At 44.3% G+C, this 142,841-nt stretch overlaps 4 protein-coding genes and 1 long non-coding RNA gene across 10 annotated transcripts in view; 3 read left to right on the top strand and 2 right to left on the bottom strand.

Annotated features, from left to right (window-relative positions):
* Positions 1 to 4,364, bottom strand: part of Rap1gap2 (RAP1 GTPase activating protein 2) — a 212,232-nt gene extending 207,868 nt beyond the window's left edge. The window contains exon 1 of the mRNA XM_087910327.1: positions 4,346 to 4,364. The gene's annotated coding sequence lies outside the window, so the exon portion shown is untranslated. The remainder of the gene's footprint in view (positions 1 to 4,345) is intronic.
* Positions 4,365 to 21,453: 17,089 nt separating this feature from the next.
* Ccdc92b (coiled-coil domain containing 92B) lies at positions 21,454 to 55,903 on the top strand. 2 transcript variants are annotated; one of them, XM_087910334.1, is made up of 4 exons: positions 21,454 to 21,679; positions 44,392 to 44,544; positions 49,312 to 49,359; positions 52,385 to 55,903. In XM_087910334.1, exons 2-4 carry the CDS (start codon positions 44,415 to 44,417, stop codon positions 52,996 to 52,998), a joined length of 792 nt encoding a protein of 263 aa, XP_087766460.1. In that variant the 5' UTR covers positions 21,454 to 21,679; positions 44,392 to 44,414; the 3' UTR covers positions 52,999 to 55,903. The 2 variants fall into 2 exon arrangements, with proteins under 2 accessions (XP_087766460.1, XP_085551402.1); XM_085695276.2 differs by lacking the exon at positions 21,454 to 21,679 and adding an exon at positions 29,373 to 29,521.
* An 8,684-nt stretch (positions 55,904 to 64,587) lies between these two features.
* Positions 64,588 to 86,104, top strand: Cluh (CLUH binding protein of NUMT mRNA). 4 transcript variants are annotated; one of them, XM_085695280.2, is made up of 26 exons: positions 64,588 to 64,759; positions 71,367 to 71,569; positions 72,093 to 72,264; positions 74,372 to 74,515; positions 74,681 to 74,805; positions 74,884 to 75,038; positions 75,140 to 75,265; positions 75,535 to 75,682; positions 75,862 to 75,954; positions 76,652 to 77,346; positions 78,813 to 79,036; positions 79,182 to 79,283; positions 79,455 to 79,555; positions 80,190 to 80,342; positions 80,428 to 80,490; positions 80,604 to 80,848; positions 81,096 to 81,180; positions 81,328 to 81,481; positions 81,560 to 81,699; positions 82,381 to 82,461; positions 82,533 to 82,658; positions 82,763 to 82,884; positions 83,102 to 83,195; positions 83,280 to 83,414; positions 83,499 to 83,572; positions 84,700 to 86,104. In XM_085695280.2, exons 1-26 carry the CDS (start codon positions 64,660 to 64,662, stop codon positions 84,869 to 84,871), a joined length of 4,032 nt encoding a protein of 1,343 aa, XP_085551406.2. In that variant the 5' UTR covers positions 64,588 to 64,659; the 3' UTR covers positions 84,872 to 86,104. The 4 variants fall into 4 exon arrangements, with proteins under 4 accessions (XP_085551406.2, XP_085551405.2, XP_085551404.1 ...); XM_085695279.2 differs by having other exon boundaries at positions 79,179 to 79,283; XM_085695278.2 differs by lacking the exon at positions 64,588 to 64,759 and adding an exon at positions 68,377 to 68,965.
* Positions 86,105 to 89,933: 3,829 nt separating this feature from the next.
* Positions 89,934 to 140,283, bottom strand: Pafah1b1 (platelet activating factor acetylhydrolase 1b regulatory subunit 1). Of its 2 annotated transcripts, none has more exons than XM_085695281.2 (11): positions 140,145 to 140,283; positions 114,659 to 114,876; positions 105,803 to 105,887; positions 105,490 to 105,564; positions 104,518 to 104,724; positions 102,260 to 102,428; positions 100,422 to 100,524; positions 99,436 to 99,664; positions 97,742 to 97,843; positions 95,215 to 95,371; positions 89,934 to 93,691 (listed from the first exon to the last, which is right to left on the bottom strand). In XM_085695281.2, the coding sequence occupies exons 2-11, from the start codon at positions 114,688 to 114,690 to the stop codon at positions 93,618 to 93,620; spliced, it is 1,233 nt and encodes a 410-aa protein (XP_085551407.1). In that variant the 5' UTR covers positions 114,691 to 114,876; positions 140,145 to 140,283; the 3' UTR covers positions 89,934 to 93,617. The 2 variants fall into 2 exon arrangements, with proteins under 2 accessions (XP_085551407.1, XP_085551408.1); XM_085695282.2 differs by lacking the exon at positions 140,145 to 140,283 and adding an exon at positions 139,344 to 139,576.
* Positions 140,284 to 140,462: 179 nt separating this feature from the next.
* Positions 140,463 to 141,171, top strand: LOC146893026 (uncharacterized). The gene is made up of 2 exons (XR_015003672.1): positions 140,463 to 140,577; positions 141,010 to 141,171. It is a non-coding gene; the product is annotated as an uncharacterized LOC146893026 (long non-coding RNA).
* The last annotated feature ends 1,670 nt before the right edge of the window (positions 141,172 to 142,841 follow it).

Below are 142,841 nucleotides of genomic sequence, written 5' to 3'. Positions count from 1 at the left end.
AGAGAAATAGCTCAGTGATTAAGAGCACTAACTGTTCTTCCAGAGGTCCTGAGTTCAGTCCCCAGCAACCACATGGTGGTTCACAACCATCAGTAAATGAGATCTGGTGTCCTCTTCTGGCCTGCAGGCATACATGCAGGCAGAACACTATACATAATAAACAAATCTTGAGAGAGAAAGAGAGAGAGACAGAGAGAGAGAGAGAGAGAGAGAGAGAGATCTTGAAAGCCTTTATACCCAAGCACACTCAGTGTAATGTAAACTCTGAGTCTGAGGAGAGCCTGGTCTACATAATGAATTCCAGGCCTGCCAAGACTACCTAGAGAGACCCAGCCTTGAATAAAGAGAGAAAGGGGAGTGGAATTCAGGAGCTTAAAGTACTGGTTGCTTTTGCAGAGGACCTAGGTTTGGTTCCCACACTCGTGTGGGTTCACTGTTGTCTGTAACTCCATTTCCAGGGGATCTGAAGCCCTCTTCTGGCCTCCACTGGCACCAAGTGAATACATGGTGCACATATATGCAAGTACACTGGTACACACAAAATAAAAATAAACAAATACTAATAATAACAGATCTCCCCGACTTACGGTGGTTCCAGTTACAGGTTGTTGACTTTAGGACTATGTGAAAGACTGTTGGTTTTTTTCATGGCTGGAGATCTGTCATACATACACTCCTGAGATCCTGGACAGCGCCCATGACCTAAGGCTTTCAGCTAGCTACACTTCACAAGGGTAAACAGTTGATTTTACATCGTACAATGTTGCCAGATTTGGAAATGTTGTATTCAGCAATTATGGGACATAATCAACAGTTTATTGTAAAAACAGGCTAAGCTACAATGTTCAGTAGGTCAGGTATACCAAACACATTTAATATTTTCAATTTAGTGAGTCTGCTAGAACACAGCCCAGTTGTAAGTTGAGTACCTGTACATGTAAACCAATATGAAGTTGAGAACTTTCATGTTTTCCCATAAACGAGGCATTTTACAACTCTTCTTTGACACATTACGATCGTCAACATCACTAGTCTGGCTCTTTAGGAGCCATTAAGTGAAAGAAGAATTATCCGAACACTAGCACTGAGATTCCAGGGTCATGGGTCTGTCAGCCAAGGCAGCTGCTAAGTGACCAACAGGTTGGAAGCAGATGTAGGGTGGGTACACTAGACAGAGTGATGATCCATATCCCAGGTGGAACAACCAACAAGGAACAAGATTCCATTAACTACTCAGAACAGGGTTCTCAGAACAACACATGTCTCATGAATGCTGGTTTCTGTAACTTCCCATTTACTACTTTCAGACTGTGTTTAATGAGGGGTAACTGAAACCATAAAAAGTTAAACTTCAGAGAAGAGGGGCCCACTACATTGGTTTGGACCTACAGTCCAGCATCCAGGACATCTTGGGTCCCATCGCTGCTGAGATGATGCCTAGGTTCCTGGATGTCATCAACATGCAATTCACACCCATCCCAGAGGCATCCATGGACATGCTAAGCAGAACTCCAGCAACGGCAGCCCGCTCATCAGCCTCCTTAGCTGAAGTCCCCCTGCCCACGTTCCTCTGTGTCACCTGAAAGGCTCTTATGGGAAATGGGACGACTTCCTGCAGAAACGCACATCCGCCATCCCGCACTTCACCACCCCCGATGCAATTTCTAGTCTAGAAAACTAATCAGATAAACAATCTTTCCCTGGCAGGGTGGGCTCTTGGGGAATTCATTCAATAATGATAATCATTCCATTCTTCCCTAAGTTTCCCCAAACCAATCTCTTTAATAAACAGACTCTGAAATTTGAATCAGGACTGATGTTCAGCCTGTTGATGGGAGGTTGCTGGGTGGCACCATTTTCCCTCTTTGTAGAGACAGAAATCACCTTCCCTGCACCTCCCCGCCGCACCCCCCCACCCCCCGCCTTCGGGTGTGTGACTTGCTCAAGAGAGTCCATGAGCACAAAGGTCACTAGCCCCACCCCTCTCACACAGCTGTGACTGACCCCTAGGTCTCGGCTCCCCCAACAGTGAAGGCAGCAGTACCCAGATCATCGCATTGCTGTGCATACTCAATTCATTCCTATGGAGCTTTTAAATGACATACATAATAAGTATCAGAATAATAAGCAAACAATATCTGAGTGTGGTGGTACATACCTGTAATGTCTGTACTTGGGAAGCTGAGGCAGGAAGACTGGGAGTCCTAGGCTGGCCTAAGTCTAGGCTACAAAATGAGATCCTGTCTCAAAACTGAAGAAAATAACTGCCAGGTGGTGGTGGCTTATGCCTTTAATTCCAGCACTTGGGGAGATAGAGGCAGGTGATCTCTGTGAATTCCAGGCCAGCCTGGTCTACAAGGACAGTCTGGACTTTCACACAGAGAAACCCTGTCTCGAAACTGCCACTCCACCCTACAAAAAAAGAAAAGAAGAGAACTGGAGATGTAGTTAAGCTGGCAGAGTACTAGCCTGGCATGTGCAAAGCCCTGGTGGGATCCCCAGCGCCACATAAACTGGGAATCTTTTGAGTACAAGTATTCAATAAGTTCCATGGTAATCCGAGCCCAGGGACAGTAGAGACAGAAGGGTTAGAAATCCAAGGCAATTGTCAGCTATTATTGAATTTGAGGCCAACCTGGGCTGCATGAGATCCTGTCTCAAAGAAAATAATAATAAGCTAATAATAATAAATAATATTCTATCACAGAAATAAGTATGGCCGCTGAGCTATAGCAGACTCCTCTTCAAGTCCTTCGAGCTGTAGTCTGTCCAAGAGTGAAGCCTCAAGTTATTTCAGTGTTCTAGCCTGTCATATGGTTGTCTTCCTCCTTCAGGGAGCCTGTCTTGTTCCTGTGACCCTGAAGTACATCCTTTTCTCTGGTTCAGAGTGCAGAGCCGGTCCATTCGCCTCAGAACACTTGGCAGGAATCCCACCTATCAGCTCCTCACTTAACAGTTTTGGGATCCCTCTCTTTAGTCTCGACGTTGGCCTCCTGCCAGCTTCTCAGTGAGCTCAGAACCAATATATTATGTTCATGTGTGAGTTGCTCACTGGCTATTGAATGAGCTCTTTCCTTGGACAACTTATGGCACCAGGATACAGAGGAGGATGAGGTGGAAAGGTCTCTGCCCTCCAACCCAGAGACTTTACAATGCAGTAGGGGACAAAGACAAGGACAAACAGACCAATTGGACATGTTACACAGTGGTGAGAGCTCGGAAGAAACGAAAATAAGTCACGCTATGTGAGATGGCAGTTGGCATGCAGGAGGGTTTTGCAGATGGCCTGAAACTAGATCAGTGTGTCCTTCATAACCACAGCTCATTAGAATGAGTGCTTGGGGCAGCCCACCAGACTATTTCTTTGTAAACAATCACAATCGTGCCCTTGGATTTCAGGGTAAGAGCTGATTTGTACTTGTGAGTGTGTGTGTGTGTGTGTGTGTGTGTGTGTGTGTGTGTGTGTGTGTGCCTGAGATTAGAGGCATTGCACCCTTCTGGAGCTGGAGTTACAGGCAATGTGAGACACCCAGCGTGGGAGCTGGGAACCACATTCGGTCCTCTGGAAGAACAGTACTCACTCTTAACCGCTGAGTTATCTCTCCAGCCCTTTACTTTTTATTTTGAGATGGTCTCTCTGAGTTGTAGATGTATGCAGGCATGTGCATGTGGAGATCACAGGACAACCCGAAGGAGTCAATTAGCTCCTCCCACCCAGGAGTTCAAAGATCAAAGGTCATCAGCTTTGCATGACAAGTGCCTTTACCCACTGAGTCATCCTGCAAAGATCAAAGGTCATCAGCTTTGCATGACAAGGGCCTTTACTCACTGAGTCGACCTGCCACCCCCACTCTCCCTTTTAAAGAACCAACTCTTCTCCAAGCCTGAGAAATCTCCTCAGACATCACTTTCTCAAGACCCGTGATGTCCTGCAGGGAGGGAAACTATATGCAGCCCCATTTTGCAGAGGAGAAAGCAGGAGCACTGAGTTCATCCCGCCCACTCTGCGCATCACTACAACTGATGAACTCCTCTCAGGACCCCAGGAGTCCCCATCATCGTGGAAGTCCCAATTCCCCACTGTGGATTTATAAACCAGGATGGGCCCGCTGTAGAGGCAGGAAACCTGGACCCAGACGAAGAAGGAGAGGAGGACTGGTGTAATGGCGCACGCCTTTAATCCCAGCACTCCGGAGACAGAGACAAGCAGTTCCCTGGGAGTTCAAGGCCATCTTAATATACAGAGCAGGTTTCAGGCCAGCCAGGACTGCACAGTGAGCCCCTGTCTCAGAAAACAAGTGAGGGGGCGGGGAGGGAAGAAGCAACAGATAGAAGTTCCCTGTACCTGGAAGGAGACGCGAGGTCAGCTCGGCTGAGGATTCTGTGCTGCTGAGGGTTATGGAGCCACTGGAAAGCCGTCAGCGTTCTCTCTTCGATTCGGAACCGCCCTTCCTGCACGTACCTGTGGAGAGGGGGGGTGAGTTAGATGAGAATAGCTTTGGGAAGGAAATTCATGACTCCTGCTAGGGGCTTGAACTTTACTGTGAACTTCCTCCTGCCCCAAGATGATTCCCCTTCTACTAACCTTACCTAAAATGCTGCCTCCTCCAGGAAGGCTACACTGACTTACCCATCCTATTCTGACACCGTTTTCCTGCCTTCTGCCATCCTTAGATTCCTCAGATTGACCCAGACATGAGTCTACCATGTCCATGGGGAAACCAATCACACCAATAAACTAACAATGAGAACAGAATGACTGTATGGAAGCACTGTATGGGAAGCACTATATAGGGAGGACTATTTGGGGAGCACTCTATGGGAAATACTGTAGGAGGGAGTATTGTATGAGGAGCATTGTGTAAGAGCCCTATGTGGGGAGCACTATAATGACTTTGATGCCATTGGAGTGTGACCCATGTGACAATATTATATTTTCAAAAAGTAAGTAATCTATTTTTAATATAAGACTCCTTCTGATCACAATGTCCTAAGTGGTAAGGACCAGGAGGCGTCCATCTGGCCTAACAACTGCATTTTATAGATGAGGGTGTGGAACCCAGCACAGGCATAGGGCACTTCCCAGCTTCCAGGCCACATATTAGGATGCCCTCAATCCCACTGGACATATAGAGGCCCCAGGCTGAGTGGGAGCACTCAGCAGCTATCCTCCACTCCACACCTCTCCTCACACATCACTTCCCCCTCCTTGCACCCATTCTCTAATCACATGGCTGAAAGGGGCTGCCGTCCGGATGCTCAGCAAAGTAGCTTTGAGGGACCTCAACCTGGGTTTCAGCATTTGTGAGTAAAAAACTTCCCTTGTGAGCTCCAGATTTTTCACGTATAAGGTGAGTGCAATAATCACGTCTACTTCCAAGGTTGTGGGCTGTGTTGGGGGTGAGTGTTTGCTATGGTTTGCCTTAGGTTTTTGTTTGTTTTCCAAGACAGGGAGGGTTTCTTTGTGTAGCCTTTACTGTCTGAGAATGGGTTCTGTAGGCCAGGTTGGCCTTGAACTCACAGAACTTCTCCAGCCTCTGACTCCCGAGTACTGGGATTAAAGGCATTCACCACCTCGACCCAGCTTTGTTTTAGTTTTTTGAGACAGAGTTTCATATTACCCAGGCTGACCTCCAGATGACTATGTGATCCAGGCAGGCATTGAAGTTTTTATTCTCTGGCCTCTTCTTCCTTAAAAGTGCTGGGACTACAGACCTGATCCCCCCCCCCCAGCCCCTCTTGTTTCTGTACCAGCCTTTTCCGTTGTTGTATGGTACACTCATACACATGGATCCCGTGTCCCTGATTCCTTTATCCTTCTCAAACACACCCTGCCTCTCTTCAGCTGGGAGTGCTCCTCACTGAACATGTTTGCCCCCTACCACACTGCCTCTGAATCTGCTCCCAGTCTTCTGGCCAGAGTCTAAGTCATGACTAAGATTCTGGGATGTGTGACCTAACCTGGCTCACAGCGCTGTGATGTTCAGCCCAGCCATGAGTGAGTTATTTACAATGTGTCTTTCCCCTGGAGCCTCCTGGAGTGTGATCCAGCCCTGGGATCCTGCAACCCCCACCCCCACAGCCTTGCTATTCAAACTACCCTGCCATAAAAATCACAGTAGCAAAGGTAGCCGGCTCATCACTGCTTTGGGAATGCTCTGCCACAAATGATCTTCATTAATGAATTCAATTTACTAACTTAAGAAATGAGTTTGCCAAACTGGATCTCACAGAATACAAGAAAACATGAAGCAACCATCCGCAAATATCTTCCTGGCCACCCTGCTGTGTATCTGAAGTCCCACTAAACGGTTCTTGCAAGGAAATTAGCTGCTGCCCAGAGGCTGATGTGTGTGTGTGAAAGAGAGAGAGACTAGGGATTGAAACCAGACTTTGTACACAGTAAGCGCTCTACAACAGCACTATATTCCTACCCTAATGGCTAACTTTTCAATCCACTGTCAGTCCTTAAACCTTGAACCGTGGGGTGCTGGAGAAAGGCTTATCGCAGTGCTTACTGCTCGTGTAGAAGACCCTAGGTCAGGGCCCAGCACCCACATCAGATGGCTCACAACCACCTATAACTCCAGTTCTAGGAACCTAGCAACTTCTTCTGCCTCTGTGGGCACATACACATGGGAAGACACATTAAGAGACATACATGTATAAATAATAAATAATATATTTTAAAAAAAAGCTTAAACAATGGTCCAGTAAAAGGGCTCAGTGAGTGAAGACACTTGGCTGCCAAACCTGATGACCCATGTGGTGGAAAGACAGAAGAGACTCCCACCAAATGGCACACATGCATCCTTCCCACAAATTCATTAAATTGAATTGAATTAATTAATCAATTTAAAAAAAACCTTCAGCAAGAACTGGTGTCTTGATCCCTGGAAGAACAGAGACTGAGACCTGGTGCTGTGCTGTAGTCTGAACATTCAGACTGCTGTAGTCCCTAAATTCCTGTTGAATCCTAACCTCAGGGACTTGGTGTCAGGAGGTAGAACATTGCAGGAAGTGAGTCAGTCCAGAGGGCTGAGCCCTCATCAATGGGGTTAGGGGTCTTCTGAAGGAGACCCTGGAGGGCTAGCTAGTCCCTAGTAACACAAAAAGACACAGTAAGAGGGCTCCATTTATCAGGAAGTGTACCTTCACCAGGTACTGAATCAGCTGGATCTTGGACTTCCCAGCCTCCAGGACCATGAGCAATATCTGGTTCTTGTGCATAAGCTTCCAGCCTATGGTGTTTTATTACAGTAGTCTGAACATCTGGCCCAGCCAGTGACATTTGGATGGGCATGCAGGTGAGCCCTAGAAGAGATCAGGAAGACATGATACCCCCATAAAACAGCTATGGAACAGAGCCATCCCCACGTAGGAAGTAACTGGGTCCAGACCACAGAATCCTTGCAATAGTCAGGACTGTGACTCCGGGAATAACGCTCTTTCCAGAACCCAACCCCCACCTGCCAAGAAAAATACAGCCAACAAAAGCAGCAGAGAGATGGAATTCCAAAAGTGTGAGCTGCACCTTACAAAAGCAGAACAGCATGCTGCATGATCTCCTAGAAGCTCCTCTAAGGAGCCAGGAGGCGGTGCCAGGAGATGCAGTCTGGAAGGCTGCTCCCGGGGCAGCTCAGGAAAATGAACCGAAGTATTTTTGGTCTGAGTTTTGGTTGGCTAGTTGTTTTGTCTCGGCTACTTTGGATTCAGGGTTTTGTTTTCACTTGGAAATGAGACAATTATCACTTGGTTCTGAGAGATGGTTCCGCAGGCAAATGCTGTAGCCACGCCCCTACAAACCAGAGTTCAACCACTGGGACCCACATAAAAATCTAGTACTCCTATGGTCACGAGGAAGGCAAGAACAAGACAATCAGGGAAGCTCGTGGGCTAGCTAGCCTGGAGAACTAACTCAGTACAGTGCGGCAACAGAAACAAGCAAGACCCTGCCCCAACAAGCAGAATGTGAGGTCCGACTCCTGGAAGCTGTCCTCTGACTGCCTTGTGAGCACTGTCCTTAAGGTCAACAGTCAGCTAAACAGCAGAGTTGCTAGTGAAAGTCAGAAGTTCCTTGTCACCAACAGCCACATTGCTGAGGGCTCTACAGAGCATTCTTGGCTTCTGTGTGCTTGTTCGATCCCCAGCACTACCACAAAAAACCCAATGGTCAAGAACATTCAATAACTCTGTCTTGGGATTTCAATTGCTGCAACCAAAACCAAGACGAAAAAGCAAGTTGGGAAGGAAAGGATTTGTTTGACTTACATTTTCACATCATTGTTCATCACTGAAGGAAATCAGGACAGGAACTCAAATAGGGAAGGGTCCTGGAGGCAGGAGCTAATGCAGAAGCCATGGAGGGGAGCTGCTTATTAGCTTGCTTCTCATGGCTTGCTCAGTCTGCTTTCTTATAGAACCCAGGACCACCAGCCCAGAGAGAGTATCACCCACCATGGGCTAGGTCCTACCCTATTGATCAGTAATTGAGAAAATGCCTTACAGCTGGATCTCATGGAGGCATTTCTTCAAAGGCTCCTCCTCTGATGACTCTAGCTTGTGTCAAGTTGACACAAAAATAGCCAGTACAGGCTCCCATTGTTCAAATTAAATAGAAATTCTAGCTGGGCATTCAAGCCCTGCTGCCACCTGGCTCCTTTCTCTCAAGCCCAGCTCTACTCTCTCCCCCTTCATAAATCTAATCCCATAGCTAATCCCAGCAACAGTGTTGTCCAGAATGCATCCTGTATTTTCCAGACTGCTAGTGTATCCTTCCACCACATCCCTGCTTGAAAAATACTATCCTTCTAGACAGCTTTGAGATTTACTTGTTTATTTATTTGTTTTAGACAGGATCTCACTATGTAGCCCCAGATAGCTCTGTAGACCAGGCAGGTCTCAAACTCATGGAGCTCTACCTGCTTCTACATCCCAAGTGCTGGGATTAAACACATTAAACCATACCAGGCCAAATGGTTTTTGATGCAAGATACATGTATGTGCATGTACTTATACATCATATTCCAGATACCCACATACAAAAGATGAAGTTAGACTCCTCATATACCATACACAAACAAATTTTAACTGAAAAAGACCAAAATCTTAAATGTAAGAGCTAGCACTATACAACCCTTAAGAAGAAAACATGACCAAGGCTTCATGACAAACATGGTAGCATATAACTATAATCCCAGAAGAGGGGAGGTAGAGGCAGGAAAAAACTCAATTCAAGAAGCTATGTCTCTGGGACAGAGAGATGGCTCAGCGGTTTAGAGAACTTGCTGCAGAGCCCAGATTTGATTCCCAGTACCTGTATGGTAACTGAAAATCTTCTGTATCTCTGGTTCCATGGCATTTGACTCCACTTCTGACTAGGCACAAACATGGTGAAATATATATATATATATATATATATATATATATATATATACATACATACATATGTAAAACATTCATACATATAAAAAATTTAAGGAACCTTGTCTCAAAAAAGTCATGGTGACTCATCACTTTAATCCCAACATTCTGGAAGTAGAGACAGGTGGATCTCTATGAATTAGGTCAAGGCCAGCCTGGTCTACATAGTGAGTTGCAGAACAGCTTGGACTACATAGTAAGACCATCTCAAAACAAAATACACAGGCGGTGGTGCATATCTTTAATCCCAGCACTTGGGAGGCAGATGCAGGTGCATCTCTATGAGCTCAAGGCCAGCCTGGTCTACACAGTGAGTTCCAGGACAGCCAAGACTATACAGAAAAACCCTGTCCCCCCCCAAAAAAAATGGGGCTGGAGAGATGGCTCAGCGGTTAAGAACACTGACTGCTCTTCCAGAGGACCTGGGTTCAATTCCCAGCAACCATGTGGTTGCTCACAACCACCTATAATGAGATCTGGTGCCCTCTTCTGGCCTACAGGCAGGATACAGAATAAATAAAAAATCTTTTTTTAAAAAATCACAAATAAGAAATATACACCTTCATGGTGCTTTCTTATTAATGACATTAAAAAGCTGAAGAAAATTAATAAATTGGGTATCATCATAATTTAAAGACTTTGTGGCTGGGAAGATTGGTTAAGTTGGTAAAATGCTTACACAAATGTGAGGACCTGAGTTCGGATCCTCAACACTTATGTAAAAAGTTGAGCTGGGGAGGCAGAGACAAGAGGATCGCTGGGACTTGCTTGATACTCAGTCTAGCCAATAGGTGAGTTCCAGTTTTTATGAATGATGTTGTCAAAAAATAAGTGGAAGTGACTGAAGAAGACAATGTTGGTGTGTGTGTGTGTGGGTGTGTGTGTGTGTGAGAGAGAGAGAGAGAGAGAGAGAGAGAGAGAGTCCTTTATGTTGCAAAGTATACCAACAAAGAGAAAAGAAAGCAAGGCATAGCAAGACTCACCTGTAGTCTCAGCTATGGAGGAGGCTGAAGTAGGAGGATCTTTTGAGCCCTAGGGGTTCAAGAAAATACTGGCCAAGCAGAATCAAGAGAATCAGGAGTTCAAGAACAGCCTCGGGTGCCTAGTGAGTTGTAGGCCAGTCTTGGCTTCAACAGACCCTGTTTTCAGCTGGGAAGTAGACTCAGAAAAGGGCTTGCCAAACCTCACTTTGATCCCCAGAACCTATATTAAAAAGCCAACAATGAAGCTGGGTGGTGGTGGCGCACGCCTTTAATCCTAGCACTCCGGAGGCAGAGACAGGCAGATCTCTGTGAGTTCAAGGTCAGTCTGGTCTACAAGAACTCTTTCCAGGAGAGGCTCCAAAACTACAGAGAAACCCTGTCTTGAAAAATCAGGAGGGAAAAAAAAGCCAAGAGTTTTGTAATCCCAGTTCTGGAGAGGTGGAGACAGAGGGATCCCTAAAGCTTGCTGGCTTGCCTGTTTAGCCCACTCAGTAAGCTTCCCTGTGTCATAAAGCAAGGTAAGGGGTTGGAGAAATTGTACAGTGGTTAGAGCACTGACTGCTCTTCCAAAAGACCAGGGTTCAATTCCCAGTATCTACATGGTTCCTCACAACTGTCTGTGACTCCATTCCAGGGGATCCAACACCCTCCTCTAGTCTCTGTGAGCATCAGGCATGCACATGGTACACAGACATACATGCAGGCACGACACTCATACACAAAAACAAATAAATCTAAAAAAATAATTTTAAAAAGATGAGCAGTGCCTGAGAAACAACATCCAAGGCTATCCTTGCAGTCACTCTCAAATGTGCATGTGCGTGTGAGCACATGTGCACACATACACACACACACAAAACAAACAAAGAAGGGATAATAACAGTAATGTTGGCAGGAAGATCTCTGTAATTCAAGGCCAACCTGGTCTACAGAGAGAATTCCAGGACTCCCAGAGCTATATGAAGAAACCCTATTTCAAAACTAATAAGGCCAGACAGTGGTGGTGTATGCCTTTAATCCCAGCACTCGAGAGGCAGAAGCAGGTGGATCTCTGTGAGTTCAAGACCAGTATGGTCTACAAGAGCTCGTTCTAGAACAGGCTCCAAAACTACAGAGAAACCCTGCCTCAAAAAACCAAATAATAATAATAATAATAATACCATTAACAAATTTGGGCAGGTGAGATGGCTCAGCAGGTAAAAGACACTTGCCCCTAAGCCTGAAGACCTCAGTTCAATCACTAAGACCTACATGATAGAGAGAACTGATTATTGAAAGTCATCCTCTGATCTCCATACTGTGCATGCACACACACACACACACACACACACACAAGAAAGAAAGAAAGAAAGTAAGTAAGAAAGAAAGAAAGAAAGAAAGAGAAAATCAAAATCAAAATAATAATAATTTTAAACATGTACTACAAAACAGAACTCCGTGTCAGTAGCAACCTCAAACACATTTACCATGTGTCTTATGTTCTCTCTCTCTCTCTCTCTCTCTCTCTCTCTCTCTCTCTCTCTGTGTGTGTGTGTGTGTGTGTGTGTGTGTGTGTGTATGATGTGCATACAGATACTCAAGGAGGTCAGAGGAGAGAGTCAGAGGAGAGAGTCAGATCCCTGGAGCTGGAGTTACAGACTGTTTTAAGCCATCTAGGTCCTTCTCTTGACAATGTGAACTTGAATGTCTGGCCAGGCTGAGGTGCTAAGACAGTCCAAAAACTAGATCAAAAAAAGAAAACATTTGAGCAAGCCCTACATTCGAGTCCTCACTTCAACCCGTGTTTGCTGTGTAGCTTTAACTAATCATTTTCCCTTCCTGACTTTTCTCATCTGTAAAACGGGTGTGCTACTGTCTTCTTCTGAGTACTAGTTACTGTGAATAACTATGCTAATGCAATACCTGAGTTCTGATTACTTCAGAGCCATGGGACTGGCTCTGGGTGTTGCTCTCATCGATGGATACCAATACTTAATCAAAATCAGTTCCACCAAGCAGAGGCCTTGGCAGCCCTGAGCCATTCAGACTTGAGGGTACAGAAAACATGGTTCCCAGGGCCACCCGGAGGCTCCAGACTGGGCTGCAGCACCTTAGAAAACCCTCCCAGCTTGCAGTCTGGTAACCTGACACCCGACTGACAGATTTCCTAGGACTGCGGTGAGGAGAGGGATAAGTGCCCGATCTACTCATGAATCCCCCTCCCTCTCCCAAATCTCCCAGGCCTACTTCACTGTGAGTCCCGATCCAGTGGGCCTTGCGTAGGTGAGCTGAGGCATCTCTTTGAATAGAAGGGTGGGGCGGTGGTTGGGACTTGGGACTCTAGACTCTACTTAGGGGAGCAGAATTGGAGGTAGGCAAGTATCCCCACGGTTAGGAAGCTAAGGTGAGGTGAAGGACGAGGAAACCCCACCCATGTGCCTGCTACCCTTCCAAAGCACCTGACACCGGCAGGGCTTGGCTTCCCTTAAGATCTAGACGTCTCTCTGCGGCCACAGCCGGTTGAATAGGCAGACCTGCACTCTAAGACCCTGAAAGCCCTGGCCAGGTCCCCGCAGTCATTCCTGGGCATCCAGACACTGGGATGCCGGAAGACATCGGTTCCCCGGGCTGTTCTCTGGAGAGTACCTAGGATGGTGCTACGCGGGGACGCTGAGTAGCTTTGATCTGGCAGCCCGGCACCAATGTTAACCCAATCCTGTGTCTCTCCGCTCGGGAAGAAACTTTGGGCTGGCATCCCCGCTCCCGGGCCTCGCGAAGCCGGGTGGCTGCCGCTGCCCACTCACCAGCGCACCAACTGCCAGCGCTTTTCCCCCGGAGCCCTGCGGCCCGCCATGCCTTGTCCCGCAGCTCCCTGCGCCGCGGAGGCGGCTCCAACTGCATCAGGGCCAGTGCCCAGCGCGCTGGCGGCCGCGGGGACAGCACGGGACCTGGAGGCTCTCACCCTCCCGGCGGCGGTGCGCCCCACCCTCCGCGCACCGGCGGGGTCACCGCACTTCTCTGCAGCAGCGCGCCGGACCGCCCAGTCTCCTTCGCCTTTTCCCTGACCCATGGCCTCACCATACTGAATATCTGGGTTTCTTTGGAGCACCGAGTCAGAAATCAGGTTCTCAGAGACCTTTAATCCCGCTGTGCTTTGTCCCCTTAAACAGTTTGTTCTACTTACCATAAACATAAATCGTAAAAAAATTAAACTCTCTTAAAAGCCTAAAATAAAAATGGATGTGCCCTGAAAAAGATTAAAATATTATAATACGGCAGTAATTAAAACAGTACCATGGCATCAGCCTAGACACTTGCCCACCCTAGGCCCAGCCCCATCGGAGCAACCAACCTCCCATCCACACCAGAATCTGTCTTTGCTGTAGAAGGGCAGAGACTAGCCTGGCTGACCGGATCAGAGGCTTGAGGCAACCTAAACCTGGTGTAAAGGAACTCGGAAAAGTCTGTAAAGTCAGGCATGGGGGTATCCTGTAATTTTAGGGCTCAGGGGGTAGAGGTAGAAAGGTCAGAAGTTCAAGGTCATCCTCACCTACAAAGCCAGAAAAAAACCAACTTGATATACAGTCCTGTCAAGAAAGGAAAGAAGGAAAACGCCCCCCCCCCCATATCAAAGAGGAAGAGGAGGAGAAAAAAGAGGAGGAGGAAATGCTTATGAGATTACGCATTCAGGGAGTCCTCCCATATTAGGACAATCCAAATTTGGTTTTTCCTCTTTTTGTTTTTCTAAAATAGTATCTTGTTATATAGTCCAGGCTGGCTTCAAACTCTTGGCAATCCTCCTGCCTCAACCTCCAAGTGCTGGGACTGCAAGAAGGCACCAACCATCACATTGGGAAACTCCTCTGCTTTACAGGAAAGAAGCTGGGCAGACTGAAGTAAGAAGTCTGGCTCCCTTGTGAGAGACTGGAGCTAGTCTTCCTTATAAAAACGCAGGTCTGTATGCAGGAGTAATATGGAGGCACAGAGGATGAAGCTCAGCAGTGTTTGCCCAGCACATGCAAAGTTAGCTCTCCAGAGGTGGTGCCCACCTATCATCCCAGCACCCACGAGGCACAGGCAGGAGGCTCAGAAATCCAAGGTCATCCTTACCTCAATAGCAAGGTCTAAGTTGATGCCAGCCTGGGATACATAAGACCAGAGAGAGAGAGAGAGAGAAGCAAAAAGGTGGGAGGAAGGGATGGAGAGAAGGAGAAAAAGAAATTTCCAGGGAAAGCTGGGCATGATGGTGGCTCATGCCTTTTAATTTTAACACTCAGGAAGCAGAGACAAGAGGATCACTGTGAGTTCAAAGCCAGCCTGGTCTACATAGTGAGACCCTGTTTCACACATGAAAATTTCCAGGAACCGACCTGCTACGGACCTTTGCCATTCTGTCCATACATGCCATCTCCACTATTCAATAAAAAACAAAATTACAAAAGGGGACTTGATGGCATGGGCCTGCAATTCTGGGTACTCAGACAACTAAAGCAGAAGACTAGCTTAAGTCCAGAAGTTCAAAGCCAGCCTGGATGGCATAGTAAGAGCTTTTTGGTTTTTGTTTATTTTGTTTTAATACCAAGATTCCATAAATCCCAAGGATCCCCACCCAGGCTTTCCACAGCATCTCATCTAAGCAATGGTATAAGACAGGAAGACTCACACACCCACATGTAAGCGAACAAGGAACAAGAGAGAGAAGGAACGAGAAATACAGGGCTTTGGAGTTAGAGTATCTGGCATGGCTTGATCATTCCTTCTAAGCAACCTTTCTCTAATCTTATTCCGTGAAATTAACATACTGACCAAGGAAACCAAATAGAAAGTCTAAAATCACCTCCAGGGCAGACTTGTGACTGCATATGTGTTGAGTGTGGATGTGGTAGCCCTGTAATCTCAGCATACTCAGCCTTGAGTTTGGGGTCAGTCTGGGCTGTTTAGACCTATTAGTCCAGATTAGCCTTGACTACAGTGACAGACCCTACATCACACAAGAAGGGTTTGGGGTATAACTCAGTTTGGTGCAGTTCTTGTCAAGCATACACAAAGCCCTGGCTTCAATCCCCAGTGCAGCATAAAACAAGGCAAGGTGGCTCCAGCACGTAATCCTAGCACTAGGAAGTGGGGACAGAAGAATCAGAAATTCAAGGGTATCCTCAGCTACATAGTGAGTTGGAGGCCAGCCTGGGATGTAAGAAACCCTATCCTAGGCCCGGTGGTGGTGGCGCACGCCTTTAATCCCAGGACTCAGGGGGCAGAGGCAGGCGGATCTCTGTGAGTTTGAGGCCAGCCTGATATGTAAGAAACCCTACCCTGAGCCGGTTGGTGGTGGTACATGCCTTTAATCCCAGCACTGGGGAGTGGCGGGCAGAGGAGGTATCTCTGTAAGTTCGAGGCCAGCCTGGGGTTTGAGAAACTCTACCCTGTCTCAGAAAGAAAAAGAGTTGGGAAAATGACAAAAAAAAAAAAAAAACAAAAAAAAAAACCTTTGAGAAGTGAAATTAAAGATGGAGTAAGATGGGATTGTTAGTTTTTAAATATGAGCTACGAGCATTCCTTTTGAGGGGGGTTTTGTTTTTTTAAGGTACGGTTTCTCTGTGTAGCCCTAGCTGTCCTGGAGCTCACTCTGTAGGCCAGGCTGGCCTTGAACTCGGAGATCTGCCTGCCTCTGCCGCCGAACTGCTGGGATTAAAGGCGTGTGCCACCCCTAGCCAAGCATGTCCTACTTTTATGGTTTTTTTTTTTGTAATTAGGCTCTGTTTTTTAAATTAGGTGGTGTTGGAAGATGCCTTTATTCCTAGTCTCCAGAGGCAAAGGCAGGTAAATCTCTGAGTTTGAGGCCAGTCTGGTCTCCAGAGTGAGTTCTAGGATAACCAAGGTTACACAGAGAAACCCTGTCTCAAAACACAGTTAGGGACTGGGAGCATGAGGACCTGAATCAAATTTTCAGAACCCACTTACAAAGTGGGCATGGTTGGGATGGCAATGGGACTGCAGGAGAGGTCACTGGGACTTACTGGCTGTCAACTCAACTGCAGATTCAGTGAGAACCCTACCTCTAGGGAAGGAGGCAGACAGTGGTAGAGCAGGACGTCCAACTTCCTCCTCTGGGCTCCACACAATGTATGTACACATAGAAGCAGACACACCGCATAACTATTGCAATATGTATATAATCATATGCATTACCTGGATGGAGAAATTACAGGCTCTATATTCTTTGCTAAAGATTAAAAAAAAAATCAGGTGGCATGGACTGAAGCAGATCTCCAGCAATCAGGGTTGGGAAAGATGGTTCTGTGGATCAAATGTTTGCTGCACAAACATGGAAGCCTGAGTTTAGACTCCTGTCTCCCCTGTAAAACCTGGTGTGGTGTATGTTTCTGTAATCCCGCTGCTGGGACATAGAGACAGATCCCGGAGGTTCAATGGCCAGCCAGGTTAAGTGAAACAATGAGCTCTAGGCTCAGTAAGAAGACCTTGGCTCAAAATACAAGGTAGAGGCCTGGAGAGATGGTTCAGAGGTTAAGAATACTGGCTGTACACCTCTAATTCCAGCACTCACCAGTCAGAAGCAGGTGGATCTCTGTGAGTTTGAAACCAGCCTGGTCTACAGAGTGAGTTTTAGCCAGGGTTACACAGAAAAACCCTGCCTTAAAAAAACAAAACTGTTTGCTCTTCAAGAGGTACTGAGTTTAATTCCCAGCAACCACTTGGTGACTCACAACCATCTATAATGAGATCTGATGTCCTCTTCTGGCCTGCAGCTGAGCAAGCAGGTAGAGCACTCTTAAACATAAAATGCATAAGTAAAAATAAATAAGTCTTTTAAAAATACAAAGTGGAGAAGAAATTAAAGAAAACATTCTAGGCTGGAAACATCTCTCCAGTGGTTAAGAGCGCTGACTGTTCTTCCAGAGGACCTGAGTTCAAGAAAACTGACCTAAAATTGAGAGATTTCAGGTATAAGCAGCCAGATACTGTGGGATCCTTTCAAGGATACCTATCAATCAAGGGGTCTTGGGGGAGGGGCACTGAATAAAAATGAAGTAAAATGGCATACATGTATGAAAAGGGGTAAAGGAGAGGTGGGAGCTCCTGGTCGCTCTGCCCTGAATGGAGGAGGATGTGGACAGGCTTGAAGCAGAAGGGAGAAGTCTGAGGCTCAACTGTGATCTGGCAAACATAACGTCGTCTTCAGTGCTACAACCATCATCTCCTATCGTCAAGGTCAAGACTGATCAGAGCCAGGAAAGTCAGAGCTGAGATGCATCCGAGCCCTTGCACTCTTTGACCATCGCCACTATGGGTGTTTTCGATCATAGCTGGGTCCATCTGTCTGGGAGCCCCGATAATGAGGTGATTGCAAGCTCACTTTCCATGACACTAGGTGGCCGAGGGCTACAATCCTGGCCATGCCGCTTCCCAGCTGCATTGTTATGTGTAATCTCCCTTCAGACTCCCTTTCTCCACCTGCAAATGGGAATTGCCTTTGCGACAGGAGTTCTCAGAAGTTAAGATGAGATCGTGTAGATAAAGGTAAACATAATGGCTGCTCTAAGGTGAGATATATACTTTTGTGTTTCTTTTACCTTGCTACAAACTTAACTTCAAAAATAGGGGAAGAATTAAACAGTATTTAACAAAAATCTGTGGCACACAGTAAGTGCTCCATAAATGTTTATTGTTACTATTATTGTCGCTGTGGTGGACACCACCACTCCAGTCCCCTTTCAGAATGCTTCCAGGGCCCCTCCAACCTTAGGACACTGCTGTGCACACAGGTTTGCTCCGATCATACTACTCCATGTAACAACCGATGGTCTCTACAGCTGCTCCAAGGAAATGGCTCTGAGAAACCCAGTCCTAGAGCCCAGGTCCTAGCTCTTCCACGGCGGTTTCCTGCTCCACTGGTTCAGTTCCTTTGAGGCATTGCTCACTGGGTGCTTTTACACATTATTTATCACTTTTCATATAAATATTTTGCAGGCAAATGTACGGCAATTTCCAGAGGGCATCTGCAGAGGACTTTCATATCCAGCAGGGAGCTTGATTGGAGGCAGGAGGCTGGAAGCAGCACTTCCTGTCCCAAAACTGCAGCCTCCATGGATAGGATCGATATCACATGGGTTTCTCTCGCTGTTTGCTTTAGCTGCTGAAAAGCCAGAGTCCCAGGACTCATTTTTATCCAGGACGAAGAGAAGAACGTCTGGGAATTGGCCATAGCAATCCTATTCACCTGCACTACACACACCACACCACACACACACACACACACACACACACATACACACACACACATTTAATTTGAACCTTTTGACACTTTTAAGTTTCTGTTTCATTTTATGTGTATGGGTGTTTTGCTGAAATGTGTGTGTCACTTACACACCTGGTGCCCATGATATCCAGAAGGAGTTACAGGTGGTTGTGAGCTACCATGTAGGTGCCAGGAACTGAACCTGGGTCCCTTGGAAGATCAACCAGTGCTCTTAACCATTGAGCCATTTCTCTAGTACCTTAAATTTTTATTTTTAGTCAGGCGGTGGTAGTGAACATCTTTAATCCCAGCACTTGGGAGGCAGAGACAGGCAGATCTCTGTGAGTTCGAGGCCAGCAGTCTTGAAAAGCCATATATATATATGTGTGTGTGTGTGTGTGTGTGTGTGTGTATTTAAATTTTATCTTATGCATATGAATGTTTTGCCTACAGGTGTGTCTGTGCATCATGTGCATGCCTAGTGCCAGGGGAAGCCAGAGGAGGGCATCAGATCCCCTGGGATTGGAATTATAGATCATTGTAAACTGCCAGGTTTGCTAGGAATCAAACCAGGGTCCTCTGGAAGAGCAGCCAGTGCTCCGAACCACTGAGTCATCTCTCCAGTCATCCCTCAAGGTATTTTTTTTAAGGTGTGTGTCTGGTGCCCAAGGAAATTAGAAGAGGACTTTGGATTCCCTGCAACAAGAGTTACAGATGGTTGTGAGCCACCATGTGGGTGCTAGAAATCCAACCTGGGCCTTCTGGAAGAACAGTCAGTGGTCTTTTTTTTTTTTAATAAAAAAAAAAGATTTATTACGTATACAACATTCTGGCTCCATGGATGCCCACATGCCAGCAGAGGGCGCCAGATCTCATTACAGATGGTTGTGAGCCACTCTATGGTTGTTGGGAATTGAACTCAGGACCTCTGGAAGATCAGCCAGTGTTCTTAACCACTGAGCCATCTCTCCAGTCCCAAGATACTTTTATAAGGATCTTGTTGATAGATGTTGTTCTTCCCAAATTATTGGAGAAGTATAGTTCAGGAGTGCATGGTGGCTTCTGCCCGTAATTTCAGCAGTCCAGAACTGAGGCATAATTGCTAAAAGTTCAGGATTAGTTTGAACTTCTGGGTCAGACCCTGTCTCAAAAAACAAAATAAAAAACAAGAAGAGGAGAGAAAGAAAGAGGAGAAGGAGGAGCTCAGAGAGGCTAGAAGTTTTCTAGAAAAATCTGGAATTATTAAGCTAGCAGGTAGCAGAACTAGCATTAGGGTTTCAGACTCTTTCACACCATGTCTTTTGGAGACAAAAAAAAAAAAAAAAAAACCATCGTTAGTCATTCTGACACCTCATACAACTTAGGGCATTAGGTGGTTTACCAGAACTCATATCTCTGCGGAAGATCCTCACAGCTCAGTAATGCTATCCTGTAAAAACAATAAGAAGCCTGGCAGTGGTGGCGCCCACCTTTAACACCAATACTCAGAAGGTAGAGGCAGGTGGATTTCTGAGTTCAAGCCCTGCCTGATCTACAAAGTGAGTGCCAAGGTTGCACAGAGAAAACCTGTCTTGAAAAACAAAAAAACAGAAGGAGGAGGGGAGGAGGAGGAGAAGGAAGGAAGGAAGGAAGGAAGGAAGGAAAGAAGGAAGGAAGGAAAAGAAAGAAGAGGAGGAGGAAGAAGAAGAAGGAAAAGGAAGAAGGGGGAAGAAATCTGGGCATTGTGATGCACACCTTTATATTCAGGAATTGGATGCAGGAGGATCTCTGTGAGTTCAAGGTCAACCTGGTCTACTAAGAAGAGAGTTCCAACCCAGATAGTGCTACATACTGAGACTTCGTCAAAAAAAAGGGGGGGGGGGTCTTCTGAAAATTTGACTCAAAAGGGAAACAAATATTTGGCTTGCAAAGGAGTGTGGAAATCCAGATCAGTCTTTTGGTCTGAATCCCTGAAGCCACAACCTTCAATGTGACAAGGTAGGAATGGAAATGAGTTGCCAATGGGAGCTGGGAGCCACCTGCCACTCACTGAGAGCATCAGATTCCTTGCCATCAACCGTCATGCATACAGGTGTCTGAAGAGCTCTCACCCTTATGCAAGTATTAACCCATTTAATTCTTGAGACAATACAAAGGTGCACTCCATACACCACCATCAGCCTGGGAAAGAGAAAGATGCTGATGGAGCCAGAACTATAAGGCTAGCAGAGTAACTCTAGAAACCTATTCAGAGCAAAACAACGGCGGCTCAACATCAGCTCCTGACACATTTTAGGGATTTTAGTGTTTATAAAGGATCTTCTGTTGATTCTAGGTACAATCATCTGCGAGGTGAGGTGACTCACCCAAGGTCACAAAACTAGTGAGAGGTCTAGCTCAGCTTTACTGCCTCCCGTACCAGGAGCATATTTTCAGATTCTCTCGCTAGCAGCTCCCGGGTATCCCAGCCCTTCCCTAGGAGGCTGAGGGCGCTGCCCCTCCTAGAGGGGCGGAGCGGATCCCGGCCTGCGGGCCTGGGCGCTGTCCGCGGTGCTGATCGATCGCCGCGTCCCGGCTTGCCTAGTTGCCTGCGGTACCCCAGTTCCCTCCTCAGCTCACAGCTAGGGCCAGTTCCGAGGATTCGGCTGCCCGCAGGGTGCGGAGGCCGGGCTCCCGGGGCTCCTGTAGTCCCGGGGCTCCCCCTCCCCCGCCCCAGTCGCCACCCTCCCCCTCCCCCGCCCCGCCCACGGCCCCTCCCCGCGCGCCCCAGGTCCCTCCCTTCCCCCTTATCTCTCCCGCCCCCCGCCCCCTCCAGCTCCTTCGCCAGTTCCGGTCACGTTGCTGGGTGTTTACGCCCGGAGCCTACCCAGGGCCCCCCGCCTCTACGCCCGGAGCCCCCCGGAGCCCCGGCCCCGCGTCCGACAGCCTCGCAGCAGCTGATGGCGCCGCAGCCTGGCCGCGCGCTGCGGATCCCTGAGCGCAGCTAGCGCGGGGGAAGAGCTCTTCCCGACACCCAGCGAGGCCCGGGCCCGGCCCGCCGGCTCCCTCGGGTCCGCAGGTGAGGAGGCCGGGCGGTGGTCGTCGAGGGTGGGCGCTGGCCGGGTGACCCGGGTGATGAAGGGAGCGCCAGAGCTCAGGTTCGGCCGGGAGGGCTGCGCGGGGCCGGGCACCGCAGCGCGCGGGAGCAGGCAGGACGCGGGCTGCTGGCAGAAGTTGTCCTCCGCCGCTAGACCTGGGCCCTTCTCGGAGCTGGCGGGGAGTCCAAAGTAGTCCGCACCACCCCTTACCACCTCCCACCACTCGTGCCTTTGTACCTGCTCTTCGTGTCCTGGCTGGTCCTCTCTTCCCTATGCTCCGTGGTATGCATACCCTCATTCCCCCCCCCCCCCCGCCCCGCTCGCCCCAGCCGGCTCTGGGAGTCAAATTCGAGGCACAAACTGCAGAACATCAAGTAAAGGTGGGGGTCCAGTTTTTCCCGGCACCCCACTCTCACGTACCTGTATCCTCAGCAATGCCGAGATTGGGGTTGTGGGCTCTTAAGTGGAATGGGGGAGCTAGAGTTGAGGGGTGTTTGGGAGGAGGGACTCTGGAGTGAGAAGGATCACAGGTCTCTGAAGAATGTAGCTCCACCACCAGCCTCCACCTTGCAGACAAAGTCCCAGACATTTGTCAAAGGCCAAATCTTGGTTCCAGACTCGTCCTCAGGAGAGCCAAGGACTTAGTGGGGGTGGCAGAGTAATTATTTTTTAATATGTGTACTTACTTGCCCTGGTGATTCCCAGTAAGACTCAATTCATTCTCTCTGCTCTACTACTGGCTGTGTGGTTGGTTTCTTACAAGGGATTCAAAGAGTCCAAACAGCCAGGAAGAAGACTACAGGACACAAGGAGAGATCAGCTTTCGGGGGTGATCTCTGGGTGGAGTGTAGAAAGCAAGGGGATGGCCATGGTTACAGGGAGAGTTTATCTTGAGAGCAAGAGGAAGTCTCCAAACGAAGGAGCTTAGGCTGCAGATGTAACGTGTGGTTGCCTTGTGAGAGGCTCTATGTTCCAGAGTGAGCACCTCCACACTAGAGCTGTTATGTCAGGCAAAGAGCTTCACCTCTCTGAAGTCCGGCTTCTTCATCTCTGGAGTGGGTGCACGAATAGGACTGCGAGTGTAGGCTTGAGATAAGCTAATGTGTAAAATGCCGGCCGCAGTGCTGAGATTGTGAGTTAGTGTCGTTGCCTGTGCCGTCAGGGATCTGCTTTCCTCAGGCCCCGGGCCTCTGAGTCAGAGGGTGAAGAGGAATAATGACTAAGAAAAATAAAGAACATAAACATATGGGTTCATTTATTTATTCGTCCATTACTCCACCTCTCCCAGCTCATGTATGTAAGAACAACGACAAAATAAAGCTTAGCCTTCCCCTAGAAATAAGGAGGGAGCCATGCATTCTTAAAGAACATTAAGAGTGGTACAGAGATATTTGTTGACCCCACAGATGTTTTCAGCCCCAAAGAGAGAAGAAGTGCTAAGAACAAAGTTGAAACTAGGGCAAGACAATCAGTCAAGGCACGAGGCAGGGCACACTGAAAACTCCATGTGATCTAAACAGGAGGCTCCAAGCTGCTAGCCTGGCTTGAAGGAAGGGTGGGGCAGAAAAGAACTGGGGAACATAGAGCAGGTTGAAAGGTGGGGGACGAGAGAAATTTAAACACCTTAGGGAATCTGCGAATTCACCCGAGTATGGTGGCATATGCCTGCAATCTCAGCATTAAGGATGCTGAGGCAGGAAAATTGTCATTAGTTGGAGGCCAGCCTGGGCTACATGGTGTGTGCCAGTCCATCCTGGACTACAGAGTGAGAACATTTCAACAACAGCAGTAATAATAAAAGTAAAGTTATTAATAAAAATAATTTCAAACATTTTAAAATTTTTATTTATTATGTACACAGTGTTTTGCCCGCATGTATGCCTGCACTGCAGGCCAGAGGAGGGCACTATGTTTCATTATAGGTGGTTGTGAGCCACCATGTGGTTGCTGGGAATTGAATTTAGAACCTCTGGAAAGGCAGCGAGTGCTCTTAACCTCTGAACCATCTCTCCAGCCCCAGTTTCAAACTTTTGGTTAGCAGACACCTTTCCTTGTGCAAAAGTTTACCCTAGAAAAGGTCAGTAAAGGGGTTTAGAGAAATGGCTCAGCATATAAACTCAGATAACAGTCTGAGTTTAGTTCCAGATCCCAAAATGGAAGAAGAGAACCAACCCCCAAAAGTTGTCCTTTGACCTCTACATGTTCACCGTGGCATAAGGGCCCCTGTGCCTACACACATACACACCAGACATGTGTGCACATGTGGACAATAACATATTTTTTTCTCAATAAAATTTTATTAAAAACAAAGCCACCAACCCACTAGGTGTGGTGGCACACACATGCTTTTAATGTCAGTACTTGGGAGGCAAAGATAAGTGGATCTCTGTGAGTTGGAGGCCAGCCTGGTCTACATAGAAAGATGCTGTCTCAAGAAAAGAAAACAAGCAAGAGCAAAGCCACCAACCCTACTCTCTGGCATCTGCATATTCCCTCCATGCTGAATTCTAGAGCTCTGTAGAGCAAAACGTGAAAGTCATTGGCTGAGATGTCTCAAGTTCGGAGTACCATGATTCTGTGCTTCCTAGGATACGCTCAAGCCAAATAACTGTTCAGAACTGAGGAGAAGCGAGTACTGTTCCCTTATGCCTGTGTCGGTTGTGGGCAGATGGGAAGGGAAGTGGAGACCAGAGACTAGCAGGGCTAGGTTACTCACCAGGGTCAGGAGGCCAGGCCTCAGGGACAGAAGTGGTAGGGACAGGAAGATTGCTGCCAAACCTAATGACCTGTGCTCCATTCCTGGGGTTCACATAGTAGTCTGAATGAAGTGACTCCCTCACGTGTTCCTCAGCTCTCCACACGCATGCTCTGGTGTGCGTGAGCTTGCCACATGCACAAGTAAATAAATAAATATAACTTAAAACAAAAGTCTAAAGTCAGAATTGTGCCAGGACCAGAAAGTTCCTGTGCTAGCTGCTTGGCTGATGGTTGAGGCTGTGAGAATCTGAGGCCTTTTCTACCAACCTTTTCAAAGGGGAGAGATTTGTACCTTTCAGACCCATGAGACGTGTGTCAGCACATGTTTGGGACTGAACCTCGTGCCACGGGTCCTTTTTTAATTCTGGGTGATTGTGTTTGTTTGTTTGTTTGTTTCTTGAAACAGGGTTTCTCTGTGTAGCTTTGGAGCCTGTCCTGAAACTCTGTAGACCAGGCTGGCCTTGAACTCACAGAGATCCGCTTGCCTCTGCCTCCCGAGTCCAGGGATTAAAAGCCTAAGCCACCACTGCCCGGCCTGGGTAATTTAAAAAAAAAAACAAAAAACTATGTTTTTGCTTTACTTAATTTGTCCGCAGGGTACATGTGTGTGCGTGCGATGACATGCTTGTGGACATCAGTGAACAACTTGTGGGGGTGAATTCTCTCTTCCCGCCATGCTGACCCCAGGTCTTGTGCTCATTTCATCAAACCTAAGTTATAAGCCCCTTTACCCACTGAGCCATCTCTGCAGCCTCTTGGTGATTTGTTGTTAGTGAACTTTTTTTCTCATTAAGATACAAAATTAACATGGGAAAGAGCTAAGACTACCAAGAGTAGAGACGCAGGAATCCAGGCAGAGGCAAAGGATGTGAGACTCTGCAGGCAAGAAGACAGGGCTGGCTGTGTCAGCCCTTCAGCTGCTGTTGCCTGCATCTAGGACGCAGCTTCTGGTGCCCAGTGGTTCTAGGGCTGCATGTGTGTCATGACAACCTGCCGCTTGCCTGCCTCAGCCCTTCCGATGTGCGTGTGATTCCTCAGTGACATGGAGCTCCAGCTGCTCCTAGTTTCCCTGTCCCACTTCCCCTCCTCCCCTCCCCAAACAATCCTCACAGTAATGTCTAAGAATGAAAACTTGCCAAAAAGCATTTGTGACCCAAATTTCTGCCCTAAGAAGAAAGAGCAGCCTGCTTAGTTGGAAGCGAATGGTTGAGCCCATCCGGGAAAGAACAGAAACAGCTGGCTGGCTCCATGTCTCCTGTGGCCAGCGTCCAGGCTCCAGGGCTGTGTGGGAAGGACTTTCACCCTTCACAGTCACTTGTATGGCAGGGAGTGGGAACAGACATCTGTCTTCCTCCTGGGGTAGGCCCACACACCTTCATCCTTCAGATATGCACACAGCACCCACACAGATGTGAGAAGTCGAGAAACACACCTGGGGCCTCAGATGTTCCACAATAGAGCATTGTGTGAGACCCTAGAATCGCACTTACACGTGTGTGCTTGTGCGCTCCTTGGGGTGCACACAAGCCCTTCCCTCCCCGTACATACGATTTCACAGGCCTACCACTCATCTGGTTCCCCTGCATTAGGCCCCAGAGTGTTAGGTAGTGCATCTGACAGCTATTTCTTCTGTGAGGACCCCTGGGATGTCAGACCTAATAGTGTCTGTCTTGACTTAGCAGATCCACCGCGCCATCAGACTCCACACTCCCCCAGATCCACTCACTTGTGTCTTCTGCAGATATTTACCGAGGGACTCTTATTTGCTTCAGACTGTACTAGGCACTGGGGAACTGGAGAAAAACAAAAGGAGTCCTTCCTCTTCTGTTGCTAACAATCTGGCAAGGGAAACAGACAGTAAACAAATGCTCCGTACACCCATGGGCCAGGAAGTCCATGAAAGAACAGCGCAGAGGAAGGGAGCAAAGAGTGACTGGCTAAAGTCTTTAGTTTGGGGCGATCATGGAAAGGCCCCGAGGAAGCAGCATTTGAATGGGTGATTGAAGGGAGGGAATGGGCCTTGAGGAGTCTGGTAAAAGTCACTGGCAGAGCGGACAGTTCACACTTACAACCCCAGACACTAGCATGCTTAGAGCAGCAAAGAGGCCAACAGCGGGAGCACAGGAGGTGAGAGCAAAGAAAATCAGAGGCAGGTTGTGCAGCGTTCGGCTAGGACCTGGGGTTTTGCCCAGTGTGGTGGTGCACACCTATAATCCCAGCACTGCATGGGTAGAAACAGGAGAATCACAAGTTTGAGTCTGTCCTGGGCTACAAAGCAAGACCCTGGCTCAAAAACAAGAAAAGGAGAACAGGCCAGTGAGAGGGCTCAGTAGGTACAGGCACTGAGAACCTGAGATCAAGCCCTGGGACCCTCATGGTGGAAGAACAGGATCAGCCTGCAAGTTGCCCTCTGACCTCCACATGTGGCATGTATGATAAACTAATGCAATTTTAAAAAATATCTGGGTGATGGTAGCACACACCTTTAATCCCAGCACTCCAGAGACAGGCAGATCTCTGAGTTCAAGGCCAACCTGGTCTACAATTCGACTTCCAGGACAACCAGCGTTACACAGAGAAGTCCTGTCTTAGAAAAAACAAAACAAGGATACCAGAGGGAAGGCTCAGCCGTTAAAAGTGCATACCACGTTTAGTTCCCAGTACCCATATCTGAATTCACAACCACCTATAACTCCAGCTACAGGGCATCCAACAACCTCTTCTGGACTCCACAGGCATCTGCACGCTCACATGCATATCCACATAAGTAAAAATAAATCTTCTTTTAAAAGAAAGAATTTGGGGTTGATGTGTAATGGCAAGCACTAGAGAATTCTGAGGTAAGGATAGGGAGATATGACAGACTTACGTTTGCTAAGGGGGGTTGGCTCCTAGGTGAAAAATAATGAGACAGGACGGAAGCAAGAAGCCAGGTCTTAGAGCACTGCGGTGGTCCCAGACTGAAGCTGGTGATTTGGACTGGGGAGATAATGCTAAGTGATGGATTTGAGATAGTTCTGCTGTTTAGTCTAGGCTGGCAGTCAACTCAAGACTCCTAAATGCAGTGGTTATAGGCACGTGCTATCACTCTCGGCCAGAGTGATTTTTTTTTTAATCAAGGACCTACCCCTAGATGAAGAGCTGCAGACAATCGATGGCTGCCAAGAGAGGGAGAATTGATCTTCTCTCGTGATGAGCCCCCAATAAGTTGTCCAATCCCAAATGATCAGTCCTAAATACGTATACATAAGAGCAACGCTGGGTCTGGAGAGATGGCTCAGTGGTTAAGGGCACTGACTGCTCTTCCAGAGAATCACAGTTCAAGTCCCAGCACCTACATGACACCTCATAGCTGTCTGTAACTCCAAGATCTGACACCCTCACACAGACACACATGCAGGCAAAACACTGATGCACATAAAGTAAAAATAAATAAATTTTTTTTTTTAAAGAGCAACACTAATGGTCTCACTAAGTGTTTGTGGTTTTGTTTGTGGTGGGAGGTGGAAATGCTGTAAATACAGTACTCATGTATGAAATTCTAAGAAAAAAAAACTTTTTTTTTTGTTTTGAGACAGGTTTTCTCTGTCTATGTTTGGAGCCTGTCCTGGAGCTTGCTGTGAAGACCAGGCTGGCCTCAAACTCAGAGATCCACCTGCCTCTGTACTCAGATTAGAGGCGTGCACCATCACCACCTAACCTTAATTTTTTTTAACCTGAATTTCAGGCCCTTAGTCCCAGAATGCAGGGGGCAGAGGCAGGTAGATCTCTGTGAGTTCGGGGTCAACATAATCTACATAGTGAGTTCCAGGATAGCCAGGGCTATGTAAAGAGACCCTGTCTTTTCTCAAGTTTCTTTTGTTTTCTCAAGAAACAAAACAATGGGCTGGGCAGTAGTGATGTGATTTCGAGGCCAGTCTGGTCGTCTACTGATGTGGGACTCTTCTCTGTATCCTGTGAATATGTTTTATTGCCATTGGTTAATAAAGAAGTTATTTTGGCCTATGGCAGGGCAGAATAGAGATAGGCAGGAAAACTAAACTGAATGCAGAGAGAAAGAAGGAGGAATCAAAGAAGCAATATAGCTGCCAAAGGAGAGAGACACTGGAACCTTACCAGTAAGCTACAACCTCAAGGCGATACACAGGTTAGTAGAAATGGATTAATTTAAATATATAACAGCTAGCTAGAAATGCACCTGAACCATTGACCAAACAGTCTTGTAATTAATATAGTTTCTGCCAAAAAGAAAAAAAGAAAAAGCCTGGTGGTGGTGGTGCACGCCTTTAATCCCAGTACTCAGGAGGCAGAGGCAGGAGAATTGTCATGAGTTTGTGGCCAGTCTGAGCTACAGAGAGAGAGAGAGCACCAGTCTTGTCAGGGATACAAGACCCTCAAAAAACAAAAATAACAATAATCATCATAAATTAATTAAAATAAATGAAAGAGGTTATACTGGCAAGATGACTCAACAGGGGATTTGTAGCCATGCCTGCCCGTGTGATTTCCATCCCAGAACCCAGAGGTAGGGGAGAACCAACTCTCACAGCTGTCCCCTGACCACCACTCATATACCATAGCATGTGCATGCAAAACACACAAAATGAATGAATACAAAAAATTATTTTTTAAAGAATAAATAACGTTATTGACTCGTGTCTGAGTACCAGGAGTCTGGTGGGTTTTAACCGGATTTTCCATTCTGAGTTCATTTGAACGGCTCATCTAATAGGTCAGTCCTATTCATATTCATAATTTTAATATATTCAAAGCCAGTTGAATGGGAACTGTAATTACATCTGCAAACCTTTTCATCTTATTTTTTGTTGTTTTGTCCTGTTGAGGTTTCTCCTCCATCTTTAGGCATATAGTAATTATACAAAATGGTGAATTCATTACATCTTTTGCCGTGATCATATTTTATCTCCCTGTTAGCCACATTTTCCCACATGTTTCCCTCTCTGCTTCTTTGTTTGTGAGATGGGCTCTTCCTATGTGTCCAGGCTCATCTAGAACTCAGAGACTCACGTGATCTACTTCAGTCATCCCAGTCACTGAGACCACAGGTAAGTGCCACTTCACCTGGCACCCCTCACCTTTGTAAGTTAATCAATGAGTAAAAGTTTATCACCTGCATAGCCCCACCCCACTCAAGAGGATGGACGGGCTAATGCAAGATGACGTCACCTGCATAGCCCCACCCCACTCAAAAGGGTGGATGGGCTAATGCAAGATGATGTGTAACACAAAGAGGCTGGGAAACTTGGGGGCATGTAAGATCTTGCCTATCACAAAAACTCAGCCTAAAAATTACTTAAACAAACGTTCCTTGGTCCCAAATGTAAATGAGGTCTTGTGGGCTAGGGCTGCAGCTCTGTGATAGAGTGCGTGGCTAGTGTGCAGGGCCAGGACCAATCCCAGCGCCTGGATCCCAGCATTCTTTTACAGCATCCTGTAAATTTCTTGCCTAGCACTTTATTCATTTTTTTCTTTTTTTATTGATATTTATTGAGCTCTATATTTTTCTCTGCTCCCCTCCCTGCCTCTCCTCTCCCTTCCCCCCTTCAACCCTCCCCCAAGGTCCCCATGCGCCCAGTTTACTCAGGCCATCTTGTCTTTTTCTACTTTCTACTTCCCATGTAGATTAGATCTATGTAAGTCTCTCTTAGTGTCCGCATTGTTGTCTAAGTTCTCTGGGATTGTGGTTTGTAGGCTGGCTTTCTTTGCTTTATGTTTAAAAACCACTTATAAGTGAGTACATATGATAATTGTCTTTCTGTGTCTGGGTTACCTCACTCAAAATAATGTTTTCTAGCTCCATCCATTTTCCTGCAAAATTCAAGCTGTCATTATTTTTTTTTCTGCTGTGTAGTACTCTGTTGTGTAAATGGACCACATTTTCCTTATCCATTTTTCAGTCGAGGGGCATTTAGGTTGTTTCCAGGTTCTGGCTATGACAAACAAAGCTGCTATGAACATAGTTGAGCACAATTGAGCATCCTTTGGATATATACCCAAAAGTGGTATTACTGGGTCTTGAGGAAGGTTGTTTCCTAATTTTTGGAGAAATGGCCACACTGACAACCAAAGGGGCTGTACCAGCTTGTATTCCCACCAGCAATGCAGAAGTGTTCCCTTTTCCCCACAACCTCTCCAGCATAAGTTGTCATCAGTGTTTTTTGATCTTGGTCATTCTTACAGGTATAAAATGGAATCTCAGAGTTGTTTTGATTTGCATTTCTCTGATGACTAAGGATGTTGAACATTCCCTTAAGTGTCTTTCAGCCATTTTAGATTCGTCTGTTGAGAGTTTTCTGTTTGTGTCTGTACTCCATTTTTTTATTGGATTATGTGATCTTTTGGTGTCCAATTTCTTGAGTTCTTTTTTTTTCAATTAATGTTTTCTTTTTAAATTTATAATGTATACAATATTCTGTCTGCAAGTATGCCTGCAGGCCAGAAGAGGGCACTAGACCTCATTACAGAGGGTTGTGAGCCACCATGTGGTTGCTGGGAATTGAACTCAGGACCTTTGGAAGAGCAGGCAATGCTCTCAACCACTGAGCCATCTCTTCAGCCCTCTTGAGTTCTTTGTATATTTTGGAGATCAGACCTCTTTCTGATGTGGGGTTAGTGAAGATCTTCTCCCATTCTGTAGGCTGTCGTTTTGTCTTGTTGACCATGTCCTTTGCTTTACAGAAGCTTTTCAGTTTCAGGAAGTCCCTTTTATTAATTGTTTCTCTCAGTGTCTGTGCTGTTGGGGTTATATTTAGGAAGTGGTTCCCTATGCCAATGCATTCAAGTGCACTTCCCACTTTCTCTTCTATAAGGTTCAGTGTGACTGGCTTTATGTTGAAGTCTTTGATCCATTTGAACATGAGTTTTGTGCATGGTGATAGATATGGGTCTATTTTCATTTTTCTACATGTTGATATCCAGTTATGTCAGCACCACTTGTTAAATATGCTTTCTTTTTTCCATTTGATTTTTTTTTCTTCTTTGTCAAATATCAGGTGTTCAAAGATGTGTGGATTGATATCCGGATATTCTATCGGTTCCATTGGTCCTCCTGTCTCTTCTTATGCCAATACCAGGCTGTTTTCAGTACTGTAGCTCTGTAGTAGAGTTTGAAGTCAGGGATAGAATGCCTCCAGAAGTTCTTTTATTGTACAAGATTGTTTTTTGCCTGGCAACTTTATACAGATTGTAGTAACATGCTTAATCTCATTTGTTTGTCCTGTTGATTATATGGGACTTCTTCATGATTATGGGGACTTTGTTACATTTATCACTGTGTCCTGTGCTTCAACAGAGGTAGACATGAATGGATGGATGGATGGATGGATGGATGGATGGATGGATGGATGGATGGATGGGAGACCAAGGTAATACTTAGCCTATTCACAGAGAAATGAACAGAACAGAAAAACAGAGTATAATACTGAGTTACTATACTTATCTTTTTTTTTTTTTTTTTTTTTTTTTTGGTTTTTCGAGACAGGGTTTCTTTGTAGCTTTGTAGCCCTCCTGGAACTCGCTCTGTAGACCAGGCTGGCCTTGAACTCACAGAACTTCACCTGTCTCTGCCTCCCAAGTGCTGGGATCAAAGGTGTACCTATCTTTTATCTTTTTGGTTTGATTGGTTGGTTAAGTTTTGTTTTGTTTCCAAGACAGGGTTTCTCTGTATAACGACAGCTCTGATTTTCTTGGAACTCACTTTGTAGACCAGGATGACCTTGAACTCACAGAAATCTACTTTCTCTGACTCCCAAGTACTGACGTTAAAGGTGTGTACTGCAACCCATCCGGCTCTACTGGAAAAAAAAATATTTTATGTATCTGGGTGGTAGTAGTACACGCCTTTAATCCCAACACTTGGGAGGCAGAGGTAGGCATATCTCTGTGAGTTCCAGGACAGCCAGGACTGTTACACAGAGAAATCTTGTCTCAAAAAAAATTTTTTATGTGCGTGAGTCTTTTGCCTGCTTGTATGACTGTGTACTCTTGGAAGCCAGAAGAGGGCTTCAGATCCCCTGAGACTGGAGTTACAAATGTTGTGAGCTGCCTCATGGGTGATGGGAAATAACTCTAGCCGCCCTGGAATAGCAACCAGTGCTTTTGACCCTGAGCCATCTCTCCAGTCCTTCCTTTCTTTTCTTTCTTTCAAGACAATGTTTCTCTGTGTAACTTTTGGAGGCCGTCCTGGAACTCTCTCTGTAGACCAGGCTGTAGCACAATTAATAAAAACCCAGAGGCAGATATAGGGGTTCAACCTGAAGACCAGAAAAACAAAGCAGCCACTGGCTCTTATCTCTACCTAAGTCCAAAAATGACAATCCTACCTCCAGAAATCCTCAGAATGAGACTGAGACTGAAACCTGTCTCCTCCCGTTTTTTATTCCTCTCTAGTGCTGGGATTAAAAAGTCATGCACCACTGCCACCCAGTTCCTGTGGCAAACTAGTGTGGCTACTGGGATTAAAGGTGTGTGCCAACATTGCCTGGTCTGTATGACTGATCAGAGCAGCATTTTTACTGTTTGATCTTCTGGCAAGCTTTATTTATTAAAATACAAGTGAAATATCACTGTATTTCCCCTTTTTGTCTTAAATTAAAAAGAGGGCTATAACTGTACACAATAAATGCAATGACTGGGTGTAGTGGCACTCACCTTTAATCCCAGCACTTGGGAGACAGAGGCAGGAGGATCTCTGTGAGTTTGAGGCCAGCCTGGTCTACAAGAGCTGGTTTCCAGGACAGGCCCCAAAGTTACAGAGAAACCCTGTCTTGAAAAACCAAAAATAAATAAATATATAAATAGATGCAATGACTATATATGTATATATATATATATCTGTATATATATATATATATATACATATATATTTGTAATAAATACATCAACAATGTCAAATCCACTTGCATTTGACAAATTTGGAGAAAATACTCCATATCTATCATATCTTGGTGAGTTCAAAGTCTTGTACCTAATTTATTTTCTATCATAACTTGTTTTCTACATCAGGTAAACAAGGAAAACTATAACTATTTAGTCTTCAACCCCCTCAGAGACCCAAGAAGGAAATAATATTAACTGAGTAAGCAAGAAATGTGAGCAAGAGACTTCCAAAAAAGTGTGAGAAATGACAAAAACCTCTAGGTGCCTGGACAGTCACCCAAAGTTCCTCTGCAATGATGGAAATCCATCTTCAGCCTATAGGCCTAGCATATCTGACAGACTTTTCTGTGAACCAGAATATTCTGAAGAGCATCCATCTTCAGCCTACAAGCCTAGCATATTACTGAAGGGCTGACCCTCCTTGTCTTAACAATGTTTGGCAGTCACTTTCTTTTGTGTCCTTCTTGTCCAATTAGGAAAGCATACTGTCAGCACTCCGGACAAGGGCATTTGCTTGCCCAGTGATTTATTTTTGCCACAAAGAAAGTAAATTCCATGTGGAGTTTCTTCGGTACCCATGATCTTCTCTAAAGTAGATTGGTGCTGCCAGAAGCAGACATGTCTCATACAGAAGAGCCTATGTTATTAAAACATCTGAAATGTCATATTCTGTAGACATCTGAGGTATCTGAAGATGACACATCTATCTAAAATATATCTTTGTTTGACCTTGAAAACATACCTAATGTGACTACAATTTGATTTTAATAGGTGACTAATTACTAACCTGCATTTTCTTATTATTCTAAACCGTTGGTAATAATAACATTTTAAAGATTAGAAGTTTGCATTACCTTATTAAATGAGCTGTATGGGTGCAATGCCTTGAACAAGATTAGATTAACAAAATTAATCTCAAATTTGTATCAGTATACAAAATTTGTAAAAAAAAAAAATACAAAAGTCCAATCTAATGTAAAACATTTCAAACTAGGAGCTGCTTTTTTTTAAATTTAACTTATTTTTATGTGCATTGGTGTGAAGGTGTCAGATCTCTGGAGTTATAAGCAGTTGTAAACTGCCATTTAGGTGCTGGGAATTTAATCTGAATCCTCTGGAAGAGCAACCAGTGCTCTAACTGCTGAGCCATCTCTCCAACCCCAGTAGTTGCTTTTTAAAAGTAGATCTACCTTTTTATCTTAAATATCTATATCCTCCCTTTATTCTTCTTTTCGGGGTAGATTCAATAATCTACTGTTGTATCTATATCCCCCTTTTTTCTTTTCAAAACAAGAATCTTGAATCTTATTTCTTTTGCTTAGCTTTTTTTTCTAACCATTATCAATAATAACTTATAACCAACCCCCCTAAACTATAATCCATTAAATGACCGAAACCACCCACCCCACCTCTTGGGAATATGGATGTCATATTCTTAAATTTACTTCCTGCTGTCTGGGGGCAATGGTATCTTTAGGGGATCCTGAGAAGAAAAATTTAGGCTAATTGTCAAGTCCTGGGAAAGGTAACTGTATCATTTGCTGTTCAGTCTTTGGGTAACAGAAAGTGCAGAACTTGTCTCAAGTTCTGGCTGGAGTAGTCTATCAGGCTGGATCACCTTAGCCACCTCAATTATTCTGAGCAGTTTGTAGTCCAAAGCCCATCAGCTTTTTTGCTAACTGCTGAATGGCATCCTATGAACCAGGCAGAATCGTTGTGGGGCCCATCTTCTTCCTGGAGACTTCAGAGATTACTATAGTAAAATTTACTGTCCACTGTGGAAAACTTAAAAAAATATTCATATCAAAACAGCAAGCTTAAGCTGGGCAGTGGTGGCGCATGCCTTTAACCCCAGCACTTGGGAGGCAGAGGCAAGCGGATCTCTGAGTTCGAGGCCAACCTGGTCTACAAGAGTTAGTTCCAGGACAGGCTCCAAAGCTACAGAGAAACCTTGTCTTGAAAAAAAAAGAAAAAAGAAAAGAAAGAAAAAAACCCAGAAAGTCTAAATTTTGATAGACATATTCAAAGAAAGGTACCATAAAGACAAAAATAGGTATGGGGAGAAGTAGAATTTTTGAAAGCAGAGTTTTGATAACCTTAATCCCTAGATTTTCCTTCTGTCATACACCAGGTGGCTCTCCTGATATGAGATAGAAACTTCGAGTTTTTCTTTTAACAACTTGCTTGGATTTAGAGGAGAGAGGCACAGTCCAACTCCACAGCCACTTTGATTGTTAAGTGAGTCATGACTACCATCATATTGAGAAGTAAGGAGATATGTATGTTTAGGTAGTGAGATTTTACCCTGAAAAGATTTTTCTTTGCTTGATGAGTCTTTCTGGATAGCTATCTTTTCTTCTTTAGATGTCTAGATGTCCAAGGTCTCTTGACTTCTTGAAGATGGGTATCTTCTATTTTCCTGCAAAAACAAGAACAGAACCCTGTCCCAACCCTTGTGAGGATTCTTTACAACTTGCATGATTGTCACCTCTATAGATGAGTTGTCATTTCTCTATATCAAGAGGTTTCTCCTTTTCAAACAGAATCTTGATTAATTTTGATGATATCTGTAGTTTTTCTTCTCCTGTGGAAACAGAAACAAAACCCCTTCCCCAACACAGCTCATCTCCTGGTTTCTGTTGTGAGGTCAACACATCCTTGAAGTACACTAGCTGATTTAATTCAGACATTTTTTACTATTGTCTAATGTCTCTCTGCAACTGTTTTTCTTTTCTCATTAGCATTAAGGAAATTCAAAGTTAATAAAGTATTATGCAATCGATTTCTGGGAGTATTTATCATACCCTTCTGTTTATTTAACATATATCCTTTATAGTTCAATTTGATCTTATAACTACCTGACCTGTAGGATTGTGTGATATACCTGTAATATACTTATAATAAGCAAAAAAAACTGTTTCATTTTCTTAGAGATATATGCTGGAACATTGTCTGTTTTTATTTGTGCAGGTATACCCATGATAGCCGTAACTTCTAGTAAATTTGTAATTACTGAATCAGCCTTTTCTGAATGCAAAGCAGTTTCCCATTGAAAACCTAAATAGGTATCAATGGTGTGGTATGCATATTTTAATTTTCCAAATTCTACAAAATGGAACACATCCATCTACCAGATATCATTCCTTTGAGTACCCTTTGGGTTACTTCCTGCGGGTCGTGGTGTTTGGTTGTATAAAGAACAAGTAGGGAGCTGGAGAGATGGCTCAGTGGTTAAGAGCACTGACCTCTCTTCCAGAGGTCCTGAGTTCAATTCCCAGCAACCACATGGTGGCTTACAGTCATCTGTAATGAGATCTGGTGCCCTCTTCTGGCCAGCAAGCATGCAGACAGACAGAACACTGTATACATAATAAATAAATAAATCTTTTTTTTAAAAAAAAAAGAACAAGTAGAAATTTTATAATTCAAGTAGGAAATCTTATCATTTCCTTGGCTTGTTGCCATGTAATGGAAAGGTCCTTTTTTAAACCTTTGCTGTTGACATGATGTTTTTTGTGAAATTCTGAGGCCTTCAGCACTTTTCCAATCAATAATTGATTTCTGCATTATCTTGTGTTAGAGGACATAGCAAACCCATTCAGAATCAGTTGTGGGTTGTGTATATGGGATGATGTCTATTCCTGATTATATATTGTACCTGAATAAATAATAAAGTCAATTCTGTATCATCTGGTATAAGTTCAATGGTTTCAATATGCAAAATAACTTTGCATAGCACAAATCAGGAACTATGTTGAGAGGTTCTTTAAAATCCCTTAGTATCGGCCAGGCGGTGGTGGCGCATGCCTTTAATCCCAGCACTCAGGAGGCAGAGGCAGGTGGATCTCTGTGAGTTTGAGGCCAACCTGGTCTATAAGAGCTAGTTCCAGGACAGACTCCAAAGCTACAGAGAAACCCTGTCTTGAAATAAAAACCAAACGAACAAAAAACAAAAACAAAAAAATCCATAGTGTCATGAGGATAGCATATAATTCTGACTTCTGGACAGAACCATAAGGGTTTTGTTCCACTTTACTTAATTTTTTTGATTTGTAACCTGCCCTTCCAGATGTATTTGCATCAGTATAGAATGTAGGTTCTCCAGTTAGTAGTGTGTCAAGTACAATGCAAGGAACAACCCAATTAGTCGTCTTTAAAAGTCAAATTACTCTCCCAAAAAAATTACTACAAGCTTTTTTCCAGGGTTCACTTTCTTCTCATAATTTGTCAATTTCATCATTATTAAATGGTGCTATGCTGGGCAGTGGTGGTGCACATCTTTTATTCCAGCACTCAGGAAGCAGAGGCAGACAGATCTCTGTGAGTTGGAGGCCAGCCTGGTCTACAAGAGTTAGTTCCAGGACAGCTAGGACTGTTATACAGAGGAAACCTGTCTTGAACAAAAAAAAAAAACAACAAAAAAAGGTACTATAATTTCTGCTGGGTCTATTCCTGATAATTCACAAAGTCTCAGTTTTCCTTTTAGAATTAGCTTAGAGACCTTTTCCATGTAAATTTTTAATTTTTTATTCAGTATACTTGGTTAAAAAAAAATCCATTCTAAGATAATGTCTTTCCTCTGCATTAAAATTCCTGTAGGGAATTGTTTGGAGGGTAATATGACCCTAATGCAGTTAAGATTTGGATCCATATGATCCTTCTGTAATTTCTCTTCAATCAAAGTCATTTTTTTCCTCAACTCCAGCCAATAATTCCCTGAGACTATTTAAGTCCTTGTCACCATCTAAGGTTTTATTTAAATTAATCAGGTCATCAGGACCTATCCCAATAGTGTGCCAGCGATGGGAAATGTCTCCTAGCAATCTTTGGAAGTCATTAAGAGTCTGCAATCGATCTCTCCTAATTTGCAACCTTTGAGGTCTAATTTTTTGGAAACCTATTTTATAGCCTAAATAATTAATAGAATCTCCTATTTGTATTTTTTCAGGTGCAATTTGTAATCCCCAACAAGGCATTTTTTTCCTTCAAACATTTTTCTAAAGTATCTACATTTGAATCAGCAAAATGTCATCCATGTAATGGTAAACTATAGATTAAGGAAATTGCTTATGTGTTATTTCCAATGACTGGTTTACAAAATATTGGCACAGGGTGGGGCTATTTAACATTCACTGTGGGAGAACCTTCCATTGATATCTTTTAGCAGGCTAAGGATTATTATAAGTAGACACTGTGAAGTCAAATACAGGAGATTACCAAGGGCTGGTTGATTCTTAAATATGCTGAGCATCAGGGGACTGGAGAGATGGCTCAGAAGTTAAGAGCATTGCCTGCTCTTCCAAAGGTCCTGAGTTCAATTCCCAGCAACCACATGATGGCTTACAACCATCTGTAATGAGGTCTAGTGCCCTCTTCTGGCCTTCAGGCATAGACGCAGACTGATTATTGTATACATAATAAATAAATATTTAAAAAAATATATGCTGAGCATCTAGTTGCTCCTGTACCAGCTGTTCTAAAGCCTGCAGTTTCTCTTTTGTTAAAGGTCATTGCTTAAGCCATATAGGTTATCTGTCAACCATTTTTGTTGTTGTTGTTTGTTTTTTGTTTATTTGTTTTGTTTTTTTCAAGAGAGGGTTTCTCTGTAGCTTTGGAGCCTGTCCTGGAACTAGCTCCTGTAGACTAGGTTGGCCTCCAACTCACAGAGATCTGCCCACCTCTGCCTCCCAAGTGCTGGAATTAAAAGCATGTGCCACCACCGCCGTGCATCTCTCAACCATTTTAAAGGTAGGTCTGTTGGTGTCTTTGAAATATCAGCAGCTATTGTGTCCTGTTCTTGTACAACCTGAATGGTTGGTGACTGTTCTTTATAAAACCATCTAATATGTTTCCCAGAAACATGTTAATTTATGGTTTGTTTCTAAGATTGGGGGAATGTTAATCTGAGTATTACGTTGTCATAACAAATCACACCCCCATAAATTTGTTGCTATGTCAGCCACATACGCTTTTAATATTCCTCTCTATCCTTCTGGTCCTATATATTTGACCCACTCCACACTCTGCTTTACCTGAGATAAAGTTTCAATCCCTAAAAACTGAACATTTATGTATTTTTAATTTTGGTCTTTGTTTGTTTATAGAAGTTTGCCTGCCAGGAGGTAGTGTCACACGCCTTTAATCCCAGCACTTGGGAGCCAGAGTCAGGTGGATCTCTGTGAGTTTGAGGCTAGTTCTACTAGTCTACAGAGCGAGTTCCAGGACTGGCTCCATAGCTACTGAGAAACCCTATCTCAAAAAAAAAAGTTTACCAAAATACTCACTTTATGGTTTCTCCAGAATTTTTTGTTCTCTCTTCTACAATAGGTGTTAGGTTCTTTAATTGCTCTGGGAAGGAGTTTCCTCTATGATGGCAGGAAATAACTGAACCAAATTTGGTATAGGGGCCTGTGACAGGCCCCTCATGGAGTTTCCCAACAGGAAAGGATTACCAGACTGTTCCTCATTGACCTACATTCATTAGTCCAATGTCTGTCTTTGCCATACCCTCCACATAATTCTGAAGGGAGTAGCATTCTGGATGGATTATTCTTAGGAAAAAAAAACATTGTTTCTAGAAATCCCCTTCTACAATCCCTTTTAAGGTGACCTTGTTCTCCACAATTATAACTTTTGACATTTCGATTATTCCTCAAATCTCTGAAAATCACTTCTCCTATCCATGCATCATCATGGTCATGAGATTCAATATTTATTGTATCTCAAATCCAGTCCTCCATAGGTGCTGACCTTGCCTTTAACAGCCTAATTATCCTTTTGCATAGAAAATTGGCATTTTCAAAAGCCAGAGATTCAATTATTATTTGTCTAGCTTCTGAATTTGGTATCCTTCTATTTACTGCTGAAGTCAATCTTTGTAAAAAATCTGCAAAGGCTTCCTTTGGGCCTTGTATAACTTTAGTAAATGACTCAATTTTCTTTCCTATTTCTCCAATTCTGTCCCAAGCATTCAAAGTTGCTGTGCAGCATAAATCTAGGGTGTGGTCATCATATACGGCTTGCCTTTCTATAGTAGCATAGTCTCCTTCTCCAAGAATTTGATCTAGGGAGATTTCCCTAACTCTAGCTTTACTCCGTTTTTCAATAATCTTAGTCTCTTCTCTGAACCAGGTACTCCATTGTAATTGTGGACCAGGCAATTAAGCACCTTTAACCAAATCTATCCAGGTGGGATAATTATATTACAAACTGATCACAGTTTTTTAAACATTTTCTTCACAAAAGATGAGTGCATGCCATAGGAAACAATTGCTTCCTTAATATATTTTAGATCTTTCATACGTATAGGCTCCCATTCTGTATATCCTATTTGATATCTACTATTTGCTGGCTTTTCAGAAATAGTAACAGAATAAGTATCTAAAACTCTTGGTAAGTCATCTCTGACTCTGAGAGGTACTGGTGATGCTAAGACTTTACTGTTGTCTTTTGTCTGTACCTCATCTCTTTGCTTATCGGTTCTGACAAGTTCTTCAATGGTTTCAAATCTATGTATCACTGTCTTTTGTAGAGTCTGTTTTTTGTTTGTTTGTTTATTTGTTTTTGTTTTTTGTTTTCTGAGACAGGGTTTCTCTGTAGCTTTGGAGTCTGTCCTGGAACTAGCTCTTGTAGACCAGGCTGGCCTCGAACTCACAGAGATCTGCCTGCCTCTGCCTCCCGAGTGCTGGGATTAAAGGCATGCGCCATCACTGCCAGGCGAGTCTGAGTTTCTTGACCTGTAAATATTTCTAATTTCCTCAAATCAGTTAATATGTGGTTCTCCTCATGTACATATGATTCCAAGTCTTTAAGTTTTTCCATTAATGATATATTCTCATCCTTAGAGATTATTTGGATGGCATGTAGATTGTCTTCCAGGAGGGATGTTCTATCTGCTAGCTTGTCGTAGATTTTTAACAGATTTTTATTGTCAATTTCAACAGTGTGAATCATTTCACATAATTTCTCAGTACCCTTCTGTAAGATTTAAAAAATGTAACATAACAAGACCCCATCTCAAAAACCAAAGGCTCTATGGGGAGCCTGTCTCAAAAACAAGCAAACAAAGGGTTGGCTGGAGAGCTAGGTGTGCCCCTGCCTCTGAGCATGGGACCTGGGTCACTTCAGTGTCAGAAAGTTTGGAATAGTCTACAGTGCTGGCTGGGGAATGCTTGGCCTAAGTGGGATAGCTTGTGTCATTTCCTGAACATCCAGATGTTCAGTAAGCATCCAGTGCTCTTCATAGGCCAAAGGGGCACCCCATGCAGAAATAATCTCCTGGGTTGAGTTAGTGGGGTCAGGGGTGCTAGGGAAGAAGGTCCAGACAGGAATCTATGGAAGTGAGGTTCTCAGATGGAGCCACAAGGACATGTGCTCAACTATGTTCATAGCAGCTTTGTTTGTCATAGCCAGAACCTGGAAACAACCTAAATGCCTCTCAACCAAAGAATGAATAAGGAAAATGTGATACATTTACACAATGGAGTACTACACAGCAGAAAAAAATAACAACAGCTTGAATTTTGCAGGAAAATGGATGGAGCTAGAAAACATTATTTTGAGTGAGGTAACCCAGACACAGAAAGACAATTATCACATGTACTCACTCATAGGTGGTTTTTAAACATAAAGCAAAGAAAGTCAGTCTACAAACCACAATCCCAGAGAACTTAGACAACAATGTGGGCACTAAGAGAGACTTACATAGATCTAATCTACATGGGAAGTAGAAGAAGACAAGATCTCCTAAATAAATTGGGAGCATGGGGACCTTGGGGGAGGGCTGAAGGGGAGAGGGGAGAGGCAGGGAGGAGAGCAGAGAAAATTGTAGAGCTCAATAAATATCAATAAAAATGTATTAAAAAATAAATAAACAAATAAGTAAATAGAAAACTCCACAGAACTTTGGGGGAGGGTCACATATAATGCCCCATGCCTGTAATCTCAGAAGTCTGAGGCAGGAGGACCATTGGGGCGTAAGAGTTCACAGCTAGCCTGGGCAGCATAATGTAAGCTCTATTACCCAAAATAATTAAGTAGCTTAGGGAGTGGCTGTCAGAAAAGTCATGGGTTCTAGGTCCTGGACCCCAGAGCACTTGCTTCCTCCTTGGCTTTTCCAGGAATCTGGCCATCATGGAGGAGTCACTGGGAAGAGAGGGCTCCACGCCTGGCCATGGGATCCACAGTGTGGGTCTTCTGATCTTAGCTCCCATTCCTCTCCAGAGTGACTCTGCCTCCTGTTTTCAGCCCAGAGAGACATGTTAGTAAGCAGCTCCTCAGCTCTCCCATCCCCCGTGAGCCAGGCACAACCATGCACACCTGTAACCGAAGCACTCCAAAGTCAGAGACGGGAGTGTGGAGAGTTCGAGGCTAGCCTGTGCTACCTATCAGGACTCTCTCTCCCCGGTGATTCAAAGAAGCTCCAGGGCTGAGGTGCAAGTGGGAGTCATAATTGGAACAGATTTCAGGGTTTATCTCTTCAGTTCCCTTTTATTACTAATTTTTTTTCATTTATTTTACATTCCAACCAGTTTCCCCTCCATCCTCTCCTCCTGTTCCTTCCCTAACCCCAGCTCCCCACTGCCCCCACATCCACTTCTCCTCTGTTTCTGTTCAGAAACATGCTTTGTGGGTGTCCACAAAGCATGGCATATCAGGTTGAGGTAGGACTAAGCGCCTCCTTTTGTACTGTGGTTGGGTGAGGCAAATCAATATGGGGACTAGATTCCCAAAGTTGAGCTCAAGCTTTAGGGACAGGTCCTGATCCCACTGCTCCGAGTCTCACAAATAGACCAAGCTACACAGCTGTCACACATAGGTAGAGGGCCTAGGTTGGTCCCATGCAGGCTCCCTGACTGTTGGTCTAGAATCTGTGAGCTGCTATGACCCCAGGTTGTTTCTGTGGGTTCCCTTGTGGTGACCTTGACCCCTCTGGCTCGCGTACAATCTTTCCTCTCTTCCACGGCCTTCCAGGAGCTCAGCCCAGTGCTTGGCTGTGGGTCTCTTCATTTGTTTCCATCAGTTGCTGGATGAAGGCTCTCTGTTGACAGTTAGGGTAGTCACCATTCTGATTACAGGAAATGGCCAGTTCAGGCACCCTCTCCACTATTGCTAGGAGTCTTGGCTGGGGTCATTCTTGCAGATTCCTGGGAGTTTTCCTGGCACCAGGTTTCTTCCTAACCCTGAAATGGCTCCCTCTATCAAGATATCTCTTTCATTACTCTACCCACTCATCTCTCTCCCAACCTGCCCAATACAGTCCCTCAAGTTCCCATGCCCACCCACTCCCAGTTCACTCAGGAGTTCTATTTCCCTTTCCAAGGGAAATCCATGTGTCCCTCTTTGAACCCTCCTTGTGACCTAACCCCTCTGGGGCTGTGGATTATAGCCTGGTTATCCTTTAGGTTACATCTAATATCCACTTATGAGTGAGAACACACCGTGTTTGTCTTTCTGGGTCTGGGTTACCTCACTCAGGATGATTTTTTTTCTAGTTCCACCCATTTGCCTGCAAATTCCATGATGCCATTGTTTTTTTACAGCTGAGTAATACTCCATTGTGTAAATATACCACATTTTCTTCATCCATTCTTCGGTTGAGGGGCATCTAGGTTGCTTGCAGGTTCTGGCTATTAGGCATAATACTGCTCTGAGCATAGTTGTCAGATCTTTTATTTTACCTATGGAAAGCTAAGACCTCAGAGAGAGAGAGGTGGCCACATGTGAGACATTAGTGAAGGCTAGACCCAGAGTTATCTTCCTGTCTTAGCCAACTTCTCAACTTATCTGCCTGTTTGAGAAGAAGAAAAGGCAGGCAAATGAAGCCAGGGCATCCCTGGGCTCTGCTTCTTAGACTGTTGAATGGGAATAGCAACCTCACTGAGGGCATACTCACTTAGTGTTCCAGAAAGCTGAGGAAACTGGGGGTGGGGGAATCCTCTCCCTGGAGTCAAGAGGACCTAGCATGAAGGACAGAACCTGAAGGTGGGGCAAGGCAAATGGCCTCTGAAGACATGGTTTCACCTTGTCTTTCATTCAGGTGAGGCCCAGGCCTGGGCTGCCATGGATACCGTGTCCCTGGAGCATCAGATCCAGAGCGTGCAACGCCACATCAGCTTCCTGAAAAAGGAGCAGATGGCCCTGCTTCGAGACCTGCACCTGGAGATCCTGAGGCTGCAAAAGCGCTGCTCAGGTAAGGCTAGCACTCACCCCAGGAGGCTGGAGTGAGGAGGGGGTCACTGTCACCATCATCGGTTTCTCTGGTGGGACGCCCCTCCTTGAGTTCCTGTGAGCCTAACACCCGTTCTGTGCTGCCTCTTTCTGGATGAGAACCAAGACTTGAGGTGGAATGGGTTCTAGAGATGAGCTGCATGTGACATGACTGTATCATTGTAGCATGGAGGGCCGGCTTGTTGGGGTTTCTGTCCCGCACGGTACCCCACAACCAGCAAGTCCCAAAAAAATCACACGGAGTCTACATTAGGTTATAAACTGATTGGCCCATTAGGTCAGACTACTTATTAGCTCTTATAACTTATGTTACCCCATTATCCTTATCTACGTTAGCCACACGGCTCAGTACCTTTCTCAGCTGTCAGCTCACATGTTGCTTCTTCGGTGGTCGGGCAGGAATGGCGGAGGAAGCTTCCTGCTTCCCAGAATACTCCCATTCTTTTTGCTCCACCTCTACTTCCTGTCTGGTTTTCCCGCCTATACTTTCTGCCTGGCCAATCAGCATTTATTTAAAATATGATTGACAGAATACAGACAATTCTCCCACACCATATCATGGAATGGGGGAAGTAAAGTTAGAACTCAGATGTATAGTAAGTTCTAGGCCAGCCTGGGCTACATGAGAGCCTGTCCTCCCTTCCCCACACCTAAACATTTTAAGGCCGAGGACCCTGCTGAGGTAGTGGGTCAGGCTTCCAGGAACCAGTTCCAGGGGATTCCTATCCTTTGAGCACCTGTTATCCTTCAGGAGGTCAGGTGGGAAACACATGTACCAGTCAAGACTGGTGAGACAGAGCAGAGGGCTTGGAGTGTGGCTCAGCGTTGGGGCACTTACCCACCATGTGCACAAGGCCTGAGTTCAATACCCAGCGTCACACATGTGAAAATAAACACACATCAGGAAGTAAGAGGGCCAAGAAGAGTTCAGGATGACAGTCTAGTCTGAGCAAGATGGTAGAGGGTGAGCGCCTCCATCCTAAGAGGGAGCGTATCATCTCCCTGGAGGCTGAGTAGTCGTACACAGTGCAGACATACCGACAGGTCACAGGTGAAGGAAGTGAAGAAACCATTCATATAAATGGGCCAGCATGGCAAAGGCCAGGAAGTCGGATAAAGCTGTGCTTAAAAAAGACCATAAGAAGCCATACTCTTGTGGCGCACAGCACCAGAGTTGAAAGGCAGAAGCAGGTGGATCTCTGAGTTCAAGGTCAGCCTGGTCTACAGAGTGAGTTCCAGGACAGTGAGAGCTACACAGAGAAACCCTGTCTCAAAAAAAACAAAAAAAAAAACAAAAAAAAAACAAAAAAAAAAAACAGAGAGGAAAGGAAGAAAGGAAGGAAGGAGGGAAGAAGAGACTGAGAAGTAAGAACAAGAAGAAAGAAAGAAGGGACTGAGAAATCCAGCCAGAAGCAGATCCTGGAGACCCTGACAATTGCAGGGAGAGCTATGAATTTGTCTTGTCCCCTTGGGCAGTAGAGAACGGGAACCAGTGGAGGGTTTGGAGCACTGCTGGCCTCGCAGCAGAGGCGGTGAGCTTTGGCGGAGGGAGGTAGATATGTGTGGTGGTGCTGGTGGGAGGCTCCGGAAGAGGCGAAGAGCTAGTGAGAAACAGCTTGAAGGAAAGGGGTCTGACAGTTGATCACATTTGCAAGCAGAGAAGAGGCAGGAAAAGAATAGATGGAAATTTCTGAACTGGCTTCTGTGCTTGAGTCTTCAGCCTCAATTGCCCAGGCTATTCAGAGGACTGTGACCCAAGTGCTCATGTATCCCCAAGTGTAGGCTTTATGTGTGTTTGTTGATACAAAGTCTCATAGCCCAGGCTGACCTTGAACTCCTTAAGTAGCCTAGGATGGTCTTGAACTTCTAATTTTTCTGTCTCAGAAGTGCTGGGATTATAAATATAAGCCACCACACTTAGCTCCAGTGCAGGCTGTTATGCTCGAGGGATGTCTCATTGGGAGAACCCAATTTCCTGCTAATCTATTTATTCATTCCCTTCTCCTCCTCCTCCTCTTCCTCTTCCTCCTCCTCTTCCTCCTCCTCCTCCTCCTCCTCCTCACTGTGTAGCCCTGGCTGTCTTGGAACTCAATATGTAGACCAGGCTGGCCTCAAACTCACAGAAATCCACCTGCCTCTGCCTCCCTGATGCAATTTCTTTATTGTGAAAGTGATAAACCAAGATCCAGAAAGAGAGAAAGTCATACAACATATGTTTTTAGTGTCACAGCCAGGATTAAAACAAGCAGCTATGCGGTTTTCTGAACGTTCTCTACCTCTCTGTTGCCCAGAGAGAAAAACTGAGGCTAGAAGGCTCAAGTGAACCACTCAGCTTCCTGTATTAACAGAACGTGAGCAATCTAGACGCAGCCTCTTGGCACACACAGATCCAGTTGCTCCATTCCAAGCTAGGCTCCTGGCCATCTATCTCCCCAGTGACTGGATGGTCCCCGGAGGCTACTTTTTTATCACAAGGACAGTATCAGAGGAAAACAGGAGACTCAAAAATCTTACCACAGATCCTCTCATTTCTTCTTGTTTTTCCCTAATTCTGAAGACCTGAGTCTTTCCGTTCTGGACACAGGATAGTTCCCATGACAACATGACGGGCAGGATTCGAGGGCCCTCTAGCCCTCTCTGGCTCTCAGGTGAGCCTGGGCTTGGAGCCTCCTGGTTATTGATTAAGGAGATAAAAATAACTCTGGTCTTGTCTGGAACTGCCACTCTGGGGACTGAGATGACCAGTTCAGGCCTCCTTCCAGTGGGAAGTGCCGAGAAAATAGAGGGAGGAGCCTGAAGGGGACTCAAGAGGGCAGGCTGCCTGGAAAGCCAGATGAAAATGAAGAACATGGGGCTTGGAAGTAGAAGTAAGTTCTGGGCTGATGGGATAGCCTGGCTAATGACAAGTGCCCTGAGCCTTAAGTGCTGACCTAGCCCTAAGCTAGCTAAATCCTCTATTTTTTTTCCCTTGCATCCTGTCACCAGACCCTTGTAAGAGAGGTGCTGTTTTGTCCCCATTTTCCAAATGAGAAAACTAAGGCTCAGAGAAGTATCCTTACTGGTCTAGGACCCTACCATATGCTGATTTCATATAATGTTTATATAACCTGCAAGGATTCTCATCAGAAGATGGGTAGAGAAAAATGAAGGAAGCCTGGCGTGGTGGCACACACTTTTAACCTCAGCACACAGAAGGCAGAGCCAGAGAGATCTCTGTGAGTTCAGGGCAAGAATGGTCTACAGAGCGAGTTCCAGAACAGCCAGGAACACATAGTGAGACCCTATCTAAAACACACACACACACACACACACACACACACACACAAAGAGGAAGATGGGGGTGTGGGGCCCAGCTGGGATTCTGTCTCCTCATATCTCAGCCCTGTGGTTAATAGTTGAAAGAAATCAGCCGTTGAGAAGTTAGTGGCAGAGCCAAGGTCCCTTAGGCCATTTCATAGGCCTTGGAGGAAGGGAGGAGTTGGTCCCAAAGAGTCCTAGGGATGGAGGCCTCAAAGGGCCTCCAGGGAAGAGTGGCCCCAGGGAAGAGGTTCAGGCTCCGGTCATAGCTAAGGTACTCAGAACTCTCCGTGTCTCCCAGCAACAAGTGGTTTCCCCAGAGAGGGTACTTCTAGCAAAGCCCCTGGTCGCTAAGAGCGTTTTGAAGGGAGAAGGGGAGCAAACTAAGGCCACAGGCCTGCCTATCTGGGAAATGATGGGCAGCCGTCCCAGAGATGTGCCACTTTCTTTCTTTGGACTCTAAACTTCATCCCTGAAGGTATATGCACGTGCTCCCGGCTTCCTTCTGCCCTTTGCCCAGCCCAGCACACTACCTCCAGTGCTGTGAGAATTAGCACCCAGAACCAGGAGTGCTAAGCATTTTCTGTGTCATCGAGTTGTACACTCCTGGCTGGTCCCTCCCTGGTTTGAACTCTAGGAGACCCGGGGGGGGGGGGGGGGGCAGGAGGTGGGGCTGAAATAACAGATGCCCTGAGAGATGTGGGGGGCATTGAGGGCACCAAAAATGACTTGAAATAAGCAGAGATAAGGAGGTAGCTGGGCCACCAGCACCCAGGAAGAACTTCGTCCCACGCCAGTGACCTTGGTGATGGCATTCCCTAGATTGGATGCCCCTGAGGAGTCCCTCCCCTTCTAACACCAAACCAACGCCTGCTACATTTTTTCACCACTAGGTGGCGCTGTCCTCCTTAAACCCTTCTTCCATAGTGGTCAAACGGGATTTAGGAAACAGTCGGGATCTCCCGAAAGTAATACAGGCACAATACTGGCTATGAAATAAGTGTTACATGTGTTCAGCTTGGCAAATTGCTTCTGTCCATTTCCGTTGCTCCCCAAGTATCTCTGGGCACTACAGCATTCATCAATGCAACTAAGCTTGCATAGGTCACAAGAGTCCTCCACAACCATATCACCCCTTAGGAGAAGGCAAACACCCCTCCTCCCCTAAACAAGCCAGGCTCTTCTGCCCACAGAGGTAGTCTCTGTACCCAAGCTTAGGCACAAAGCTTTTGCTAGAAACAACTCTGGGCTTGGAATCCCCAGGCCCAGGCCGTGCCTTCAGCATGACTCTTGCCCTTGCTGGGATGTGAAGCAGCTGTCGCGGGAGTGGAGACAGTGCCTGCGGGTCTGCCCTTCCACTAACCGGGTTGTGACTTCCTGACATGCACACCGACTCGTGCACACACAAACCCCTCTATTCTCTCTCCCCCAGAACTGACCCATGACCTGGAGATGAGAGAGGTCCAGTCTCACCAGCAAGGTAAGAGAAACAGCTCTGAGCTCTGGTGGGAAGGAGGTGCATGAAGCCCAGATTACCAATTGTCTTTTAAGTGTTTTATATATTATGGGAATGGGACACACACATGTGGAAGTCTGAAAACTTTGGGGGAGTCAGTTAGTTCTCTACTTCTACCATGTGGGTTCCAGGGATCAAACTCAGGTCATCAGGTTTGACAGAAAGCACCTTTGCTGCTGAGCCATCTTGCTGGACCAGATTTTGATTTTTTGAGATTAAGTCCTCATGTAGCAGAAGCTGGCCTCTAATTCTCTATGTAGTCAAGGTTGGCCTTGAACTCCTCAACGTCTGTCTCTACCTCCAAGAGCAAAAAGGGAAGAAGCCCAACACAGACCTCTGCCACCCACAACAGTGGGATACACACACAAGCACATGTACACACACATGAAATGAATGCCACCATAAAAAAATTTAAAATTAAAGTTTGGTTTTTTAAAAAGCCTCATTTGGGCAGAGCATTGTGGCACACGTCTTTAATCCCAGCACTTGGGAAGCAAAGGCAGGCAGAGAGATCTGTAATTTCTAGGCTAGCCTGGTCTACATAACAAGTTTCAGTACTTTTGGGGCTACGTAAGAGAGTCTGTCCCAAAACAAAGAAACGAAAAACAAGGGGTACCAAACCAGAAGCCCTAGTACTGAGTGACAAGACCAGGTCAAAGCCTAATGTAGAAAGGATGAAAGCAGCTGGGTGGCCTGCGGCCAGCTGGTCCAGTGACCCCCCTGTGTCTGGCAGGTCCAGAGGATTCTGGTGGTACCACTGGACAGGCAGGGGTGTCTGAGTCTTCAGCAAGTTTCTTCACCATGGTACATCAGACCCAAGGCCAGTCTAGACTACACAGTGACTCCAGGGAGACTGCTCTTTGTTGGGATACTGCCTCTTTCTGTAGTCCCAAACGACTTAGAACTCACTATGTAGACCAGGTTAGCCTCAAGTTGGTGGCCATCCTCCAGTCTTAACCTCCCAAGTGCTGATACTACAACCATGAACCACTAAGCCAGTGCCTGAAGAATTCTTAAGAACTGAGAAAAGGGCTGGGCTGTGGTGGCACAGCCTTTAATCCCAGCACTCGAGAGGCAGAGGCAGGCGGATCTCTGTGAGTTTGAGGCCAGCCTGGTCTACAGGAGCTAGTGCCAGGACAGGCTCCAAAACTACACAGAGAAACCCTGTGTTGAAAAAAAAATTTAGAAAAGGGCCTGGAAAGATGGCTCAGTGGTTAAGAGTGCTGATTGCTTTTCCAGAGGACCTGGGTTCAATTCCCAACACCCACATGGTGGTTCACAACTATCTGTGACTCCAGTTCCAGGGGACCCAACACCCTCACACAGACACACAGGGAGGCAAAACACCAATGCACATAAAATAAAAACTAATAAATGAAAAAAAGAGTTAACAGAGGAAAAAATAAAAGAACGGGTGGTGGTGGCACATGCCTTTAATCCCAGCACTCAGGAGGCAGAGGCAGGCAGATCTCTGTGAGTTCAAGGCCAGCCTGGTCTACAGAGTGAGTTCCAGGACAGCCAGTGCTACACCATGAGACCATTGTTGGGGTGGGAGTGGGGATGAAGAAAGGAAAGGAGAAGCAGAAGAGTTGGCTCCCTGCCGTACTGGTGTGTCACAGTTCTTACACATCAAAAACTCACTCACAAGAGCAAAGAAGGCTGGAAACTTTAAGCCAAACCATTAAAGTCCTGTAGATCGCTGTGTGCAGCTGAAGATCAGCTAGGACACATGGGGACTTAGATTTGAGCTGACTGTCCACATCTTCCTATGGCACTCATGGACACTTCTTGGTGCCTCTGTCCTCTGTGCTTGGAGAGACAGGACACTTACTCGTCCCTGATACTAGACAAGGTGTTCTATAACCACTACTAACTTTCCACTGAAAGGGCTTTTGGGGTCATCAGAGCTCAAGCCACTGCACTGTAAGGAACATATCCCCACTGGGTGGTGGTGGGGGCATGCTTTTAATCCCAAAATTCAGGAGGCAGAGGCATGCAGATCTCTGTGAGTTCGAGGCCAGCCTGGTCTACAGACCAAGTTCCAGGACAGGCTGGAAAGCTATGGAGAAACCCTGTCTCGAAAATCAAACAAACAAACAAAAAAGCTACAGAGAAACCCTGTCTCAAATAAATAAATGCATAAATAAATGGGAATATATCCCCTTTTTGCCTCTGTGTGCCAAATCCCAGGCGTAGATGGTTAGTAAGGTCCAGGAAGATGGGATCTCAGCCCTGACTCTGCATGGTCACCTAGGGAGATTTTAGCAGTGTCATTTCTAGGGCCAATTCCAGGGGTTCCAAGTTAAACAGCCTTTGATAGGGTCTGGGAAACAGCTTGGGTTAAAACTCTTTGCATTATTCTGATGAGTGTCTATAGTTAACTCCTTTTGTGAAGGCAATGGCAAAAACTAGACCCGTCAGCAAAAGAACTCACAAAATGGGATATGTGTTTGGTAAAGGAAAGGACATCCACCGCCACCTCCTGTGCTTCTCAGCCCCTGCTCTTAACATGTCTTCCTGTCACAGGGCTTTTGCACACCCAAGATGGGCCCCCTCCAAGAGTACCCTTCTTTGCGGGGAGGAGCTGTTCACCCTAGCGCTCAAGCCTCTCCTTTCCTGATGGCATCACATCCCCCCTTAGAATAAGAGGATTCTAGTTAGAGGATTCTAATTAGAATTTGTCTTTCTGACACATGTCACACTGGCAACCTGACATTTGTGGTTATTCACTATACTGCGCTGCCTGCTTCTTGAGAACACAGGGCCCAGCAGATTGCTTACAAATTAACGATTGCTTACAAATGAACAATCAGGAAGGGTTTTGCGCTTAAGCCGAAGAATCTGACGCGGAGGGTAGGTCAGGGCTAAAGTCCCTGTGGCTGAAGTTTGAGGAGGAAGAGCGGACGGGGGAGGGGAGGCGCTGAGCCGTCTGAATTACGTTTCACTCCCTCGGGGGCATTATCGCCCCCTTATTGTCCCTCCTCTACAGAAGAGGCGTCCCGGGAACTGGAGAACAAGTGCCGCGCACTGGAGTCGCAGCTGGAGGCGCGAGCGGCGGCCAACGCCGAGCTGCGGCGGGAGGTGGCGCAGCGGGAGGCGCTGGTGTCTGCGCTGCGCTGCAGCCTGCGCTCGGAGGAGCGCCGCTTTCTGGAGGAGCTGCGGCGCCGCAGCCACCGCGCCACCGTGCTGGGCACCGAGCTGCAGAAGCACACCGAAGCGGCCGCCTACCTCTCCTGCCAGCTGCACGCCGCGCGCCAGAGACTGCAGGCCCCGCGCCCCGGCGCCGCTGCTGCCGAGACCCGGCCCCGCCGACGCGCACAACGGGCCCGCCGTCCTCCCGAGGCGGCCGCCAAGGGGCCGAGCCGGGACTGGGCAACCTGGGACGACGCCGATCCCATGCCGGACCCCGCTCTCTTTCTATACCCGCGGAGGCCGCCACGACCTAGCCCCCGCGGCCCGCGCCCTCTCCCACGCCAGGAGCCGCGGGACCAAGACGCCCCGCACTCCGTGTCACACCAGGAGTCCCCGGACCAAAGCGGCCCGCACCGGGGGCCCGTTGAGAGCCCAGAGGCCACGCCCAGCGCCCTAGGGGATCCTGAGTAGGAGCAGGGCGGGCAACGGCGACGGCCAGGGCAGGCCCGGCTGGGCGGGATCAGGGATGGGGCAGAGTCAAGCCGGCAGAACCGCCCCGGCTCCGCCACCCTCTAGAGTTGCCCCCGCTTGTGTGTTTCCCCGAGAAGAGCTGCCCCCTCCGGAGAGGGAGTTCCTTTGTAGAGGGAGCGCCAAAGGATCGCACCTTTTTTTTGTGGCGGATTGGTGGTATTAACCCTAATCTGGGTCCCACCCAGGCCCTGGGAGGGGGAGGGGCGGGGTCTTGTCGGTCCCTGGAAAATTGACAATCCCTTGCAGGGCGGGAGAAGGCTGTGTCTGCCTACAGGAAGGAACACGGTGACACTTGGCACCGCTAGGCCTGCAAACTCCCCTTTCCTGCTTTCTCACCCCCAGCCCTGCCCAGCCTTTTGCTCGGGAGAGGCAAGTTTAGGAGCTAGCTCGTGTACTGGGAAGTAGCTACTCCCCACCCCACCCCACTGATAAGTCCTTGAGGGTGAGCACGGAACACTTTAGGATCTATTTTAGAAGTCCTCTCAGAGCCACGGAGTTCCTGGTGGCAGTTGACTGACAGAAAACAGTAAGCGTAGACACTTGAAGCGGGTCGTGGAAGAGGAACTGAGTGGTTCTTCCCAGGTCTGCTATGCAGGGGTACAAGAGATATCAAGCTGGGGCTCAAATTTTGGCGAAGGTGGAGGGTCTTTCGCCCTTATGTTCCTGAGACCGCCTCGGTGACTTCCCAGTCCTGTTATAGGTGCTAATCCTATAATCTTGTCCATTTTCCCAAACAACTGACTGCATCCAGAAACAGGAAGGAGGGCCTGGCTTCTTGGAAGTGGCAGCTATCCATATAAATTTGATTTTGCTGGGGAGGAAAGTGGAAACTGGCTAGTTCCCCGGCAGTGCCCACCCCTGGAAAGGTGGGGTGGTCCTATGCTCTCCCTCTTAGTGGAGAGTTGCAAGGAGAGCAGAATGCTGGCGCCTTCCCGGTCTTCCCAGTTCCCATCACTACCAAAGGCAGGAGGAAGCTTCAATCCAGCTCACCCTAGGCCCCATACCAGAGCCCCACTCCATCACTCTTGGTCTGACCTGCATTGAGTCCTAAGTGCCTGTGAGGTCTTTCCTGGGACTGCTGAGCCAGGATGCCTCTCCCACTCAGTCACTGGACCCCTAGCATGTCCTGGCCCTGACCAAGGCACCACATTGTATGTGTCACCCAAGGTCTTAAGGTGAGCAGAGTCAGTTTCTGTAGTTGACAAACTAGTGATGGCCACCAAGAAGAAAATGAACTCTTGGCTTATGCCCTCTACTTGAAGAGGAAGCAGGAATTTTACAGGAAGCAGAAGGCAGTGAGCACATTCCAACCTGATCCTGTACACAGACCCCTCCCAGCTCTCCCTTCCCTGAAAGACAGCTGAGGCCACCGGGTAATAACCAAGACTGAGCTGTCTAGCTCCTGGGAGTTAGATGATAGAAGTAGAATCCTGGAGTTCCCACTAGGGTCCTGACCGCTACCCTTCACTCCAGTGGCAATACCTGTACCGCTTGTTAATCCTCTCAATTTTGTGTGACTCACTGCCCTATCCTGCCATCCTCCCCCTTGGAACCTGCCTGTATGAGGTACTCACTCTGTTCCCTTGGAGGTGTCCAAAGGACAGTGGGAGGGGAAGGGCCTCTTTCTCTGGGCGCCTACACAGACCTACATCTCCTACAACCATACTTTTGGGGTTAACAGGGTGACTTTGTTGATTTTTCTAGAGAGAGCCCTTTCTCATCCATCCATCCATCCACTAAAAGCCATAGCTACCCTGACTAGCTCCCCTTTAAACTATAGCAATAGCCCTCTTCCTTTTCCCTTCTGGGCACCCAGGATATTCAACTGGCTCCATCACACCCCATCCCCAGGGATCCGACAGTTGCCTGCCTGTCTTTCCTCAAGTGACCCTGCCAACACCTTCCAAATCCTGTTCCTCTTCCAAAAGCCAGAGATAACGATGCTCGCGATACTTGCACCCGGGGTGCTTGATGATTTCCCAGATGAAAGATCTGACTCCCATTTGAGGTCTTGGGGTGGGGGAAGGAAGTAATGCAACTCTTCCTGCAGTGAGGGTGTGATAAGGAGGCCTAGGCAGATCCAGGATTCCAGTGTTTACAGGATTCCCTTTAGCCCTTCCTCTTCTGGAAATAATGGAAGGCCCCTTCGGTGATCTTCAGGCAAGGACACCGTCTACCTTCCCAGTTTGGGACAGGCCTTGCCTTCCACCCATTCCCTTTCTGGACTTGGCTATAGCAATCTACCTGGTCAAAGGGAAAATACCAGGAATGACCTGGTGGCCGAGAAGGAAAAGACCCGTTTCATTTCTTTGCTGTATATATCCACAATGGGAGACTGAGATGGTTCATGCAGACACTCATAGAGAAGAGGGCTCCTGCACAACGGAAGTATAAACAGACCCAGAAGGAAGAACTACACTGGAGTCCTATGCTCAAGACGCCATCCGGGAAGGAGTGAGCAATGCAATATGGGGCTCTGTACCCCTTGTCCCTGTGCCCTTGCCAAGGCAACCTATTCTTTGGGGACTAGTTCTGGGCCAAAATGGGGTGCTCATCCCTCTACAAGCAGCAGGATAGAGTTTTCTGGATGTGGATGGAAAGATGGTATGGAACATCTTCTCATTTAGGGGGCCAAGGGTCTCCTAAGCATCCTTCACAGTGATGTGCCAGCCTTGAATGGGAGACACGCAGGGCAGACGTATCCTGCTCCAAATTCTCTGTTGGCTGCGCTTTTTAATCCAATGCTTTTCAGAGTGTATTCACTCACCTACAGAAATAGAGCCCTGTGCTTTAGGGGTGATTATCATATGCCTTATTCTTAATAAAATGTTTGGAAAACATGTAAGTCCATTCTCTTGCTGAAAGTTCCGTTGCTTACCTGCTTCTGTTCCAGCAAATGCAGAGTGGGGAGTTCCAGTTGTGAGGGAAAGAGTAGCTTGGAAATCGATGAGTAAAGTGAACCAGGTGCCTGACCCTACCCCACACACACACACAAATAGCTCTTCAGGGCTTGCTGAGGTGACCTGGCCCCTTGCTAAGGTCTGCCAGTCCTGGAGAGGAACAGGTTGGAAGGATTTCATGCCTAGAATTGTTCACTGTTCTGGTCTAGAAAGAATTCCAAGGTTTTGATCTGTTTGGCCACCCATGCTGTCCTCCATCTGATAGAACTGCAAGAAGCCCAGCATCCTGGAGACAAGCCCATCCTCATCCTCTACTAATGGGAGTCATCCTACGACCACAGCTTCAAGAGTTCAGCACATCTGGTCCCATGCTTTCACTGTACAGTAGAACAAGCTCTGCATCCTGAGCATTGTTTCTATGTACAACCCTCCCCTCCTGATAATTGAAGCCACTTCAGCCCATCATGGTTGGTAGGGCCACTGATCCCATCATGTGGCCCAAGTAAAGTGAGTCATATTTACAGGGTTGAAGACAAGCCCAGAAGTCACTCCAAGCCAGTTAGTCAATTAGACTTTTGTTGAACATACATCCAACATTCCATCTTAGGTACTGAGGCTGCAGCATAGTACTGTCGAAGGACAAACTCCTGGGCAGTTATGGTAATCTGTGAACTTGGAGGCATGGTGGGTCATTTGCCACCACAAGAGGAAAGGTGTCCAGACAAATGAGGAAGTAGGTTGGGGATATGGCTCAGCCTGTAGATTGCTTGCCTAGCATACACAAAGCCTGGAGTTTAGAGCCGAAGCACTGTGTAAACTGGGAATGGTGGTCCATGCCCATAGTCTTAGTACCCAGGAGGCACTAAGTTGGTAACAAGTTCAAGCTCATCTTCCACTACAAAGTGAGTTTGTCACCCCTCTGTTACACACAAGGTCCTGGGGACCTGACACCTTTTTCTGACCTCTGCAAAAACACAGCATACACACACATAATAAAATGATATTTTTTAAAAGATGGAATGAGGAGATACCTGATAATGAAGTGATCTATAACCACAGGTGTATGAAATCTCCTATATGGTAAGTCCCCTCCCTGTCCACATTTGCTTTTTCGTTTTTATAAAACAGAATCTCACTACATAGTTCTAGCTGGTCTGGAGCCACCTGCCTCTGCCTGGACTGCTGGGATTAACCACGTTCACCTTTTTTGAGAGCTCATTAAGTAACCCTGGAACTCACTAAATAGATCAGACTGGCCTTGAATTTACCAAGATCTGCCTGTCCCTGTGCTGGGATTAAAGGTGTGGGCCACCACACCCAGCTCACATTTGCTTTTAAGTCAACAAGATTGATTTTGTGGGGTTTTCCTCCTCCTCCTCCCCTTCTCTCTCTCTCTCTCTCTCTCTCTCTCTCTCTCTCTCTCTCTCTCTTTCTCTCTCTTTCTCTATATTTATGTATATACCTTTTTTTTTTTCGGAGACGGCATTTCTCTGTAAAACAGTGCTGGTTGTTCTGAAACTCACTTTGTAGACCAGATTGGCCTCAAACAGATCTGTCGGTCTCTGCAGCCCAAGTGCTGGAAATAAGGGTGTGCATCACCAATGCCCGGCTTCTTTATCTTTTGTGGTGTTTGGAATTGAGTCTAGGAACTGGCATAGGTGCTCTACTATTGAACTATGGTACCACACAATTTTTTTTTTTTGATTTTTCGAGACAGGGTTTCTCTGTAGTTTTTGGTGCCTGTCCTGGAACTAGCTCTTGTAGACCAGGCTAGCCTCGAACTCACAGGGATTCGCCTGCCTCTGCCTCCCGAGTGCTGGGATTAAAGGCGTGCGCCACCATCGCCCAGCTGTACCACACAATTTTAACTTAATAATTTTATGACTATTAATTTTTAATTAGTATTTATTTGTGGTGTCGGGTTTGTTTGTTTTGCTTTTGTCTTGAATCTGGGTCTCATTGTGAAGGCCAAGCTGTCCTGGAACTCTCAAATCCTCTGCCTCTGCTTCACAAATGCTGGGATTATAGATGTGCACCACCACCAGCCAGGTGCTTTAATTAGCTAATTAGGTTTTTGATTTTCAATTATTTTTCAAATATGAGTGTTTTGTCTGTATGTATTTATGTGCAACACCTGCATGCTTGGTGTTCACAGAGGTCAGAAGAGGGTACTGAATCCCCTGGAACTGGATTTGGGAATTAAAAGGCTGCCTGGGCTGCTTCCAAACTCTTAGGCTCTAGTGATTCACCCGCTTCTGTCTCCTAACCACCTGGGACTAAGGGTTGGACGCCATAATGCTCAGCTTCTCCTTGTTATTTTGGACTCAGTTCTCTGCGTCCGTCTCTAGGACTCAGATGGCCCAGGACAAGGATCTGCAGCACGTCCAGAACATATAGACCAGGCCTCTGTTTGTTTCTGGTGCCTCATCTCTTGGAAGGGTGTGGTCTAGGGAAGAGAAGGCTCAAGCCTGGATAAACATCTACACAAGACTCTTGGGTCTAGAGTTGAACAAAAAAGATGAAAAAAGAAAAGGAAGGGGAGAAGAGGTTTTCGGGTTGACATCTGCCACCGCCGGGTGCCAGGGGCTGCTTGGTCATGCCCTCCCTGCTCAGAGCCACAATTTGAGGTGGAGATGTGAAAAGTCAGCATCAGATAACTTCAGATATCATCAAATAAAATGTAACCCTCTCATTTTGCAGATGGGGAAACTGAGGCTTAGGGCTTCTACCTGCTGTCACCCTTCTTTTCTGGCAGTTCCTCATCTTCTTGATCCCAAAGTTCAGACCCAGAAGTTAAGAGGCTCATCCTGCAGTCCAGGGACTTTGGGGTCCAATTTCACCACTCCAGCCACCTGGGGAATTTCACTGGGATAGAAGGGGAGGCGTGGGCAGAAGCAGCTGAGTAGGTGTATCCATCTTAGCAATAATTAGGAAAGCGGGAGGCTTTGAAAAGACTGATAATGTGGGGTCAGGCTTTATATTCAATAGACCTCCCTCTGAATTTCTATAGCATGTTCATGTGGGGCCCCCAAAACATGGAAACTGAGGAGCCAGGCATCCCTAAGACAACCCAAAGAAGGAGTTGTGCATTGGGATTGAGAGGAACAGGGGAAGGGAGCCACCAAGGACAAGAGGTGGATCGCAGGCTGCTGACCAGTAGGCCCCAAGACACTACTCATGAGAAGGTTAGGGCAGAGGGCTTCTCCTCCTCCTTCTCTGAGCCAGGGTCTCTGAGCCAGAGTGATCAAAGCTGGCCTTGAACTTACTATGTATCCGAGGTAGATCCTGAACTCCTGACCCTCCTGCCTCTACCTCCCAAGTGCTGGGATCTGAAGGTGTGCCCCTCCACACCTGGACACTTGGGCTAAAAAGAGACTTTCTGTTGGCAGCCTGTGTGGGCTCAGGCTGGTGGGCCTCAATCTGGCATTATGAAAATGATCAGAAACTCTGGACAAAGGTCAACAACGCTCAGTACACAGAGGAAATATCTGTAAGGAAGGCCAGGTATTATAAACTGGCGGGGATCAAAGGTGGCACTCTGAGAGAACAGCAAAATTTCCCCCTCTTAGTCTTGTGGAGCCCTCAAAAGGACTGTTTGCATCCCCTATACCTGGATCGTCTACTTGGCCAGCACATATGTTAAGCACCTAATTTTCAGCAAACTCAGGGAGTATGCTGGGGACATCCAGAGGCTACCACAAAATCCTGTCTCCAAGAGTGGAAATCTTCTGGTTTGAGAGTGGAGAGAGACAGCTCAAGAACTTTTGTTGCTTTTGCAGGGGACCCAGGCTTGATTCCCAACACTAACAAGGTGGCTCACAAACATCTGTAACTTCAGTTCCAGGGGATCAGATAGCAATTCTGACTTACTCTGGTTCCTGCATGTATTGGTACAACGACAACACATACAGGCAGGTAAAATACCCATTGCATAAAATAAATAAATTTTTAAAAATGGTTAAGAAAAACCTGTTTTCCTCATTCAAGAATTAGACATGCCACTTTGGCCAAGCCAGGTTCAGTTTATGCTTTTGGTGGCAAAGTTATTACTGTTATCATTATAAGTTTGAGACAGGGTCTCATAAAGTCCAGGCTGGCCTCAAACTGTCTATATGGTGAGATGTGACTCTTGATGATATGAACGCGTGCTTCTATCCACACAGTTGTATAGGATAGATATAGTTCTTCAATGTCCTAGAATAAATCAACTACTCATCTGAGGCTAGTTAAAAGGATTGTGGTAAAACTACACATTGGGCTATTACTCAGCATAAAATAGATCAAGAAATCTCTTTGCATACTGATATGGAACAATCTTCAGAATGTTGCTAGAAAGAAAAAAAATCAGGGTGTGGCTGGTAAACTGGCTTAGTGGGTAAAGTGTTTGCCACCAAGCGTGATGCCCTGAGTTTGACCCCCCAGATCCATGTAGTGGAAGGAGAGAATACACTCCTACAATTTGTTCTCTGACATCCACTAGTCCCCCCCAACAATGAATAAATAAATGTAACAATTTGAGGGCCTTAGGTTCATCTTATTAGGAATGCTGGGGTGCAGGAGAGATGGCACAGCAGCTAAGATTACTGGCTACTTTTGTTTTGAGACAGGGTCTCAGTATGTAGCCTTGGCTGGCCTGGAACTCTCAGAGGTCCACTTGATTCTGTTTCATGGGAGCAAAGGTATGTGCCATTGTGTCTAACTGCACTGGCTGCCTTGCAGAAGACTGTTTCTTGTTCCAGTATCCATATGGTGGTTTACAACCATCTATAAGTCCAGCCCACACACATAAAATAAATAAGTAAATGAGTAATAAAACTAAAACAACACCTTAAAATTTAAAAAGGGAATAGACTGTAGGAAAACAAGAAAAATATATATGCATTGTATATATACACACTTTCTGTGCTATATCTCTAGAAAGGTATAAAAAATTAGCAATTTGGACTGTTTGGATGGATGCCAACAAGATCATATTTTTTCCTTGACTCTTTGCATATGTATATATGCATTCATACATACAACATACATGTATTCCCTTTTGCCTCTTGCTAAGATTTCTGGGATTTCAGGTGTTCACCCCCATGCCTGACTTGTGTGTGCTGCTTTTTTTTCTTTTGAGCAAGGTTTCTTGAAGCCCCAGCTGATCCCTAACTCACCATGTAGCTGAATTTCTGATCCTCCTGGCTCTGCCTCCCAATTATGAGTGCTGGGATTACAGGCTTGTACTACTATGCTAACTCTTATTTGGTGCTCAGCACAGAAGCCAGGGGTTGGTGTGTGCTAGGCAAGCACTCACCAGCTGACCTGCATCCCTAGTTCTCATGTTCTTTTTACTTTTTGGAGTTTGAACTATGTGGATGTATTATCTATTTAAATTTCTAAGTAAGGCCAAGTGTGGGGGTGCATTCCTGGTAATTCTAGCACTCAGAAGGCTGCAGGAGGATTGCTGCAAATTCAAGGTCAACTTTGGTTATGCAGTGAATTCCAAGCCAGCCAAGGCTACAGAATAAGACCTCTTTTCAAACAATTCAAAGAAGAACCTCCTCTCAGAGGCACTTTCTGCAGCATTGCACATGACATTGCTTGGAGCTTTCTGGGTCAACAATTTCCATTCCTAAACTCTTGCATCTGTATTTGGAAGAATGAGTAAATCATGAGTGTTAGTACTTGTTTTTAGCTTTTTAAAATTTTACTTATTTGTATTTTTTTGTACACTGGTATTTTGCCTGCATGTATGTCTCTGTGAACATGTCTGATCCCCTGGAACAGGGGTTATAGACAGTTGTGAGCTGCCATGTGGATGCTGGGAATTGAACCTGGGACTTCTGGAAGAGCAACCAGTGCTCTTAACCCCTGAGCCATCTCTCCAGATCCCAGTCCAGCCCCTATTATTGGTATTATGCACTTTTCAAAGTGTGTTGATGGGGGCTGGAGAGATGGCTCAGGGGTTAAGAGCACTGGCTGCTCTTTGGGGTTCAATTCCCCAGCACCCACATGGCGGCTCAAAACTGTCTGTAGTTTCAGTTCCAGGAGATCTGAAGCTCTCAACACAGAGTATATATAGGCAAAATACCAGTGCACATTAAATAAGTAAACCTTAAAAAAAGTGTGTTGATAACCAACCAGTGTCAAGTGTCAGTTTCCCAACAGTTAGATAAGACCAGATAGATGGGTGTTTTTATCTGATAAAGAAAGTACCTTTGGGTTGGGAATGTAATTCAGAGATAGGGTGTTTACCTAGAATGCATAAATCCTATTTTGACCCCCAACACTAGAAAAACAAACAAACAAATAAAAGACAGGACAAGGGAATAAGCTAAAAAGATGGTTTGCTGCTGAGTGCTTACTGCTCTTTCAGAGGACAATAACCTCTCTCTCTGTGTGGCTCATAACCAACTGTAACTCCAGCTTTCGGAGACCCAATACTTCCACGGGCATGAGAAAACGCACACACACACACACACACACACACACACACACAGAATATATACACACATATATAATTAAAAATAAATCTTTTAAAACAAAAGAAACATGGCAGGGAGGCGGCTCAGTCAGTAAAGTAAGTAGCCCACATAGGGGGTGATCCCCTAGAATGCCAGAACTGGGGAGAGGAAACTGGAGAATCCCTAAGACTTGTTAGCCAACTGGCCAGTTTAGCCAACTGCTGAGCTCCAAGCTCAGTGAGAGACCTTATCTCAAAAAATAAGGTAGGTGAGGGCCACATATACTAAATAAAAATGTAATAGAAGTTTTTTAAAAAGCTAAGTTGGAGGAACGAGGCAGACGCCTGATTTCCACTTGGACAAGAGCACACAAACACACAGCAGAACACCTGAGATCCAGCAGAATGAGAATGAAATGATTTATTCAAGTTCACCAAAAGAGACAGGTAAAGGTTACTAGGGACTGACTTCCAGTCCAATTTAGTGTTACGATTATATACAACCTTGCTCTTGCTTGGCTTTCTTTTGTTTTTGCATGCTTGTGTGTTTTCTTGAGATAGGGTCTTAATGTCGCATAGGCTAAGTTTAAACTTTTTATACTTCTCTCATTGCTTTCTGGGTGCTGGGATTATAGAGGTGAGCTGCTATGCCTGGTTCCCTGCCTGCCTTCTGTGTGCATGTAGCAATACCGCCTTGCTCGTTTTTCCAACTTTCTTGTGCAACAGCCTGAAATCACTTCTTCCTACTCCTGTTTAACTCCCCTTTGCCCTCACATAACAGCCAAAAGGAGTTTTCCGGCGCTTACGGTCTGACATTTCCCTCCTCCCTTTCTCTTGATTGGAGCTGTCCTTCTTGACCTGACTACCGGTTTTCAGCACCTGCTCTCTAGAGCAAAGTGGACTTCCGACTTATTTTATTTTGACAGTATGTTACTATGTAGCCCAAGATGGTCTCAAACTCCAGGTCCTCCTGCCTCAACAGATCAAGAGGTGGGATTACAGGCCTGTGGGATTACATTGGATCCCTAAATCTACTTTCCTTTGCAGTTTATACAAGGGTGTATGTAGACCCTTCTCATTTCAGATTCCCAGGTTCTATTAGATCCTAGCAAGTGTAAAGATTTTGCCTAAGCGCTTCACAAAAGCCTTCCATCACCTGTGCACGCAAGGTTTACCCCACCTCCTTCTCTGCCTGGACAACTTTAAAGTCTGGCAAGACCTTGCTCAAGTTTCACCTCTGGGACTAGGGGTGTGTCTCAGTGGTAGAGACACCCTCGCCATGCTAGAGGTCCTGAATTCAATCCTCAGTAAGGTACACACGAGTCACCCCTTCAGCTACTCTGACCTCACTCATTTCCCACCAAACCAATCGAACAAAAAAAAAAAAATCGGAACTATAGTAAAGACGGATCTATAGATTTAGATTGATCCGGGCCTAAAGTTGTTCCCTTTGTAACCTTGGCCCTCAGCGTCCTTCACTGTAAACCAAAATATTGGCCTGGAAGTGATACCCATTTCTACTGGGCGTTGGGGGTCGGGTGGAGGGGGAGGCTGGAAGTGAGAAACCATTTACTGTGTGTGCGTTATACAGATAGGGGCAGAGCCCGTGGTGGTCAGTACAAGTTTTGATTGTCTGTTCCTGACACTTTATGCTCATTTGCAACCCTCACCCTGCCGCTGGTGATCACCCTGTGTATCTTCCTCAATAATTCAAACACTCTCGTTCCTTCCCTTCAGTAGGAAAGAACCCATTAGGTGAGGAGGGCGCCGAGGGTCGCGATAACAACGCTGACACACGCGGCGCGGACTTTTGGCAAAATCGCAATAGGAAGCAGCGGGTCCTTGTGGGAGGAGGGGAGACAGTGAGCGAAGGCTGTCCTGGGCGAGTCTCCACCCAAGGTCACGACGCCCGCCCAGCAGGCGGCGAACCAAGGAGACGGCTCCCGGAAGCCCCGCCTCACCAGGGGGCCGAGGCCTCTGTCCTTTGGGCCCGGGACTCGTTGCCTTTAAGGCTTTGGAAAAGTCGCTGCGTCGGTGGACTGACAACGGAGCGTCACGTGTTTTGTCCCTCGTCGGCCGCCGTGGGCCGGCCGGGCGCGAGGGCGGGGCAGGGGAGCGCGGCGGGGTCAAAGGCTACAGCGCGCACCACGTGGGCCGGTGACTCCGTCCTTCCCGCAGCGGCCGCGGCGCGCAGGGCACTTGGGTTAGTGGCGCGGCGTGCGGCGCACTCAGGCGAGCCGGACGCCCGCTCCCGCCATGGTCATCAAGACTGACGAGTTGCCGGCGGCCGCCCCGGCCGACAGCGCCCGGGAGCACGGCTCGCAGGCAGGCGGCAAGGGGCGACCGAGCGCGGCCGGTGAGTGGGCCGGGGCCAGGGGCAGCTGAACTGGGGTCCCGGCCGAGTCAGACCGGAGGGCTCGGGACTCGGCGTGGACAACCGCCTCCCCTCCGCGTCTGTGTGGGCGGTGCACTGGGCCGCCCCCGCGCTGAAGGTCACCTTCACTGGCACCCCCGGCTACGGCCCGGACTTCGCACGTGGGGTTCGTGGAAGGGCAGTCACGGCGGACACACGCGCGCAAGATCGTGGGGACACGTGCGCGCACACGCGGTTTGGTTTTAGGGTGCGCCGCCGCCGCAGGCGGATGGAATCGGCGGCCCCACCCCCCTCCGCGCCCCTGCTTGGGGAGCCCTCCGGGCTGGGGACGCTGACACTTGGCGGCCCAGCCTCTTTCTGGTCCTTCTTGTCCTGGACGTTCCTGTGCGGCAGAGCTGCAGCCCAATGAGTGAGGTTCAGTTTGGAGCTGCCCAAAGTTGGGACTGTGGGAAGAACGCAAGTTGGGGTTTATGTGTTTTGTGGGGGTGTCTTTCGTACACTCTTAGAGACAAGGGCTTACTCCTAGGTCGTCAGGCTATGGTCTCCATTCTTTCAGTAATTGGCTGCCACTTGATATGGGTGCTGGGGTCCTACCTGTGTGGGGGGGCAAAGCCTAGCTCTTTGGCAGGGGAGGTGTTTGTGCCTGAACTTGATCATTAACCTGCCTTATTGCGAAAAGTGGGTCAGACCAGAGCTGCTGTTTTTTAAGGCAAAGGTCATTAGTGTGGAGTGGAACTCCCAGCTCTCCCCCGTGGGGGCTGTGTTGGTACTGGCTTTGGGAGTGGCCGAGGCTTGTCCAGGGGTGGGGCCTACTTCTCTTGTACTTTGCCTGTGTCCTTACTGTTATTTTCACCCAGTCTCAGACCCCAGTTTTGAAACTGGAAGCCCCTTCCTAGGCCTCCTCACGTCTCCTCATGGCCAGACTGGTCCTTTCCAGCCAGGGTTGTCAGTGGGAGTGCAGACCCACTTTCTCTCTTCTCTGCGGTTCTCCACCATGGGAACCTGTCTCAGTTCATCATCCTCCTTGTTCCTGGCTTCAGTGAGCAGACGAGGGCTGACTTGGGAGTAAGGATGGGCCCAATACTTGCTAAACTCTTTCCCATCACAGTGGATTTACCTTGCCTAGACAAGGCCAGGGTTTGGGCAGAACAAGAAATGCTGAAAATATCAGCATACCAGGCTGATGTGGTTCTGAATCCATGGGCGAGCTGGACAGGAGGAGGTCAGGGCTGGCTGGTTTCCCCACCATCAAAGAGATCTGAAGAGATATGAAGCAGCTTGGCCAAGGTCATAGTGATTTCATTGTCTAGGGAGCATTTGGATTTCCAGTTTATGACCAGCATGCCAAACCTACCCCAGTCTGGCCTAGAGGGAACTGAGACAGGCGTGCTGGTTTATCATGTGTATGATTCAGGGAACTTAGGAACTGGAATGGTGGAGGATTTTTAGTACCCAGAATGAAGTTCCTTTCTTAATGTACTCAGGGTGAGGGGAACTGGACTGGGGTCAGGTCATAGCTCTTCAACCTGGGGTACAGGGCTTCCTAGTGTGTAGGGTCTTGGCTTCTGTGTCCCCAGAAAAGCTGGTATAGATGACTGAGACACACTTTACGGCCATCTTGGATCTGTTCAAAGGGAAGGAACATTAATAGAGTCCTCTCCCATGCTCCCCTTGGTCAGACTTTTATATGGGTATCAGACTGCAGGCTTCGATCCTCAGCCCCTATTTCTGGAAGCTCTCCAGTATCTTTGAGGAGGGGATCAAGCAAGACAGGCAAGGGTCAGTTACCTTCTTAGGAATAAAGTAGCTTTTAGGGGTTAAGAGAACAGGCAGGTTTTTCAAGTTCATAGTGGTGTGTCAAGTTCCTTCTGCACAGGGGAGGGCTCCCTGTATTGGGCGTGGAAACTGAAGAGGAATGGCAGACTGGGGAGAACTAAGGGGTTATAAGCTCTCCAGTGGGATCTTTTTTTGTTTGTTTGATTTTTTTGAGATAAGTATTCTGTGTAGCTTTGGAACCTGTCCTGGAACTTGCTCTGTAGACCAGACTGGGCCTCAAACTTACAGAGATCCACCTGTCTCTGCCTCTCAAGTGCTGGGATTAAAGATGTGCAACACCACTGCCCGGCCCTCCAGCAGGATCTTAAAGGTCTTCTTTTGGGTGATGTCTGAGAAAACAGTGAACCACACTTGAACTTGAAGGTCTGGGGAAACAGGAAGGAGGCAAACAGGGTCTTCTGCTTCTATCCTCTTGTCTTAAAGGCCTGGGTTCCTAGAATGGGGTGATGTATCGTTTGGGATTCTACTTCCTGCTCTAGCCTCACCTGCTGATTCCTTAGCTAGGGTGTGGCCTGGCCCTGGCATGGTCTCTGAAGACTCTGTTAGACTGGGGAGGTACACACAGACTACTTGTGGTTGATTAGATTCTTTTTAAGTCCTGTCTGTGACCATCTCTGGTCAGTGGGGTCCTTGTACTTCCAGGCCCAGGGAGGGCATGCGCTCTTGCCATCCTGATCTGTCCTTCTGGAGTAAGGTAGCATGTGCGCTAAGTGCCCTTCAGGCCGCTGATCCCATTCTGCAGAGGACTGCCTTTTTTCTTTTACTTTCCCTAAATCCTAGGTCCTCAGAGGTGCCCCTGGGAGTAGAGACCTGGAGCCATTTTACGACGGCTTCAAGGAGCAAGGCACTGCTTCAGCCTGGTCCCTTGGGGAGCATGACAATAGATTGTACTCTAAAAGTGGTACCCAGAGACCTGTGTTTGTGCTTCTGACACACCTACCTTTTCCTAGACTTAGCTGCATCGCCTTTTTGCTTCTGTGACCTTGGACAGCTCACTTAATCTTGTGGCTCTTCAGTTTCCTTGAGTGAGTTGGGATGGTGATCTGAAGATACTCCTTCTGGGGAGAGGGCCTGGAGTGAACATTGGCCCCAGTGGGAACTAGAATGGTGACAGTGTTAACATCTTTTGACATCATTACCAGTCTGCCTGTTCCCCTCCCAGGGTTAGGATGTGTTTGGGGTTAGAAGGAATGGAGTGGACCTGGCCCCTCTTGCCCCAGGTCATAGTGTGAGGCTTAGAACCTGCTAGGGTTAAAGAGAAGCCAAAAGTTTACTTAGCCGTTCTAGGGATTGTAGGGACCTGCAGTGGGAGCCTGGCTGCCCTTCCCACGCCCATTCTGGTTAGTATGGATGCCAGAGCAGTTCTAACTGGGCCCTGGCAACAAGTCAGAGGCCCTACGAAGGCTCCCTGGCGAGGCTGGGCATGCTGCTTCTGCACAGTGCAATAGCCTTCAGCCTCTTGCTGGCAGCTCTGTTTTCCCTGGGGGAGACATTTGGTTTTCTCCTGGCAGCGCACAGACTGCTGGGAAGGGAAGAAGTAGTCTGCCAGCTTCTTGGTGCAGTGTGGAGTCCTGAGGCATGGGTGCAGTTGTCCTCTGGGAGATTGAGGTCCCATCCCCCATTCACTAGAGCGAGTGACTCTCAGGAAGGGGCCAGCTGCCAGGTCACCTGCAGGGGGCAGCAGGAGCCAGAAGCCTCAGTCAGTCCCTTGACCTAGGAGGAAGAAGGCAGGGTGTGCTGTATCGGCAGCTGGTGGACAAGGGGTGGCTGGCTATCTCATGGCCTGGTCCTGGATTTGTGCCTGCTGTTGTCAGCAGCTGGCTGAAGCGGTTCTGCCCACTACCACTGTGGGTGGAGCTGAGGAGAGGACCCCCTTGCTGAGCCCTGCTTCTGCCAGCCAGTCCTCTACGCCTTCTATCCTAAGGGGCCCAGATATCCCAAATGCCGGGTTCCTTTGCTCTCCTAATGGCTTCACTGGCAATGATCTCTTTTCTGAGGTGTGTAGAGAGGTGGGTCTGAATGCTGAGAGCAGTTCTTCTCAGGGTCCTGGAGCCTCTGGGGCCTCCTGGCCCACAGCCGTCCTTCTGGCCGACCTTGAGCAGAATGCAAGGCCCAGGGAATGTGCCCTTTCTGGGGCTGCCCCAGCAGGCCTGGCCCCACTGAAACCTGAAGCCAGTTGGAGCTCCAGCCCTGAGCCGACCAGCTGCATCACCACAAGGGTAGAAGCAGAGGCTGGAACAGGGGACAGCCTCAGCACCAGGCCTGGGCCTGGTCAGGGTAGCTGGCTGCCCTGCTGCCATGGCAGTCCTGAGACTACAGAGCCAAGAAGAATGCAGCTGCTGACTGTACCAGGTGGGCTGTGGGGCTGCGTGAACCCAATGACCAGAGAGATCACTTGGCATTAGTTCTATGGTGGAGAGGACTTCAGGCCCCCTTGGATAAAAGAGGAGGGCCAAGACTTGCTGTCCTGGGGTACATTCTCTTAAATCTGACTATCCCTGGCTTAGGAAATAGGGTTGGGGTCACCTTACCTTTTCCGTCATTTTCTCTTGTCCTCTCCATTCCAAACACTTGGAGGAGCACAGGTTGTCTATTGAGGTCCAGGCCTAACTGCCTACTTCCGTATCTTCAGAGCTAAAAACTGGGTCTCTGTATTGAGTGAGGGCCTTTGCAGCTTCTGTTTCCTTTCTAGGGGATTGTCAGCCTGGAAGGTCATCTACAGGGACCCAGCAAGGAGAGGCTTCTCTTATCCACACCCCTTCTTGTTGGTCTTAGCAACCTAGCCACCACTGTCCTATCCTTGTCTGCTCTGTCCTTGGGGGTGGGGTTATTCATTTCTAAGGGCTGAAGCCTCCCTACAGGGGTTGCTGGACCACTGAAAGGGCCTTTCTGTATATCCTTTGGTTCTTAGATGGCACTCCTGTGTTGTGATACTGATAGCATTACTGGAGACCCTTAGTAAAACCTTGGGTTCACTTTAAAGCTTTCTGGACTTCACTCACCCTGTTTGGGGATAAAGGAGTAGGTACTGTATCCAAAATCCTGAAGGTATAAGGAAAGGGGTGAGACTTCTCTCCATGGCCCCTGGTGTGCCTCTCTGTTTTGAGTCTGCCTTCCTCCTTGAGGCCCTTGATTTATAGACAGCTACTCTACAGCTTTGGGATCGTGTACCCTGTTGCCTCTCCTGGGGTCTGGATGGACTGTGCTGACATCTAGAGCATAGCTGTTCTGTCTGGAACAGCCCTGCTCAGAGCTGCAAGCCAAGGGGGCCACTATGTGACAGACCGGTATTGGGGCCAAGTAGACACCCTGGCAGGCCTGTGTTCAGCTGGAGGGTTTCTGAGGAGGTCCTTGGCTTTCTAAGGGTGGAAAGGCCTCTCTTTGTTTCACTTGGTGCCTAATGGGGAAGAATGAGACATTCTGTTATTTGCTTCTCTCCCCACAGCATGTTAAGTTGGGTGCTGTTCACAGTAGTGTGCTCGAATATAGGCTAGCACTAATTAATTTGATATCTTTTCATTGAGCCAGGGTAAGACAGAAGGTGGAACAGAGGGCTGCTGGTGTGAACTGCTATCCACAGTGTAGCATAATGGCTACTCCTGAAGGCATTGCATGTATTCTAGCAGCGGTGGGGCTGCTACTTCTACCAGTTAGGGTCATTTGGGCAGGTTCTGGGGAAAAGAGTTTATTCACCCAGGACATAAGAATGAGTTGGAAGGGACTGGAGAAATGGCTCAGTGGTTAAGAACTCTGACTGTTTTTTTAAAGATATGTTTTTAGAGCCAGACAGTGGGATTAAAGAATCCCAGAACTCAGGAGGCAGAGGCAGGCAGATCTCTGAGTTTGAGGCCAGCCTGGTCTACAGAATGAGTTCCCAGAGAAGCTCCAAAACTACAGAGAAACCCTATCTTGAAAAACAAAAAAAAACAAACAAACAAAAAAAATTCAGTGAACTAGTCATGAGTGCTAGAATGATCCCGCAGAAGCTTCGGAGTAGCTCAGCAGTTATAATTGGGTGGTATGGGTGTTTGTGTGTGTGGAGGGGGAAGTAATCAAGAGCGCAGAGGTGAGAGGGAAGGGAGCTGGCAGAGCTGAATTTGGTTTTAGGCAGGTGCCTTAGACTTGCTCATACTTAAGTCATAGGTGGTTTATCAGAACCAAACTGTGTTCTTGATTGATGTTGGAAAACTACCAAGGCCATGACGCAGAGTCAATACCTAGGGGTTGGTTGTAGGTTTAGGGTAGGTGACTAGGTAGTGGGGGAAATGGACTGAATTTCATTCTAACAAAATTATCCTTTGGTGGTATCTAAGGGAAGGTCACATGTCGATTGCAGTTGTCTCTGTTGAGATACTTTAGACTAGCCATGTGAGCTTACAGATGGAGAGTATTTGAATCAAGATGAGAAATGAGGTTAGGAGGGGCTGAAGTCAACCCATAGCTCAGGATGGTTAGAGAGAATGGAGTTGGAAGAGGAAGATAAGAGTGTTTCCTTAGATAGAGGAGCAGTGCCTTACTGCTAGAGAAGGGTAATGTGTGGCGTTGTGGCCCTGGGGAGGAATCCTGACTGGTGGGACTGAGGAACAGTGGATGGACAAGGAGGGCACAGAATGTGTAAAGGAGATGGCAGTGTCTGCATGTATCCAGTGGGGGTTTCTAGTAGGTCTATGGGATGCACACACAACTGGGTGTGTGAGACAGAAAGCCCCATCTGCCCGGGTAGGCCCATCTGACTCGGCTTCACCTTCCTCAGAGCCCCCCTCAGTCATGCTGTTGAATGGTGACTGCTCAGAGACCTTGAAGAAGGAAGAAGGGACAACTGAGTCACCCAGGGAAAATGGGCTGGATGAAGGTGAGCCTGGAGATGAGACCACTGGACAGGAAGTCATTGTCATTCAGGACACAGGCTTTTCTGTGAAGATCCTAGCCCCTGGCATCGAGCCCTTTTCCTTGCAGGTAAGATGTTCTAGTATGCTGCTGGAGAGGAGCATGTTTGAAAGCCAAGCCTTGTCTTTGCATGTGTTGGGCCTATGGTCAGGAAGCTGGTCCTGGCTTTTGCCCGGAGTATGGGCTTGCGCAATTGGTGAGGCTAGGTTCAAGTCATTGCTCTATTGCTAGAAGGCAACCACCATCCCCGACTGGTAAGGTCAGAGCCATTTGCCTAGAAGTCTTAGTGTTGCTTCCCCTGTTTTTTTATTCTCCAGTTAATAGATTGCTCTTGTTATCTATAAGTAGTTTGGGGACACTGGGGCCAAGTTCTGTCTAGTAAGATCATATGTGTGTAAGCATGTATACAAACACAGATGCAGATGAATATGGTGTTCTTGGATAGGGCTTAGAATTCAAAATTTAAAACCCAAAAAGTTTAAGTGGGTATTTGGGGTATATATTCTAGAGTCTGAGGTACTTTGACCTCGTAACAAGGAGGGATGTTTATGCACCCTGACATACAATACCAAAGTGACCTTTTCTCTGGCAGGTGTCCCCCCAGGAGATGGTGCAGGAGATCCACCAGGTGCTCATGGACCGTGAGGACACTTGTCATCGTACCTGCTTCTCACTACACCTGGATGGCAACATGCTGGACCACTTCTCAGAGCTGCGCAGTGTGGAGGGGCTGCAGGAGGGCTCAGTGCTCCGAGTTGTGGAAGGTTGGTCAAGATTAAGTTGGTAGCTGGCAGAAGAGGGCCCAGCTTTAGGCCAGATAGCCTAACCTGTGTCTCTGTCGCTGTGCTCCATCTGAGCACATGGAGGTGGGACTGGCACCTAAGTGTGCTGCTCAGACTGTCATCCTTTCTTTTCTACTACTCCGTGGTGGACAGTTTAAAGACCAAGAGTCTCCATTTTTAAAAATTCAGCCAGTCCTAGGATTGAAATCAGATTGTGAAAAGATAATAAGTGTTGCCTCTTTAGGAACCCACAGAGTTTCATCGTATCTCTTTGTTTTGCTTGTTTTTGTTTTGAGGTGAGTTCTCTCTCTGTTGCTTTGGTTGTCCTGGAACTCACCTGAGTAAACCAGAATGGCCTTGAACTCACAGATATCTGCCTCTGCCTCCTGATGCTGAGAGTTTCTAATTCTTGAGTGAGGAGTCAGCCCCTTCCTTGCAGAGTCATCTGCTTTGCTGTGGTGAGGCTGGTTTTGTTGTAGAATAAAAAATAATTCGTGTAGCAGCTCAGGGAATCCCCGGGACTGCTAGCTTATGAAGAACAGGTATGGAAAGCAGGGCTCAGTGTTCATGCCTTAATCCCAGGACTTGGGCAGCTGAGACAGGAGGATTGCTGTGAACTGAAAGTGCACGTGGGCTACAGAACAGGACCCTGTCTCAAAAAACCAAAAGGGAAAATAAATAAGTAAATAATGACGGAAAAGACTATACCTCAGCTTACTTCGCTTGATCATAGGACCCTTTTTGTCCTTGCAGAAAACCCATTACAATATCACAAAACACACACTATAGGGCAGTATTGACTCTGGGGGTCTTGGGCTATGGAGGCTCAACAGTTCCACAGGACTGGAGGTATCTGAACAAAAAGCCCATGGCTCTAATGGGTTCTCTAGGACCTGTGTGGACTTCAAGAGGTAGGTGGTAGCATGTTTTTTGCAAACAAGAATCCTGCTAACAGGCGCATGTGTGTTTGGAAATCAGAAACTCAGCTTATGTGTTCACTAGTGGGATTTTGGGATTTGTGTGTGTGTGAGAGAGAAAGAGAGACAGACGGTCATGTAGCCCTGTCTGGCTTTCAGCCTGATATAGCTGAACTCCTGATTCTCCTGCCCCTACAATGTTTGGGAATATATTTAGATGCCACCATAGCTAGCTGACAGTAAAATTAAAAAATGGGGAGTCTAATTAAAAATTCATGGCTGGAGGGTATGGTTCAGTATGGTTCTTGTTCTTCCAGAAGACCTGGGTTTAGTTCTCAGCACCTACATCAAGTGGCTCTCAACATCGAAAATTCTAGTTCTAGGGGTTTCAATGCCCTCTTCTGGCCGCCATTGGCACTCCCACACATGTGGCTTATAGTAACACATGAACATACATATGCAACTACACTTGAATCAAAATACACCTTTATTTATTTATATATTTATTTATTTATTTATTTATGGTTTTTCAAGGTAGGGTTTCTTTGTGTAACAGTTCTGACTGTTCTGGAACTCTCTCTGTAGACCAGGCTGGTCTCAAACTCATAGAGATCCTCCTGCCGCTGCCTCTTGAGTGCTGGGATTAAAGGCGTGTGCCACCACTGTCTGGCTCTAGAAACACATCTTTTGAAAAACAAAAAACCCAACTTGAGCAGGGTTGTCTGATATTGGCACTTAGAGACAGAGACGAGTATCACTTGTTAGGTCTAGGCTAGCTAGAACTATGTGAGGCTTTGTCTTAAGCTGTGTCACTCTGCCCCCATCTTGCAAAAACAAATTTTAAGCTACCCTGGGGCTACAGATTGAGTTTAGTGCTAGACCATACTTAGCTCCACTCTGGCACAGTAAGAAAAGAAAGCTGGGCATGGTGACTTTCTGCCTGTGATTTCAGTACTTGGGAGGCTGAGGCAGCATTAGCACTGAGTTCAAGGGTAGCCTGGGTTACATAGCTGCGGGATAGGATAAACTATATATAGAGAGACCTTGTCTCAAAATTTCAGCCAACCAACCCTTTCTTTCCCCTTGCGATGTTAGTACTCTGCATATGTCCTCTTTGCAAAGTGGGCAGTTATGGGAGAGCTTTAGTAATGCTCTGCCTCTTTCTTCTGCAGAGCCCTACACTGTTCGTGAGGCACGCATCCATGTGCGCCATGTTCGAGATCTCCTCAAGAGCTTGGACCCATCTGATGCCTTCAATGGAGTTGACTGCAACTCCTTGTCCTTTCTGAGTGTCTTCACTGATGGTGACTTAGGAGGTGCGGGGAAAATTGGGACTAGGACTTTAACAGAGGGACAAAGGTCTGCAAGTCATCTCTACATGAGAGTTTGGGGAAAGGCGCTGGGAGTCAAGGCAAGCCAGGGCCACATTGAGTCACAGAAATAGTTAATTCTTGGCTAACCACCAGCCTTGGGTCCCTCAGACAGTGGGAAGCGGAAGAAGGGCCTGGAGATGGACCCCATTGACTGCACACCACCTGAGTATATCCTGCCAGGGAGCCGGGAGCGGCCACTGTGTCCCCTGCAGCCCCAGAACCGTGACTGGAAGGTAAGACAGAAGCATGAAGGAAGGAAGACTCTGGGGGGATCCCGAAGCTTGTCTCCTCATGCTTGGCCATTTCTATAGCCCCTGCAGTGTCTGAAAGTGCTCACCATGAGCGGCTGGAACCCACCTCCTGGGAACCGAAAGATGCATGGGGACCTCATGTACCTGTTTGTGATTACTGCTGAGGACCGGCAAGTCAGTATCACTGCGTCCACAAGGGGCTTCTACCTGAATCAGTAAGTGTCTGCTGATTCCCCCATGTGTCATGGCATGTCCCCTGTTCTGGGTTTAAGGACAAATACTTGGGGTACCTGCTCAGTGACCCTTCTCCTTGCAGATCCACAGCCTACCACTTCAACCCCAAGCCTGCCAGCCCCCGCTTCCTCAGCCATTCCCTAGTAGAACTGCTCAACCAGATCAGCCCAACCTTTAAAAAGAACTTTGCTGTGCTGCAGAAGAAAAGGTAGCACCTGTGTACCACCTCGTCCTGCCCTGCCTCTTGGCACAGGCTGGACATACACCAGCACCCCTGCCTGACAGAACCTCAGTGCCCAAGAGGCCCTGCTTTAGGGGGGCAGCAGCTCTGGGAGAGGTACCCATTTGCTTCTGACTTCAGGGTGGCATCTCTGGGCAAGAAATGCCAGAATAGCGGGGACCTCAGAGAAGAGGAGCTCACAACTGGGCACTAAACTTGGAGGGATGCCCCATTCCCCCATTCCCCCACTTCTACAGGGTCCAACGCCACCCGTTCGAGAGGATTGCCACTCCGTTCCAGGTATACAGCTGGACTGCTCCCCAGGCAGAGCATGCCATGGACTGTGTGCGTGCTGAGGACGCCTATACCTCAAGGCTGGGCTACGAGGAGCACATTCCTGGACAGGTGCTACCCGGCCCCGCCCTCCCAGCCAGCCCTCCTGGTGCCAGGCTCCTTCTGTGCACCTCCAGGAGGCTCTCTCCAATCTCTGGGCCTGTCTGCTGGGAGGTAGAAGAAGAAGGGGATAGTCAGAGCAAGTCAGGACACAAGCTGAGCCTGTATCTGCCTCCCTGGCCCCTCTACAGACCCGAGACTGGAATGAAGAGTTGCAGACAACAAGGGAGCTGCCCCGCAAGAACCTGCCTGAACGGCTGCTTCGAGAAAGAGCCATATTCAAGGTGACTGCATTCCCCTTTTGACCGAAGCGCAGCCGCCAGCCTACCTGTTAACTGGGCTTGTAGGTAAAGGGAAAAGTGGAAGCTGGGCTGGCCCAGCTTTGTTGGCAACATTGTAGGGTGTCTCAGCCTCAGGAGTCTTCCTCAGATCTTTTCTCTGGCTTCATTGAGACTCTTGGGACCATAGTAAGGGAGAGACTTACCTTTCCTTGGGTTTGGTAAGTTTCAGCTGTCTTCATGTCCGTCCCTGAAAAATGGTACTTTCATTGAACCACATGCTGTACTGCTGGGGCCCTTCTGTGGGCAGCAACACATTAATATAACACTTAGAATTTTTATTAGTAGGAGGGTGTGTGTGTGTAAGTGTGAGGTCAGTTCTTTCCTTCCACTGTAGATCCAGGGATTGAAGTGAGGTAGTCAGACTTGGCGTAGGCGCCGTTCCCTGCTGAGCCATCTCACAGCTGCATACTCACTGTTGTTCCTGAACTGTATTTTTCCAGTAGAAGTGTTGAGGTTTCAAAAGGGTTTTACGAAATGATACTGTTGCCCTTTTCTAAATATGAAGAAACTGAGGCTAGGGTGCCTTGACTCCCAGGGCTTGGCTGCCTTCACCATCCAGGTAACCTGGGCCAAGATAAGATGTACCTTGGTGTTCTTATACCTGGGGTCTGTCTCACCTTCCCAACCTTGACCTCCACAGGTACACAGTGATTTCACAGCAGCAGCCACAAGGGGTGCTATGGCAGTTATTGATGGTAATGTGATGGCCATCAACCCCAGCGAGGAGACCAAGATGCAGATGTTCATCTGGAACAACATCTTCTTTAGCCTGGGCTTTGATGTCCGGGACCACTACAAAGACTTTGGTGGGGATGTGGCAGCCTATGTAGCTCCCACCAATGACCTGAATGGTGTGCGTACTTACAATGCTGTGGACGTGGAGGGGCTGTACACGCTGGGTACAGTGGTAGTAGATTACCGGGGCTACCGTGTCACAGCTCAGTCCATCATCCCTGGCATTCTGGAGAGGGACCAGGAGCAGAGTGTCATCTATGGCTCCATTGACTTTGGCAAAACAGTGGTGTCACACCCACGTTATCTGGAGCTGCTGGAGCGCACCAGCAGGCCCCTCAAGATTCTGCGGCACCGAGTGCTTAATGACCGAGATGAGGAGGTAGACCTCTGCTCTTCAGTGGAATGTAAGGGCATCATTGGCAATGATGGGCGCCACTACATCCTTGACCTGCTGCGTACTTTCCCACCGGACCTTAACTTCCTTCCTGTGCCTGGTGAGGAGCTGCCTGAGGAGTGCATTCGTGCTGGATTCCCCCGAGCCCATAGACACAAGCTGTGCTGTCTGCGCCAGGAGCTGGTGGATGCCTTTGTGGAGCACAGGTGAGAAGTGGCTGCTGCCACCCTGGATTACAATGGCAGCATGACTGGCACAGTTAGGCTCGTGGGCTGTTCTGAGGAAGCTCCTGTAAGAGAGAGACTCTGGCCTGCTCCCTAGAACTGGGTTATACACCCCAGCCTTTGCCTGCCTCAGATCTTCAGCTGCAGAAATGCAGGGCCAGCTGCAAACTAGCAAGTGGCTAAACTGCCATTCAGTAAAGTGGTCCTGGACTCTTAAGTAACATTCAAAAATCTGGAGTTTTAAATGCCAGTGCAGGGCTGGGGAGATGCTCAGTGGGTGCTTGCTGTGCAAACGTGGGGACCTACATTCAAATCCCCCCAAACCGTCAACATACAAGGTTGTGTGGTAGCATGTGTTTGAAATCCTAGCACTGTGGAGAGAAGGTGCACACAGAATAGTTACAGGAGATTGTCAGCTGCTAGGTAAATACAAGTTCATTGAGAGGTCCTGTCCTGTCTCAATGGAATAGGGAGGAGAATAATATGGAAGGACCCGATGTCCTCCTGTGGCTTTCATGTACACATATGCACACCCATATAAAGACACACACAAAGCTAGGTTTGTTGGTGCATCCCTTTAATTCCCCAGCACTTTGGAGGCAGAGGCAGGCAGATCTCTGACTTTGAAGCCAACCTGGCCTACAAAGCGAGTGCCAGGACTGTTAAACAGAGAAACCCTGTCTTAAAAAGCAAAATAAAACAAAACAAAAAGGACTCAAAGGAAGAATCTCAGGTGCAGGGCTGGGAAGTGGAGCTTAGAAGTGGTGTTGGTGCAGCTGGCAATGACTGCACCGTCTGCTGTGTCAACACCATGATGAACTCTTTCCAGATGTCACTGGCATTCCTGTGCACTCATTCTTGTGAGCCTGTTCTGGAGCCTTTCCCCCTTCATATGCCCCAGCTATACTCACTGAGAAGAGTTTGAAGGCTTTTTGTTTGTTTTGAGGGTCTTGCTGTGTAGCAGAAGCTGGCCTGGAACTCACAGTCTTGGCTTAGCCTCTGTGGTGCTGACTTACAGATGCACATCACATTTTGGTTTTGCTCTGACCTGCCAGCAGTTTGGAAGGGTTGCTACCTTGGCATAGGCATACACACACTCACATGCACACTGTTTACAGGGTTCCTAGTGCCAACATTTTCTTGCCCCCAAAGGTCTGGAGCCTGGGCCTGCCTTTTTTTAAATTGTAGTTATTTGCTATAGTAGTATGTATGAATGTTTTGCCTACATGTATGTATGTGTACCACATGTGTGCCTATTTCCTGTAGAGGTCACAAGAGTGGTCACGAGGGCATTGGATTCTCTGGATCTGGAATTACGGATGGTTGTGAGCCAACATGTCAGTACTGGGAATTGAACCGGGGTCCTCTGTAAGAGCAGCAAGTGCTCTTAACCACTGAACTGTCTATACAGCTCCCTGCTTCGTCATGTCTGCTCTACTTTGCTCTAGGTACCTTCTCTTCATGAAACTGGCTGCCTTACAATTGATGCAGCAGAAGGCCAGCAAGGTTGAGACCCCCACCTCCCTGGAGAATGGTGGTCCTCCCTCAGCAGAGGCTGAGTCTGGAGACTCAATAAGACCTGAGGCAGGAAGTGAGGAGGAGGGCAGCAGTGTGAGCGGCCTTGCCAAGGTGAAGGAGCTGGCAGAGACCATCGCCTCTGATGATGGCACAGGTGAGGTTGCTGTGCTTGTTTGGGACAGCCCAAACTGGTCCTTGCAGCTTGGTCACGGGTGGCTCCTGATCTCTGAGAGGGCTGTGGGACAGGAGATTCGTGGTAGCCCAGCTCTACCTCCTATCCTCACACATCTCCGCAGTAGACCCCCGAAGCCGAGAGGTGATCCGCAATGCCTGCAAAGCTGTTGGCTCCATCAGCAGCACAGCCTTCGACATTCGCTTCAACCCTGACATCTTCTCCCCAGGCAAGTGTGTTTGTGTATGTGTGTGGGGAGTAATCAGTGAATGAACCCTGCAGGCAAGGGCAGAACATCATGGGGTAGGCATTGGGCCTCAGCAGCAGAAAGCTGCCTCCAGGTGACTTCTGTCTTGGTCCCGGTGTTTACCTACTTGGCCTTCCTATTCTCCCTCCCTAGGGGTTCGCTTTCCTGAGTCCTGCCAGGATGAAGTTCGGGACCAGAAGCAGCTGTTGAAAGATGCAGCTGCCTTCTTGCTCTCCTGCCAGATCCCTGGTTTGGTGAGGGATGGGCTGGAGGATGGGGACTGCTGGAAGGGCTGTTGCAGACCTTAGTGCCTCATGCTCCTTGGTCTCTATCACACAGAACCTTTAGACATCTTAGCCCTTCATGAGCTGGCAGGGCAGGGCTCAAGAAGTCACAGGAGCAATCGGCCTTAGGTTCTGTCCTGCTGAGGCTGGGATTCTGGTCCTCGAAGCCTCAGATATCAGAGGCCTAGGATATCCTGTCCAGTTGATCCCACTAGCTTTCTTCTGTCTAGGCCCCTGAATGACAGGCTCACTTCCTCCTATCTACATAGCCCTCGGTCAAGTGACATGCTTGTCTCATACTGTAAGCTTCTCAGGATAACTGGAGTAAAGCTGTGGCTCCTCCCCCACATAACTAGATATCCCTATGCCACCTGTGGGCCCTAAAAGACTAGGTTGCTTCCTGATGCCAGGGTCCCTATTTCTGCTCCCTTTGCTCTTGTCGAAGGCAGGGACAGGTTCCTGTACCCTTTTAACACTTTGTCTCCTTTTCTCTTCCTGCATGGAAGCCAGGGCTTAGTTCTTCCTTCCTTGAGGGTAATAGGGAAAACCCAGATGGGGAGAGACAGAGGGTTGGGGCTGGTCTTGACCTTATGCAGCTCCACAGGTAAAAGATTGCACAGAGCATGCTGTATTGCCCATGGACGGGGCCACACTGGCAGAGGTGATGCGCCAGCGTGGCATCAACATGCGCTACCTGGGCAAGGTGCTGGATCTGGTGCTGCGGAGCCCAGCCCGTGACCAGCTGGACCACATTTATGTGAGTGGGCCTTAGGCTGGGAGGTGGTTATCAATGCATCTGGAGGCCTGGAACCTGCCCAAGAATTCCTTCTTTGACCCCTCAGAAAATCGGTATTGGAGAACTCATCACACGCTCTGCCAAGCACATCTTCAAGACATATCTGCAGGTGCTGCCACTCTTCCCCAAGCTGGTGGGACCTCCCTGGGTGGCATGGGGTCTAGAGAAGAGCCCTGGGTGGGGGCTTAGGGCCATCCTGACTTCAGTCAAAACTTGGCTTAGGGAGTGGAGCTCTCAGGCCTTTCAGCTGCCATCAGCCACTTCCTGAACTGTTTCCTGAGCTCCTACCCAAACCCCGTGGCCCACCTTCCCGCTGATGAGCTGCTCTCCAAGAAAAGGAACAAGAAGAGAAAAAACCGGCCTCCAGGAGCTGCAGACAACACTGCCTGGGCTGTGATGACCCCCCAAGAGCTCTGGAAGAACATCTGCCAGGAAGCCAAGAACTACTTTGACTTCACCCTTGAGTGGTGCGGGCGCAGGGGACAATGGTTACCACAGGCATAGGGGATTGGGGGTTGGGGTTCAGGCAGCATCTAGGGCCTGTAGAGCGAGGACAGCAGGTGAACAGGCGTAGTTGGGACCAGCATGGGGAAGCAGGGCTGTGAGGGTTAGTGCTGAGCAGTGGAGAACAGAGCTTAGGGGTTCTGGAGTTAAGCGGCTGTACAGAGCAGGTGGGTGCAGGGCTGCTCAGCCCCCGCTCCTACCTACCCCCAGTGATTCTGTGGACCAGGCTGTGGAGACCTACGGACTGCAGAAGATAACGCTGCTGCGAGAGATCTCCCTGAAAACCGGGATTCAGGTGGGCCCTCATTTTCAGCCTGGGCCACAGGGCATGGGGACGGGAGCTTTCTTGGGATGGTAGTCTCTGGACACATGCTGGTAGACTGGGAGGTGCTGTCCTTCTGTATCCAAGGCTGAGGCTTTGGGTGTTTGGTCCTTTCCCCAGATTCTGCTGAAGGAGTACAGCTTTGACAGCCGCCACAAGCCTGCCTTCACAGAGGAAGACGTACTCAACATCTTTCCTGTGGTCAAGCATGTCAACCCCAAGGCCTCAGATGCCTTCCACTTCTTCCAGAGTGGGCAGGCCAAAGTACAGCAGGGTGCGTGGCACTGTGGGCTGGGGGAAATGGGAGTGTCTCTTGCCCAGCCCTGACCTTGCCACCTGGGCTGCCTCATAGGCTTCCTGAAGGAAGGCTGTGAGCTCATCAATGAGGCCCTGAACCTGTTCAATAACGTGTATGGAGCCATGCATGTGGAGATCTGCGCCTGCTTGCGTCTCCTGGCCCGCCTCCACTACATCATGGGTGACTATGCCGAGGTGTGTAAGCTGGACATCTCTTGACTAACATAGTATTGGTTGGGGGCTCCATGAAAGGCCTAGGACCTCCATCATTACAGGGAGAGGAGAATGCTCTTTCTTGGGCTTTTAGGTAGGGAGTAAGTGGCATCCGGAGAGACCTAAAGTTCTTGTTCTGTGAGTCAGTTCACCCTTTACTCACTGTCCTTGGGAGAACTCAGTAGTTGCCTTTTCTAAGGTGGACATGGCTCAGACCACTTGGGGACAGTGACAAGGGCAGATCCTGAGAGCCTGTGAATTAGAGCTGTGGCACAGTACCCGACCTTTGAGTGACCATGAGAAGAACAATAGATCGTTTCTTTTGTTTTCTTCAATGTTCTGTGGTTGTATTCCAGCTGTTTGATTGGCCACAAGGCTTTGAGAGCCAGTTTTGGGGGTCAGTATACACTAGGCCTCCTTTCAATCAGAGGCTGTCCTAAGAAATGCAGAAGTTAATGTATTTCAGTGCAGTTTGTGTCTGTTTGTATTTGTATAGATTTTGTTAGGGAAGAAGACACAGAAAAATAGAATTTCAAATGGTTCAAGGCTTTGAAGACCTCCACAGTCAAAGTAGCAGGTTGGACCTCCTGCTGCCTGTGTACATGCTGAGGGTAGACAGTGCTGTATGGGGCTGCTTACCTGAGATTGATGTCCTCTCTCCAGGCACTCAGCAACCAACAGAAGGCAGTGCTGATGAGTGAGCGGGTGATGGGCATTGAGCACCCCAACACCATCCAGGAATATGTGAGTAGCCCCCTTGGGATTGGTGGGGGGGGTGCCTGGGGCCACTCTGACCACCATGCCCCCACCCACAGATGCACCTGGCCCTCTACTGCTTTGCCAGCAGCCAGCTGTCCACAGCCCTGAGCCTTCTGTACCGTGCCCGCTACCTCATGCTGCTTGTGTTCGGGGAGGACCACCCTGAGATGGCGTTGTTGGACGTGAGTGTTGGAGAGGGGAATTGAGTGAACAGGTGTCCATAGGTGGACACTAGACTTTATGCAGGGGTGGTGGGGGACTGACTCGGCTTCTTCCTTATCCCCAGAACAACATTGGGCTAGTGCTGCATGGTGTAATGGAGTATGACCTGTCCCTGCGCTTCCTAGAGAATGCACTGGCTGTCACTACGAAGTACCATGGGCCCAAGGCCCTTAAGGTGGCTCTCAGGTGAGGCATTGCTAGCTGAGACCCGCAGCAAACTCTTGGTGGCATGGGGAAGGGACCTAGCTCTTTTTTCTGCCTTTGAGAAAGGTTCTCTGAAGCTCTCTACCTATGCTCTGTGCCCTGACCTTGAGTGGCTCCTCAGGAGCTCCAGCGTGGGATCTAGTTCCCAGGTGGTCTCTACCGTGTCCCTCCTTTGCGCCATATATTCTGCTCCTTTCAGCCACCACCTTGTTGCCCGGGTCTATGAGAGCAAAGCTGAGTTCCGGTCAGCCCTCCAGCATGAGAAGGAAGGTTACACCATCTACAAGACGCAGGTGGGCTTCAGCAGGGGCTGTTAAGGTTGCACCTGTGACCGTGCAGTCCTGATCCCCCTTTGCTTTGACCCTCTTCCTCCGTAGCTAGGTGAGGACCACGAGAAGACCAGGGAGAGCTCTGAGTACCTCAAGTGCCTGACCCAGCAGGCTGTAGCCTTGCAGCGCACCATGAACGAGATCTACCGCAATGGCTCCAGTGCTAACATCCCACCCCTCAAGGTATGGACCTGGCCTCAGTGGGTGGGTCCAGTTCCCTGGCCTCCTACCATGCTGCTCTAACGTGGCCTTCTACACCACCCTCAGTTCACAGCTCCCAGCATGGCCAGTGTCCTGGAGCAGCTCAATGTCATCAACGGCATTCTCTTCATTCCTCTCAGGTGAGCTCCCCACCATTCCCTACAATCTGCAATCAGCCTTAGGTTCCGTGTCCCCCCCCCCCCCACACACACACATAAACACAGGGTTTCTCTGGGTAGCCCTGGCTGTCTTGGAACTCGCTTTTTAGATCAGGCTGGCTTTGAATTGCCTCTGCATCCTGAGTGCTGGGATTAAAGGTGTGCTCCACATTGCCTGGCTGGCTTAGGTTTACTTTAAGCTCAGACTTTAAAAGCGCATGTATGATCAGCAGTTTTTGTGATTCCTCCCAGACACTTTATAATCCAGAAAATACATAGCGATAGCATTCTATTTTGTTTTACTTATTTTCCTGTTGTGAGAAGGCTAGCTTAGGCTAGTCTTTAGTGCTAGCCCAGGCTATGTTGCCCAAGCCAACCTCATACTGTGACAGGTCCCCCCCCAAGTGCTAGTATCACTGGCCTCAGGCACACACACAATCTTTTCAAATGCTAGGGTCACAGTTGAATTGTGTACCGCTACCTGGGTTTTAGTTTTTAACATATCGTGCTCAATTTTGTTCTGTGTTGTTTTAGACTGGGTTTCAGGTAGCCCAGGTTTACCTCAAACTTGCTGTGTGACTGAGAATGACCTGTTCCTGTTTCTCAAGTACTGAGAGATCCCAGGCTGTCACTGTACCTGGCACTTTCTTTTACATTATCTTGGTGATCTTTGACCTCTAGTACATAAAAGGTGGCTACAGTACTAGCCACCTGCTTTTTCAGTGAAGGGCAGTGCCCTGTCAGCTAGCCTTTTGAAGACTCCCTGCAGCTCTTGAGAACTGCTTTGAGAGTGCCTCACTCCTGGCTGTGGGAGATGAAGTTGGTGGGATAGCTGACAGTAGGAGCACCCTGGCTCGTTTTCTGCATGTGATCTGCTGTAGAAGCTAGAGGTTAAGGGCAGAGTGAACTTATGGGTAGGGATGGCATAACCTTACCAAATGCTTTGTAAAGTATACAGAGAGCACTCCACCTCTGGGAGGGACATCCACACCTATCTCCCAATCGCTGAAGCAAAGAGCTCAATAAAGTCCCAAGTGTCACTGGTGGAAGCTGCAGGGTGGCAGAGGGCCCAGGCTACTCTAACTCTACCTTTGCCTCCTAATACTCAGCCAAAAAGACTTGGAAAACCTGAAGGCAGAGGTGGCACGGCGGCACCAGCTCCAAGAGGCCAGCAAAAACAGGGATACTGTGGCCACTGATCCTGAGCCAGCGAGTGTCCTGGAGGACATGGGCTCCCCTCAGACTGCCAAGGAAGATCCTTCTCTGAACTTACAGGGATAAAAAAAGGAGAGAAACACGGACAATCAGCAGCCCTATTACCCAGTGATTCAGACAGATTCCAGGAACAGGGAGCATGCCCTGCAGAATGGGAGTGGAAGCTAGTCCTCCACTTTTTACCCCCACCCCACCCCCAGTATCTGCCTGGGGCCCTGGCCTGGCCTACCTGCTCCTAAAAGATGTTTTGCACTGGTTCAGTGAATATTCGATGCAGAGGCCTAATTGAAGACACGAGAATGAGTGTGTAGGCATCAGCTCCAGCATGGGGGCAAATGCTCCCCAGCCTCCTGCCCTCAAGCAGGTGTGTGTGTGTGTTCATGCCTGTGGATGTCTTGCTCCGGCCTTCCTGATGTACATAGCCCAGTCGGTTCTGAGTGGATGACGTGCAGATGCAATTTCTCAGGTCATATGTATGTTTGACATTACGGCTGCTGTTTTTGTTGCCACTACTCCTGGGCCCAGCCTGGCTTTAAAAAGTCCAGGTTTAAGCCAAAAGAGATGGGGGCTTTCCTGTGTCCTGGGAGCAGGGAGCCAGATCCCTAGTAGGGTGCAAGGTAAGACCTGCAGTGGCTTTACTGTGATTGGGCCTGGCCTACCTGTAGCCTCAGGGTGAGGGGAAGGGGCCTGAAGTGGTGGACCCCCACACATCCATGTGCCTGGCCTTGGCCAAGCAGGAGGCACTGCCACAGGCTTTGACTTGCCTCCCTGCTCCCTGTACCCCAGGTGGGCATAACCTTGGGGGCCAATAGTGTGAATGTATCTTTCTCCCCATTTTAACCTGAGCTGCCTAACGCACAGTGGAGGGTAGTTGGGTGAGGGGCCAGAGCTGAATCATGGATCCCAGGGAAAGTGACATGCACAGGAGTGAGTGTCCCCTCCGTGGAGCCAGGCTCCTTATTTGGTCTTTGCCATATAAGCACTTCTACAAAGAGGCTCAGGGGTGACGAGGCTCCTCCTACCTGGCTGCTCTCTCCGTCTGCCTGTGTTGCTTCTATTTGTCTGCTGTCCCTGAAGGAGATGACCACCCTTTGAGCCTGAGGGAGCTGTTCTAGGCAGAGCCCCTGCTTGGGGTTTTGCTGGAGCTGCTGATGGATAGTATCTGTCCAGGGACCTTGTTTAAAAGGGAATGGGCACGAGCCAGCAAGGCATCCCCACAGCTGTCAAGATCATTTTCTTGTTTTTAAACCATCACGTCTTCATTTCACATTGGAATAAAGTGAGTTTTTGAAAGCTGCTGCCCCAGGCTCGCCCTGTGTGTTCTGTGAGCCAGGTTCCTATGTCTCAGTGAGGCTGTCAGGAATGCTATTGGGAGATATTCAAGGTTATGTTTATCAAGTCACTGAGTGGAAAGTGGAACTCCAATTCAGCTGGTTCCTAGAAAAGAAAAAAGGCAGTGAAGGAGATATATTGGTACAGGCTTTGGGTTCCTAGGACTTGGTGGTCCTCTGGACATCTAATTGTGCCTCATTCCCTTCCCTTGCAGCCAGTAGACTGAGCAACACTCAGGGTTTGGAGAACAGGAGTGCTGCTTTTGTAATTAAAGCCAATGAAGTAGAGGGAAGAGGTGGCCAACTAGGCAGACCTGAGGACACAATGGCTTGAACATTTTCTCACTTATTGATGCTCAGAAATTACTACAAAGTCCTAGAGTCTAATTTTGATGTCTTTGATCTCTTAGACTTTCTGAAAAATCTGTCTTAATTTGTGGTCTTTCTTTCTTAAGCCAGTCAGAAAGATGTCACTGATCTCAATACTCAGTGAGTACCCACTAGTGATGTGGTCGTTTGAGTCTAGTGTGCATGTTCCCTAGTGCCTTTTATAATGGTTGTATTTGATCATTTGAGACAGGTCTTTTACAGCCCAGGCTGGCCTCGAAATCACTTTAAAGCTGAGTATGACCTTGCTATCTGATTATCATGCCTTTACCTCCCAAGTGCCTGGTTTACAAGAGAGACTATAATGCTTGGTTCCTTTTCTTCTGAACACATTGGGCACATCACTTCTGGAAAGGAACATCACACAAAGTTGAGACTGCTGTAGAGGAGTTTAATTACCTTTGTGCATACTAGTCAACCGTGGAGGCACATTTTTCTTGTTGTTACCTCAAGCATATTAGTGTTGTTAAGCACTTTTGTAAAGTATTGGAGGGAGGGAAGGATTGCTCAGATTGCTTTTTTTTTCCGAGACAGTTTCTCTGTGTTTCCAAGACAGTTTCTCTGCTGTCCTGGAACACACTAATAGATAATAAAGTCTGGCCTGTCTTTGCCTCCTGGGTCTGGAATTAAAGGTGCTCCACCACCACCTCCTGGCTTTTAAAATCTTAAAAAAAAAGAAAGAAAAAAAAGGCGGCCAGGCGGTAGCATTGCATGCCATTATTCCCAGCACTTGGCAGAGGTGGGTAGATCTGTGAGTTCAAGGCCAGCCAGTGTGGTCTACAAGAGCTAGTTCCAGGACTGTTACACAGAGAAAAAATTAAGATAAAAAAATAAAATTTTATGTGTAGATAATGAGAGTACAGACAATGCATATGTGAACTCAGAGGATGACTTGGGAAAGTTTGTTCTCCCCTTTCACATTGGGTTTTGGGATAGAATTCAGGTCAGGCTTGGACAGCAAGCAGTTTTACCTGCTTAGCCATTTCACTGACCAGTAAGATCTTTTGACAACTCAAGTAACAAGGAGCTATTGTTGAAGCCTCCAAGATAACCTCAAGAATTCCTGTGTGTCCTATAGCTGAGGATAAAGTTTGTTTTTGAAGACAGGGTTCTCTGTAGCTTTGGAGCCTGTCCTGGCACTGGCTCTTGTAGACCAGGCTGGCCTCCAACTCACCGAGGTCCACCTGCCTCTGCCTCCCGAGTGCAGGGATTCAAGGTGTGAGCCACCACTATCCAGCAAGAATAAAGTATTTTAAAGTGAGCGAGAGCAGCTCTGCACCTGAATCTATCTCAAAGCAGTGAGGCACTCCACTGACACCATCAGGAAGCTGGGGGTTGTGGTGGTGCATGTTGAGGCAGAACTATCACTGGAATTCCAGGATAGCCAGAGGTAGGCAAATGAGAGAATTGTATTCTGTCAGTCATGTTTTAAATAAACACTGATTGGCCAGGCAGGAGGTGTAGATGGGAAACCCAGACAGGAAGTGAAAATGCTGCAAGGAGAGCAGGAGAATTCTGGGGAGGAGGTAGTTCACTTCCCCCACTCCTGCCCAGATCACCAAAGCAGCAGGATGTGACCTGCCCCACTGAAAAACGTACAGAGCCTCATGGCTAAACTAGATCAGAAAAATGGGTTAATCAACATGTGAGAGTTAGCCAATAAGAAGCCTGACCTAATGGTCCAATCAGCATTATAACTTATGGAGATCTATGTGTGATTATTTTCTCTGGGACTTAACAGCTGGGGGGCCGGGCAGGACAAAAACCCCAACAAGCAGGCCTGGCCTTTTCATGTTACAGGCAAAGACCATTTTAAAACTATCCCCTACCCCCTCAAAAAGTTAAGTAGCCAGGTGTGGTGGTGCATGCTCTTAGTCCCAGCACAAAAAGTAGAGGTAGATGCCTTGAGGCTTACATAGAGAGACCCTGCCTTTTAAAAAGGTCAACTATCTTGCCAGTGAGATGGTTCAGTAGAAATTGCCAAAAATCAGTTTGGTGGAAGAATCCATTCCAAATGATCTGACCTTCACATACCATAGTACAAGTGCACACAAGTTAATTTTAGAAATTTAAGGGTGACAAACATTAAAATTTTTAATGGTGGTGGTGTCCCTTTAACTCTAGTGTTCCGAGAGACAGGCAGGTGAATCTCTGAATCCAGTCTGATCTACAGCCAATGCTATACAAAGAAATCCTGTATCGACACCTCCCTTCCCTAAATTTAAACAGCTATATTCATTCTGTGGCTAATGTTCATTGAGAGGCCTAAGTGACCACATGGAAATGGCAACAGGCAGAAACTGAGATGTGGTATCCTGATACAGTCTCTGCATAGCACAAGAGCAGGAACGTTAGTGCAGGGTGTGTGTGTGTGTGTGTCAAAACTCAAAACCTAGCTATGGGACCCTGTTCAGAGATATTTGTTCTAAGCTTTGATTCAGAAGTTGACTCAATTTTCATACTTAAGTCTTATTAGGCTAATCTGGAGGACATGTTCAAAAGGCTGATCAGTACTGGCTCTTAGTAGGTCTTGGGGGTGGGAGGTTGCTAGAATTTGCATGTCTAATGAACTTCCTGGGAATGATATGCTGGCTCAAGAACAGAACTGCTGTGAGCAGTTAATTTGTGCCTGCACATTTCAGTTTACACCAGACTAACCAAGGATGGATGTGGCATCGTGACACAAAGCTATTTTCTCTGCCTTGAGAGCAGGGAAAATTGGAAAGAGCCAATGTGTGCTTTCAAAGTCACCACAATAGCATATGATACTAAATTTAGAACTCTAATCAGAAGGAAAGAGGTCAAATCCAATGTTAGGCTCTTACCAGTTAAGCAGAAAAGCTGGCAAGTACAGACATTCTTGCTCAACTTCTCTTGCTGGGAAGGCTCTTTCCAACAGGAGGTGGTGCTGTTGTACTTAAAAGGCTGAAGACAACCAAGGATATGCACTATCAGGATGAGACTGGGCATCTAGAGCAGTTATGAACATGAAAATGTATTTTGGTACATTTCAAAAACTTAAAACATTAAGGATATTTTCAGGTCCAAGGCAAGAGATGCTAGATAAAAGGCTCACCCAGAAACAAAATGGGCAGAGACCTCAACTCTGGGATTGAGTCTTAACAGGGAACAGGCAGCTAGAAGGGAAGAGTGGGGCTTAGCTATACAATGCAGTTCTAGCTTTGTTCAAGCCTATTGCTACAAGACCACTGTGTGCTGCTTCTTCCTGATAGGCAGTAGACAACAAAATAGTACCAGCCAAGCTCCCAAAGGCTCTGAAACCTATGGCCAACTATAGTCTTGTTCTGTGCCAAGAAAAAGAAAAAACAAAGCCTCACTTCCTAAGATCTTAAGATCTGTGCACAATACAGTTCCATCCCCAATACCCATTGAAAAAACCCCAGCACATCTAGTTTTATAGGCATTTAATAGTTTACCAATTGGTACAATAAGATTTTTAATATGCAGAAAACATGAATAAATTTTGTTTTACACAGTCTGAGAGCAACAAATCTTACTGTAAAACACAAGAGCAATATTATATACATTCCTTTACTGATTTTTAAAATTGTGTCGATATCTTCAGTGAACTCTTACAATCTGGGGAACTGTTTCCTCCAATTACCACCTCCGCAACGTTCATATGAAATCAGCGCTTGCCTTCATGTCAGTGTCAGGATCAATTTCTACCTCGTAGAGTTTATATTTATTTCTAACATCTTCAGAGTGAGCTTTGGGGAGCCTGAAGGATAGGCAGGCGAGAAAGCAGCTACTTACATGATACAGTGGAAGGATAAAAAGGCCAGTTCCAGTCGTGACTTGTGAGTCCAGCTTCCCCAGCCCACCCCACCCAGCCCACTGGAAAAACCCAAAACCTTTCTTCCAATTTTGCCCATGTTGCTTGTCTACCAGGACATTCTTTGCACCATCTAGATTAACCAACACACTGAGTTTATTTATATACAGCTGGACAGCAGGAGTAACCATTTTAAGTGCCTTTTCCTTCTATTTCAACTTCAGTTGCTTAAGGATTATCAAGCCACCACTGCCAACAAACAAAATGTCCTTATTTTTAAATAGTTTTTTTTAAATTAAAAAATAAAATAAAATAAACCTTTTAGTGAGTGGTATTATCTGGAAATTCACATGGAAACAGAAAGAGGCAAACAGGATACTGGGCTTGGTGAGCCTATAGCCAAAGCTTCCAAAGGACTACGGTGCGCCATGGCCCAGGACGGATTGCTAACACTAGCAATTGTGGGTAATGCTCTAGGCACACCATTGGTCACACCACATGCAGACAGGACGGTCTTGGTTTCCTAAAGTGCAAGATGCCAAGTCAAAAGCAACTATTCTCCAAGCCATGTCTACACAAACTTCTGCAGCTTACACTCTCCATGCGGTCGGGACTTCTTGGGCACGCTGTGCTATAGGTGGCACTGGAATGTCTGTTTTCACACAAAGTCAACAATCACCCTAGGACACAATTCTACCGGTTTTTTGTTTCTTAGTAAGTGGCCAATCTGACTTGAGAAAGTAACAAAGCAGCAGTGAACCGCTAACTAATTCATAAAGTCCTCTACTTATAACCCAAACCAGTAATTTTATCATTGTCCTTATCCCAGGCAAGGCACAGGGTTAGACAGCAGAGAAAACAGTAACATAAAAAAAAGTAAGGGCATCAACAGGGCAGTGTCAAACAACAGTGCAAGAAACCTTTGCAAATATGACGCCAGATGTGGATGTTGCCCCCTCCCCCCACCCCCTTTATTACTCAAACAGGGCTCCTTATGTTTGGATCCAGCTGTGGACCATCCCTGAGATTCATTGTTCGCTGCTGCTTAAGTGGAGGATGTCTGATAACTCAGCTAAGCAGCAGGCTGTGGTGATCTCCCAAGTAAGGACAGCTTTGTTACAGAGCACTCCCTCCTCCCTTGTCAGTGAGTCACTGCTGCAGGGGAAGAGACCCAGAACAGCAGCTCTGCTCCTCTACATTGGTACCATTCTTTACTGTTTCTATAAATGATGTCTAGATGTTGTGGCTTACCCTTAAACAATTTATGTCGCTACATGCTAAAACTGAATTAAAAGACAAGACATTTAAACAAACAAATGTTAAGATGCACCATTTCTATGTATTTATATTCTTGAAATAGGACAAGAAATAGCAGCAAATGAGAACAAAGATATTTTCCATAGCTTTTGGAGAAAAATCCAGTCAGAACAGCTAAGGGAAAAAAAGACTTCAATGTAAGCAGGGGTGTGAGGCAATGTTGCCCTTAAAACGAACCTACAGTATTTACGGAATCAAGATTGAGTTTTTGTCTTCAAAAATAGCCATTTAATTTTCAAAAAACTTTTCCTTTCTAGAGACATGTCTGAGGAGTATTAAGAGCAAACAAGTGGATGAACAAAAGGACACATGCTAAACATTAAGCTGCTCCTAGTGATCTAACCTCTGCGTATATCTACAGGACATTAACTCTCATCTTTTGTCCTTTCAGGAATCAAATTTCCTTTAAATACTTAAAGGGACATTTTAAAAAATCATATATTACAAAAAAATGAATAAAAATCATCATTGTTAAACTGTCACTGTTATTTCATTGTTTCTGTTAACTTTTGAAACTGATTTTCTTAAGAAGAAAACGTTGGTTAACTAGGCAATGGAATTCTTTATTAACAACAGATAATGGAATAGTGTTCCAAAAGTCATGGGCAAAATTCTCTTAACCCTACTGTAGTAATTTTGGATCAAAATATACAACACATCGGGGATGTATAAAATGGTGAATGGCCACATTAGAGTGGAGAATAAAGGAGGTGGCTTTCTTTTAGCTTGGAAAAGCCCCTCAGAGCCAGAAGCATCAAAAGCATGGCTGTGGTTGGTATTCCACAGCAAGATTTACTCTACTCATATAATTTAGCACTTCTGCAAAAATTCAAGACCCAACAACATGGAGGTTGTATGTGTGATATACATATATAGACATATCCACTTATAGATAGGTCCATATACTTCAACATTTACATATAAACAAAGATGAAAAAACCCAGTTTATTTCTATGCACGCTTCATTAAACCCTGTCACTTTATATAACTAAGTGAAGCAGTTCAGGTTCATGTTGAAACTGCTGTTTTTCTTGCTCCTTTAAATGGGCACGCAACTTTGTCAGCATTTGTCATTCTGAAATGCACATTGCACATCCCTAAAAACATCATAAACACAGTGATTTATCTGTACCATGACACTCAATGGGAAGATCAAATTCTACTGGAGAGTCACATGACTACACAGTCCAACAGTATGGAGAATACAACTTGAAGTATGTCTAGTGTGGAGAGAAGCTTAGAGTAGGACAGTGTTCTCCTGACCTGTTTACAAAGCAGTAAGACCCAAATGAAAAAAGGATTCACTATTATTAGCTGCTGAGATTTTTCTTGAGTTACGATCATTTTCTTACATAAATATACCACTAGCCTTTGCTTGATAGGCTGCCAAAACAAACATATCCTATTGATTTGGCAAAGGGGTCATGACAAAAACTTCAATGTGTAATCCCCATTAATTACACAGATGGAGCAAAAGATTCTGAATTGTAGTCTTATTTATCTAACACCCTTAAAGATTTATTAAGCACACTTAAGTGATGTTACATAGATACACATTTCAGAAAAAGCCCTAATAACCACAACTTTTCCCAAAATGAGGCCATCAAGTCAGGCACCAACAGATAGCAGGAAGAAAAACAATAATTAATAATCCAACATAAAATGACACTGTCAACTATTCAGTTTAGTGCCCTAGTTCAATTTATTCAACTTCTGCCCTTGTAGGCCTGGTGTGACCAATGCCAGCCCAGGTTTTTAAACCCTATGGTACTTCTAGACAACATATGTAATTTACAGTATACAATTTGGATTCACCATGCATGAATACTTTGTGTGTAACATTTAATAAGCTCAATCTACATCCAGAATAATTTACATGAAAGGACAATATTTATTTAAACAGAGCTCAAATGGGGTAACCATGGTATCATCAGAGTGCATCCAGAGGAAAAAAAGGGAGGAAGAACCAAATGAGACTCAATCAACGGCACTCCCACACCTTTACTGTTTGATCTACACTGCCAGTAACCACATAGGGTGCCGTCTTGTGGAAATCTGAAAGAGAAAAGAAAAGGCTTGTTTTCAAACCATACTAAGCCAGACAGAGTTTTTTGCACATTTTTGAGATAGGGTATTTTATATATCCCAGGCAGGCCTTGAACTTGATTTCTTTCAGTTCAGCTTCCCATGCACTGAGATTCTATGAGCATATGCCTCCACATGATTTCCTTTATACACACACCATACTCCTAGAAATTACTGAGCTTATCAGTTTAAGGAAAGTTGAAACACGGGGCTGGAGAGATGGCTCAAGAGGTTAAGAATACTGGCTGCTCAATTTCCAGCAACCATAAGGTAGTTCACAACCATCAATAATTCGATCAGGTTCTCTTTTCTGGCACACAGGCAGAATACTGTATACATAATAAATAAATAAAAATATTCTAAAAAGTAAACCAAAAAAAAAAGAAAAACACCCACAACACCAGGAAAGTTGAAACTCAACTCAATATCACAAGTACCATCTCAAACGGCGCTTAGAAATGAACAGGGACACACTTAGCATACCCACTTACTAAATACTGTGCTCCAGACTTAGTACTAATGTTTTATGTTGACAACTGATTCTCCTGCCTAATTTACCAAGGGCCTATTGTGCCACCATAAGGTACATCATACTCTAGTATATTATAACATAATGAATTCACTCTCATGAATTCCAAATGATACCAAGGACACGACACTTATATACAATTCCCTAAGTTTCTAGTACATGACGGTATTTACCATAGTTTTTTTGTTTTTTTCTTCAAAAACAGGGTCTTGCCATATATCCTATTTGGAACATGATCATCCTATCTCTGCTGCCCAAATGTGTCACTATGCCTAATTTTAAGTATTTATTCAGAGTGAGTGAGTGAGTGAGTGAGTGAGTGAGTGAGTGAGTGAGTGTGTGTGTGGGGGGGAGGGGCTCAAGTACAGAGGACAGAGGACAGCTCTCAGTTCTATCCTGTCGTTGTCTGGGATATGGGGATCAAACAAGTTTTTGTGCCTGCCCCAAAGCATCTCTACCTGCTCTAGCTATCTCAAGCTTGCCAGTACTATTTGTTTTTTCTTGAAACAGGGTCTTGCTATATACCCCAGACTAATATTTAAGATTTCTTTTGCTCTTCTTCTTCTGCAGTACTGGTGACTGAAATAGTGTTTCAGTCAAGATATGCTAAGTTTTATACCACTAAGTAACATCCACAGCACTCAAGACTTCTGATGAATTCACAAACTAACAGGAAAGAAAAAGTTACCAATCAAGAGTATGATCACCAAATATCATTTTCACAAGTCTAGTTTCTAAAACCAATGTACAACAGAGAAAGCAGTAATTTTATTATAAGCTTAATTTTAGAAAGGAAAGGTTAAAGCCACTGGTTGGGACCCACAAGGTTAAAATATTCCTTTTCTATTTTACCCTTGAAGAACTTGATCATTCCTTACCTGGAAAAGTTCACAAGGTTATATAAACTGTCACATCTGCCACTCCAAAATTCAAATGGCTCAGAAACCTTAAAATGTGTACATACCCAAGGAGGTAACAAAGTGTTCATGCGCATTGAGGGTCTTCATGCATCGCTTGTTCTTGTAATCCCATACACGGAGAGTCTTGTCATCAGCACAACTCAAAATAAACTTCCCCCCAGAATGGAACAGAACTCCACGTACCCAATTATCATGACCCACCTTAAAGACAAAAGGTATTTGACTTATTTAAGTATCATTTGGGACATAATACTTTTTACTTTCTTTTTTTTTTTTTTTTGGTTTTTTGAAACAGAGTTTCTATGTGTAGCCCTGGCTGTACTGGAACTCAGAGAGCTGCCTGTCTATGCCTCCCCAATGCTAAGATTAAAACTAGACACTATCAAGTATGAGGCCAGTCTGGTCTACAAAGTGAGTTCCAGGACAGCCAGAGCTGTTACATAGAGAAACCCTGTCTCGAAAAACAAAACCTAGATTCTATTTCCAATAAAATAAAATGTTAGAGAATAATATTTTCAGGTGTGACTTTTGTATACAGTGCATTTGGTTAATTGTGAAGCTGTGTTACTGTGCCTGTCTAAAACACCTGATGGTGCTAGTAAAGAGATGAACAGCCAACAGTGAGGCAGGAGTAAGGATAGGCAGGGCTAGCAGGTATAAAGTATAAATAGAAGAAGAATGAGGAGAACATAAGAGGCCAGCCACCCAGCTACACAGCAAGCCACAGAGAAAGAAGGTATACAGAAACAGAAAAAGATAAAAAGTCCAGAGGTAGTCGGGATAGCGTAAGAAAAGCTGGATAGAAACAAGCCAAGCTGAGGCCAGCCATTTATAACTAAGAATAAGCCTCCATGTGTGTTTATTTGGGAGCTGGGTGGTAGACCCCAAAAAGCCAAAAAAGTAGAACATCACACAACAAACATAATTAATTAATTAAAAACCGTGGAGCCAAAGAGATAACTGAACAATTAAGAGCATGTCAAGAAGTCAGGCAGTAGTGGCTCACACCTTTCTTTAATCCTGCACTCAGAGGCAAAGAGGTAAGTTCTGACAAAGCCAGAGCTTCACTGAGTAACCTGTCTTGAATCCCCACTCCAGCCCCCCAAAAAAGAGTACGTGGAGGAGCTGAAGAGATGACTAAGGAATTAAACACATGCACTGCTACTTTAGAGGACCAGAATTTGGTTCACAACAACCATGACAGGGAGCTCACAATTGGGTATAACTCCTGCTTCAGGCAGTTCCAAGGTTTTTAGCCTACTCAGGAACTGGCACACGCTAATCCCAACACTTTAATCACACTGACTAGATCATTTTTCTAACATGGTACAAATGAACCTAGAACACAATACAGTTACTTTTTTTTTTTTTTTTTGAGATGGGTCTGGACTATGTAGTAGTCCCAGGTAAGCTGCAATTCTACAGAGAACAGGCTCACCTCAAATTTACACAGATTCTCTTGCCTCGGCCTCTTGAGTGCTGGAAATTTCTTTTATCTTTGTCTTTCAAAACAGAACTTCTCTATGTAACCCTGGTTGTTCTGAAACTCAACCTATAAACCAGGCTGGTCTCAAACTCAGAGATCTTTCTGACTCTGCCTCCTAAGTGCTGGGTTCAAAGGTGGTCACCATTTGCTTGTATTAATGAATTTTCTTTTCCAGAATTTACACTTACTTAGTTTTGGTTGGCCCTGCCCTACTCCTTTCCCATTTTTCTTCTAACCTTTCTCCATTGTGCCCCTCTCCTTCCAATATTGCCTTCCCATCAATTCTTTAATTCTTTATATTATGTGCGTCATAGTCTACAGAAAGATCTGGTTAGTACTTTTTTTTTTAAGATTTGTTTATTATGTATACAACATCTGGGCTCCATGTATGCCTGCAGGCCAGAAGAGGGCGCCAGATCTCATTACAGACGGTTGTGAGCCACCATGTGGTTGCTGGGAATTGAACTCAGGACCTCTGGACGAGCAGTCAGTAGTCTTAACCTCTGATCCATCTCTCCAGGCCCCTGGTTAATTCTTTCTAAAACCATGAATAATATAAGACTTGCTACTAGGTTAGCAATATCCACAGATCCACTTGGAGTTCCTTAGCCAAACCAGAATGTCCAATACCCTCCCCTTCATATACGGAATCTCCAATGTTGTTACAACGATTTGAGTACCTTTAACTCATAAAGTTAGATTAATTTCACAACAGGAAAATAAACCAATTAACAAATGTCAACAAAGAAATGACAACTAAAGAATTAGAACAAATGGAGTAAAGATGCAAATATCTTGAAGAAGTAAATAAGTCTGTAAGAACATCTTTCTCCTACAGAGTGTGCTAAGATCCTCCCCCCTTTCCAGTACTGACTGGTTTTATAGATTTATTTAATACTGTATTTTGTAGACCATCACTTTACCAGTACAATTACAAAACTTTAAGGAGGTTTATAAATCTATACAGGAGTTGTTTTAAAGTCCCAGAATGGAGATTTAGTAAGAAAGCACAGAGTATCTAATCCACAAAGTTAAAAGCAGCACAATGAAGATGTCAAAGAAGTATTAAGATTATGCAAACTTACAAGAGTCATAAGGCACATGCCAGTACTGACGTCCCACATCTTAATAGTTTTGTCTCTGGAACCAGATAGCAAGAAGGGTCCAGGCTTGCCACTTTTTTTAGTCTACAGAAAATATAAAAATTATTTTCCCATGCAAAAAATAAGGACTTGAACAACTTCTATTATATAGTGATATTTATTCCAAATATTACAAAAAGGCTGTTTGCATCTATTTAAATACACAGCTGTTCTGACACTATACCTAGCCTACAAAGAAAAACTAACCATGAGAAATGTACTGTTTAAGACTTCTGCAATCATGATTAGGTATATTTAGCTAAGTTACAGAGTACTCACCTAGCATGAAGAAAGCCCTAAGTTTCAGGCTTGGTATCAAGTTTATGCTCAAAAAAGTATATTTGAACTAATCAGACACACACGACACACACAAACACACACAAACACACACACACACTGAACTAACATCAAATTTATTATATATTGTATGTAACCACCAGAGGGGCTGTATAAAGAATTTTATTTAGAATTTGTAATAGTCCAAATGAAGAAATTACAAATAGAAAGTTAATTTAGAGCCAGATGTGGTGGTGCACTCCTTTGATCAAGAGGTAGAGCCAGTCAAATGTTTGGAATCCAAGGCCAGCCTGGTCTACAAACTGAGTTTTAGGATAGCCAAGACTAAATAGTAAGACCCTGTCTGGGAAAAAAACATTAAAAAAAAAAAATCTGGCGGGCAGTGGTGGCGCATGCCTTTAATCCCAGCACTTGAGAGGCAGAAGCAGGCAGATCTCTGAGTTTGAGGTCAGCCTGGTCTGTTTACAGAGCTAGTTCCAGGACAGGCTCCAAAGCTACAGAGAAACCTTGCCTTGAAAAATCAAAAAAATAGAAAAATAAATACATAAACATTTAAGACAGCTTTATTAAGACACAGGGTTCAGCAGGCTGATGGCACACGCCTTTAATCCCAGTACTCAGAAGGCAGAGACAGGCAGATCTCAGTGAGTTCAAGGCCATCCTGGGGTCTACTTATCGTGTTCCAGGACAGCCAGGCTGTTACACAGAGAAACCCGTCTTGAAAAACAAGCATATATATTATATATATATAATTAATATATATAATATTATATATTATATATATATAAATAAATATATATATATATTTGGTTTGGTTGCTTTTCAGTTTTTCTTCCGTTTTTTTCTTGGAGTGTGAGTGTGTATTTTTTTTCCCTTTCTTCTATTTTGGTCCAAAGTGCTGAGGTAATAGGGCCACCACATCAGGCTTTAAATAATCAATCTTTAGTGGATGATCTCCAACATCTATAATTAAATCAACGGTGAGATTTTTATGTTTATTTGTGTATATACACGATTCATGCCATGGCATGCAGAGAGAGGTCAGAGGACAACTTGAGGGAACCATCCCACCTCCTACAATGTGAGTTCCAGGGATAAAACTCAGGTCACCAAGCTTGGTGGCCAGAGCCTTTACCTACTGAGCAAACTTACTGGCTCAATAATAATTGCTTTAAAAATATAGAGACAATTGGAAAGAGCAAATACTCAAAATTCAGAATTCTAGGCTACAGTCTTAGGTACATTAACAAACCTCAGACTGAGAATAAGAAAAGTTATCTAAGGCTCTGTCCTATGGCACAGTAAGAAAATCATACAAAGACATGTAAATCACACAGTACCTCAGATCCTGTTGCTTCAGAGATGGAAGAATATGAACTTTCTGGAGCCCAGGAAATGCATTCTACCACATGTTCATGTTCTCGGAGCTCTGCCTTGCATTCCTTTGTTGCTACAACCCATACACGCACAGTCTGGTCATTGGAACAGCTGGCTATCAGAGTGCCATCTTGATTTGGCCGCACCATACGTACCCATTCTCTGTGTCCTGTAAATGTCTTCACACAGTAGCTATTAATGTAAGTAATAATATACATTGTGAATAAAAAATAATTAGGAAACTTTTCAGAAGTGATACAAAATTAGTTATGAATCAGGATAAAGAGAATACCATTAGTTAGAAAAATTATAGCTTGTCAACAAAATAAATGTAAAATCTTAGTTAATAAATAATGGGCACCAGCCAGAAGTCAAACAACACTAGCTAAAATAGGCTGACATGAAATATCACAAATTGACAAAACACAAAATTTAGGTAAACTATATAGAAGGAACAAAAATTTTCAAAACTAAACGCATACAATAAAATTTAAAAACTTCAAGTCTAAGGTATATACAAAGCATATCAGCATAAATCTTATTTAAATTCTAATTTAAACCCAGAGAGATCACCTTGGGAAAAAAAACATTAAAAACAACAACCAAAAGAAAAAAAGAAAAAAAAGAAAAAAATAGGAAACTGACACTGCATAGACTGGCTTTTAAGAACCATTCTTACAGTGCATACGTGTTTCTTTTAGACAGGAAGTTATTTTTTGAGATGCAGATGAATAAATATGTATAAATTGCTAATATGGTGCTGGGGATGAAAGCTAGGGCCTTGTGCATGTTAAGTGCTCTACAACTATGTTACATTTCCATTCCACAACTATATATGTATGTCATAGTGATCATTCCAGGGTAAAGATGAAATTATTAAGCACTTACGAAACAACTGTTTTATTTTTAGAATCTTTTTGGCTAATACTTTCCAACTAAATCTACTTACCCAGTTTGCACTTCCCACATTTTTATACTTTTATCCCTCGAGGCAGACACTATATGATCTCCATTAGGCATGATGGCTACTGAAGAGACATTGTGGTCATGGCCTAAAACACATAATACAGCAAAGTATTTAACAGTTAACCGTGGGATTTTACTAAGTTATTTTAAAAAACTACAGAAAGTACTTTTACACTGAGATTTATGTAAATTAGATTTTTATAAAATCTATGTAAATCTTATGTAAATTAGATTATGTAAATTAGACAGGATTATAAGGGGAAAAAAAGCAGGATTTTGGTCTTCTATTTAAATAGTGGTTGAAATTTATCTTTATTTGATATTGATGTTCAATAGGGGAAATAGTTCATAAAACACTGTTCACATTCCAAATTAGCTACGCTTTCTGGAAAAAGTTCAAGGCATATATTTTTTAAGAAACTTTCCTGCTTTTTTCTTTTCTTTTCTTTTTTTTTAAGATAGGAATTCAGTACAAAGCCCAATTCTCCTCAGTTCTTAAATTTGGGATCAAAGGTGCCACCATGCCTAGCAAAAACTTTTTTTTAGAAACAGGATCTCATGTATGCCATGTTGATCTCAAATTTGCTATGTAGCCAAGGAAACCTTGAACTTTTGATTCTTCTGCTTCTACTTCTTGAGTAATGAAACTATACAGCTTTACTAGCAATCAGGATCGAATTAAGGGCTTTCTGCAAGCAAACTCTTTTTACAGCAGTAAGATACTAGCAACTTACAAAATTTTAGATAACGTATTTACAAAAGAATCTACCAAGACTCCTTTAGTAGAATTTATGAAATACATTTAAATGGGTGGAAAAAACCCCACAAACTTCAATCCTACACTCCATTTAATAAGCCTGTGTACTAAGTAACACCAGTTTATCTTTTTCTTTTGTTTGGCTTTCTTGAGACTAGTGTACTGTGCAGCTGAGTTGGGGTTTTGTAATGAAGGCCAGCCTTAAGCTAGTGATCCTCCCACCTTGACCTCCTGTCTACTGGAATTATGTATAGGCACCAATACACCTGGCTTGTTCTTAAGTCTCTAATAGTATGTTCTTACATACATCTAAACAACCACGTTCCATATCTTTAAAGAAAACAGAGTCAAGGCAGGCGGTCGTGACACTAGTCTTTAATCCCAGCACAAAGGAGGCAGACGCATGTGGATCTCTGAATTCAAGGCAGCCTGGAATAGACCGGGCTACACAGAGAAACCCTGCCTGGGGGTGGGGAGTATAACACAGAGCCAGGTGTGGTGGTGTACACCTTTGATCTCAGTACTTGAGGTAGGTAGAAACAGACAGATATCTGAGTTTAGGCCAGCCAAGGCTACAATGTGAGACTCTGTCCCAAAAACTCCATAATGATAAAGGTTAGTATCTCCTATATATTCAGACAATTTAAGTATGACTCACTTCATCTTTATTATTCTATGATAAAGATATTACCCCCTATATTTTTGAGATGAAATAATGTATGAACACTTAAAGGTACCACAGCTTTGGCTTCCACATTGGCTGTTCTCTCGAAAAACAAAGAACCAACAACCTCAGTAAATTAACTGTCCTAACTGTCCTTTTCTGTTGGACTAATCTGACTTGTAGTTTTTATACAAATATACCTGTAAATACAAATTAGGATTTCAGATAAAACTTAAGCCCTCCTAACAAGAAAATCTCTAGTATCAAAGTTTATTCATCAAACTTGCCCATCAGTGCAAACAACTAGGAGTTAAGTGCAGGGCACCTACACACGGTTAGTAAATTATTTCTTCTTTCAAGTGCCCTGCCAGAAATTAAAGCACCGTCCTCTACTCCTTACCATGCATGGTTTTAATGCATTCAAAGCCCTGAAAATCCCATAGTTTAATTGTCATGTCTGCAGAACAGGAAGCCAGAAGCTTGCCACTGTGGTCAAAGGAAATGTCCTGTACAGAGTCTGTGTGCCCCTTGAGAGTTCGTTCAAAATCTCCAGTCTCATAGTCCCACACCTGTCAAGTGAAGAGAAAAATAGTCAACACCAATCCATCACTTCCTCATTTTATATTTACACCCAGCAGCTTAGTCTAGCACCTTACTGGCTAATTAACAAATAACAAATAATATGTTAGAAATATCAAATCTTCAAGTACAAACTGGCCTTTCTCGATAGAGAAAACTGAGCTCCAATTATCCAAGTAGACCTTCAGTGTCACATTTGTTAGGAATCCACCACCTAATTATGCTAATGAGAAGGCACAGAGAGTCAAAGCACACTAGTCTGAGAGTAAGCAGCAGACATAAATAAGGGAATTCAATTACAGAAAAGATGTGTTGGGGCAACGACAGGCATTAATTTGTATGTAGAACAGTGAACTGATTTAAGTTCTCAATTCAACTAGAGCTGTAGAGTGTAGATATTTAAGGAACTAAGGAAAAATTTATAAAATAAACTACTGCTCAATTGTTAATGATTAACAAAAACATTTCATGTGGAAAAGTCTCATTCTGAAAGGACTTTTTTTCTAAAACAGAAACTGAGTTACCAAGAATCAATATTACAAAGAGGTATCACTCAATAACATACCAAATCTTTGTTCTGGTAGTCAAATTGTAGTTTGATTGAAATCATTTTTGCCTGGCCATCTTGGAAGTAGCTCTGTAGACCAGGCTGGCCTCAAACTCACAAATTTCCACCTGCCTCTGCCTCCCAGGTACTGGAATTAAAGGTGTGTGAACTACCACCGCCCAGCCTCAGTTTTTAAATTTTAAAGATTTTTAAACATCTGTCTGTTCCATAACTCATTTTATTCTTTTCTTTTAGCTTTTCGAGACGGGGTTTCTCAGTAGCTTTGGAGTCAGTCCTGAAACTCGCTATAAATATAAATATTTAAAAAAACTACCAATGATGTAGTTTTACCTTCTGACCTTTTATTTTTTTTTATAAAGCACAGAGACTATGACTATTACAGCAGTCTCCCCTTATTCATGGGTGACACATTTCGAAGACTACAGGTGAGCCTAAAAACTACAGGTAGCATCAAAATATATATACTATATTTTTACTATACAGATGTACTTATGAATTTATATTACAAAGTTTTTTGGGTTTTTTTGGTTTGTTTTTCGAGACAGAGTTTCTCTGTGTAGCTTTGAAGCCTGTCCTGGACTCCTATAGATCAGGCTGGCATTGAACTCAGAGATCCACCTGAATCTGCCTCCCAAGTGCTGGGATTAAAGGCATGTACCACCACTGCCTGGCTATAAGTAACATTTTAACATCAATAACCAGTTGAAAAATAATCATAATAATACAGTGGAATATGTAAATGTGCTCTCTCAGAAAATATCCTACTATACTGGTATTTTAGACTGTAGTTACCCCAGGTAATAAAACTTACGAAAAGCAAATAAAAGGAGGACTTATTGATTTTATTATCATATGTTTCTTTTTTTGAAGATTTATTTTTCTACTATGTACACAATATTCTGTATCCATGTATGCCTACAGTCCAGAAGACAACAAATCTCATTACAGATGGTTATGAGCAATCATGTGGTTGCTGGGAATTGAATTCAGGACCTCTGGAAGAGCAGCCAATGCTTTTAACCACTGAGTCATTTCCCAAGCACCACAGAGATAAAGTCAGAGCTCCCTGTGTGAAATCTTTTTTTTCACCTATTTACCTCAAGTCGGCCTTTAAGAAAAGGCTTGCCTTTAATCCTAGCACTGGGAGGCAGAGGGGGGTGGATCTCTGTGAGTTCAAGGCCAGCCTGGTCTATAAGAGCTAGTTCCAGGACAGGCACCAAAACTACACAGAGAAACCCTGTCTCAAAAAAACAACAAAACCAAAAATAAACAAATGCCCACAGAATTTGCCTTACCTGGGGATGGTGACACAAGGCTGCAGGAGGCTATCTGTGAGTTCAAGGCCAGTGTGATAGCCAAAACTGTTGAGTGAGTGAGTGAGTGAGAGAGAGAGAGCGCGCGCGAGAGAGAGAGAGAGAGAGAGAGAGAAAGAGCCATAAAGGAGAGAGAGAGAGAGAGAGAGAGAGAGAGAGAGAGAGAGCGCCATAAAGGAACAAGCAAAAAGAACTCGCCTTAATTGTAGCATCTTCTGAAGCAGAGACCATAACACTGAACACAGGATGGAAAATAACTCGAGTGACTGGACTCCTATGACCACTCAACGCATATTTCTCTGGTGGACGGGGAATCCATTCTTTTGGGTCTCGTTTCTGACCAAGAGGACCACCCGACGTAAATTCTTCTTTTGCTTCATTTAGTTTTGATTCTAATTCCATAACCTTGGTGAAGGAACATGAAGTTAAATAAAAATGCAATCTATAACATATTTGGGCTTTTATTTGCTTTTAGGTAGTTTCTCACTAGGAAGCTTAAGGTAGCCCAGAACTTATAATCTTCCTTTTTCAGCTCCTAAGCACTGGAGTTACTATGCCCAGCCTGAACTATTTCATTCAAAGACAGTTTTTATTTATATTTATTAACAGAGATCAACATATTTGCCTTGCTCTCTTTACACCTACCATTTTTAGTGTTTTTTTTTTCCCTACACCAGTTTATTATTTATGTTTAAAGGCAGTAATACTCACAACAAAAGATAACATTTACTGAACTAGGCACCGATACTTGACTATTACCTTAATAGGCTGGGCTTGTATTATTCTAACTTTTAATGTGAAGAATATATATTTTAGAAATGGAATAGTATGTTACTTATCTTTCAGACAAAAAAACAAAACAAAAAAACACCTCAGAGGTAAAAATGGCTCATGTGAGACCACATGACCACATTTAGTACTCTTTTTTCAGTGTCCATCTAAGGGCACAAATGATTTCTTAAGCATCAATTTCTTAGTCAGGACAACGCAGATTCAACCAAGGCATTACTATAGGTTGTATGACCTTAAAATCAAAGTTTTCATGAAGCAAAGGGAATGTATTTTTTAAAGCTCAGATATGAATATCGACAGATTAATAACTCAGGGTAATGTTTTCAGAAAATTTACAACAGCACACTGGCCACAACAGACTAAAGAAGACTTAGTTACCTTTTTTTGTAATCTAATAACAGATGTCCATTTTTTTTCCAAAAGACCAGCATACTTTTTATCTAATTCTTCATTCTAGAGGAGAAAAAGCAAGATCCTTTTTTAAAAAAAGGCTTAACCATGACATCTAAGTCTAAACATTAAATATTTTATCATACAAAAAAAGTAAGAAAATTAAGTTCAATGCTAAGTAGATCTTAAGAAAAAAATGGCAAGAGTTGAATAGCTGAATTGACCTAACTATTGCAAACTTAAGTAAAATGCACCCATTAACTATGAGTAATTAGAAGACTGTTCAAAAGGTCAAGCATACCATATCTAATTCAGCTTCCTTTTTAAAAACAGAATATGCCTCTTCATAGCCATTTGAACGAAGATAATCTGCTATAGCTCGATTTCTGAAAGAAAATAAATTCAAATGAGTCCTAAAAACACTTCACTTCTATTTGAAGAAATACACTTATAAAAATCTTGGGGTTTTTTTAAAAAATTATTTATTTATAATGTATACAGCATTCTGCCTGCACACCAGAAGAGGGCACCAGATTTCATCATAGATGGTTGTGAGCCACCATGTGGTTGCTGGGAATTGAACTCAGGACCTCTGGAAGAGCAGCCAGTGCTCTTAACCTCTGAGCCATCTTTCCAGCCCCCAAAAATCTTGGGGTTTTTTTGGTTGTTGTTTTTGTTTGTTTCTTGAGACAGGGTTTCCCTGATAGCCTTGGCTGTCCTCATTATGTAGACCAGGCTAGCTTCAAACTCACAAAGATCCACCTGCCTCTGCCTCTCTCAAGTGCTGGGATTAAAGGCTTGTGCCACAACCACCTGGCTATTAAAAATCTATTAAAAGAGTACTTCCTTCTAAATCATACACATCTTTCTGGGGGGGGGGAATGGACAGCTACTGTCACAATCTGTATTATTTTTGGACATTTCTGTTTTTGTTCCCCACCCCCACCCCAGATGCTAGGGACCGAATTCAGGACACTGCATACTAGGTAAGTACCGCTGAGCTACATTCCCAGACTTTGACATTTAATAAGTTTCTAACTTACTGCTTAGCTTATAAATTGTGGACATTCCACAGCTAAAGATATATTTCTATACCTAGCTATCAGTTGGCAAGAGTGACCCTCAATTTTGCTAGTGTTCGCATTCACCTTCTCCTAGTATTTGATATACAAAGCTCAAGCACTGGAGATTAGAACTGAGTTTCTCTGTGTATCTCTGGCTGTCCTGACCTTGCTTTTTAGACCAGGCTATCCTCATACTCAGAGATACACCTGTCTCTGTCTATTAAGTACTGGAATTAAAGGCATGTGCCACCATGCCTGGTTTAGAATGTTTTGATAAAACTGTAGTAAGGATATGGAGAGATGGCTCAGTGGTTACAAATGCTTTGCTGTGCAAGCATGAGATTAGAGTTTATGTCCCCAGAACTCATGTAAGAGGCTGAATGTTCTGGGCAAGTCTGTGGACCTAGCACTAAGGTGGGTGGAGACAGGAGGCTCTCTAGAGCTTGCTGGCTTCCTGATTAACCAAAATATTACAGCTCCAGGTTCAGAACAAGACCCTGCTGTTCAAACAAACAAAGAGTAAGAGGAGGACATGCCAAGTCTTTCTGTTTCCAGCGGACACTCATGCATACATTACAAACATACATCTCAGGCACAATACACCATTACAATGGATTAAAACTTCACAAGCTACAGTCTTAGAGTGAGACTAATATAAAAATATAATTCAAGGGCAGAAAAGCTGAAATGGCTTAAAATGATGTCTTTTTATGTTTCTTTCATTCTGTCCTGACAAAATATAGGCAAGCATCCCTGCTCTCGTGCTTCAGCATTTCTCAATTATTCTGAGCCTTTAGCCACAAAATCAGAGAAAAGGTTAATTTAGAATTCTTCTTCAAGACTTTAAACTAACACATATAATTAAAAAAAGTTAATACCACCTGGGTGGTGCACACCTTTAATCCTAGCACTCAGGAGGCAGAAGCAGGTAGATCTCTGTGAGTCTGAAGTCAGCCTGATCTACAAAAGTACACTCCTCCCCAAGTCACTACCATGGGCTTAAGCAAAATCTAAATATACATATACAGTAATAGTATCATTACATTCTATACCCCATTTTGTTTTGTTTATTCTTTTCTTTTGAAATTGGGTCTTTAAGCGCACTCAGGAGGGAGAAGCAATCAGATCTCTGTGAGTTCAAGGCCAGCCTTGACTACAAGAGCTAGTTCCAGGACAGGCACCAAAGCTACACAGAGAAACCCTGTCTAAAAAAAAAAAAAAAAAAAAAAAAAAAAAAGAAAATGGTCTTTGTCTTGGCTTGCCTTGAATTTACAGAGGTATGCCTGTCTCTGTGCAACTATGCCTTGTCCTCTGTATTTTTATAAAACAGGGTTTTTTGTGGGGGCTGGAGAGACGGCTCAGCGGTTAAGAGCACTGCCTGCTCTTTGCAGAAGTCCTGAGTTCAAATTCCCAGCAACCACACGATGCCTCACAATCATCTGTAATGAGATCTGGCGCCCTCTTCTGGCCTGCAAGCATACAAGCAGACAGAACACTATACATAATAAATAAATCTTTTAAAAAACCAAAAAACCAACCAAACAAAAAAGCAAAAACAAACAAACAAAAACAGGGTTTTGTGTGTACCAGGCTGACCAGGAACTACCGAAGTGGGATGAACCCTGAACTTTTGAATGGTCACCTGGCCAATTCAAGGCACTGGAAATCAAATCCAAGGATTCATACACGCTATATCCCCAGCCCTCCCCAACAGATTCATATCTGCCACTGATCTCCAATATTTCATCATAGGCAAACACTGCTGTATTTTGTATGTTCTTCCAGAGATAATCTACCTGAAACCTATGCTTTTTTTTTTTTTAAAGACAAGGTTAAACCACATAGTCCTAGCTGTCCTGGAACCACTTGATGAAAATTCTTTTTTTGCTTCAACTTAGTTTTGATTCTAATTCCATAACCTTGAGAGACAACATGAAGTCAAATTAAAATGCAATCGATGAAATAAGTTGGTATCATTTTTCCTTTGAAGTAGGATCTCACTATGAAGCTTAGTATAGCCCAAAACATGATACTGTTTAAACAAGAGCTGGGTTTATTATGCTGAGACTGAACTATTTGACTCAAAGACAATTTCCATACATGCATTAACAGAGAAGATGAAGAAACTTATCTCATTTTATTTTTTATCATCATCTGTCTATGTGGGGTGAGGACATGGCGGGGATCAGGTCAGCTGGGTGAAAATCAGAAGACAACTTCTGGGAGTTGATTCTCTCCTTCCACTATCAGTTCAGGGGATCTGAACTTTCAACACTGTGGTGCAACAGGCACTGAATCACTGAGCCATCAGTCTAATAAGATTTTCTTAAATATGTTACAGCATTCTGCTGAGTCTTAGAGAAGAGAAGCACAGGTGTGCCAATTTCTGGCCTATTTATTATATTCTAGTCCAACGTAATAGGCCCTAAGATTTATGATAAAAGGGTTATAAGGTCATTCTTCATGTCATACAATATTTAATTCAAAAAAGCAGTTCACAATTCAACTACTATTGAGTGTTAAGATGAATACAAGTCACAGAGAGGTTACTATAAAGGGCAAATGAACCTTCACCTTCACTATGGAACAAACAGTTACATTTACCAGAGACCTGGGAGCTGTGCAATATTCCTTTACACTATGTGAATATATGTCACTGTGATTGGCCTAATAAAAAGCTTATTGCCTCGTAGTTTGTAGGTCCATATTTCTACATGGTGTGACAGAAAAGTTCTTAGGCCATGGCTAGTATCCAGAGCAGTCAAGTAACTTTCCAGACAGGCTGTCGCTAACCTAAAAAAAGGTCAAGATGTTGTTTTGCTCCTTTTTTTGTAATTTGGAGGATACCTGATAGAGATGCCGATTCAAGCCTACGTGCTAGCTAGCATACAGAGCAGATAGGTAGATGTGGATGTGACTAAAAGCCATTTACCTGGTTACCTAAGAGACAGAATGCTAATGTATTTACCCCTCAGTTTATGTTTTGATATATAAGGCTTTTTGGAGAATAAAGCGGGAGAAATTCTTCAGCATGTGAACTCAGGATATCATGAGGGACCATGGAGAATCTCCCTCCCGATAAAGCCATGTGAGTTGTGTCTTTATTCCCGCGCATCCACGCCGGTCCAAAGAGAGAGAGTTTATGTTGGGGTCTGGTTCAGAGAGAAATAATTTATGGTCCGAGCTAGCACCGGACCCCGACAGTAGTTAGGCAGGAAGTATAGGTGAGACAACCAAACTAAGGATGCTGGGATGAAGAAGGGCAGAACCAGAGAAGTAACCAGGAAACACAGAGAGAGCAACACATGCTGGAGGACAAGTAAAGCCATAAGCCATGTGGCAATACATACATTAATAGAAATGGGTTAATTTTAGTTTTAAGAGCTAGTTAGTAATAAGCCTCAGCTATCAGCCAAGCATTTATAATATTAAGCCTATGTCAGCTATTTGGGAACTGGTGGAAGAGACAGAAACTTCTGCCTATACCAGGGTCTTTAAAGATTCTGAAACTGAAATCAGTTTCTACCTCCTAACTGCAGTAACATTCACTAAGTATATGCCATTTTGAAATTCTTTTAAATAGTCAAGCAAAAAACATGATCCATTCTTATATCTCAATTATCATCTTAATATGATGGTCAATTTTCAGCATCAACTGAACAGAATTTAGAATCACCACAGAAACATAACTTTTGGGTGTATTTTTGTTTCTGGAAAGGTTTAAACAAACAGCAAAGAACTACTATAAATGTAGGTGGCCACACCTCATGTGCTAGTGTCTTTGACTAAGCAGCAGCTGCCATTCACACCTCTCTGCTCTGTGACTGCAGATACAATGTGACTCACTATCTCACCTTCCCGGATGTATTATGCCTCAGATTGTGAGTTAAACCCTTCCTTAAACTGTTTTTGACAGGAATTTTGTCACAGCAACAAGGTAACTAATATACTTACTTAATTCTTTTATCAACAATTACTAAAACCTGGCATGGTTTTAGTATGATCCCAGTACTCTTTGAGAAGCAATGCCTGGTTCAAGATAAACATACTGAATTATAGGAAGCTGGCCTCCCAAGAGACTCTACTCCAACAAAACAAAGATTTAAATTTAAATCATAAAAATCAGTATGTTTGAAACAATCAGAACTTTCAGTGAAGTGATTTTTGCTTACTAGTTTCAGTAAATCTAGTACTAAAAACAGCCATTGAAGACAGGAAATACTTATAATCACTAATATTTAAAACTGTCCTCAAAACAACCACACAAATAATGAAAATGTTAGATTGGTGGTAGAATATGTGTTTAATATGCACAAACGCTCTGGGTTCAACCCCTATCACTTTAAGGAAAGGCACACATCCATAAGTCTCAGTGCTTAGGAGGGTGAGGCAAGAGGCTCTCAAGTTCCGGTTTCTGAACTACACATTGAAAGTTTACTTTAAACAAACAACCCCAAAAAATCAAAGAAAACAAAGAGGCTGGAGGATAGTCCAGTTGGTAAAGTGCTTATAATGTAAGTATAAGGATCTAAGTTCGGCAACGATGTAAAAAGTTGGGAGTGGTCAAGCATGTCTTAAGTCCTACAATAGCTAGTTCCAGGACAGGCTCTAAAGCTACAGAGAAAACCTATCTCAAAAAAACAAAAACAAGAACAAAAAATCCAAACAAAAGCAAAACAGTTAGTAGCTAGTTGTATCTAATAATCAAATTTATAGCAACAGTAGTTATGTTGTCAAGGTTAAACAGACATAGACAGGTAGGCGGTCTTCGAACACTTCAAAGACAAACAGAATATGGTATTTAACATGTTTAAGAACCAAAAGCTTATCAATGACTGTGAGACATGTCTGCTCCTGACACCACTAATGTATTTCAAAAGAAGATGATGGGCATTAAAGAACCTCCGTACAGAGCTTGCTTTATTCATGGCAAAAGTTAGTAATCTCGGCAAAGAAACTGCCCTTGCCTCAATTGCTGACAGTGTACTGTCCAAACTGGACTAACAGGATGTAAAAAAGGCACCAGTGAAACTTTGCCAACGCAAGGTAGAACAGTCCTTTAAAATTCCTTACTTTTCAGAAATGTCTGTCAGATGTACTAGGTCTGTAAGCCAAAGTTTGATGCCCCAACATTATGAGGACTTTGAATGACTGTCCAGGCAGTTAGATGTCCCTATCATCAGGTAAAATTTCATCCTTCTGGGGTCTTTAAGGGAGTTAAAGACTGAACAATTAGTTTAAAGTTTTCTTTAGCTATGATAAAAGTTAATTAGGTATAAAACTTTGAACTCACAAAGATAAATAAAAGAATATTTTCTCTAAATTTGTCAAATACAAATGGACTGAATATTTTTGTTGTGTATAAATTTACTATGTTAAAGTTAAAGCTTCCTTTTTTATTTAGAGAAAAAGGGGAGATATGCTGTACACCATGAAGATGTGTTCTGTTAATGAAAAGCTGATTGGCCAATAGCTATGCAGGATTTTCAGGGCAGAGAAAATGCTGGGAAGGGGAGAGTCTCAGGAGTCACAAGCAGATGCAAAAGAAACATGCTGTGTTAAAAAAAGGTCCGTCCTGCTACACAGCAGAGGGTAGATAATATGGGTTAATTTAAAATGTAACAGTTAGCTAGTAAGAAGTCTGAGCTATCAACCAAGAATTTATAATTAATATCAAGTCTATGTGTCAGTTATTTGGGAACTGGAGGATAGGGAAAAAAAAAAGTCTACCTACAATCTCCCAGTGGCTCTATCATTAAAGAAAACGATACTCCCTCTTCCAACAATCAATAGCTTATCAAGAAGAGGCAAGGGGACACATGGTGGTGGTGTACCCTTTAATTCGCACATTCAGAGGCATAGACAGTCAAATCTCTATAGGCCTTGGTGTGGGAGAATTATCTGTATTCTGTCAATCATGTATTTTAATAAAAAGCTGATTGGCCAGCAGGAAGTATAGGTGTGTCAACCAGACAGGAAGTAGAGGCGGGGCGATGAGAATAGGAATATTCTAGAAAGCAGGAAGCTCCCTCTGCCATTCCTGCGCAGATCACTGAAGAAGCAACATGTAAGCTGTCACACTGAAAAAGGTACCAAGCCATTTGGCTAACATAGATAAGGATAATGGGGTAATATATGTTATAAGAACTAATAAGTAGCCTGACCTAATGGGCCAATCAGCTTTATAACTTATAGAGATCTCTGTGTGATTGATTTTCTCTAGGACTTGCCGGCTCTGGGGTACTGAGCAAGAACAGAAACCCCAACAAGCAGGCCCCATCAAGGCCTGAGGCCAGCCTGGTATACAGACTGAAATCCAAGACAGCCAGGGCTGTTACACAGACTATAAACTTGGCTGTCAAGGAGGTTAGATCAAGAGGATCACAGTACCTTCAAGGTTAGCCTAGTTCAACCCAGAAAGTCCCAAGCCAGGGTAAGCTACAGTATCAGCCTCCTTCTCAGAAAACAAACAAACAAATAAAAATCATAGGAATCCTACAATAAATCTAGAACACAAAACTAAATTATCTCCTTGGTATTCAACTACAAAAATTGAAATGCTGTAAATTATCACAAAATATGGAATTTTATGCCCTCATTAATGCATCTGCTTAAATGCACTAGATACCTCAGAAAATTAAATACTAAATTAACCATGAGATAATGAACAATAACTAGGAGTTCATTTCTATAATATGAATCCTAGGTAAAACAAAAATTAGGCAAGCTAGGAAGATAGCTCAGTAGGTAAATTGTTAGTCATTCAACTATGAGGACCTGAGTTCAGATTCCCTAAACTTAGTTAAAGAGCTGGATCTGGTGGGACCTGTTTATAAGCCCACTGCTGGGGACTCTAGCCAGCCAGTCTTGCCAAATCAACAAGGTCATTCAGATTCAGTGAGAGATACTAATAAATTTTCTTTTGTTTTTTAAAACTGCCTCAATGTGTAATTCTGGCTACCCTGGAACTCACTATGTAGACCATGTTTGGTCTCAAATTCAAAGACCTACATGCCTCTGCCTCTTAAATGCTGGATTAAAGACCTACACCAACATGCCTAGCATAATTAACTTTTTTTAATGACTTAATTTTACTTTATGTTCATTGGTGTTTTGCCAAAATGTACTGTGGGTGAAGGTTTCAGATCCCCTGGAGGTGGAGTTACAGACATTGGTGAGCTGCCATGTGGGTGCTAGAAATTGAATCCATGCTTAAGAATAGCCAGTGCTGGGGCTGAAGAGATGGCTCAGAGGTTAAGAGCACTGACTGCTCTTCCAGAGGTCCTGAGTTCAATTCCCAGCAACCACATGGTGGTTCACAACCATCTGTAATGAGATCTGGTGTCCTCTTCTGGCCTGCAGGCGTACATGGAGGCAGAACACTGTATACACAGTATATAAATAAATCTTAAAAAATTTAGGGGGCTGGAGAGATGGCTCAGAGGTTAAGAGCACTGGCTGCTCTTCCAAAGGTCCTGAGTTCAATTCCCAGCAACCACATCGTGGCTCACAACCATCAGTAATGAGGTCTGGTGCCGTCTTCTGGCCTTCAGGCATACATGCAGACAGAATATTGTGCACATAGTAAATAAATAAATATTAAAAAAAAATAGCCAGTGCTTTTAACCACTGAGCCACCTCTCCAGTCCCCAACCTTTTTTTTAAATTAGAAGATCTACCTGCAGTAGCACTATTTTCCTATTGAGTATAATATGTCTAAGATACTTTAAAAAAATAAATAAATAAAATTTACCAACTAATATTATTCATCTTGCTTTAAACTCAAACATGACAAATAATTAATTTCATGTTATGAGAAGGTCCAATTTTGAAGTCAAGACAAACTATCAAAACTAATATAGCACACACTGGTAAAGACACTTAGATTCCAAAACTACATTTTAATATTTTCTTCCCAACCCTGTCTCCTTCTCTCCATCCCTCCCTTTTGTGACAAGGTGTCAGCTAGCCCAAGGAAGGCCCTGAACTTCCAAAGCAGCAGAGGATGACCTTGCCTCTACACCATGTACCATTAATCATGCCAGTTTATTCTTCTAAGAGGATTCTAAAGAGCAGAAAATTGAGAAACTTACAGTTCATCTCGTTGTCTCTGGGACAGCACCATTTTGGCTGCAATATCAAACTTATTTGATATAGTGGTATGTCCCTCCAGAAAAATCGAAAGTTTTGTGATCCCTGGATTTGAATTAAATATGCCACTAAGTGGCAGCCACAGAGGGGAAAAATGATTCTTTATCAAGTGAATCGAATCAGCAACCAGGAAATAGTCAACAAGTAAGGTTCATTCCACCTAAAAAGAAGAGAGAAAAAGGAAAAAATAAGATTATTTCCCTAATTTAAAATTTGTATTATTTCTAAATTATTATAGAACATGATGTAATTATATTAACATGCATGTTAGATGATAGTCAACCTGGAGTTTAAAGAAGTAAAAAAAAAATCAGTCAATGCAAAAATAAATTCCTATCTCAAACAACCATAAACTACGATGTAGACTAGGCATCCTTTTGACCCCACAAATGTGTTATAATTTCTGACCCAGGTATGTACCCCCAAACCCAGCCACATTTTATATGGCTGAAATGATGTAAAATTGTACCTTTGTTGCTGATTTTGAGATGGGGTCTAATTAAGTAGCCCTATTGGCTAAGACTTTTTGCAATCATCCTGTTTCAGTTTCTAGTGCTAGGTTTGTGGACATGCACCACCATACCAGCAACACAGCATTGTTTTCAAGTTTAACATATTTACCTATTTAATTCCAATTATTAATATATAGCTACTCTAGAAAACTCCAACTCTGCTTAAAAGTAAATAATAATAATAATTATTATTATTGTTATTATTGTTGTTATTATTATTATACAAGTCAGGAATTCACCATGTAGCCCTGACTGGCCTCAAACTCAGCAATCCTCCTACAGAGGATGGAGCGTAAAACCAGCTCAGGTTTTTGCAATTAATTCAGCCTAGGGTCAAGAGGAATCAGATATGTTTTTCAAAAAAAACTTACAGAACAGTGAATGGGCCTAAACAAAATATACAACAATGAGATAAGATAGCTCAGTGGTTACTTTGCTGGCATGCCTGACAACCTAAACCCCTGGGAGCCACTAGGTGGAAGGAGAGAATCAATTTCTCCAAGCTTTCTTAAAAAAAAAAAAAAAGATTAATTTATTTATTATGTATAGTGTTCTGCCTCCACGTATGCCTGCAGGCCAGAAGAAGGTACCAGATCTCATTATAGATGGTTGTGAGCCACCATATGGTTGCTGGGAATTGAACCCAGGACCTTTGGGGAGAACAGGCACTCTGCAAGTTTTCTTATCTCCAAATCTGAATATGCACAAGTCCTCAAACAATTTAATTAAAAAATAAGATTAGATCAGGAGGTTTAACACACCTAAACTGTTTACCTAGCTTGCACAAGGCTACGGATTCAATAGCCAGAAGGGGAAAGAAGAGGGGAAAGTATAGCATGTGTAGCTAGCTGAGTGACAATGAGAATGGAGTGTCTAAATATGAGAGACAATGTGTGAGTACGGAGTGCATCTATTTAACTCATTGAGTATATAAGTGAGTATGGAGTGTCTGTATGTATGAATATACAAAAAAGCATGGGGTTTTGTGGAAGGCAGATTGACCGCAACTAAGGTTAAGAAAAAGCAATTAAGGGGGCTGGAGAGGTGGCTCAGAGGTTAAGAGCATTGCCTGCTCTTCCAAAGGTCCTGAGTTCAATTCCCAGCAACCACATGGTGGCTCACAACCATCTGTAATGGGGTCTGGTGCCCTCTTCTGGCCTGCAGGCATACACACAGACAGAACATTGTATACATAATAAATAAATAAATATTTAAAAAATTAATTAAAAAAAGAAAAAGCAATTAAGTTAGTAAAGGTATATCACAGAAATCAAAGAAGCACTTTTGAGAAGAGGTAATTTATAGTACCCAAAGTTATCAAATATGAAGAGATAAGCTGGCTGCATTCAGTATGCAGTTTACTGATAACCTTGATGAGAATGGTTTTGGTGGAATGCTAGATAGAGAAATGGCTTAACATGCCAGAAACAATATCAATTATTAATTTTTTTTGGAAACAGTAGGTATTATGTTATAGACCACGCTAGCTTGGAATTCAAGGGAATCCTCCTGCCTCAGTCTACCAGATACTGGATTACAAGAATGAATTACCATGCCTGGCTAAAAAACAATATCTAAATGGGCAAAGACATGGAGTAGAGATGATACCATAAAACAAAACTTTTACAGATAAATATAAGCATTTGTTTTCCTCTGCCATATCAGATATTTAAATGCTGATAAAAAAGACAGGATGTACAATTATACCTATGTAAGTGTATTTTATATTAGTGTAAGTGAAAGAATACTGTAATATTGTCATAAAATCAGCCTGATTAAGCCTCTCTGACTCCAATTATCAATTTGCAGTAAGAAGAGGGCAGAGGACACAGAAGAACAAAAGCAGAAAAATCTAAGGTGTTAAAAGCCTTAGACAACGAAAGAAAAGAGACAGAAAAGGAACCTGTGGATGGTGACTCCAACCAATCACAGGATTCATGCGGTTAAGACAAAAAATATTACCACCAGCTCAAGCCAAATCCTGGTTCAACTATATATACATTCAAAACCAGCCTGGGCAATCCCAGAACCATTGAGACATCTCAAATATAAATTAAATAACTGGGCTGTATTGGAGCACATCTTTAATCCCAGCAGTTGGGAAGCAGATATAGGATGATCTCTGTTGAGTTCATGGCCAGCCTGGTCTACAAAGCTAATTTCAGGATAGCCACGACTGTTACAGAGAAATTCTGTCTTGAAAAACATAGAAAACCAAGTAAGTGACATTCACTGGCTTTAATTTATGAACCATGTTTAGATCTAGATCCAAAGAAACTATAAAGACAAGACATGAGCAAACACTTGGAGAAATATGAATACTGATTAGACAGCTGAAAGAATTATAAAATTCATTACATTATTTTCTTAGTTTTGTTTATAGTCAGATATCTCCCATATAAAGTCTTTAAAAAGTAGAAGTTGGGGCTGGGGATGTAGCTCGGTGACAGATGACTTACTTAGTGCGTGCAAACACACACAGTAAGTTCTTACCCACACATTAAATTCTAACAAATATATCAGGAAGTGTAGAGGGAAAGGAAAGAAAGGGAATGAGATTTGGGTGCAATAAAAATAGTTCACCTTACAAATGAGCAAGCTTTAGAATATAACTCCAAAACAAAGAACCCATTACTATTTACTACCAATACATTTTGTACAGGTATATTCCTAAGCCTGCCATTTCATCCAATTACCTTCAAACAGACTGGGGACAGATGTAGTACAGTTGGTACAGTGCTTTCCTGAAGACATGAAACCCCAGGAAAGTTCTATCCCAACACGGCATAAAGTGGTACAAACCTGTAATTCCAACATTAGATGGGTAGAAGAGGATGTTAAGGTCATTTGTATGTACCTAACAGTTAAGTTCAAGGCCTATCTAAGATACACGAGTTCCCTTTTCCAAACAAGAAAATACCCAAAAAATCTGAAGAACATATTTAGATATAAATTATAGACTTCTGTTCTAAAATGAATCTAACAAAGTTTTGAATATAAAACAAGGTAGAACTCAGGAATGGCTTGGTGATCTTCACATAAAAAGTTTAAAAACCGGGGCTAGAGAGATGGCTTAAATGTTAAGAACACTGGCTGTTCTTCCAGAGGACCCAGATTCCATTTTCAGAACCCACATGGAAGCTCACAACTGTCTGTGTAACTCCAGCTCCAGGGGATCCAATACCCTTATACACAGACATACATGTGGGCAAAGCACTAACTAGCGCACATAAAAAAAGTAAAATGAATTATTTTAAAAAATATTTTAAAATAAACATTTAATCAAAACAGGAGATCTTTTTTCTCTTTTTCTCCTTCCTAATCCCACTCCCCTCAAACAAGGTCCCACTAAGTAGTTCTGACTGTCCTGAAACTCACTGTAGATTAAGCTGGCCTCAAACTCACAAAGATCTGCCTATCCCTCAGCCTCCCAAATATGTTGGAACTAAAGACTTGAGCCATCATGCCCACTTCATTTTTCAATATGCTACAAATCAGGTAAAATTTACCAAACAGTATTAGGAAAATAGGGCTCAAGAACATATCAGAAAAGAAGGCATGTAATATTTCAGGAACCAGTCAGATATGGTGGTATGTGCCTTTAATCCTGGCAAGTAAAAGCAGGCAGATCTCTGAGTTTGTGGCCTTGTCTACAGAGTTTTCCAGGACAGGTGGGCTACATAGAAAAGACTCAGTCTCAACAAAACCAAACAAATAATTCAAGAACAAGGGAACCAATGAAATGGTTTGCTGAGGGGAAAGCCTGCCTCCTTCGGACCCACATGGTAACGATTGACCTTCAAGACTGTCCTTTGAGCTAAAACACACACACACACACACACACACAGAGAGAGAGAGAGAGAGAGAGAGAGAGAGAGAGAGAGAGAGAGAGAGAGAATTAAAAAAAATTGTCAAGCCTGCTGAAAGAATATACATTTTCAATGAGTGATGCCTTAAGCCTATTATCTTTTGGTAAGTTTTATCTACTACTGCACCAACCTAACCTATCTTTCTTATTGCTTGTTAAGAGCAAGCACCAGAGAATTATGGGCTTCTAAGTTAAAATGCTGACAATTTATTAAAAGCTTTCAATTATTTAATATTTTAAAAATGTAAGGATCATCCTAGGTTGGTGAGGCACATCTTTAATCCCAGCACTCAGGAGGCAAGCAGGTAGATCTCTCTGTGACTTCATGACCAGTCTGGTCTACAAAGAGAAAGCTAGACAAAGTCAGGACTACAGAGAGAAAAATCCCTGTCTTGGGAGGAAAAGAAAAAAGTACAAGTTCTCATCTTAGTCACACACAACAGTGATACTAAATCACTATTCATAGATGGGAGGTGGTGGTGCACACCTTTAATCCCAGCACTCAGGAAGCAGAGGCATGTGGATCTCTGTGAGTTCGAAGCCAGCCTAGTCTACAAGCACTAGTTCCAGGACAGTCTGAATGTTACACAGAGAAACCCTATCTTGAAAACACCTTCCCCACAAAATCAAATCACTATTCATTAAAAATTTAAGGTCAGCCTGGGACATATGAAACCCTGCCTTAAAAAAAAGTCAGCAGGGTGGTGGCAGAGCATGCCTTTAATCCCAGCACCAGCACTCAGAAGCAAAGGCAGGCAGATTTCTGTGAGTTTGAGCCCCGCCTGGTCTACAGAGCGAGTTCCAGTTCAGGCTCCAAAGCTCAACAGAGAAACCCTGTCTCAAAAGAAAGAGTCAAAACTAACAAAATTCACTGCTTTAAAATAGAAGAGAGCCGGGCGGTGGTGGCGCAGGCCTTTAATCCCAGCACTCGGGAGGCAGAGGCAGGCGGATCTCTGTGAACTCGAGGTCTACAAGAGCTAGTTCCAGGGCAAGCGCCAAAACTACAGAGAAACCCTGCTCGGAAAACCAATATAAATAAATAGATAAATAAATAATAAAATAGAAGAGAAAAAAACTTTAGTAATACTTAATAAAGCATTCATGTGCCGGGCAGTGGTAGGGAACACCTTTAATCCCAGCACTCCGGAGGCAGAAGCAGGTGGATCTCTTTCAGGTCAGCCTCGTCTACAGATCAAGTTCCAGAGCTACTCAGAAAAACCTTGTTCTGAAAAATAACGAATGAATGAATGAATGAATAGAAAAGCCATTCATGCAAGGGTTGGAGAGATGGCTCAGAGGTTAAGAATTCATCTTGTTCTTTCAGGGGATTCCAGCTTGGTTCCCATCACTCAAGCCTGTAATTCTAGCTCAGGGAATCTGAAGGCCTCTTTTGCCCTCCACAGATAAGTACCGGCACACAACTGGCATACATTTACACAAACACATATACACATAAATCAGTGCAGTTCTCTAGCTAGAGAAGAATGTTCTCAAACTGATGCATCATGATGACTGTTTAGGAAATAATAAAACCATATTAAAGCAAGAAAAGGGTCTGGAAGTCAGTGATGACAGGCTTTGGACTAAGACAGAAGCAATGGAAATGATTTGCGTCTCATGGCCAAAGTGCAGTTAGAGGAAAATGGTCTTTCTTTTTCTAATAGTTCACTATTTGCTCTTGGTCTTGAAGACGGTATTCTCTTTTTCTAACTGTTGTGTTCATAAGCATGCACTTGTGTACATGTGGGGGACTGAGGTTGATACTGCGTGTTTTTCCTCTATCACTTTCCACCTTGTATTTTTAAGGTTCCAGGGCTTATCAATTAATTATACTGACTAGCCAGTGAGCTCCAGGAATGGGCATATCTCTGCCCTACCCCTGGGTTTCGATGCCACCACATACGTTTTTATGTGGGTGCTGGGGATCCAAACTCACGTTGTTATGCTTATGCCATAACAAGCATCTTACCCACTAAGCCATGATCCCAGCCCCAAAGATGGGTTTTCTCTAGGGTATAATCTTAGTCCTATAGGCATATCCCATTGCTATTAAAGGGCAACTTCTCAGAAATTTTTATAAAACCAGTGTTCCTCAACTGATTTCTAATGTTTGTCTCCACTTGTACAAACAACTTAGAAATCAGGCTGGCAAGATGGCTTTCAAGTAAGGTGCTTATCATCAAGTCTAATGGTCTGCACTCCATGTATCCCACAAAGTGGAAGAGGAAAACCAACTCCTGAAAATTGTTCTCTGACCGCCATACATGAGCTATGGCATGTATGCACACATACACATGCATAAAAATAAAAAATAAAAAAAGAACTAGGTAATAATGTTAAGACACTCTCTGTCCTTAAGAAAAGAAATAATTGAAGGTATAAGCTAATTGTATTTATTCATTACCTATCTTGCTAGACTCTACACTGTAATGAAGATTAATAAGATGCAATCAACTAAAGGAACACAAATCCAGTTAAAAGTTGGGAGGGTAAGAATGGGAAAGAGTGAATAAAAACACTGTCAGGACTGTTCTAAATGACCAAGCAGCATGATAAACTAAAAGATTTTAAAAGGAAATAGAACTTTGAACAGGTTTTGGAAAAGGAAAAATAATATGAAAAAAATTTCAAGTCCAAATTTTTGAGTAGTTAGGGAATACAGTATTACTAGAATGGCTAAAGATAACAAACAGCTACAAAAAGCTGAGTGATCCGTACTCTAAATTCCAAAGGTTAACAGTGACAAAATAAAAACATATAGCTCTCGTAAAGAAAACAAAATTTACTTCTAAATAAAGGTGAATCATGCTTTGGGAAAAGGCAAGACAGTATTTGATATGGGCATTAGTAAAACCCGTAACACCAGAGCATACCTACAATCCTCAGCACTTGAAGGCTTAGATAATTCTGTCAAAGCAATCTCTTTTCAGCAGTATACAGTTTTCCTGAGTCTCTCTGCTAATAACTATACTGAACTCTGGAAGCATATGCTCTCTATTAGCAGGATGGCACACATATTTAATCAATCCCAGCACTAGGGAGGCAGAAGTAAGTGAACCTCTGCACTCTGCAAGTTCGAGGAAAGCCTCTAACATCAAATTCCAGGCCAGAATGGACAGTGGTGGCGCACACCTTTAATCCCAGCACCTGGGAGGCACAGGCAGGTGGATCTCTGTGAGTTCGAGGCCAGACTGATCTACACAAGTTAGTTCCATGCAGGCTCCAAAGTTAGAGAAACCCTGTATAGAAAGAAAAAAAAGAAAAAAAAAATTCTGGACCAGTCATGGCTACAAGATAAGGATATGCATGTCAACTTTAAATTCTGCTTAAAACCTTTTTAGAGTTAGGTGGTGGTGGCACACACCTTTAATCACAGCACTTGGGAGGCAGAGGCAGTTGAATCTCTTGAGTTTGAGGCCAACCTGGTCTATAGAGCTAGTTTCAGGACAGCAAGAGCTACATTAAAAAAACAAAACAACAAACCAAAAAAAAAAAAAAAAAAAAAAAAAAACTGTCTCCAAAAACCATTAACAAAAGCAGAACACCTTTCTAGAACCTGAGTGTTTAGAACAATAAATACCTGGCATTTGCAAAGAACTCCACGATTTACAAACAGTTCTGTGTCTTTTTAATCTAATTCAACTACACTGTAGGATGGTCCTAAATTATCTGGACACAAAAAAGTTATGAATCATAAATTATTGTCTATAGATAATACAAGTAGTAAAATGAAGAAAAGTTGTAAACTTTCTTTGATTTTATTATTATTATTATTGAAACAGTCTTATTGTGCAGACCCTGAGCCTAGATATCCTATCCTTTCTTAGCCTGACATTAAAACCATGCACCTCTAAGCCCAGCTTTGCTTATATGGTAAAAATGTAAAGTTGCTGAAGCTTTATCTAATTTTCCATGATGATCTGAAAAAAGATAATGCAAAGTATGTAATTTTAAATATAGTTTAAATATTGCTTAGCTATACAAGGCCAAGAGAGACTTATTTACAAACTTACTCTGACCTAAAAGTGACCAGCATGCAACCTCTGGTTGGTTAAATAACTGGATAAACTCAGGTTGTTTCTATGGTCAAGGAAATAGGATAGGGGTGGAGGGAGTTCAGAAATATGTGATCTAAAATTGATGCCAAAAATATTATTCTTTATTAAATACAAATCATGGAAACTGCTAAGGAAAAAATTACTAACTAATTTAAGATGAATTGCATGCAAAACAAACTATCTCATCTGCAAATATTTTATACATATTCATAGCAGTACTCTAATAGTGCAATGTTAGTAACAGTTTTAAGTCTTATTTCTGAAATCTATCTAGAAAACACTTTACTAGATGAAAATACTAAGTTGGAAAATATATGGTACAAGATCCATAGAAAGTCTAAAAATCTACGCAGTATCACTCACATTGTTTATCGATAGGCAGTATACAACAAGTATAAAAACCGAGGACCAGGGCCAGTGAGATGGCTCAGCAAGCAGGCAAAAGGCACTCATCACCAATCTTGACAATCTGAGCTCTAATTCCAAGACCCACAGGGTAGAAGGAAGAAACAACTCCAAATGCAAGAATGCACACACTCTGTTTTGTTTTCTAAAGGCATATACAGCCAGGTAGGGTAGTAGCACATGTCTTTAATTCTAGCACTCAGGAGGCAGAGGTCAGCCTGGTCTACATAGTGAGATTCTGTCTCAAACAAACAAAAAAGGAATATATATATACAAGTGAGAGGAATACCCCTGGAAAGAAACATGGCATGCAGAAAAGGCACAAAAGGGATATAAATTGTAACTTCAATACTGTTTCTTCTTTTTTCTTTTTTTATTTCTTTTTTCTCTCTTTCTCTCTCTCTTTCTGAGATAGGATTTCTCTGTGTTAACAGTCCTAACTGTCCTTGAACTCACAGAGATCCACCTGCCTCTACCTCATGAGTGCTGGGATAAAGGCATGCCTCCCCGCCCCACAATTATTTTTTTAAAGCTTTGAGAGTAGTTACATGGGCATTTTGTTATATCACTGTAAGTACTTTTTTTCTGTATATTTAACATATAATAAAAAAATAAAATGGTGCTACAGAGATGCTGCAGAGACCCAAAATTGGCTCCTAACATGCACATTTGCATACTGTATGGCTCACAGACAAATGTCTTCAGCTCCAGAGGATTGGCCTCTGTGGCACCTGCATTCATATATACAAACACAAACACATAATTTAAAAATATAAAACTTAGTTGGGTGAGGTAGCACACACTTTTAACCCCAGCACTCAGGAGGCAAAGGCAGGCAGATATCTAAATTAGATGCCAGCCTGGTCTACTGATCTACATAGTTGAGTTCCAGGACAGCCAGGGCTATGTAGAGAGACCCTGCTCAATAACAACAACAACAACATTCCAAAGAAGTAAAAAATTTAAGAATATTTTTGGCAGTGCATAGGTCCTGTTAGAGTCAGATTGAGTTAGTACTGTGGGGTTTCAAGACAGGGTGCCACCACTGCCCAGCAGGCACCACCGTTTCTGACCAGTTCTGATATCTTGCTGCATAGAATTTTGGAGTCAAGCAGTCATGGTTTAATTATCATTTTGAGGCCTAAAGGTAAAAGCTCAGTGGTAGAACATGTGCCTCATGTGAGTCCCTAATTTCTCACCACTGGAAGCAAAATAAATCATCTTGGTCATTCATAAACTGACCCTGGGTAAATTATCAAACTTCCGAACGGCTATTTTGCTCATCTCTTTAAGGTTAGTTTGACCCAAATGAATCAAACACTCACGACAAGATTTAATGAAAAGAATTATATACAGGGGATCTAATCTCAGATTTCCCTCATATGGCTTATAAAGAGTGAAGGGATGCAATGACAGTAATTTCATTTTTACCTACAAAAGCAAGGTAAGAGACTGTCCAAGCACAGAGAAAAAAATCAGTTTGACCATCAAAAGATAGTAGAAAAAAAAACAGGTAAATTATTCACTTTATCTTAAAAATGTTTTTCATTATTGATACTCTAATAACAATGAATAGTTACTAAGTACTTACTATGTGCTAGGTGTCATCCCCTGGCTATTTAAATGCACTGACTCATCTGATACATGAGGTGGAACATTTTATATAAACTATTTTTAAAAAGGCATCATGAATTCAAAGAAAATGTTTTTTTCAGATAAAATTAGAAAGGTTGCCTGGAAAAGGACAATCTGCTATTCAGGCTTAAATGATTCTGAGGGCCAGGAGGTAGTAGTGCAAGCCTTTAGTCCCAGCATTCAGGAGGCAGAGATAGAGGACAGCCTGATTTACAGAGTGAGTTCCAGGACAGGCTCCAAAGCTATAAAGAGAAACTTGAGAAATTCAGTTTTGAAAAACAAACAAACTGTAACATGAAGGGGCCTGCTTGTTGGGGTTTTTGTCCTGTTCGGTACCCTAACAAGCCTGCAAGCCCCAAAGAAGATCACACAGAGTCTACATTAGGTTATAAACTGATTGGCCCATTAGCTCAGTCTTCTTATTAACTAATTCTTACATCTTACGGTAACCCATAATTCTTGTCTGTGCTAGCCATGTGGCTCAGTACCTTTTCCAGCGGGGCAGGTTACATCTTGCTTCTCTGTGGTCTGGGCAGGAATGGAGGAATGGGCTTGCTCCTTCCTAGCCTTCTCCTGTTCTCATTGCCCCGCCTTTACTTCTTGTCTGGTTGACCCGCCTATATTTCCTGCCTGGCTAATCAGTGTTTTATTAAAATACATGATTGACAGAATACTGATAATTCTCCCGCACCACTTTCCCCTCTTTAAAAAAAAAAAAAAAAGGAAAATATCCATAGTCCATGTTTTGGGAATGTGGGTGTAGTATTCCAAGGCTACTTCCTGCTGGTTGGGGGCGCTGATGATCTTATGGGGACCGAAAGAAAATTTTGAGTTATAATCAAGTCCTGACTGGTGTATCCTGTGAGTCTTGATCATCTCAGACAGCAGTCTTGAATCTTGTTCTGGATGTAGAACTCAGACATCTGGGCCATCTGTTCCTACTGGGGATTTCTCGGGTGGTCTTCCTTGACCAAATCTGATTTTTCTTAGCCCATTCCTCCATTCCTGCCCAGACCACAGAGAAGCAAGATGTAACCTGCCCCACTGGAAAAGGTACTGAGTCACATAGCTAACACAGACAAGAATTATGGGTTACCATAAGATGTAAGAATTAGTTAATAAGAAGATTGAGCTAATGGGCTCAGTTTATAATCTTATGGAGTTCTCTGTGTGATTTTTCTTGGGGGCTTTCTGGCTGTGAGGTACCAGGCAGGACAGAAACCCCCAACAAGCAGGCCCTTCTTGCTACAACAAACAAACAAAAGTTCAAAAGAAGTAAAAGCTAGTTCCAGAACCACTAGGGCTGTTACACAAAGAAACTGTCGTGAGGGTAGAGGTAGGGGTAGAAGAATAAGTAATTGAAGCTGGCGGTGGTGGCCCATGCCTTTAATCCCAGGACTCAGAAAGCAGAGACAGGAGGATCTCTTGAGTTTGAGACCAGCCTAGTTTACAACTCCAGTTTCAGGAGAGCCAAAGCTATATAGAAAAACCCTGTCTTAAAAAAACAAACAAAACAACAGCGACAAAAGAATAAGTAAGTGGAGTTTAGAGCAGACATTGGATAAGATCATTAGATAGTGGAACAGTAACATATTGTAAACTCCTTACATGTAATGTATGCTAGTAAAGTTTGGGAGAGGAGTTGTGTGGATAGGCTAGAAAATTACATAAGCCAAATGGATATAACTTACATTATATACTGTATAGCTAGTAGGCAAACTGGAAGTCATTAAACAAGTTCAAGCAATGGTTAGCATTATGATTAGCTGTGTATTACAGTTTATATGGGTGGCAACAAAGATGACAGATTGCAGTGTGGAGGTCACATTTTTTTCAGGAAAGAATTACTGCTTGAAATAGTGACAATGAAGACTGTTGACTGGAGAAAGGATCAGGAAGTAGAATTGTAAATGTTTAGTTCAAAAGAAAGAAAAATGCAGATAGTCTTGTAAGCTTGAATAAGGAAGTGGAATTGAGAAACAATATACAGAATAAGAGGAATTGTATAAGATGGTAAATCTGCTAAATTTTCCTAAACCGCATCCAATTTTCATTTTCTTTTAAAATTTGGTGTATGTAAATGTTTTGCTTGCATTTGTATCTGTGTACCATGTTTGTGCCTGGTACTAGAGAAGGTCAAGAAAGGATGTTGGATTTCTGGAACTGGAGTTTGAGAAGTAGTGGGTTGTTGGTCCTCTGGATGAATAGCCAGTGGTCTTAACTAGTATCTCTCCAGCCCCCCCCTTTTTTATTAATTAATTAATTTTATTTTCTTAAGGCATGGCAGGCCTGAAAAATTGAATTCAAACTCAAACCCACCTTCACTGAGGGCTGGGATTATGTTGTATCATCATAATCCTGTTCTCAAGTCACTTTTGTACTAAACTTATCCCCCCTACCCCTTTTTGTTTTTAAAGACAGAGTCTCAACATAGTCCTGGAAATTCTGGAATTCACTATGTAACCAATTCTAGTCTTGAAACATCTGCCTACCTGTCTCCCAAGTGCTGGGATTACAGAGGTGTACAACCACACCAAGCTCTACCTTATATGCTTGTTTATTGGTTTTTCAGACAGAGTTTCTCTGTAGCTTAGGAGCCTACCTAGAACTAGTTCTTGCAAACCAGGCTGGCCTTGAACTCACAGAGATCCACCTGCCTCTGCCTCCTGAGTGCTGGGATTAAGGTGTGCACCACTACCACCACCCGGCCCAAGCTCTACTTTTTATTGTTTTTCATTAGCTATGAATATAGGAATGTAAAAAGTTTTCGTGACAAAATTTGGTGCTGAATAGATGTTAGTTTAGTATTAAATGGTAATCTTTACTTTTTCAAAAGTCATTTTTCTTTTTATGATCATTTTTCTATCCTGTGTGTGTGTACACATTTTAGTGTGCACAAACTGGTGCTAATGCATGTGTGAACATGTAGGCCAGAGGCTGATGTATCTTCCTCAATTGCTTTCTTCCTTTTTTATCTGTTGTTTTGTTTTTGAGATAGGGTCTCTTTGTGTAGCTGTGGTTGTCCTGGAACTTGCTCTGTAGACCAGGCTGGCACTAAACTTAGAGATACGCCTGCCTCTGCCTCCTGAGCACTGGAATTAAAGGTATGTGCCAACACTGCCCGGCTTCTACCTCTTAAGAAAATATATTATTTGATGATTTCATTTAATTGTATAATGTCATTGTCATTTCCACACTCCACTATTATCCTATCTCTCAAGCCCTATCCCTTTTTTTTTTTTTTTTGCCAGCCACGTCTTCTGTAGTTTATAGCCTTAGGAAACTGATATATGTTCAGTGCTACTTCCAGACCTCATGGTGGTGTTTTTACTCTTTTACTCAAACTCACAGAGATCGCCTGCCTCTGCCTCCCAAGTGCTGGAATAAAGGCGTGCATCACCACCACCCAGCCCAATTGCTTATTCTTAAAAAGACATTTCAAAACGAAAAGAGAATTTCAAAATTCATCTTTCAAATATAATCCAAGGGGTGCTGCAATTAGCCTAACAAACATATCACACACAAAGTTTCTAACAAGATGCATATATAAAAACATTATGTAAACACTAAATTACCTATTTAATCATTTATTAAGAATCTAAAGAACGCCAAAGCTACAAAAAGAAACTAAACCCTTGGGTCGGGAGAGATGGTGGAGGAAGAATCTAAAAGAGCTGAGTACTGGGCCGTACACCACTTGATTCCAGCACTTGGAAGAGAGAGATAAGAGAATCTCTGTGAGTTCAAGGCCACCTTGATCTGCAAGAGTTCCAGTATAGGACTACATAGAAACTCTGTGTCAAACGAACTTCTTACTCTTGAACAGGACCCCAGACTGGGCTCCAGTGCTCACATGGTAATTCACAATTGCCTGTAACTCCAGTTCTAAGGAATTCTACCTCTTTTGACTTCTGAGGGCTCCTACACACATATTGGTATAAAAACAAATGTTCAGGTTCTAATTAGTCAAAAGACTTTTCTTTTTAAACTGAAGTACTTAAATGTTATTTGGGGCAATCTATAATAGTATATACTTTAATTCTAGCTTTAGTGCAGGAGTTGCAGGCTAAGACTAGACCACATTATAAGATGGATCTTTCTGAGCTCCAGGCCAAGCAGAGACACCTAGTGAAAACCTGCCTTAACACCTGCCCACAATAAAACACCAAGATCCTGATATTAAAAAAAGGAAACAAACCTATAGTAATTATATTAATGGGACTGGAAAGATGGCTCAGAGGTTAAGAGCACTAGCTGATCTTCCAGAGGTCCTGAGTTCAATTCCCAGCAACCACATGGTGGCTCATAACCATCTACAATGAGATCTGGTGCCCTCTTCTGGTCTGCAGGTACACATGCAGTCAGAACACTGTATACATAATAAGTAAATCTTTAAAAAAGGAGAGAAATTGGGGCTGAGGAGATGGCTCAGTGGTTAAGAGTACTAACTGCTCTTCCAGAAGACCGGGGTTCAATTCCCAGCACCCACATGGCAGCTCACAACTGTCTGATGATCCAGTTGCAGGGGATCTGACACCTTCACACCAATGCACATAAAATAAAGTTAAATAAACCATAAAAAATATTTTTTTAAAAAAATAAATAAATAAAAGGAGAGAAATTGAAAAAAAAGAATTATATTGATGACTGTGTATGGTTAAACTGTATAGTAAGGTAATTCTTACTTAAAAAATCTTGGGCTGGAGATGATGGTTCAGCAATTAGAAACACTCCTTTTTACACAGAACCTGGGTTTGATTCCTCGCACTCATATGGTGGCTCATAACCACCTGTAATTCCCTTTTCCAGGGAATCCAACACTCTCTTCTGCTTTTTGTGAGTACCTGCAATGCATATACACACGTGCAGACAAAACATTCACACACATAAAATCAATTTGAAAAAAGGAAAAAAGTAAAAGAATCTTACCACAGACCCAAGAACTGGTAGTACACACCTTTATTTTTTTTCTTTTCTTTTTGTTTTAAATATTTATTTATTATGTATACAATATTCTGTCTGTGTGTATATGCCTGCAGGCCAGAAGAGGGCACCAGACCCTATTACAGATGGTTGTGAGCCACCATGTGGTTGCTGGGAATTGAACTCAGGACCTTTGGAAGAGCAGGCAATGCTCTTAATCTCTGAGCCATCTCTCCAGCCCCAGTACACACCTTTAATACCAACACTCTGGAGGCAAAAGCAACCAGATCTCTAAGTTCAAGGTGAGCCTGGTCTACAGAGTGAGTTGTAGGACAGTCAAGGCTACACAGAGAAACCATGACTCGAAAAAATCAAAACAAAGAAAAGAATCGAATCAACCTAATCAAGGGAGTAAAGAGGGGGCATAAGAAAAAAGAAAGAGAAGACAAGAGAAGGAGAAAGAGAAAATGAAGAAAAGACCTGTGGTCGAACAGCTGCCTAACAGGTAAGACCCTCTGATTTATATCGGGCACTAAGTACATGCTTTATTCAACAGCTTAATATTTTTCTAACACTAAATATATAGCTTTTCTGTACCTTTCAGGATTAAGCTAATCAGTCTAGCCTGGTGACAACCATGTCTGCCACCTCATCCACTCAAGAAGCAGGAGAATTCTAAACTGAAAGACAGATTGGGTTATACCGAGAATTCAAGGCCAGTTTGGGTAGTGAGATTCTATCTAGAAACAAAAAGGTGGCAAGAAGCCAAGGAAACACTCAAAGAATAAAACACCACCAAGCCTGAGAACTTGAGTCTGACCCCTTTAAATCACAGTGTAGGAGAGAACAGATTCCTATACCTGGTCTCCTGACCTTCACATGGCCACCATGATAATCATACATACAAACAAAATAAATAAAAAGCAAGTAAGTAGGTGAATAAATGTAAAAAGGGGGCTGGGGATATGTGCAGCTCATCATTGGCTCACTTGTCTAATATGTGTAAGTTCCTAGGTTCAAATCCCCTAGTAACAGTCTCTTTTTTACCCTTTGCTTTTTGAGATAGGGTCTTGCTAGGTAGTCCAGTCTAGTGCTGTCATCCCTATGGCTGGCACCAGCTTTTGATAAAATAAAAATAAGAAAAGATGCATAAACAGAAGATATCCTTTAATGACTCAGCAGAGGATGAGTAGATGGCCCAATAAGAGGCAGCTTGCCTCATCTGTGAGAGGCACTGAATTGAATATCAACATTGGAAGGGGAAAAAGCAAAACAAACAAACAAACAAAAGCACCACCCACTCAGCAGTAGGGTCACAAGTCCAGGGTCATCCTCCACTAGTTTCAGGTCAGTCTGGGCTACATGAGACCCCCGTATTTTAATTTTTAAAAAATTAGCAACTGCTACCAGACAGGGTGGTACTTGAGCCCATAACCCCAGCAATCAGGAGACTAAGGCAGGGCTTCAAGTACTAGATGTGGACCAGACATGGTAACATGCACCTTGAGTACCAGCACTTGAAAAGCAAAAGCAAGTGGGTATCTTTGAATTCAAGGTCCATTGCTTCCTACATAGTGAGTTCTAGGCCAGCCAAGACAGGACTACACACTGAGTTCCTATCTCCCATTAAAAAAAGAAGAAGAGGAAGAGGAAGAGGAAGAGGAAGAGGAAGAGGAAGAGGAAGGGAAGGGAAGGAAAGGGAAGGGAAGGGAGAAAGGAAGAGGAGAAAAGAGAAAAAGGGCTGGGCTGAGAAACATTGACCTTGTGTGGAAAACATTATCAGGCTCAGGCGTGGTGACATACATCTTTAATTCTAGCACTATGAGATAGAGGCAAGCCACTCTCCATGAGTTCAAGACCAGCTAGGAACACATAGTAAGGCCTTATTTCCAAAAAAAAAAAAAAAAAATAAAGAGAATTTTAAAAAAAAAATTAGGCTATAGATACTGCTCAGTAATAAAACACTTTGCCTAGGATGCTACACCTAAGGCTCCAGGTTCAATATCCAGCAATGAAACAAAACAAAACACCATAGCCATCTGTCATAAATTTCAACTATCCACAACGTACAAATCATAACTTTTTCTATTATTGTGTGCCTGCCTGCAAGAATGATGTATGCACATGGGCCCATATGCCTTGGTGCAGTGGTAAAGGTCAGAAAAGGGCTATGTGGAATGATTCTATCCTTGCATGTGGGTTCTGGGGATCCAACTCAGGTTATCAGGCTTTCACAGTAAGTGTTTTTAGTAGTTGAGCCAGTTTGTTGGCTTCAAACATAAAACTTTTTATAATGTTTTCAAAAGTTAAAATTATTTGGCCTGGGGAGTACAGCTCAGTGATAAAAGCATATCCTCAGAGACTTAATAAAGCCCTAGGTTTTTGTTCTGTTTTGGTTTTTCAAGATAGGGTTTCTCTGGGTAGCCCTGGCTATTCTATAACTTGCTCTGTAAACGAAGCTGGCCTCTTAACTCAAATGAGATCCGCCTGCCTCTGCCTTCCAAGTGCTGAGTTTAAAGGCACATGCAACCACCACCTCTCTAAAATAAAAATTTTAAAGCAATGTTAGGCATTGCAAGCCTACTGCATGAAAAATATCCAAAACAGGAACAAAATTAACAAGTATCAAATTAAACAATACAGGTAATAAATGTTACAGTTACCATTTTCAAAATTAAGATAAAAAGGTTAGGGGATGGGTTAAAGAAAAGAGAAACCCAAGTTTATGCACTAGATCTATCTCATTATATGCTGCCTCTGCAAAATAAAAGTGTAAAGAGTTTTCTCACCAACCCTGGCACCTTAATACTTCTTGATTTCCTAGTCTCTGGAACTCTGTTTTCTTCACGTTTATTTTTTTCTTTTCAAAAATTACTTAGTTTATTGGTGTTTTGTTTGCATGTATGTCTGTGTGAAGGTGTCGGATCCTCTGGAACTGGAGACACTGTCAGTTGTGAGCTGCCATGTGGGTGTTGGAAATTGAATCCTGGAACCCTGGAAGAGCAGCTAGTGCTCTTCTTAACCACTGAACCATCTCTTCAGTCCCTCAAGGTTGATTTTAAATATAAGTAAAGAAGCAAAACATTAGCCTGCACTTGCTCAATGAAAGCTAGTGCATATACCAGTCAAAATGAAAAATTTTCAAGTTATACCCCTAAAACGTGACTGTATTTAAATGAGAGAGAGAGAGAGAGAGAGAGAGAGAGAGAGAGAGAGAGAGAGATTTTGAAGGGATGGCTCAGGATTTAAAGCTGCTTACTGGTAAGTTTGGAGGCCGAATTTAACCTTTGGAACCCAAATAGCAGAATAGAATCTCAAAAGTTGTCCTCCGATTTCTAACTCATAATGTGGAATGTGCTTCCACACCCACAACTAAATGAAACGTAATTTTTAAAATGAGCTCATGAGAATTTTAGAATATAAGAATGTTCACCTCTTAAATGGGTGACAGCTGCTGTGTATGTTTGACTATGTGCCCTTAATATTTTTGCTTCAAGGTATAAACATTCAAAAATCAAATTATTTTATAAATTTTTTTGAAAAGAAGTCTATCACTATGAAAAGGAAATATGTGACCATGTAAGCTAGCATCCAGGTGCCACTCTAGCTACCACCTAAGTGACTTCAGGAGAAAAAAAACTCATGAAATTTTATTTCTTTCATATATAAAAATAACCATGTACCCAAAAGAGATGAGAAAATAAGTTGAAACAGTTACCAAATTCAATAGTGACAAACTAGACAAACGTATGACACAACTAAATGAGAATAGTTGAGAGACTATCGATTTAGAAGATCCTTGACAAATTCTGTTTTAACCAAAAGCCATCAATTTTTAAGAAAAAAAAAAGCAACAAAATAATAAGTAGTACGGTGACTGGGCCATAAAGAACAAATACCAACTAAAATTTGTAACTCCTGTGCCAATGACAAAAATAGAAGTTAACTACAGTTCTATTTAATTGATTATGCAACCAGGTGGTGGGGTGCACACCTTTAATCCCAGCAACGGCAGGCAGATATCTGTGAATTTGAGGCCAGCCTGGTCTACAGAGTGAGTTCCCTGACAGGCTCCAAAGCTACACAGAGAAACCCTGTCTCGAAAAACAAAACAACAGAAAAACGATTATGCCAACTGTCATACCAAACCAGTAATACTGTTAGAAAAATCCAAAAAGACTTCAGAGAAGATAATCATCATGTTTATATAATATGATATAGCATCTTTCTTCAAGAAATACTCATTTCTCTTGAGAGGTTACAAGATGATAAGTTAAAGGCCAGGTTCAGTTATATTTTGAGTTCAAGGCCTGGGCTTTTGGAGACCCCACCTCCAAACAAAAGAAAAGAAAGATACATTTCCCAAAATGGCTTTTAACACCTAGGACTCATCATTCTACAGCTAAACATTTTCCGAATATAAGCAAATTTGCTTTTCTCTTCAGTTTCTCATTGAAAAAAAAAATCTTTAGTTTTATTTTAAACAGAGAAACTTGTCAAGTAAAAAAGTTATGGGTGTGTTGCACAATACAAAACAGTGGCAAAGAATTTCCACTTCAAAATGATTCTCTTTCCAAAGTATATAAAAGCAGATAATGTGGCCAGGTGGTGGTGGTTCATGTCTTTAATCCCAGCACTAGGTAGGCAGAGACAGGGGGATCTCTTGTGAGTTGAAGGCCAGCCTGATCTACAAGAGTTCCAGGACAGGCTCCAAAGCTACAGAGAAACCCTGTCTCGAAAAACCAAAACAAACAAAATAAAGGTTATCAGCCATAAAATATTTTCATGACAGAAACTTCATTTACTTAATTTTATTTTATTATAATTTTTTGCTTATTTTTCGAGACAGGGTTTCTCTGTGTTGTGTAATAGCCCTGGCTGTACTGGAACTCATATTGTAAACCAGACTGGCCTCAAACTCAGAGATCCACCTGCTTCTGCCTCCCAAATGCTGGGATTAAAGTCATGACTACCATACCCGGGAACAGATTTCTGTTAGAAGCAAGTAAAAATTCTTTCCAGGAGTGGCTTAGTGGTGGAGAAAATCCAAAAGGAAAGCCTTGACTGAGTTCTAATCCTCACACCCCTACCCCCAGTCACATTTTAGGACCACAAAATAGATAGAGCCATACAAACAGCTTCATGTAAAGCCAGCTAACCTCAATTTCTTAAAGAAAAAAAAAAAGTAGGGGTGGCTGTAGCACAACTTTAGAATTGAATTTTCACTTTGTATAATATTTTGCTTTGGGCCTGTTTTTATTTCGTTTTTGTTCTTTTGCGGGGGGGGGGGGGGGGTGAGGCAGGAGGTCTAACTATGTATACCTGACTGGCCTAATAGTCACTATAAAGACCAAGCTGGCATTGACCTTAAGAGAGATCCTTGGGACTCACAGTGGAAGGAGAGAACCAACTCCTGAAAGTTTTTTCTGTTCTCCAGACAACTCACACAAAATATAAAAAATGTAAACACACATACAGGCTGGAGAGAGAGATCAGTGGTTCAAAGCACTTACTACTCTCACAGAGGACCAGAGTTTAAGTAGTCCCAGCACCCATGGACAGATCAAAACCACCTTAAACTCCAGCTTCAGGGGATCCAACACCAAGTACTTGTATTTACTTGCACATACTCACAACTACCTACACACATACACAGAACCAAAAATAAAAACATAAATCTGAAAAAAGTTCTACCTTAATAATGATATGGTCTACAATATCTATATCACTCAGATAATAATTGTGGATAATATGAACAAGATGTAAACAAAAAGGTTTCTTTTCTCCTAGAAACTTAAAATACAGGCATAAAGTTATTTACAAACATCAACACCTAGATACTCACATAGTTTTGTATATAATCTAAGACAAAACTTATTTTCCTTTTTTATTATGTACATGCGCCAATCAGAGGACAAATTGTGGGAGATGGTTCTGTCTACCATGTGGATACTGGGGATCAAACTCATACTGTCATGCTTTAGCAGCAAGTGATAAATAAACCAACTCACCAACCCTACTTTCCTTTCCTTCTTTTTTTTTTCCCCCTGGTTTTCTGAAAGAGGGTTTCTCTGTGTAGCTCTGCTGTCCTGGAACTTGCTTTGTAAACTAGGCTGGCCTCGAACTCCCACAGATCACCCTGCCTCTGCCTCCTAAGTGCTGGAATTAAAGGTGCAGGCCTCCACCACCTGGCTACTTAATACAAGGATGTTGAGAACTAGAAAACCAATAATTATGAGATACTGACTTTCTATTACCAGAAACAAGTATTTTTCATGCTAGAGATATTTTATTCATAAAGTTATATATAAAATAACTTAAAAACAGATACCAAGGGGGCTGGAGAGATGGCTCAGAGGTTAAGAGCACTGACTGCTTTTCCAGAGGTCCTGAGTTCAATTCCCAGCAACTACATGGTTGGTGGCTCACAACCATCTGTAATGAGATCTGGTGCCCTCTTCTGGCCTGCAGGCATACATGGAAGTTGAACACTGTGTACATAATAAATAAATCTTTAAAAAAAAAAATAGATACCAAAACCAGGCAGTGGTGGTACACACCTTTAATCCTAGCACTTGGGAGGCAGAAGCAGGCAGATCTCTGTGAGTTTGAGTCCAGCCTGGTCTACACAAAACAACCCACCCTCCAACAAAAAGAGAATTGCTAAAATGACCTTTCTGCTGTTGTTGTCTCTTTTAAAGGTTGTGAATCTTAAGAAGTGTGTGCTTAAAACTAAAGGTCGGATAGGATTCAAAGCTATAGAGAAACCTGTCTAGAAAAACCAAAAAAAAAAAAAAAAGATACCAAATGCTACTAAAAGCAGAATGATGACACATACACATACACCTGTTTTACAGAACTCAGAAGGCTCCTATGGCAGAAAGACGCAGTTAGAGGACCAATAAGGATAAACAGGAAGAGAGAATTAAGCCAGTTAAGGCTATGTAAACAGTTCCTGCAACCCTAGCACTGGCAGAGGTGGAAGATAACTATTTGAGAGTTCAAGGACAGGACTAGCTTCACAGCAAATTCAAGGCCAGCCTGGGCCTCGGACTTTGACAAGATCCCATCTTAAAAAACTGTTAAATGACTCTGGATAAAGATGTTTGCCACCAAACCTAACTTGCATTCCATCCACAGGACCCACACAGTGGTAGGAAAGTTGTGATCCCAGTAAGTTGGTGCACACAAACACACATGAATGAATGAATGAAAAAGAAATTCATCCCAACTTCATTTAAGTTTTTATAAGTATAGGATTATGGATAATTTTTAAAACTCATTTCTTCAAACTAAGCAAGATTGTGACACATACCAGAAACATAAGCACACATACATTGTACTCTTCCAGCAAACTATCTGTAAGCTCCTGGGCAGGAGTAGGGTGGGGATTCACTGTTAACTAGAAATAGTGGGGCTAGGGATATGTCAGACACTATCTAGTGAAACACTAATCCCATGGACTCATCCACTGAAATAATAGCCTTTCTACTTTTTAACTAAAAATAACAAAATTGTAAAAATATATCCAAAGTTACAAGCATAAGGTTCATCAAAATTATATTTGTCAAATTTAAAATTCCTTAAAGAACACAGACACTAAAGTGAGCTATGCTCTTTTATCACATAAAGTCCTATACAAGAAGTAACACAAGAGAAAGGTCTATGTAAACAGCTCTTGACACAAAAAAACCATTATTTTCTCATCTTTGATGCTCATTAAGAAATTTAAAAAAACTAAAAACGTATTCTTAACTAGATTTTTTTTTTTTCAGTATACCATGTTTTTGTTGCCAAATAGTCTTGGCATTAGCTAATTTGACACTCATTTGGTTAGAAAAATTAAAAACATTAACCAGGACATATATGTAGATGTTTTTCAAACACACACCCAGGTGGACAATAAGTACTTATTTTAGAGCAGAGATGCTGCTTTTATTCCAACTATTCAATCTTTCAGGGGGAAAAAAAAAGGTATAAATCCTAAGTTTTTTTTAAGATCTACAACAGAGAAATGTCTTTGTTATAGCTACAATTGAGTATCAAATAACCTTACAAATCATAAGGATGAAGAAAATACGATGAAAGGGCAAGCAAGCATTTCACAGCTTCTGCTGTCGCTCCCTTACTCCACCCAGTCCTCCTGGCTCAATGGCTGTTCACAGCATCCACAAATATTAACCCATTTTTAAGGGGGTGAGAGGATGTACCAAAACAGGGTGTGCTCCATCAAAACCAACATAGGAAGAAATATTCTGTGGAAAGCTGGTTCCCTTCTCTGACTTTTAAAATTATATATACCAGCTTTAAATTTATTGTAGGGAATCCTTCCCTCTAAAACCAAACAATGATCTTTTAAATAGACTGAAAAAATAAATTACCCTAAATACATATTCTGCTTTAATAAAACCGCAATTTGCAACTGCCAATTATTTTTGCAGAAAACTATTTCTGGAAAGATATCCATTAGAAATAAAAGCTAGTTAGAACCTTAAAACCAAACCAATTTTTAAAGTTAAAGCTTTTAATGTATATTCAATATATTATTACTGCTGTATCCAACTAAAAATATTCTTGATTAAGGGATTGAATCCTGCAGCAATCAAGCTCCATAGAGGGGGAGGGGGTGCAGAGGGGGTACTAAGCAAACAGTGCCATGAAAAAACGAAGAGGGAAGACAATATTACCTGGTATGAAGGCCCAAACAAGATCTCTCCACGATCCCATCCCCAGAAAAGAAATTCACACAAAACAACCCCCCCCCAATAAAATGAGAATTGCTAAAATGACCTTTCTGCTGTTGTTGTCTCTTTTAAAGGTTGTGAATCTTAAGGAGTGTGTGCTTAAAACTAAAGGTCGGAAAAAACAGTAGTATCTTTATTTTCTCCCAACTGCCTCTTAAGAAAAGGGAGATGGGGGACCCTTGGCTTGACATCGGCCATCGAGAATGAGACCACAAATTCGGTAGTCTTCAAGCCCAAATTCTTAACCGAAAGACTAATAGGAATTAGATTCAAATCCAACCTCAACGGAAAATGTCCTGCCCTCCTCCCAAAGAGTTTCTTGCTAAGTCACTGGGAAAAAAAAAAGAAAGAAAGAAAGAAAAGGCAGAATAACAAATAAAGCCAGGCACCTTGCTTTCCATCAAGACAGTGAAAATCTCTCCTCCTCGCTGTTTGTGGAGGTAGTAAAAATGAGCCCACCATCTCAAGAAACATTTTCTCACCTGAGAGGCTAGAGAGGGTAAATAAATAATCACAGCGTTTCCTAATGGAGTGTAGACACGGGATGAAGGGAATGGCAGAAGGCCTCGGAGCTGCTCAGTGTTAGCAACGTCAAAAGGCAACTCCCGTGCAAGGAGCCAGTGGAAAAAAGGAAAATCCTGCTCGATTTGGAGGGTGGATGCTGCAGATCTTAACTGAGTGAAGAGGCTGAACCACCACCGCACCGGGGGGGACCAGGGGCTGGGCGGCGGGCCATCTTCCTCAGGTCGACCCCCAAGCTAAGGACAGGTGGGGAACCGGACGCCTGGAAGTGGCTGCCGGTGCCCCGGCGGCGAGCCGCCAGACTGGGGAGGGGTGGGGACTGCGGGGCTCGCTTCCGCGGCCCAGGAGGGCTGGGCCCTTTCCCCAAGATCAGAGAGCGACCTGCTCCCCACGCCCTTCCCACCCAAGAATACTTTTCTTGCTAAGTCACGGCGGCAGGAGGGCGATGCAGCCCGAGAGGCCTCGGGTGAAGCCGCGGCGGCCCGGGTAGCCCGCAGCCCGGGCCCGAGGACCAGAGCCAGGGCAGCGCCCTCCGCGGCCAGGCCCCCCTCCTCGGTGCCTCTCACTCAACGGCCGTCGCGGCCGCCATTTTGAGAGCGAGGAGAGGAGAAGAAGAAGGAGGAGGCAGCGGCGGCAGGGGGAGGGGAGAATGGGAGGGAGGGGACCGGCGCAGCCACATCGTCAGGCCGCCGGCCCGGCCCGCAGCCGCCCGAGCGCGGTGGAGGAGACAGAGGGGAGGGCTCAGAGCGTCGCCGCCTTACCGAAGCGCTGCACCGCCGCCTCCGCAGGGCCTCTTCCGTCCTTCACTCCCATCCACCGGCGGGGAAGGGGGAGGGAGAGGGAAGGGAGGAAGGAGGGAGGGAGGGAGGGAGGGGGAGGATGGCGCGCTGGGCCCGGTCCCGGGTAGGGGGAGGGGAGGGCCGCGGGCGGGCTCCTCAGCCGTTCCGGGGCTCGAGCCCTAGCCCGGCGCTCGCGCGTCTTCTCGCTCGCGCCCGAGCACTCCCCTCCGGCTCCTCCTCGCTCCCTGGACCCTCGGGTCGCTGCTCTTTCGCTCCCTCGCTCGCTATCTCGGCCGCCGGACTCCGCCGCCGCCCCGCCGCTCCAGCTCCGTCTGTCACAGGAGCTGCCCCAACGCCCTGACGTCACCGCGCTGCCGCCGCCCCAGACCCGCCAGGAAGAGGGAGGGGCGCAAAGGTGCTGCGGCGCATGCGCGGGCTGGGCCGAGACTGGGCCGCGCTCCCTTCCGCAGGGTGGGCTGGTCCCTGGTACCCGGTCCGGTGGCCGAGGTGCGCCTTGGGCGCGGGTTTTCTCGCGCGTCTGCCCGCTATACCCTTGGGAAGAGCCTCTTTTGCCCTAGACTCTTGTCTGACTGTTGGGGCCCGTCACAGACTCTGGCTGTGCTTCGGCCCTCACCGCTCTGTCCTGGCGGCGCGCGGGTCCCTGGTGCACAAGCATCTCGGCCCCTGCTGACTCGTGCCAGGCCAGGCTGCTCCCTTTCTGCATGTAGACTCGATTGGATTATTCCCCATTCCCCCAGAAAGGACGGGAGTAGGTTGGTGGGCTTGGGAGGAAGAGCTATTGAGGTTAAAAGACAGATGGACTGCCTTGTCTTCCTTTCTGTTACAGATTTTTATTTGGAAGGAATTGCCCGTAGATGTGATTCAGCTATTCTTTTCCTTAGTCACACGAACACATCAGAGATTCTGGAAACTGACGTCCACAGAAAGACCTGGAACCTTATCCCTACAAGGCATGTCTGTGTTTTATTAAATTATGAATTGAAATATTGATGGCAAGTCTGAAGGATTTGTTACCAATTTATTCCACAAAGAGACACTTGGTTTTTGAAAGGGTAGATTTGGGGCTCTGAATAATTCAATATAGAATATTATCTTTATAAGAAGTGTTGAATGAGATTACTTCATTAGTCACTTGTGTTTTCTCCCAAAATACAGACTCAGGCTTAACTGACTTTATGACTTCCTTTTATGAAGGTAAATACTGTACATTGTGCTTGGGAAGCTGCAGAGTAACCTTTCGGTAGGAATCCTGGTGTCAACCGCTGGCTAGAAATGTGACCTTGACTAAATTACCGCGTCTCTTTTTGGCCTCAGTATCAGTATAAAATCAGCCCAGTAGCCAAACAAAGTGGCACATTGCCCAAGCTTCTTGAGAGGCAGGAGAATCAGAAGAGCTCAGAAGTTCTCAGCCAGCCTCGGAAACGTTGTTGTTTAAAATAATGACAATAGTAATAAATGGCCTGTGGTGGCTCACATTTGTAATCCTAACAGTGAGAAGATAGAGGCAGGAGGATTGCCACAAATTCGAGGCCAGCATCACCCTATCATAAAATAATTAATAAGCCCTACGTGGTGATGCCCACCTTTACGCTCAGTACTCTAGAGGCAGAGGTAGGTGGGTCTCTTCCAGTTCAAGACCAGTCTGATCTATACAGGGAATTCCAGGCCAGACAAAGCTACATAGAGTAACCCTCTCTCAAAAAATAAATACCAAGCAAGTGGACCTTGGATGGTGGCACAGGCCTGTAATTTCAGCCTGGAATGAATGTGGAATGAGCATTACAAGTTCAAGGGCTAGCTGGGCTACTCAAAAGTTTTTAATTTATCATTTTTAAAAGACCGAAAACACTCAGTAGTAGGGTACTTGCTGAAAGAGAGAAAGAAAAGAAAGAATACTAGAATAGGCTTACTTGTAAGGCTTTCATGAGAATCAGATGTTGCACTTGTTAATGCATCCTTCCACAGTGAGGTCTCAAAGGTGACTCAAGTAATCATTGTTGTCTTGTACCAAAGCCCATCTCTTTGTATTGGGATGGGTTGTCTTTATCTCTACAAGCGTTTGGAGAAAAAAGATGAGCCAATGGTGTGAGGAGATTGAGGTTTCCCTTCATCAACATAAGAAACTAAATCAAATAATCTTTGGAAGATCGTGTCTAGGGTTTCAGTTATAGGATTCTCTAGTCAGAAATATGGGCAGAAGGCGGCATGGAGGCTTGCTGTTATTACTTACATCCAAAACCAGCCAGTAAGAATTCAATAAATTAGAGTATCTCTTTTTCTAAGAATCTACCCAGCTTTCATTTTTATCTTTTAAAATATTTAATATTGTCTGATATTGTGCCTAATATTTAATCAGCTGAGTGAATCAGTTCTTTTCTTTTTGAAATGAATGCTCTAAAAGTCAGCAAAATAGCTTGGATACACATTGATTAAAAAACTAACTTAAGGGGCTGGAGAGATGGCTCAGTGGTTAAAAGCACAGACTGCCCTTCTAAAGGACCCAGGTTCAATTCTCAGCAACCACATGGCAGCTAATAACTGCCTGTAATTCCAGTTCCAGGGGTTCTAACACATTCACGTCAATGGACATAAAAGAAATTTAAAATAAATTATTTTTAAAACCCAACAATTTACTACCAATAGGTAGCTCAGCTCCTA

The sequence above is a fragment of the Myodes glareolus genome, chromosome 9, assembly GCF_982192425.1.
Source record: "Myodes glareolus chromosome 9, mMyoGla1.1, whole genome shotgun sequence".
Lineage (NCBI taxonomy): Eukaryota > Metazoa > Chordata > Mammalia > Rodentia > Cricetidae > Myodes > Myodes glareolus.
Note: the sequence above shows the minus strand (reverse complement) of the source record. Positions and strands in the feature narration are given on the sequence as shown.

Coding starts and splice junctions, on each gene's coding strand:
- Ccdc92b (XM_087910334.1), top strand. CDS start 44,415: ATGGATACCGTGTCCCTGGAGCATCAGATCCAGAGCGTGCAACGCCAC. Junction 44,545..49,311: donor GCTGCAAAAGCGCTGCTCAG/GTAAGGCTAGCA, acceptor TCTCTCCCCCAG/AACTGACCCATGACCTGGAG. Junction 49,360..52,384: donor GGTCCAGTCTCACCAGCAAG/GTAAGAGAAACA, acceptor CCTCCTCTACAG/AAGAGGCGTCCCGGGAACTG.
- Pafah1b1 (XM_085695281.2), bottom strand. CDS start 114,690: ATGGTGCTGTCCCAGAGACAACGAGATGAACT. Junction 105,888..114,658: donor CAGAGACAACGAGATGAACT/GTAAGTTTCTCA, acceptor ATTTTCTTTCAG/AAATCGAGCTATAGCAGATT. Junction 99,665..100,421: donor ATGTGGGAAGTGCAAACTGG/GTAAGTAGATTT, acceptor TTACATTAATAG/CTACTGTGTGAAGACATTTA.
- Cluh (XM_085695277.2), top strand. CDS start 68,392: ATGGCCTGGTCCTGGATTTGTGCCTGCTGTTGTCAGCAGCTGGCTGAA. Junction 79,284..79,454: donor CCCTGACATCTTCTCCCCAG/GCAAGTGTGTTT, acceptor CTCCCTCCCTAG/GGGTTCGCTTTCCTGAGTCC. Junction 83,415..83,498: donor CTAACATCCCACCCCTCAAG/GTATGGACCTGG, acceptor CACCACCCTCAG/TTCACAGCTCCCAGCATGGC.